This window comes from Saccoglossus kowalevskii, chromosome 9, assembly GCF_978046115.1.
Source record: "Saccoglossus kowalevskii chromosome 9, keSacKowa6.1, whole genome shotgun sequence".
Classification (NCBI taxonomy): Eukaryota; Metazoa; Hemichordata; class Enteropneusta; family Harrimaniidae; genus Saccoglossus; species Saccoglossus kowalevskii.
In genome coordinates this window covers 29049844-29170696 of record NC_140649.1, presented here as the reverse complement: position 1 = coordinate 29170696, position 120853 = coordinate 29049844, and the positions used below count along the sequence as shown (strand labels likewise).

The following is a 120853-nucleotide window of genomic DNA, read 5'->3' as shown; positions in this document are numbered from 1 at the left end:
AGATCCAGAAATGATCGCAGAGGACAACTTTGAGTTAAAAAATATTTCCATCCCAATATTGACCCGGGTATAGCTTTTTAAAAATTCTCTGGTCGGGAAAATGATACCCAGTTTAGTTTCCTGGAGCACATAGTCACGACAAGTTTTCACAAAGTTTAATCGGGCCTAAAATAAAAGTACAATGGTAATTTTGAATGTGCCCACGTAATCATCATCGATTGTTGATCTGTGCATATTAATTAGGTGTTAATTAATGTAATTGGCCTCAATCACTGGCGCCTACCGTCTCTCGCGTGCGCCGCCTGTAATTCACACTTTTGGAAATCTGCCGAGAAATGCGTTACAAATAAGACAACAATCGGCACGTTTTAGAACGACTCAATGTGACCATCGTTTTTACATCACCATCCTTCCTTGTAGCGCGATCTAGCGGTAAAAAAACGAAAGCATCGGTTATAAAAACATACCATCGTCGAGGGCGTTAAATGAGGTCAAACAATAAAACTACTGTATTTGACCAGCAAAAAAAAAAATATGTTTATCAGAAAGCTACATTTATTACTTGTTTTACCACGAATAATGGTTTCAATACGGCACGAGCATTGCGCATACCTATACACAGACTGAGCGTATGATACATTGAGTTGTTATGGTATGCTGGCAAACAAGACGTGACCAGGCTAGGGTTTATAGTCATGAAAGTATAAGTATGATAACATACACATTACATGCAGGGCAACACAGATTCTTTCAGTTGACATTCATCGGACGATGACCCCACTGTGCCATGATCCGACGAATATTCACGTTGGCGTCAACGTCTTCAGACGATCGTGCTTTTATCGCAATGGCAAGGCATTTATCATCATCGAACAAGTCAGTTTTCTACAGCCGGGTCGCCATCTAACATCTAACTCGCAAGCATGGTGTCGCCTTTACGGTTAATTTAGATGGTGTGCGGTGCCGATGAAAGGTGGATGGTGCCGCTGGCAACGTATACAGAACCGTGAGAATGTAGCATGCTGCAATGGGGGAAGGAGTCAGCTAAAGGCCTATTAACCAGTGTTAAGAAGTTTAATAACAAAAGAAGAACAGTTTGATAAGGATCGCTCTATTGAGATATTATCTGTGTTTGGACAGGGGGGCACAATAGTTGACGTAGTGAGTGGCGACAATGTAGGATATGGATACGTGGTTCCATACACTTTAACCTATTATTCACGTTGACAACTGCCTTGGCTTTCCCTGGCGCCATTTAATGGCCCGTCTTTTTGAAACAGTCTCCGTCTCTTGTCTGCAACAGTGGGTCCATTTCGCGGTTTCAGGCATTCTTTCACACCTCGCTACGTTTCCGTTTGACAACTTCTGATTAGAGCGTTTATCGATTGCTTCGCCAGACATTCGCACGCTGAGATCGTCGATGGTGACATCCGTCACAATAACTGTGTTTTTCTCAGGCGAGATTAGTTATTGCCAAAAAAAAAAAAAAACGTTTTACCGCGATTTAATGTCTATCGCATTATGAGTGGTCCGTTAGCCAAACAACCCCTCCCTTTAAAACAACAGGGGATTATCACTGTTTAGGGGGTCTAAAAACAAGTTGTCGAACTACTTGATAGCGTATGACCAAGTATAATCTCCAGTGTTCCAGGTTCGGCGGTGTTCATCATATACTTGGCTCACAAATCAATATTGTATTTTAGCTTTTTTTGATAACATTTCAATTCTTGTTAGAAATACCATGAAAGTTGTTTATTTGTGAAGACGAAAACAAAATAATTCACGTACATTTAATTTGATGTCTTATAATAAGTAGTTTTAATCAAATGAAAATAAATATGGCTATGTACAGAGCAGAATTAGATATTTTAATTGGAATGCAGTAATATGCTGTGGTTATTCTAAATGTAGATATATTTTCTGTCGATATTAATTTACAAATCTGGGATGTACCAACTATTGCACCATGTATGTCAAATTTGAGTTAAATTGAGTGTGGAAATCATTGGCGCGGCTAATTCGTAAAACCCTGTGTTACCGATCCGTATAAACGAGCAGTCACATGACATGAGAATTCACGATAAATCACACAGGAAATTGAACGGAAATTCTTTTTTTTTATTTAAAAGTTCCAACACTACCAGCATCCGTTTACTTGACTCATCCGTCATGCATCCCACGCTTCGACATGTGGGATCGCTTGTCTTGACCGTTTTAGAAGAGAATTCGAGGCGTTGTCTGGCAGAGAAAAGATATGAACACAATCATCAATCCGTCTTATGTCGGAACCAAGGTGTTAGGTCCTTTGTATGTTCCACATGCCACCCAGGTTGAAAAAAAAAAATATTTCCGCTTGCTTGGCAGCTAATACACAATTATTTCGTCAAATTCCAGTCAAGTAATTTGTCATCTTAAGGCCCTTCTAATAAGAAGTTCCTCAATTGTTCGATGATCACCCGCAAAAAAATCTCACTTCACGGCACTTTTGTTTCAGAAGTCATACTCGACGCTGTTACCATCGTAAATGTCTATACGTTGTAACACAAGGACTGAGTGAAATTCCAATTTCGATATTTCAATAAAGGGGCTATAATTATAATGTGTACCCTTCATAGTGTGTTTGTGTCGTTAATTTGATATTGTATTAGGTTTGCTTTCATCAAATATTAGCCGTATTGGTAACTCGGCGCATATTATATACACTATTTGCCGTGAGGGCAACGAAAATAAATCATTATATGTGTGTACAGAGCTTCCTTTTATTTTACTAGCTTCCGGCAAAACCTTAAAGTGAAGTGCGGCAATTCCTCCGTCAAAACACATCGTGCTCAACAGGGTAATAATTACCTGGGCGAAAGTGGTGGGTTTTATGGAGCTGTGAGAGAAACCGACTTCATTTCCCCCGTGTATTGACATTAAAATAAAACGAATTGTGTGTATTTGCTGCTTTAACGCCTTTCTTTTCAGTGTCAGTTCAGTGTGCTCACCAGGCTTGATAGGCGATCCTGGCACCACCATTTAACACCGAACAGGCGCTAGGAAGTCCGTGGATACAGCGATCGCGTCAGACTCTGTATTCATCATGCTTATCCAATTAGCGCTAATTATCATCTACGATAACATCTGAAATACACCCCGTGACTCCAGGTTTGACATTGCTAAACGTGGGTAAAAGGGGTGGTGTTTGCGCGTCGCAGACAATAGACTGCACAGCAAGCAGCCAATGGGCGTCTTTTAAATCACATTAAGTCACCACCAAATGGATATGTGTGAACCGTCATATATCAGTGGAACCTCGTGTTTTGTTGTGCCATATACGGCTGCAATCTGCAAGAGTCAACACCGTGGTCTTCTTGGTGAATGTACAACCACTCTGTTTCACAGTGATTGTATGCATAACTTTGAGCTGGTACTTATATCTCACACGAGCAGTGGAAGACATACATCTATAGCCACGTATAGCGGGTTACATTCATATTCACCGTGTTATACCAGCAACTAGGTAAGAAATTCTCTCGTCTTCATTTCCATATTTCCACATGAAATATCGTATGACTATTAATTAATAAGTTTTTAGTACGATCTTCTTGGAACGTACGTGTGATACAGATACACATTGTCTCTTGCACTTATCATTACACGTTCCAGACATATCGAGATGTAATATTATTACTACTACCGCTACCGAGTACTAGAAACTAGCTTACTTGTTAACCGACTCGACCTCACCGATCAACACCTCGTTGCATTTTATTTGCACAACATGTACGTTCCTTTGTTGACCGTGCATAAATGGCTTAATTGAAAAAATTACGATTGATGAGTTTATTTTGTGTATTGCTTGGTCGCTGTCAGAGACCATCCCATTATAACATGTAGCTAGCCATGGCGTCTAACTTACAGGCATTATCAATTTTTATTTTTTTTCAGAGAGCCACTGAGAGGGTAACAGCAAGGTTTAGCTTATACGCAAGATACGACTGCCTCGGGGACAATTCATTTGTGTATATCCATTCATCGCGTACCACTTGATGTTCACAATGTGTAGAGTTCTTGTAGCATCTGTTTTATTTATGCTGTTGAGCGGCCCCGTTGTATACGCTTGGTCATTGCAGCAGCTGACTATGAAATCAATGGACAAGGTACGACAGAGGCAACAGGAGTTGGAATTGGAGGATGCAGCATCCCTGCTTTCCGTCATGTCGACGTCTTTTGAAAGCGGACCAGGGACGGACACCACTGACGTGGATGGTATGGCAAGTGAGATTATGGACAAACCCACAGAAGGAGAGGTGCGTCAACGACACCAGCGAGAACGAGATGGACGACGTGACGATGGCGAGAGTACGGGTATCGACATTAGCTCGTCGACGATTCCCGCGTCTGCATTTCGAAGACTTTCGTCTTCTGCACCTAGTAAAAGCAGGCACAATCACGGAGCAGCCAGCAAGGCAGAGGAAGATTCGAGTGGAGACTCGGCAGATGTTGCCACGGAAAATGAAAATGAGCAAGGACAATTTGTCAGCGGATTGGAAGCGTTTATGGAAGAGATTGAAATTAACCCGATTCTGAATCCGCTCGACTTTTTGCAAAGTGGCGACGAAGGAATGTTACTTCCATTAAAAGCGAGGCAACTGAAGCGAGACTGGTGTCTCGGTGCTGTCTTCGAGCAAGAAATCAAACACGACGGCTGTAAAAGCGTCTTTGTGAAAAACAAACTCTGTTACGGACAGTGTGGCTCCTTCTTTGTTCCTAGGGCAAAACACGGACATTTCGAGTCATGCAGCTATTGCACTCCTGTTAGGTCGCGAGTAGAAATTATTTCGCTTACGTGTCCGGGGAGGGCGAACAGAGTGAAAAAAGTTGAAATAGTTGAGAGCTGTGGGTGCAGGCCGTGTGGACATAGGTACATATAACTAAAACACATATATTTATAGATTTATAAGTCTTGCATTTTTTTAAATATAAGTTGTAAGATAAATTAGTAATATTTGTTCTTACTTATTTATCACGCGGTTGAACAACACCCGACACTGGACTTTGCACGAGTTCTATTTTTTGAGAAAACAAAATATTATGTGACGTTTTGTTCTTGAACAATAGCATAATTATTTGCCACCAGACGCTTCAGAAGACACGACCCGACAAACCATTTCCCTTGCACAAACATGTATGGTGGCACCGCCTCCAAGCGTGCTTCGTGAACCAGGCGATTCCAGTTACGGGTGTGGGAACCATGACCGTTATTATAGAGTATATAATGCAGCTTTCGGATTGTCACAATCCACACGACATAACTACAACAGTAGCACGTCAGCAAGAATTAGCAGCCTTATAGGCGTCTTTTCTCGACGCATCGGACATGAGAAGCAAAACTACAGTGCCTAATACATGTTAATTAATGTATTATTTATGTATATTTACCCCCATGGACGTGCTCGTGCATTTATTTTATTATTATTTTGTGATTTCCCCTGAGTATGCACCAATGGCACTGCCATTCAGCATCAACGATGTACACATAGTCCTTATTTATTAAACCCATGTTCACAGCCGGAAAGTCAGAAGGAACAAAAACGAAAGTCGCTGTATTACTTTTGTCGTGTGGTACAACAGACGTTGTAAAGGCTCGCACAATAGACAAACGAGTTTCCAATGAAAAAAAATAATACCACTCTCCACAGCTACACACGATGGCCGTATAATATAATATACGATCGCATTCACTGGGACACGTTTACGTACAAGTTTACACAAAACCCCACTGTTCGTACAGGTGTAATTGCTTCCCGTTTTATTAAGTTTTACTGACTTTGTATATATATATTTGAGTTCCGCTTTGTAAGCGGCAAACTTCAACTACGTGCGCAGCCAAGTGTCCTTTATTGTAAATAGCCAATCAAACTACCCTTTTTACCTAAGAGATGTTTTTACAGAGTTTATTACTATATAATAAAATAACTTTGACAGTAATTAATCGAACTTTATCACTCTCCGTGTTGTTATAATCTTTTTTTAGTGTCTCAAGAAATGATGTGTGTGCAATTCTGAAGTGAGTTGTGGTAAAATAGCATGATTGCAATATCTCGTTTCATTTTCTATGTTGGAATAATAACAGAAAACAAACTATGTTTTTGTTACTCCATATTCCTTTGGAAGAATGAGCATGTGAGTGAAATGTGTCTGTACACTCTATTTATTACTGTAAAATACTTTAAATTAATTTTCGCTGAAAAGACTATTTAGCTGTTTTGTATGGAATTTATTTTCACTGATTTTTGACAAGTTTAATGTAAAATATAGGATTTTATTTTCACTGAATCATTTCTTAAGCGAAAATTAATTCCAAACGAAAATTAAGTATTCTACAGTATACCATACACCACTCATATATGGCACGTGGGGCTAAGCGCAATAATAACGATTTTTTGTGTTCGTTATAATTATCATGATTGCATCATTGTTGAAAATATGAAGAACATGCAGTAGGGACAAATTGTTTTCGTACTAAAATGTAAATTAGCTGGTTCCCAAGATGAGAGCATTGATGCCCTGCAGGTAACATTGGACGTGTATTGTTCTTCTAGACGTTAAAGTTGTTTGGGTCGACGAGTACGGTATTTGCGATGTATCCGCACTAAAAGTTTCTTGCTAATAGCCGAGCAGTTTTGTAGATTCGGCTGTGATTTAGGTCTCTGTACAGATTCTCTCTATCGTAAAATTAATATTCGAAGCATTTGTCTGAGATACGCAACATAATTTCGAGTTGTTTCTCTTGTATGGCCATAAGGACCCTTCCCTTGAATCTACAGTACGAAAATATTATTTGTGTTACCACTGCGAACTTCAAACTGTGACCGTATTGAGTATGTTGTGGATGCCCTGTGGCCGAGGGGGAAGTCGTTTTGTGACGTGAAAGCTTAGGCTGAATAGGGTCGCAATGTCCCAAATACAGTCTAACATTAACATCTGCTGAAAATAAGCCTTCAAAATATCCCAGACCCGTAGTTCAAGACTCTAATATTTAAAACTATGTCAGAATAGGTCTCCTAGCTTACACAATGCCTAATAAAAATCAAGCATTTATTTATCCGTTTTACAGTTTTAAACCTACACCCCATATGCCTAAAGGAAAACTGAGAAATAAAAGTGGACACAAACTTGAACTTATAAATTTAATAACAACATTCATCGTCGCCATCCATAACATCACGTCACGGCACCCATCCAGTCGGTCACTGCGTCATTCTAACTCAGCGCAGACCGTGAAGCAAGACATCACACAGTCGTGATTTTCCCGACAATATTGACATGAGAATCGTTGGCGTGACGAATATACTCATTCAAAATATTCCCGTCGTTTGTTCAGTCTAATTAGAGCATTCATGAATTAAAGTACCAACTCAGCTATCTGCTTCCAGGGACGTTTGCTAAACTGCCAAATTGCACGAATTTACACACGATTTTACCGTTATGATATATATTAATTGAGTTTTAAAATAAATAAATAAACAGATATTATTATTACTATCCGGTAGTTGCCAAAGGCAAAATACGAAGCCTTGGTTCATTTGAGAGTCTTGTCATTACTCCTTGCATTAACGCTCACTTCGATCCAGTACGGACAATACACCGAGCCGCCGAGCGATTGTTGTCAGTGCTCTATCTCATCGGAAAGAGCGTCTGCGCCTTGTTACAGTAACGTCGCCGCAGAGACACGGTGGCCACTAACCTACCAAGGCACCAATTAAACGCACCCCACTTATCTCTCTACTTGTTATTGGCGAGACAAATGAGTGTTGTGACTTGAGAAATTTTGAAATTGGACAACAAATTAAGGGACAATGCGTGAAATTATCGGGTGTGTACCATAATAGCTGACGGATCATACTGTGATAATAGGGGTCACCCAATCACATTGTCCGCCTTCAAGTCGGTGGTATTTTTTTCTGCTAGGTTTAATTGAGGACCTGTCTCCAGCTCACCATTGTAGGCGACGATTATTAACATAGTTCACAAATTACTGTAATTTAACAACATAACATGGGGGAATCGGTTTTAATTGGCGCTTACCGCAACTGACAAAGGTACTTGATTATTATTGCGCCGCCAGACACCATTAAAGACTGACAATAATTCGAGTTGCCCAGGAACTAGTAGACGTCTTTGAAGGTGGGAAAACGAACGAAATTAACCAGAAAATTAATCACATCTAATTTGTTTAGCCCCATTCGTAACACAACGACTTCGGTCTAGGGTGGAATCAACAGGTGTCCTGAACGGATGTCACGTGGTTTGTCGAGCGGCGCCGACATGGTATGTTAAACATACATACCAGCAATACGAAATACTGGAAAAGTTGCGCTAGTAATTCTCAGTTTTTCGCAGTGGCGGATCCAGAGGGGGGGGGGCATGCTCCCCCCCCAACGCATGACGGTTCATATCATCTGGATTACGCATAGCTTCTCTGCAATTTACGCTCCGTATATCTTAGGCGAAGCTTGGACCCCCCAATACATTTTGCTGGATCCGCCACTGGTTTTTCGTAGGGTTATATTTAGAATTGACACATATTTGTCCCTAATTGGGATTGGATTGTTGTATTCTTAATAATATTGCAAGTTCGATAACACTACCCACCGTTCCAAAATAGAGTGACGTTGAAGTTTCGGAAATTCGCATCGCAGAGAGCCTATGAACTATAATCAACTGTACACATAGTCTCTATGGGGGGGGGGGGTATCGGATGGTGTCTAGTGTAAAAAAATAGACAAGGAATGAAGGCTCAAGCGAACCCACATTTTTAAACTGGAAAAACTTACAAACAGAATGTCAAATAAAATTACCAGCTTGAAGAATATTAGTTGCTCCATCAAATTTCGCCAAAGACTTACCTTTATTTTATCACTAGAATAAATCAAGAAACTACAAAAATTCATTTAATTTTACGAAAAATTAACGGTTACATAGAAAGCACGGCACAGTTTGAGATGTGGCCTGTTTAGAATTTGTCAAGAACAAATCACAAGACTGGTTACGAACCAGTTGAGCGAGGCTAACCGACTCTTAAACTCGCTGTGGTTCGTAACCAGTCTTGCCGATATCGCCTTGCTACATTACATTAATCGTCAGTGAGATTCTTGCGTTGATTAGTGTACATATTAAACACTCGTACTGTAGTTCACCTCATCTAACATACTGGTAATTTCGTGCTGTTGAAATACATACACCTAGACACTCGCAAAATTGTTTAGCAAAGACAAAGTTATGTTCGTGTACCAACACCACAGAGCGTTCAAGTATGATTGGGTTGTTGTAGGCCGACATATATGATTTGATAGGTTGTTGTAGGCCGACATGTATGATTGGGTTGTTGTAGGCCGACATATATGATTGGGTTGTTGTAGGCCGACATATATGATTGGGTTGTTGTAGGCCGACATATATGATTGGGTTGTTGTAGGCCGACATATATGATTGGGTTGTTGTAGGTCGACATGTATGATTGGGTTGTTGTAGGCCGACATGTATGATTGGGTTGTTGTAGGCCGACATATATGATTGGGTTGTTGTAGGCCGCCATATATGATTGGGTTGTTGTAGGCCGACATATATGAATGTGTTGTTGTAGGCCGACATGTATGATTGGGTTGTTGTAGGCCGACATATATGATTGGGTTGTTGTAGGTCGACATATATGATTGGGTTGTTGTAGGCCGACATATATGAATGTGTTGTTGTAGGCCGACATGTATGATTGGGTTGTTGTAGGCCGACATATATGAATGTGTTGTTGTAGGCCGCCATATATGATTGGGTTGTTGTAGGCCGACATATATGAATGTGTTGTTGTAGGCCGACATGTATGATTGGGTTGTTGTAGGCCGACATATATGATTGGGTTGTTGTAGGTCGACATATATGATTGGGTTGTTGTAGGCCGACATATATGAATGTGTTGTTGTAGGCCGACATGTATGATTGGGTTGTTGTAGGTCGACATATATGATTGGGTTGTTGTAGGCCGACATATATGATTGGGTTGTTGTAGGCCGACATATATGAATGTGTTGTTGTAGGCCGACATGTATGATTGGGTTGTTGTAGGCCGACATATATGATTGGGTTGTTGTAGGCCGACATATATGATTGGGTTGTTGTAGGTCGACAAATATGATTAGGTTGTTGTAGGCCGACATATATGATTGGGTTGTTGTAGGCCGACATGTATGATTGGGTTGTTGTAGGTCGATATATATGATTGGGTTGTTGTAGGCCGACATGTATGATTGGGTTGTTGTAGGCCTACAAGTATGATTGGGTTGTTGTAGGCCTACAAGTATGATTGGGTTGTTGTAGGCCGACAAATATGATTGGATTGTTGTGGGCCGACATATATGAATGTGTTGTTGTAGGCCGACATATATGAATGGGTTGTTGTAAGCCGACATGTATGATTGGGTTGTTGTAGGCCGACATGTATGATTGGGTTGTTGTAGGTCGACATATATGATTGGGTTGTTGTAGGCCGACATATATGAATGTGTTGTTGTAGGCCGACATATATGAATGGGTTGTTGTAAGCCGACATGTATGATTGGGTTGTTGTAGGCCGACATGTATGATTGGGTTGTTGTAGGCCGACAAATATGATAGGGTTGTTGTAGGCCGAAAAATATGATTAGGTTGTTGTAGGCCGACATATATGATTGGGTTGTTGTAGGCCGACATATATGATTGGGTTGTTGTAGGTCGACATATATGATTGGGTTGTTGTAGGCCGACATGTATGATTGGGTTGTTGTAAGCCGACATATATGATTGGGTTGTTGTAGGCCGACATGTATGATTGGGTTGTTGTAGGTCGACATATATGATTGGGTTGTTGTAGGCCGACATATATGATTGGGTTGTTGTAGGCCGACATATATGAATGGGTTGTTGTAGGCCGACATATATGATTGGGTTGTTGTAGGCCGACATGTATGATTGGGTTGTTGTAGGCCGACAAATATGATAGGGTTGATGTAGGCCGACAAATATGATCAGGTTGTTGTAGGCCGACATATATGATTGGGTTGTTGTAGGCCGACATATATGATTGGGTTGTTGTAGGCCGACATGTATGATTGGGTTGTTGTAGGCCGACATATATGATTGGGTTGTTGTAGGCCGACATATATGATTGGGTTGTTGTAGGCCGACAAATATGATTGGGTTGTTGTAGGTCGACATGTATGATTGGGTTGTTGTAGGCCGACATGTATGATTGGGTTGTTGTAGGCCGACATGTATGATTGGGTTGTTGTAGGCCGACATGTATGATTGGGTTGATGTAGGCCGACAACTATGATTGGGTTGTTGTAGGCCGACAAATATGATTGAACTGTTGTAGGCCAACAAATATGATTGGGTTGTTGTAGGTCGACATATATGATTGGATTGTTGTAGGCCGACAACTATGATTGGGTAGTTGTAGGCCGACAAATAGGATTGGGTTGTTGTAGGTCGACATATATGAATGTGTTGTTGTAGGCCGACATGTATGATTGGGTTGTTGTAGGTCTATATATATGATTGGGTTGTTGTAGGCCGACATGTATGATTGGGTTGTTGTAGGCCTACAAGTATGATTGGGTTGTTGTAGGCCGACAAATATGATTGGATTGTTGTGGGCCGACATATATGATTGGGTTGTTGTAGGCCGACAAATATGATAGGGTTGTTGTAGGCTGAAAAATATGATTAGGTTGTTGTAGGCCGACATATATGATTGGGTTGTTGTAGGCCGACATGTATGATTGGGTTGTTGTAGGTCGACAAATATAATTAGATTGTTGTAGGCCGACATATATGATTGGGTTGTTGTAGGCCGACATATATGAATGTGTTGTTGTAGGCCGACATGTATGATTGGGTTGTTGTAGGTCGACATATATGATTGGGTTGTTGTAGGCCGACATATATGATTGGGTTGTTGTAGGCCGACATATATGAATGTGTTGTTGTAGGCCGACATATATGAATGGGTTGTTGTAGGCCGACATATATGAATGGGTTGTTATAGGCCGACATATATGATTGGGTTGTTGTAGGCCGACATATATGATTGGGTTGTTGTAGGCCGACATGTACATTTTTTGTATGAATGTGTTGTTGTAGGCCGACATATATGAATGGGTTGTTGTAGGCCGACATATATGATTGGGTTGTTGTAGGCCGACATGTATGATTGGGTTGTTGTAGGCCGACAAATATGATAGGGTTGTTGTAGGCCGACAAATATGATTAGGTTGTTGTAGGCCGACATATATGATTGGGTTGTTGTAGGTCGACATATATGATTGGGTTGTTGTAGGCCGACATGTATGATTGGGTTGTTGTAAGCCGACATATATGATTGGGTTGTTGTAGGCCGACATGTATGATTGGGTTGTTGTAGGTCGACATATATGATTGGGTTGTTGTAGGCCGACATATATGATTGGGTTGTTGTAGGCCGACATATATGAATGGGTTGTTGTAGGCCGACATATATGATTGGGTTGTTGTAGGCCGACATGTATGATTGGGTTTTTGTAGGCTGACATGTATGTTTGGGTTGTTGTAGGCCGACAAATATGGTTGGATTGTTGTAGGCCGACATATATGATTGGGTTGTTGTAGGCCAACATATATGATTGGGTTGTTGTAGGCCGACATATATGATTGGGTTGTTGTAGGCCGACAAATATGATTGGGTTGTTGTAGGCCGACATGTATGATTGGGTTGTTGTAGGCCGACATGTATGATTGGGTTGTTGTAGGCCGACATGTATGATTGGGTTGATGTAGGTCGACAACTATGATTGGGTTGTTGTAGGCCGACAAATATGATTGAACTGTTGTAGGCCAACAAATATGATTGGGTTGTTGTAGGTCGACATATATGAATGTGTTGTTGTAGGCCGACATGTATGATTGGGTTGTTGTAGGTCGATATATATGATTGGGTTGTTGTAGGCCGACATGTATGATTGGGTTGTTGTAGGCCTACAAGTATGATTGGGTTGTTGTAGGCCGACAAATATGATTGGATTGTTGTGGGCCGACATATATGATTGGGTTATTGTAGGCCTACAAGTATGATTGGGCTGTTGTAGGCCTACAAGTATGATATGGTTGTTGTAGGTGATTGGGTTGTTGTAGGCCGATAAGTATAATTGGGTTGTTGTAGGCCTACAAGTATGATAGGGTTGTTGTAGGCCAAAAAGGGTAAATTTGCTACAGATGCGTTCATTACAAGGATGTAACTTCCAAATGGATGAACTTTTCTGCCAGCAGACTCTCCATATGACTTCATTACGGGGATTGCCACCCAAATGGATAACTTTTCCTCTAACAATCACTACATTATGGGAATGTGTTACCCAAATTGGTAACATTACTACCAACAATCCCTACACTTGAGTCCATTATGGGGATTTGTCACACAGCCAAGTCACATCTGACTGCATCCAAAATTGGTATTTTTGGTCCCTTTTTTTGCTTGATTTGATTCATAATGACTGGCTGGTTGTCCTGTTGGTTTTATTCTCGCGTGTCATTGTCTCTGATGTTTCTTGATTGCTTTTATTAAAATATGTACAATTATAGCATTCATATGCAAATTTAATTCAGCAAGTCACCAATCGTTTCTCAGGCGGGCATGGCCCGGTTTCATTACAATTGCGTGTTTCAGATCCCGTGGCGACTTCTCAGACTGAATAATAATAATCTATGGATTGTCTGATTAATTGTCACCGATGTAAATCAAACGAGAAACATTAAATATAATAAACAAGATAATGTAAAATTATGGTTCTGTGTCAAATTAGTTTTATTGCATCCCTACAAGTTATATTAATTTCAAGGCGAAACATTGTTATAATTAAAATCTTCATTTCTGCAGCTTTGATTTTACTGTGGGTGTTCTTGGATTCGATGCTAAATAACTACACAGAGTTGTGCAACGGCAATCACAGTAATTCACCACTATACAGAATTCTGAAATTCTGATATACTATACGTACAATCAAAATAAAGACAACTTATTTGTTGGACTAATTTTAAGTCCATCTACTGATGTTCTCACAAAATAAATAATATAATCCCACTCCTGCCTTAATAAAATCGCAAAAATTGTCCCTGTCCTTATGAAAACACTTTTGAAACAGTTCGTTAACCGCACCTGAAGCAAACTGCTACAGGTTGCATCTCATCCAGCGGAATGCAATATTGCCCTGTGGGGGCGCGAGATCAGATTAGTGAGTAAATAATTACCGAACAACTATATATGCAACAATGGCGGATCTTTCAAAATCTATGCGTACATGTAAACTTCCTGTAGTTTATGTTGATTACATTTCGTTATTCGGCTCCCAGCTTTTTGTGAAACAAGGTTAAACAACAAGAGGAAATGAATGTGTAAGTTGAGATTCGTAAAACGGGCGAAGTATGGTGAGTTAAACTATCTGCATCTAAATAGAGATACATATTTTGTGTTTTCAACTTTTAGATTTGACGATTGTGAAAAACAGTGTAAGGTTCGATTCACGTACGATTTACTCCCATTGAAATACATGTAATCAAATTGATGTACTAGTATAGCAGCATTGTACATATGTGGTTTCTTAGCTGTGTATGCGTTGTTACACGAATTCAGTTTCGTAAGTTTTGCTCAAGTCAGCATTCACATTACACAGAACACAGAGATGACATATATATTCTTAAAGAAATTAACAGTGATTACCAAAACTTGAACAAAAAAAAAAATTTAAACTTGTACTACAGTCACCAAATACAAACCATCTTATCACTCTCTGCAAATATTTAGTTAAATATAAACAAGACTAATTCTTTTATTTTGTCATGTTCTTTTATATTCTATACATATTCTGTGCTGCATACAGTGATACTTACATATCACAGTATTTTAATATTTCTTATATTATTAATAATTGTAGTATTTTTGTCGTTCATCAATTTTGAGTTCTTTTTAAATCAATTTTTACATTTCATGTTCTTTTATTATTTACTTTATTAATCTAAAAACCTAAAAAGAAATGTTAACTCTTTCTTTATGGTATTAATAAAGCATTATTCTATTCTCCTATTCTTCATTGCCAAAACCCCGCCAAAACAAGTACAAAAAACCCACAAATTATCTCTACTATTACATCTATTAGTAAATTATTGCTCTATTATCTTCTTTCTATTTATAACCTTGATTTTCAACTTAAGGGACTGTGGTTGATCCCTATTTTTTCCACAGGAAATAATGTTACAATACATTGGCTCATGTGGCTATATATCAACATTTGAGTGAACTGTGGGTAATTCAATGGAAGTATGAAATGTACGAGAATAGTATGAATCAAACTGTACACACTGTCTTCACACTCGTACATATGAGATCGATCCTCAGGGTTAAATTATCAGGGATATAGACTGGCTTTAGTCAGGCATTTTTATCAAATTTTACAAAATGCCAGAGTACACAAGAAATCTGACAGAATCTGTAGAAGAAACATTGCTATTATATACTATAGTGTATAGTATAGTATTTATTTGACACAAAATGACATTGTGAATACTCAATTTATGCTCAACTAAACACAACACAACACAAGCATAACATTAAATATAAATGAGATAAAAAGAGATAAAAGAGATAAAAATGTTGAATGGGCCAAACAATTAAAGGTCAAAACTGAGCATTTTAGCTTAGTTTTATTCTAGATGATAAATGTAGGTAATTTTAGTCGTAACTTGTGAGTATAGTAGTTATGGGTGAATCGTTAAAATAGATGAAATACCAGTAGCAGAAGCCTGGTTATTTTGAATGGCTTTTATTAATATGAATTTTTAATTTCACTTTCAAATCATATTTCCAGAGGAGAAGTCATGCTCCTAGCCAGCTGGCTCTGAGTTCACATAAGAGAAAACATAGTGATGAGGACATGCCTGGCAGTAGAAGTTGTTCTAAGGTAATGTGAAAGGCATTATTTGATCAGTTATGAAGTTGGGTCAACCACAGTTAACAGGAGAACGGTTAGGAAACTCTCTTGGTTCAACAGAGTTTCCTAACCGTTCTTCCAGTAACCGTGAGTCAACAAAGTATAGACTTCTTAAGTCGCTAACGTATTACATACTATTAATTTACGCTGGTGCTGATATCCCCCTTCCGTAGTTAAGCCTTTTTACTCTGACATAAAGTATGCACATTTGAGACACAACTCACACCAGCGTAAAGGCACACACACAAAAAAATGTGAACAAGATACGAGAGTGAAAACAGCTGCTATGTAATAATCCTTGTAAAATCCTCTATGCTATTGTAGTACAGTATGGTTCAAGTGTAACTTTACTTAGCTAAGTGAAGGAAAATTTTGAGGTCATGGGGCTTTCCCTGACCTAGATTTCTCTCTCTATGTCATTGGCTGAATCACGGATTCCCCTACCCATATTTTTACTTCCAGGGTGACGTTAAATATATAAAATCGTCATAAATTTTATTTTGCTTCGTCCAAATAAATATAAATCAACATTTTTGCTAAAAATTAAATAAAGCATGTATGTATCTATTTGGGAAAATGAATTAACAAACTTGTTACATCTTTTTCTGGACGCGATCATGATGATGTCGTCGCGTGATGAATCAGCTGATTGTACGTGCTGACGTTTACCTAATAATAGCTCTTCAAAATTCTTATTCATTTTATAATAATAAATATATATATATATATATATTATGCATATGTAATAATATGTAGATTAATAGATTTTTTGGTTTCCATTTTTCAATGTCCATGCCAATGATGCATGTTACAAATGTACCACGCCACTTCACATTGGCGCGCCCTGTTAAATTTTTAAACCGTGGAGAACCTTGGATCTATTGTTATGAAAAGACAAAGCCAGCTTCATGCTTATATGTATTGTATGTCTTCTAATAAGGCAATACACCTTTTTGACATAAGCTTCCAGTTTCTTACTGAAAAACACAAATGAATAGTTTATTCACTAAACAAATGAGACAATGAAATCTAATCAGTGTTTCTTATCTGAAGAGCAACTTCTCCTGACGATTGTCTGAAAATGAATCATTAAATTTTAGAGTTATCTGACAATGGTTGAAAATTCCCCTACTGTCTGTGAGAATGGAGACCAGATAGAGATCCCAACATCAAATCGATTGTCTCAAAATTTAATGAAATTTCATCTTTGAATCAGTTGTCTAACCATCACCTACATGTGGGGAATCTCACTTCATTCTTCTGTACCCTCTGCTTAGGCTAAGGATTTCATCCTGCTTTCCATTCTTCCCTCCCAAATGTGTAATTTAGGGTCCAATAATGAGGTGGAAATGTTGTTTTTGCCTTTTCTGTACAATACATATATTGCTAAACACAATTTCACCATTAAAGTCTATTACAAGTTCTTTTTTTGGGTCAAAAGTTTTTTTTATGACCCGATGACTTGGTGTCCATGGCACATAGTGTGACTTATTTTTTCAGAATTTCTTCCTTTCCCGTTCATTTATATGCAACACTACATTGGATTTTTTTTCACAATCCCACCACTTTCCCATTCATCCTTTGGCTACTTTTTTCATGTGGCTTGTCTACTAATAAAGATACCATCCTACTCTTCTTTCCAGGGCATGTTGGCTACCCTCCTTTCTGGTGTCACATGAAATTATTGACCTTGTATGATTTTTGTCTTTGCGAGATATTGTGTGCCCTGACCAAATGGCCCCTGCCCAGGAAAATTGCCAAAAAATAGGAGTGGGCCTATGCCCAGACATCTCCAAGAAAATTCACTAAAATTTACATTACGGAGATCAAACTGTGACAGGGAATAGAACGGCAAATGAAAAGATGCAAAAGAAATAAATGAACAATATGCAACATTAGAAGTAAAACAAAAATAATTTATTGCTTATAATGTGACAAATAAACCAGAAATAATAAAAATTGACAGTGTGAAATCATTTGAATTGGGATTTCCCCATCGTCAAACATGCCCAATACGCGTGAACTCAAAATGTCAGGGGCTAAACTGCGTAAAATTATGTCTAGTTTCGACAAATGACAACTGTCATACAATTCAATAATAATTTACACAGTAAAAATCATGAAAGTTCATATTTGTTTGAATAAATTCTCAGATCTTTATTTGTATGTTCATTGCTATCTTCATCAAAATCAAAACCCTCAAAGTCCAAGTCGGCATAACTGTTGCTGGTGAACAAAATTCCTACAGCTTCGTCCTGAAGTTCAAAGATGTTGCACACAATTTGGACTTAGCACTTTTAATTTGCAGATTTTGCTGTCTGTCAGTTTGGCACTTTCAATTCATGTCTTATCACAATAAAGAGACAAGAAAAATGGGGTTGCGGCAAACGACTCTGCTACAATGGCACACGATACTTTTGTTTACAGTCTGTCAATCATCTTTGACCTTTAAGCATCTGCTTTACTGATTGGCTAAGAATGACATCACTGCTACTTGCTCATCAATCATGGTGAAAGTTATCATTCAGAAAGTTCCGGCAGTTGGAATGTCTCACTATATGGATATCGAGGTGGGCTTGAAATGGGCCGACAAAAGAATAATTTTCATGACAGAAATGTAATGTATATAAATGTAGATGATAAAAAAAGTTGGCAGTCTTTGGCGTGACATTGCAAAACTGATGGCCCCAGTTATGGATTCACAAGCTGCTATCAAATATTTTATAAAGGCAAAATAACGTGATTTCAACCACTCTGCCAGGTACGGGTTGCTACAATATTGCAACATTGGTTTCATTGTTGATGACGCTAAAGCCGAACGAGTGCGACACTGGCTTCACGGCTCTCCATATACTGAAAAATTTGCTTGAATCGTTTTTAAGGAAGCACAAACCCTACGGTCGTCCCTTTTCAGGGCCACAACATATTTCAAAAAGAGAACTACCATTTCTGCTTTCATATACATTTTTGTAGACTTGCTGACTGTTATGATTCTGATAAAAAATCTTAAAAAATAATTGTAAATTACGTAAACAGCGCTGCCTTGAAGGCATGATGCGAAATTACCTAATTTGCTGTCACAGCTATTTCGCGTGCACCTCTTGTTTGATGCAATTGACAATTATTTTTCAAGAATTGTTATCAGAATCAGACTGCAGGTATTCATCTGTTAATACAACAAACAAAAATTAGGGTTTGTTATTTTTTTTATTACATGTGTAGAAAAAAAAAACCTGGGCGTATGCCCGACCATGACCTCAATTTCTTTATTGTATCAAAATTGGGGAGTTGGCGTTTGCCCTTGCATTGAATTAGTCATCATCACTGACACCTAATCTTTATTGCTTCAACAGGATTTGAAGAAAATGAAGATAAATGGGACTCATAGTTGGTCAGGACTTAACCCTTTCATGTCACCATACAGAAAACCACTTTGTCCTATAATGAATGACTCTGATGATGAAGACAGTGATGCTCCAACTCCCACTGCTGGTTCTTCACATGTAAGTGTTATTACCGTGACAATCAAGACTACTTGTTCACAACACTTGTGCTGCGATGACCAGCCTTATTCTTCTCACATACTGTAGATTACTTTATTTTAGCTGGAATTAATTTTTGCTGAAAAGACTTTTTGGGTGTTTTGTATGGAATTTATTTTCACTGATTTTTGACAAGTTGAATGTCAATATAGGTAAAAAAAAAAGTATATTCGCTGGATTTTATTTTTACTGAATCATTCCTTCAGCGAAAATTAATTCCAAGCGAAATTAAAGTATTTTACAGTATTCCTATCAGGGCTGTTACTACTAGATGTTTACTGTATACCGTTTATCAGTATATTAATTATTTTACACTTGAGAAAGTAAGTGTCACAGACAGTTTGAATTAACCCTGCTATTTGTTAGACTTGCGTGGTTGTTTGAAACATGCCTTCTCTTCAACTTTTAGGCAAGAATTACTCATAAATCTTGCCAAACTTGCAAACATCAACAGTATATTCTAATTATCAAAAAATAAAATATTTAGTGGAATACTCTGACCAGATACATGCAATTTGCATACTGTAATCTAGTCACCATCTTTTCTTATATATCTAAAGCTTAGGTTTAAATGCAATTAAAAACTCCAAGATCACAAACTTTTGACAAATGATAGATATACATTACAACACATGGACAAATCAGTGAGAGATGTATATAGATCTCATAGCATACATCTATGAAGTGATGTCAGAAGTTTTGAGGAGTTTGTACTTCCCGTTTTACAAGTGGCACCCACCATGTAGCAGCCTAAGTAATTCTTGTTACCGGTAACTAGTTTTGGTCTTCATTAGGCCACTTCTAGTGAGGCCTTCCAAGATTATTTTGGTAACATAATTATCTACCATGTCTTCAAATGTTGGTGCAATTTCCAATACCAAGCTTATTTGTGTGGTAATTCCATTCCATGGCGTTGATGTAATGCTCAACTCATACCGGTAATTAAAGTTTTCTTTCATTTCAATATTTCAAACACCATGGTGTGTGTAATTAGCTAAAGTAACAGCTACTTTCTTCTCTTTGCAGGAGGATATGATTCGCAGGATTCTTTCCAGACCATTTAAAATTCCAATTCCCAATTATAAAGGTAATGAGGTCTATTACATCAGAAGCATTGTACTTCTCCAGATGTAATGTCTGTTTCGATCACATGTTTTTTAATGTTGTAGAAATTACATTTCATATTATTCAGCTCCAAAGAATGTTAGTAATTACTCGTTATTACTTTGCAGACTACATGATGGTGATGCAAGTAATCGCAATTAAAACTTGATGTACTTTTCACTATAAAGACTTGATATCATAGTTTTTATCCACCAGAACAATCAGATTTTTTTCGTATACTGTTATAAACAAATCAAAATATAAGAGGCTATAAATAGCCATCTTAAATTCATGTTTAAGATAAAAAAAATAGTGATTGAAACCTGTTTAATATAAACGAAAATATATTATTATTAAGCAAAATGTGCTTCTTGTAATGCCAGAATAGAGGTATAACTGAAAAATTATTCTAAATGACAATAATTCTACCACCATTTTAATTTGAAGAAATATGCTAATCATACATGTATGATCTAAACCACAAAGAACATGGTCTTCACTAGATCTTAGTGCTGTGTGTATTATAATGAATTATTTGTGAGCTGTTTCAAACAAATACATCTGTTTGTTGGGCAAATGTATTCCTTTTTTCAAAGTTGGATATCGTTTTGGTGCCGAGTCTGTCAACTCAACAAAATATGCTACGTTATTTTGACTTATTTTCCATTTTCAAGTCATGCACACACAGAATAATAATAACATTTCAGAAACTATGAAGAGCTCAATGAATTAAGGGCTGGTCCTAAATTATTTGTTATCACTGCTCAAGGAGAAATGTGTAAATAGCAAAAAATAAGTTTAAACACCTATTGCAGTTTCAAAAATTTGTCTCTTTTATAAACTGATTAGCACTGAAAAGTATTATCCTATTAGCATATTATGGAACATATTAAAAGTATCTAGAAGTCTCTGCATTCCAAGCTAACTGATCAGATTGAAAATGAGAAAACAAATTAGACTCACAAGATATAGTCATACAGAACAACATTTCATCGGTACACCATTAATTGCTTATTATGGTGCCCTCTAGAGGTTATTGACAATATACTTTTGTTTGTGTTGGCTATTCCTGAGCAAATGATATTTCTCAGGTCTTTCAAACAAATCAAATTTTTAATTGTAAGGGAAAACATACATCAGGAGACTGATTTGTTGAGGTGATAGAGTACAATGTATAAGCTTGAACATTTTACAGTTTTCATGAAAATACAATTTGACAATTAGTGTTGTAAATTTTTCCTACACAGAACATACCCCCGGTAGTAGACTACCTTTCAGTCTTCACAACTATGACAAGATAATGTTTATCATCCAAGTAATCTCGTGTGATGTGATGTCTTTGTAGGTCCTGTCATGGGTAAAGTTTTGGGTGTGCGAAGACAGGGTGCACGCCGACCTTTACATGACCCAGACGAAGAGGGTGCATTAATTTTGTATAGTCCACCAGTTTTATCAGCGCATGAACAACTCACAGTGAACAAGTAAGTTTCAGGGTCATGCTTGAATCAGGAATTGTGTAAATATTTCCCTTAGTGTATTAATCTAGTGATTTTTGTGTATGTAATTAGGAAAACAACAGTTTTATTTGAACTAATTATATTCACAGAATTATTTCATCAAGCACTCATAGTCAGGGTGGTATAGTAAATAAAAAGATTCTTGTTACAAAAACACTGGTGAATTACTAAGATAGAATAATGCATAATGACTAACATTTACAATTGAAATGTTTGACCACAAGAGGGCGCTATGACAGACTAAATATGCTTAGGTTGTGTGGATTAGCCTTAGTGGTAAGATAACATTTGTTATAGACCTACATGGATCAATGCCTAATTAAGTCAAAATACTGATGTTTTTTTGTTTTGTTTTTTTCAAGGGAAAATCAGCCTGTACACGGTAGGTGTTATGATTTATTACTGTTATTATTGCAAATTACCGTAATAGTGCTTGTTAGACCAGTGTCAATGGTCATTCATTGGGAATGAAACAGCATATTAGATAATCTGATGGTGTTCCCTCTAAGTATTATTTTTATTACATTTGTGAGAAGCACAAGTTACTCTGTGAAATTTTACACTTGAGAAACCTATTCAGCTCCGCTGTTGACTTTAGTCAACTTTACATTTTTGACTTCTTGAAAACAGCAAGCCTGCTTTGAGTAGACCATTTCATGATGTTGAAGTTTCTAAGTTTAGTGAATATTTGAAAAATGCAATTTTCTACTTTTCCTTAAAAATGGCTAGCCCAATTGCTTTGATATTTCATAAGTAGGCACTTATGAATGAACCTTAGTCAGGTTTGTTCATTTTGTGTCTATACCTTTAAGGTAGCGAGAAGGTTTTGTGACGTTTTTAAATAAAACATTCTCTGTCTGTTGTCTCGTTCAGAACAGTAATTTAGGTTATATATATCAAAAGACTAAGTATAGAGGTGCAAGTTCGCACAAACTGGACAGACATTGTTTACACAATTATCACGTGACATCAAAAATGGCGAACCTTGTAAAAATGACTAAGTACGCGATTGCGAGAGCACACTGCGGAATTTCCTGGTGAAATTTAAGTTATGCATTGTCCGTAATCAAGTCCATTGAAATGCGTCTCCGATAATCAAAAGACCTATTATTCCGATTTCTATGCAGGTTTGTTTTTTTGTCCCCAAATTATTTCATACTTGGCACCTTTAACAGACTATTATTCTGTGACAAAGCATTTTCTTTAAAAACCCAGACATATTTCGCACCATCATTATCTTTTGAACGATAACTGCGAGTTTGAATGTCCTAGTCCGAACGCACTTGATTTGGCGGCGGTCCCAATGAGTCGTTCTCGATCAAAACTTCAACTCGAGAAAAACGCGAAAAACAGTTTTGGTTAATAAAACACTGTAGATTTGCTGCATTATTATAAATATACACTAAAAATGGCCAAACATATTAACCACTGATATCATAGAACTCATAAAGAGTGTCAAATAATGAATAATTTCAAGCTCGAGCGTGAAAAATGAAGAAAACTGCTGGCATTTGAGTCCGTACTCCAGGAACGTTCGGGTTTTCCATTGTTATGCAAACGAACAACGAGGGATAATCCTCTGACAAACATTACTGTCCCACTGTACACGCTGACAGTTTACAAACAAGCTAATCCTTTACGTGTCTCAGATAAGACATCTAATAAAACGGTTTTCATGGTGAAACAAAATGGCCAATGTTTGAAAAAAAATTGCTGTGTCAGAGTGCGACACTGAGTGGCAGATTTTTCTTTGCCTCGTCTGTCAACGCTTTCTTTCTTTTCTTCACCATTGCGTTAGAAAAAAATGTATTAGTAAAATAGAATATTGACTTGGAAAATAAAACGATTTAAAAGAAAGTTGTGCAAAGTTACAGTACTCCTTTCGCACAACCTCCCGCCCGCTTCCGCTTTCCAATCACCTTTTTCTTTCGCTTTTGCGACCGCTTGTTGAATTCAACCGGACAATTTCCGCTTTTTTTTCGACCGCGCAAACCCCGAAATATCACCGCCCACCTGCTCGCTCGTGCGCATTTAAAATTCGGACTAACAGAATAATTTCCGAGGTTCACATTGTCTTATAATTGTCTTTCTGGTTTTTATAGATGTTGAACAGATGACAAAAGTTCAAATACTTTTTTGTTTTAACTATATATAATTATATGCACGCAACCTGACCCTTTGACCTCGATTTTGGCGTGGACTGAATATTTTATTTTAAACAATATTCTGACGTGAAATACAAAATGTATTTCAACACAAGTACGACATGGTTGTCTGGGGTTTCTTTCCTGATTGTTGAGTCTTCGCAATGTGTTTTGTATAATTATTGTTGTTTTCCCCCGATGCTGAAGGACCGTAAAGCTAAATGGCAGTTACATGCATGGGCTGAGTGAAAGAAAATATTTCTAAGCCTAAAATAAAACTTAATATTACACCTATTTGTGTATTTGTTAATTTTACATATGTTTGTCATGACAGTATGTTTGTAAATATCTAGAAAAATCTCGTCTTTCGTTGATAATTTCGATTGTTTGTTTGGAATGTCGATCCCCATTGGTTTCTCCATACCGAGTTTAGGAAGGGCGTCGATCAACACCGTGACAATCAGCCGAGAGAAGACAAACATTGACCGTAATTCATGGAGATCATGTCCGTAATTTGTGGGCTGAAACCCCAAATAATTAATCAAGTATTATTATTTTAATATATATTTTATTTTACATCGCAAAACTAAACCATGCCCAAAACAGAGCTAGAGTTGTTCGCGGTGAAACAACCGCATTGAAGACGATGCAACTTCAACTAGCCATTTCTTACCTTGAAATAAAAAAAATAAAAATTCGAAGAGCATCGGGGAAAATATTAATAATCATCCTTATCAATCGCTTGCTTTATTTTATTCGAATCTATGAAATTCACGATTTTTTTTACATTTGTTGGCAACTTCCGCGCTAAAAAAGATTGAAAATGTGGGTGTGGTTATTTTGCAAAGTCCTGTTGATAATACGGACAAATATGGTTCTGTGACCCAGTTCGTGCTCCGATCAGGTGACTCTCAGCCAATCAATGATGTTGTAACAAAGCATATTTGATGCTAATTGAAGGGTCGTCGTATAATCCAATCTCCGGCGTCGATTCACATAGTTGTTTGTGCTGTGACAGGCTTCAAAATTATTCGCTGAAAAACATATATTTTGACAAACTGATGGAATTTGACCTTAGTTCAAAAAGAACATACTAGGCTAAGATACATTAGAGCTCACGCGAATCAGTTTTCTCTGCAAGTTGTGAAATAAAGTAAACCAGCGTAGCATCGATGATTTTCAGCCCTGAAGGACATTGAATTGTTCATCGACTGGCCACCAAATAGTTATGGCTATAACTAAATTTGACACGTTTTTCTTTTAAGCCCAATAAATTATTCATACATGTCAAGCTCTGTTCGATTTTTTCAGGGCATGTGGCCGTTTTTAGTCGAAAATATTTTTTTGTGGGAACACTTTTGCGGTACGTATACAGTATAGACCGAGCTCATTCAATGATCGTGACTTAATTTTAAAAATTGATTGTCAAATTTTACCAGACGTGGACCGATGTGGATTCGATATCGTTATTTTTGGAATTAATCACTAACATTTCCTCGTTTCTCTGCTCTGTCAAAAGGAGTTACCTAGGCTTTTTTCACGTAACTGTCTCATTAAAATAAAAATAAAAATATTACATCTAGAACAAGCACCCAAAACACGTAACAAGAGGTCCCAGTTCAGTTGCTTTCACGATACAAGTGTAATACAGCTATTAGATTTGAAGTGTCGTTCAGAATGTAATAATAGTTAATACTAGTTGTATGTTCACACTTCACTATCAAAACCACCATTTCGACCACCCATGTGCCAGTTTTCAGTGTTTGGGCGAGCGGTCAATGTTGTTTTCAATAAGCGAGCGAGCGAAAAAAAAAAAATGCGATTAAAATGCGGTCGGTTTCCGGTCGGACAAGACCGCGTGGTCGGAAATTAAGCGATAAGCGGTCGATGTAAAAGCGGAAGGTTGGGCGAAATGAGTACTGTATGACCATGTTTCTCCGACGAAGTCTCGACTGACAATAATGCTGACAATGGACGTTAGATAAACACGCATTGTTTGCAACTGGAAGCTTATCACCCGTTATATCAGAATCGTCAACAACAGAGTATACAGATAAGATTTTATCATTTAATTCCTTCCAAAGATAAACACTATGCAAATATCCACGAAACGGCAGTTGTAGTCTTTTCTGCTAGTGTTTTAAAACACTAATTTGAGCAACGTTATTTCGCAATTTCGATCTTTTGTAAACCTGGGGTGATGTATCAAGGTCTAAAGTAACCGTTTTATCAATTTTTGAAAAATCAAGAAAAAAGTGAAAATTTCCCTTCTCGCTACCTTAAGCCCCTAATTTTAGGGAATGTTTTTGTCATTTTTGGTAAAACAATGGTATTTTTAAAAATGGGTTGTTCAATTGCATTGATATTTTATATGCAGATGCAAATGAGGGTGGATCTCTGACAGATTTCTTTTCATTTCATGAAATACAATGTATACCGAAAAGCTATATCAGCCAAGAGGCTGCTTGTTTTAATTTTTTTTGGTATGTAAATATACCTTATGCAAGGTGTAATTTGAGATGAGATAATACAATTTTTTAGGGCCAAATTTCAGTTATGTTTTTACTGATTGTAGAAACTATAAAAAAAAGTTCTTGTTTAAGGCAGATTGAGATACAGCTTGCTCTACCATACGATTATGATAGAAAGATGGCCACAGAGCTATGTTATGTTTTACCTGTTCTACATTGAACCTGCCTGTAATCAGACTGCAATGTCATGTCCCTGGGTTTGTCTTAGTTCTCATTTCATTACCACGGATTCAAAATATCAGTGTAATGTCTTACTTTGGCTTCCAATTCATGATAAAAATATGTTTGTTGATTCTCCAACTTTGTTTTTGTTGCCTAGACCTGACAGATAAATGTTAGTGCAATCACTTCATGAGCACCTTGACAGTGTATTCATGTATGTACTTAGTAATCATATTGGGTTGTGTATTGATTCCTTTTCACCATGGTTGTGTTGCAAATTATTGCTCACTTTACTTGCTGCGCTGAATATCTAAATGTACTTTGCCTAACTTCTATGCTCCACCATGACTTCCAGTTCATTTAATGTCACAATCATAGTTTTTTTTTCAATTTATTTCTAAAAAGAAACAATCAAGTAAATTTTTGAATCACCAGTCATTTTTAGCGTAATGGTTGTTGCATCAGACTCATGACCGGTAGACCCAAGTTCAAATCCTACCTTAGGCTAAACATCAAAAGGGTCGACCCCTACCCTGGGTGAGTGTGCCCCAGGCTCAATGGGAAGGCCAATTCCACTGGCCGAGATTCATTCACTAACGAATGCGACTTGGTTAAGGTCTGCAGGTGCTTGTGTTCGACCGAGCCTGGTTGACGTCAGGATAGCGCATTAAAATTGCCGTTTGATAGAGAGATGGCCACACAGCCCTATCATGTAGTCCCAAACAGGAAATGACTTCTGTGGCAAAATGACACTATGTGTCAGCAATAGCACTTGCAATTTGCACTTACAAAAAAGAAAAAAAGTCAGGAGAGACAACAGTGACATTCAATGTCCGGAACTGTCGTCTGGCACAAAAACATTTTTAAAAAAAAAGTTTGAAATTACCATCATGTTAAAAGTCTATTGCATCTCCTTTATGGTGCACTAAAATTTGTGATAAAAATATATAATGCAGGCTTGATATGAGCAACACAAATGCTATTAATATGCAAATCTTGGTAATCAGTGAAAAATTTACTATATAGTATGTTTCACCGAATAAAAGATGCATAGATTCTAGCTGTCATTTATATCAATTGTACATGTTTTCAATGTTACAATAAACTGAATAAAAGATGCATAGATTCTAGCTGTCATTTATATCAATTGTACATGTTTTCAATGTTACAATAAATCCATTACACAACAAACTGAATACTCCGATTATTTCTATTGCAGTTGTAGTTGATCCAGTAGTGTCCAAAGTTCTGAGGCCTCATCAGAGAGAGGTAAAAAATACTCTTGTACTTGAACTCACATCCAGATAGCACTTTTACTATGGTGTGATGTGGTCAGAATACTTGTCTGTATCATTTATATTCACAATGAATGTTCCACTTAGTCATGACCTTGGTATTTCCACTTATGATATGCATACCGAGACTAATTTATTTTATGTCTGGTCAACGAAACTTGTTATACATTGAATTCTGCTTTGAGTGCTCACTGTTCACAACCACTTTTGAAGTGTGTAGTTAATTTAGAAAAGGAGCTGCCTAAATGGCTGTATAATAGTCTAGTGTACTGTGGGCTGCAGATCAACTTTAATGGGCAATGCTTCATATTGAATTTTGTAATTCAAAAAATTGTGTTACGCATTTAGTGACGTAATTGCTAGGTACTCATATTTCACATTCAAACATGAAAAATGTGTTCAACATATTCAAAGATACTCTGTATTTTTAACAAATAGTTAAATTCTATTGTTTTTTGCCAGACTTGATATGGCAAGCGCTTCCAGGTAGTACAGCTTTTAGACAAGATGTAATGCAAATTTATTTTTAAAATGTCACAGGAGTGTTGAATTTCTTTTGTATAAAACTGAAGTTGGACAGGCCTTACAGATTTACTGCAACTTGTATGTTTTTGCAGGTCTGTGACAGATCTGACAGTTTTGTTCTATGTCATGTATGATTCAAGAGGTCTGTAAATGGTCTGACTGATCAGTCCTGCACCATGTATGTTTGAGCAGGCCTTAACAGATTAAATAGAATAGTCTAGTACCATTGTACTCCGGAGTCATGTACCATGTGTGTAACAAACTGTCTCAGACGAAACCTGTCACAGGTCTATTCAACTTTAGTTGTGTATCTTGCATATATATCAAAATACTGCATATAATTTGTCATCAAATCACTGAATCATCACAATTTCAGAGTCTCTGATTCAAAGTATACTGTACACCATTCAGTTTTTGTGATTTAATTACATGTATTTGTTGGCATTCTCTGGAACAAAGACTAATTGTCACTGACTCCCTGTTAATGCTACAAAATTTGACTATTTTCCCCTACAGATTTGTATCTCACAAAATAAATCCATTTCACAGTACTGTAAAATCTGTAATAGAAAAAAATTAAAAAGGTACAATACAACATAGAGGATGCGGCTTATATTAGAGCATCTACACATATGAGAAATGATGAATGTTTGGTTCTCAATTATTCAAAAAGAATGGATGCAGCTTCTATTAGAGATGCCATGGGACTTCTAATACAGATTTCTAAGAATTATTCAGACAGTCAGTTAGCAATATATCTTGGAACTTTGCAAAACACTTGGGTCTTTTTCCAATCTAGACTTGATGGCGCTGTTGTATTGGCACGTCCACAATTGGAATTACCGGTATTCCATTATCTTGCAAGATGTGGGTAAAACGCTGTTTTCAAAACGACACGCGTTGGTTACCATATATTAACAGGTTATATGTTGTATATGTATTCAAAGTGTTATTTTAAATTGTTATAACCATCTGAGTCCACCTGACATAGCGCAATTTACAAAACAACTGCCGAGTGTTAGGTAACGCCAGGTATTAATGAACTCGTCGTTGGCGGGAATGCTGAAAGTAAAGATTCGTAGCGGGACGCGCTGCAGTTTCGCGACAGCTTTGGGCCAAACTAAAAGTTGTTTTTACATCACTGGTGCATTATGTATCAAATTCTGATTTTATACCGAGGTGGGAGAGTACGTCAGGAATACACAGACGGAAAACGCGATTATTACGAATCACTTTTTCAACTGCAGTTTGAAAATGATGGGGTATAACGACCGTTATTATGTCTAGTCCATTTTTGTAACAGGTACAATAGCGCAATAATAATAGAGCAAATATGGTAGGCACTATAAGTAAAAAAGTTTTGATTTACTTTAAATTCATAAAATCTGGCACTCAGACATTCTACTGGTCTACATTACTTTTAATTAGTTTCCCCGGAGCAATAAAATATGCAAATATTAAAACCAATAAAAAAAATATTTTGCTTTTTCATTTTGTGGGCAATTTATCAGGGATCAGTAAAAATGATTTACATTTTATGAAATTAATCTTTTTTATGGTATGTAAAATATGTAACACTTCAACTTACTCGTTTTAAAATATGAATTTTGATTTATTTGTAGGGTGTGAAGTTTATGTGGGACTGTGTGACTGGTAGACGAATAGAGAAGAGTTACGGCTGTATTATGGCTGACGAAATGGTATGTATTAAAACAGTCATTGGCTGAGAAACCATTCACTCCTTCGGATATATCGACATATATACATATAAAATAAAACTCAGTTAGGTCGATCACTTGAAACTCTTTTATTGACTAATGATTTCATCTGATTATTTTTTGTTTCATATTAACTGTATCAATGATGAATGTAAATATAATTATGTTTTGCTGGTTGGATTTATTGCAGGGTTTGGGTAAAACGTTACAATGTATAACTTTGATGTGGACGTTACTCAAACAGAGCCCAGACTGTAAGTAAATATAACTAGTATTTATATCATATTACTGGGTATGCAAACAACTACAAAATTAACAATTTATGTTTAGAGAAATGGTTTCTGTATTTGCTTATTTAAAAGCGTATCTGAAATAGAGGCCCACATAAACAGAATATTGATTTATTTTCACCACCTCTGCACATTTGCTGCTAACAATGCAAATTTAGTAATTGTAATCACCTGTTTCATGATGTTCTAATCCAGGTTTTTGTTAATACACTGTCAATGACCTGGCCTAATTCTCTGTTTTCATGTGTTTCTAGCCCTTAAATTTGGTTATGTCATAAAAAGGAAAGAAATAGAGATTTACATCTATAGAGGGTGTTTGTCATGAACATCCTATTTTTTTTTTCTTCTAAAGGTAAAGCTGAAATAGACAAAGCTATAGTCGTGGCACCATCAAGTCTAGTTAAGGTGAGAACTAAATTATGTATATTTCTGTGTTGACATTATCTACTGTTTGAATATGATATTATATAGTAGATTCTTATTTTACGCAAAATGTTAATCTAAATGTAGCGCATACTTTATGGTAGACACTAGGTTTCTGTATTTGAGTTCTTCCTAAAAAATATGTATTGTATTCTTTCTAGAAAATATATACTTGTGTTCTAGCTAGAAAATATATATATTTGTGTTCTTACGGTAAAATTCCTAATTGAGGCCATGGCTTTAATTAATATTCATTTTTTCAGTGGATGAATTCAGATGCGTGAAGTCTTGGTGCGACTTTAATTAGAGCATTCACTTTGGTAACAGTGGGAAGGCCAGAAGGGATAATGATATGCTAATGAGATGCACGACACTCGATTGCAACTTTGTTGAGATTCTAAGGGCACTTTCGGATTTTTACACACAGTCAAACTTGTACACAAACGAAATTTCACATTGTATAACATACTGCACAATAAATAATATCTACAAATAGATTTGTATGCATTTGCAGATTACAATACTGTATACTACAATCTCTTGAATAGACTAATTCGTTAGCACCGGTATAGGTCACAACTGAGAGACAGCCGTCTGACACAGTCGGTTGCGTTCGATTACTGGCATGTTCGCCTTCCGGCAGAGTGACTGTACATTCCATGTTTAATTTAGACATCGGGGAAATTAAAAATAAAATAATTAAAAAAAGTCAATCAAAAAAAAAATGTTAGCATGATAAAAAAAAAAAAAATACTCAGTATATTATTTAATGTAATATATATTTATTTTCTTATTTTTTTTGATAACAAAACGTATATTCTAAAAGAAGTAAAAACAAAAACTAATGCATTCGTAGTAGCAAATGATCACAGTTAAAAGGTCATGCTGTGTTTCACACAAGTGAATAACTTACTTGTTTTCAAAGTGTTACAATTGCTGATTATTACTCAGTAGTGATTACAATAATGTACAAAAAATAAATTCGTTGAATTGTTGTGAAAATTCAACTTAGTTTCACTGCAAGCGAATGATTTCAGTCACATATAAACGCTCGATCCGATACGATATCCGCCATGTTTGTTCAAACATCTTTAGTGACTTGAAACTATTTTTGACCTGATAGGTCAAGTTGCTAATTAACTAATCGAAACGCTGGATGGTGCCAACGTGATTAAATTACCATAGCTCATTTAAATATGTTAATGTAGTTCAGCGACCTCATGGTAAACGAAACACGGAAGAGATTTACCGTTCTTGTAGTGCGATCGTTTGGCTTTGATTTTGATGAGAAAACGGCATGATTTTTTTTAGATCAGGAAATTAGTTGTTTTCGTGAGCATTGAAGAAGAATTTAACACTTTTGACGATAATAACAGCTCATTGTCGAAACGCAGTTTACTCATTCACGCTACCCACAATAAACCTATACTCAGGAATAAGCATCAATGACTACGGAAAACCTAAACTCTAATTTAAGCGTCAGGAATCATTGAAATGTTCGAAAAATTATGCCTTAATTTAAAATTAAATGGTATATCTTTTTCTGAAATATGTGGTGGCTGTTTGGTTTGTGAAAGTTTGGGGTGCGGCTTATATTGCAGGCTTTTTCCTGGGATCAAAACTTGTCAATTTCAACATGAAACAATGTCTCAAGTTAGGGATGCGGCTTCTATTACAGCTGCGGCCTCAAATATGATTTTTATGGTACTAGAAATTATATACTTGTGTTCTTACTAAAACATATATTTGTGATCTTACTAGATATTATTATACTTGTGTTCTTGCTAGAAAACGTATACATATACATCTTTCATTGTCCATAATAGGAGCTTTAGTCATGTGTCTGTCTTTTTGTCTGTGTATAGATTGATACCTCCATTGATTTCTAACCTGTCTTCCAATCCAGATGATGTTTATGCTTCTCATTAATGCAAGTTATGATTAATAGTGTTTGAAACAAACTATATGCATATTAATAATGATGATTTGCTTATTAAACATTCTTGTTTCAATGTTATCCCAGTCTCTGTACTGCATCACAATAAATATACATGTAGCTGTATTATATACCTTTATTTCATAAGAAGCCATATGTTCTTTCAAAATTTATACAACCCGTATACTAATTTTGCCACTGGAATTTGAACATCTAATGTTACATACATCCTAGGTTATTTAGCATACATCCAAAACAGCAATGCATGAAAGGAATTTATGTTGTCCGTATAACAAATAGCTTAAATGCTGTGTTGCTGTGGTAACCATGCATTACTTCATATTCACTTGATAAAACAACTTTACCGTAATTGGTAATGAGAGGAGTGCATCATCTACTACTACCACATCATAACTTGAAAGAAGCTCTAGTAAGTTCATCTGCGTTTATTTCAGAATTGGTATAATGAGATTAGTAAATGGTTGGGTTCAAGGATTTCTCCAATAGCAATTGATTCTGGATCAAAAGCTGATATCGACAGGAATTTAAGTAAGTAACTATCATATCATATACAGCCAAGCACTTTACTCCAATATCTAGACTTCTGATTAGGAGAACACGTAGGCTGTGGTACTAATATAACATGAGGCTTATGCCTATATAGAGAAGTGTTCTTAGATCTATGCTCAATTTTAGTAAAGAAAAATAAACATTTTCATTAAAATTAGCATCATTTGAATACCATATGGAATGAAAGTATTAGGGTGGAGGGCCACTCTTCCATCAAGTGCAGGCACACAAGTTTCCTCCTTTGGGAAAAAACTCCTGCAACAAAGATCAAAGGTCACATGGTTGCCCGACCTTGGATGTGGAAGCCAAAGAATTCTGAAATAGGATGAAGGTGAAGTGTTCACCCATGTTGTGATGGGCGACAAGGGAAAAAAGGTGGAAGTCTGGAGATGGTGGTGGGATAGCCAGAATAGCACAAAGATGAAGTGCAGCAAAGAATAAATTGAATGTTAAATCAAAGCAAGTGTCACTAAGTTATGTGTGCAAAGAGGATTCTGATTGGTTGAGGGCATGCAAACTGAATATTCAGAACAGTGATTGGCTGAAATGACCTGCTTGAGAAAAAAAACAGAGGACCATGCTTTTACTATCCAAACTTACGTTAAACACAAGTCTATTATTATAATTTGTAGCACAGTGAAAATAAAAAGACTAGAAGAACAAAATACAATGTCAAGAAGCTAACTAAAACTAAAAAAAATATATGAAAATACAGACAATATTGCATGACTGAAAATCACCAAGACTTTCACAATAAAATTTGGGTTGGGAATCGTCCCTTCATCAAGCCAAAATAAAAGGCAGGGTGGTCACAGCTGCACATAGACATGATTCTCAGGCACAACTACACTGATACTGGAAACATTGCAACAGTTGACCTAGTTGAATATGCATTGTATACTGTAAAATCTGTACTAGAAGTTGCATCCCTATTAAAAAATGCACCCAATCGTTTTTAACAATTTGGAACAAAAAATTCAACACTTCTCATATGTAAAATATGAATTTGCATCCTCTCTATAGCATTGTACCATTTAAAGTGGCTTCTAATACAATTTACTGTAAGTGTGCAGTCTACCATTTCAAAACTTATTCGCTTTATTAGTGGTACACTTTGCAAATTTATTAATTTAAGATTTGGTTGTTCTGGTATTATAATGCAAACATGAAAATACCTGGCAAATGTTTGAAAGGAATTACATTTGCATGTATGAATACCATTTGAATAGTACCTGATGCCCTTCATTAGTTTATTAGATGGTTTATTTTCTATAAACACAATGCATGACACTATATGCCTGTCATCAGCTGCATATGTATACTCTTTATTATTGATCTATTTACCTCAATTTAACAATACCACTCTATTTCTTTTGTTTTTTATGTTAGCAGTCGTCTGTTAAATACAACCTCTCATACGACATCTGTAATCCATATTATATCCTTGTAGTTACAGCAGTGACATGGTTTTGGTAGATTGGTCATTGTTTGTGTTTACTACATGCCATCATTTTGTGTTCTACATTGTTCTGGGCCATCAAATAGTGACAGGAAACTGACATCACTTCTGTTACTAAGCTTAGTATATGATGTGTCTGTGTGGTAACACATGTTATGCTTTTTGTATTAGTTTATCCACTGTACTGTTGTGCTTGAAAAGTGAGCAGCTCAAAGGGATGGGTGATTTTTGCTTGTTTATGAGGTTTCTGTTTATTTAATGTATAACGCTTGAAAGTCAAAATGACCTGGTCTTTTTTGAATGATGTAAAAATTTACCACAGGGAAAATATTCACTATTTTCTATGAATCTGAATGCAAAGCAAACCTCACTTGTTGATGTGTTCTCAGTTTGGTAATACTGTAAAGGAATAAATTCTTCATCATTGCCAGCAAATACTGTATTTACTGTAGAAGTGCATATTAGTCACATGTACACTGAATCATTGAAATAATTATTTATTTTGACTATATACACACCACTGGAATTTACACGAGTGCCTATATATAGTTATGCATACTTGTAAATATTTTTTGGTGAAGTTTGCGAGTATTGGAAAAAAAATTGTAAAGCAATGGCATCTTCTTTGGTGCTGTATTAGACAAATTAAATCTCTTTGCAAAACTATAAGAAAATCTCAGGCAATGGTTTACAGCAATACACTAGACTGGCTCAGTCTAGGCGATTTAGTTCTTTTTAAAGTTTAAATTAAGTAATAATATTGCGAAATGGAGGTGTTAATGCAATATCCTCTGTAACCGCGAAATGTGGTTGTTTCGCGCTCACCCCAAATTTCACAAAACTATTTTTTTTCCCAAGTTTTTTATTATAATTTAACTAAAAAAAATCACCACATCTGGGCCAGTCTAAGTCATACACATGTTTCTATTGTTATATGTTGTTGAATCTTAGTATGAACTAAATTTATATGCTTGATTATTGAAATGGTTGAATTGCTCAGATATGTTTCAATTTTTCAGCTCATTTCATGACACAGAATGGTCGTCGTATCGCCCACCCAATACTAATAATATCATATGAGACATTCCGTTTACATGCATCTGTGTTGCATAAAGGAGCTGTAGGCCTTGTTTTATGCGATGAAGTAAGTATTATGTAGTGTGTATACATTTATATTGCAGCATACAAATTCCCAAAGTGAAGAAATGAAACTTGTGTTATTGTGTAGTATACATGGGTGGGGGTGGGGGTGGGGGTGGTGGTGGGGGGTAGTATAGTATTTTGTAATCATAGTATAGCTGTTCTTAAACTGTAATTAGAAATAAAACCAAATTATAAATGTCAATTTTCTCTTTGGTGCCAATAAAGCAAAGATTCTGTCGACCTGCTGATATATGCTGTGTATTATTACACCTTGTTACACCTTGTTACATTCTAATATTTATCTTATGTGTTTTTAATTACTACCACAAATATTATTCTGGCTAAAGGATTACAAAAAGTCAGGAAATTAGCACGTCCTGGAAACCCAGCTTGTCTTTGCTTATGTCTAATTATGTTTTTAATATATTTATTTTAATATACTGTAATAATACATTATTAACTGGCATTGTAACTGTCAGAATTTGATTACTCATATACTGTTCATTACTACAGGGCCATCGATTAAAGAATTCTGAAAATCAAACATATCTTGCACTGAGTGGACTGAACTGTAAAAGAAGAGTTCTCCTGTCTGGAACACCAATCCAGAATGATTTACTGGAGTATTTTAGTCTGGTTCACTTTGTCAATACTGGTATTCTAGGTGGGTATCAGTCTGGTCCACTTTGTCAATACTGGTATTATAGATGGGTATTTGGTTCACTTTGTCAATACTGGTATTATAGGTGGGTATTGTCTGGTTCACGTTGTCAATACTGGTATTATAGGTGGGTATTTGTCTGGTTCACTTTGTCAATACTGGTATTATAGGTGGGCATTTGTCTGGTTCACTTTGTCAATACTGGTATTATAGGTGGGCATTTGTCTGGTTCACTTTGTCAATACTGGTATTATAGGTGGGTATTTGTCTGGTTCACTGTCAATACTGGTATTATAGGTGGGTATTTGTCTGGTTCACTTTGTCAATACTGGTATTATAGGTGGGTATTTGTCTGGTTCACTTTGTCAATACTGGTATTATAGGTGGGTATTTGTCTGGTTCACTTTGTCAATACTGGTATTATAGGTGGGTATTTGTCTGCTTCACTTTGTCAATACTGGTATTATAGGTGGGCATTTGTCTGCTTCACTTTGTCAATACTGGTATTATAGGTGGGTATTTGTCTGGTTCACTTTGTCAATACTGGTATTATAGGTGGGTATTTGTCTGGTTCACTTTGTCAATACTGGTATTATAGGCGGGTATTTGTCTGGTTCACAGTCAGTACTGGTATTATAGGTGGGTATTGTCTGGTTCACGTTGTCAATACTGGTATTATAGGTGGGTATTTGTCTGGTTCACTTTGTCAATACTGGTATTATAGGTGGGTATTTGTCTGGTTCACTTTGTCAATACTGGTATTATAGTTGGGTATTTGTCTGGTTCACTTTGTCAATACTGGTATTATAGGTGGGTATTTGTCTGGTTCACTTTGTCAATACTGGTATTATAGGTGGGTATTTGTCTGGTTCACTTTGTCAATACTGGTATTATAGGCGGGTATTTGTCTGGTTCACAGTCAGTACTGGTATTATAGGTGGGTATTGTCTGGTTCACGTTGTCAATACTGGTATTATAGGTGGGTATTTGTCTGGTTCACGTTGTCAATACTGGTATTATAGGTGGGTATTTATCTGGTTCACTTTGTCAATACTGGTATTATAGGTGGGTATTTGTCTGGTTCACTTTGTCAATACTGGTATTATAGGTGGGTATTTGTCTGGTTCACTTTGTCAATACTGGTATTATAGGTGGGTATTTGTCTGGTTCAATTTGTCAATACTGGTATTATAGGTGGGTATTTGTCTGGTTCACTTTGTCAATACTGGTATTATAGGTGGGTATTTGTCTGGTTCACTTTGTCAATACTGGTATTATAGGTGGGTATTTGTCTGGTTCACTTTGTCAATACTGGTATTATAGGTGGGTATTTGTCTGCTTCACTTTGTCAATACTAGTATTATAGGTGGGTATTTGTCTGGTTCACTTTGTCAATACTGGTATTATAGGTGGGCATTTGTCTGCTTCACTTTGTCAATACTGGTATTATAGGTGGGTATTTGTCTGGTTCACTTTGTCAATACTGGTATTATAGGCGGGTATTTGTCTGGTTCACAGCCAGTACTGGTATTATAGGTGGGTATTGTCTGGTTCACGTTGTCAATACTGGTATTATAGGTGGGTATTTGTCTGGTTCACTTTGTCAATACTGGTATTATAGGTGGGTATTTGTCTGGTTCACTTTGTCAATACTGGTATTATAGGTGGGTATTTGTCTGGTTCACTTTGTCAATACTGGTATTATAGGTGGGTATTTGTCTGGTTCAATTTGTCAATACTGGTATTATAGGTGGGTATTTGTCTGGTTCACTTTGTCAATACTGGTATTATAGGTGGGTATTTGTCTGGTTCACTTTGTCAATACTGGTATTATAGGTGGGTATTTGTCTGGTTCACTTTGTCAATACTGGTATTATAGGTGGGTATTTGTCTGCTTCACTTTGTCAATACTAGTATTATAGGTGGGTATTTGTCTGGTTCACTTTGTCAATACTGGTATTATAGGTGGGTATTTGTCTGGTTCACTTTGTCAATACTGGTATTATAGGTGGGTATTTGTCTGGTTCAATTTGTCAATACTGGTATTATAGGTGGGTATTTGTCTGGTTCACTTTGTCAATACTGGTATTATAGGTGGGTATTTGTCTGGTTCACTTTGTCAATACTGGTATTATTGGTGGGTATTTGTCTGGTTCACTTTGTCAATACTGGTATTATAGGTGGGTATTTGTCTGGTTCACTTTGTCAATACTGGTATTATAGGTGGGTATTTGTCTGGTTCACTTTGTCAATACTAGTATTATAGGTGGGTATTTGTCTGGTTCACTTTGTCAATACTGGTATTATAGGTGGGTATTTGTCTGGTTCACTTTGTCAATACTGGTATTATAGGTGGGTATTTGTCTGCTTCACTTTGTCAATACTGGTATTATAGGTGGGCATTTGTCTGGTTCACTTTGTCAATACTGGTATTATAGGTGGGTATTTGTCTGGTTCACTTTGTCAATACTGGTATTATAGGTGGGTATTTGTCTGGTTCACTTTGTCAATACTGGTATTATAGGTGGGTATTTGTCTGGTTCACTTTGTCAATACTGGTATTATAGGTGGGTATTTGTCTGGTTCACTTTGTCAATACTGGTATTATAGGTGGGTATTTGTCTGGTTCACTTTGTCAATACTGGTATTATAGGTGGGTATTTGTCTGGTTCACTTTGTCAATACTGGTATTATAGGTGGGTATTTGTCTGGTTCACTTTGTCAATACTGGTATTATAGGTGGGTATTTGTCTGGTTCACTTTGTCAATACTGGTATTATAGGTGGGTATTTGTCTGCTTCACTTTGTCAATACTAGTATTATAGGTGGGTATTTGTCTGGTTCACTTTGTCAATACTGGTATTATAGGTGGGCATTTGTCTGGTTCACTTTGTCAATACTGGTATTATAGGTGGGCATTTGTCTGGTTCACTTTGTCAATACTGGTATTATAGGTGGGTATTTGTCTGGTTCACTTTGTCAATACTGGTATTATAGGTGGGTATTTGTCTGGTTCACTTTGTCAATACTGGTATTATAGGTGGGTATTTGTCTGGTTCACTTTGTCAATACTGGTATTATAGGTGGGTATTTGTCTGGTTCACTTTGTCAATACTGGTATTATAGGTGGGTATTTGTCTGGTTCACTTTGTCAATACTGGTATTATAGGTGGGTATTTGTCTGGTTCACTTTGTCAATACTGGTATTATAGGTGGGTATTTGTCTGGTTCACTTTGTCAATACTGGTATTATAGGTGGGTATTTGTCTGGTTCACTTTGTCAATACTGGTATTATAGGTGGGTATTTGTCTGGTTCACTTTGTCAATACTGGTATTATAGGTGGGCATTTGTCTGCTTCACTTTGTCAATACTGGTATTATAGGTGGGCATTTGTCTGGTTCACTTTGTCAATACTGGTATTATAGTTGGGTATTTGTCTGGTTCACTTTGTCAATACTGGTATTATAGGTGGGTATTTGTCTGGTTCACTTTGTTAATACTGGTATTATAGGTGGGCATTTGTCTGGTTCACTTTGTCAATACTGGTATTGTAGGTGGGTATTTGTCTGGTTCACTTTGTCAATACTGGTATTATAGGTGGGTATTTGTCTGGTTCACTTTGTCAATACTGGTATTATAGGTGGGTATTTGTCTGGTTCACTTTGTCAATACTGGTATTATAGGTGGGTATTTGTCTGGTTCACTTTGTCAATACTGGTATTGCAGGTGGGTATTTGTCTGGTTCACTTTGTCAATACTGGTATTATAGGCGGAGATGTGAAAATGTATGTATAATGATAAATAGCAATGTATTTTATTAAATATCTATCTCAGGTACTGCCCAGGAGTTCAAACGTAAATTTGAGACCCCAATCTTGAGAGGAAGAGATGCTGATGCCACTGACAAAGACAAAGAAAGGGGACAACATAAACTGCAAGAGGTAAACACATTGACAACCATATTGCTCATGTAATGATGTATAGAGTACAATTTCTCATCAGGACTCGCTTCACAAAAATACAATCCTTAACCATTCACTGACACAGTCTACGAGTTGATCTCTCTTTTTCTTTCTTCTGTTCTTCCATCCAGTCTGTCTGTCTGTCTGTCTGTCTGCATCCTATCATATTCTATTAATGTCTTACAGCATGTCCATAAGTTTGTTGTGTTGGTCAAAATATTTCCTGTTGTCAACAAAGCAATTCTTTATGGCCCTTTTTATTTGGTTTCAATGACATAAGACTTTGTACGCTGGTTAGTGTGATTTATTTCATTCATTTCTTACATGTTTATTGCAGCTTGCTACAGTTGTTAATAAATGCATCATCAGAAGAACAGGTAATATTCCATGGTTTCAGTTTTACTTTACTTGCTATATTAACACTAAGTACATAATAGTTATTAAACCTTTCATAAAATAATATTGAATTAATCACCATTAATGTAGTGACTATTGCCTCCTGACACAGTGAGTCCTGAGTTCTAATTCTACCTAATGTAGTGACTGTTGCCCCCTGACACAGTGTGTCCTGAGTTCTAATTCTACCTAATGTAGTGACTGTTTTCCCCTGACACAGTGGGTCCTGAGTTCTAATTCTACCTAATGTAATGACTGTTGCCCCCTGACACAGTGAGTCCTGAGTTCTAATTGTACCTAATGTAGTGACTGTTGTCCCCTGACACAGTGTGTCCTGAGTTCTAATTCTACCTAATGTAGTGACTGTTGCCCCTTACACAGTGTGTCCCGAGTTCTAATTGTACCTAATGTAGTGACTGTTTACCCCTGACAGTGTGTCCTGAGTTCTAATTGTACCTAATGTAGTGACTGTTTACCCCTGACACAGTGTGTCCTGAGTTCTAATTCTAGCTATTGTAGTGACTGTTGTCCCCTGACACAGTAGGTCCTGAGTTCTAATTCTTCCTAATGTAGTGACTGTTGCCCCCTGACACAGTGTGTCCCGAGTTCTAATTGTACCTAATGAATTGACTATTGCCCCCTGACACAGTGGGTCCCGAGTTCTAATTCTACCTAATGTAGTGACTGTTTACCCCTGACACAGTGTGTCATGAGTTCTAATTCTAGCTATTGTAGTGACTGTTGTCCCCTGACACAGTAGGTCCTGAGTTCTAATTCTTCCTAATGTAGTGACTGTTGCCCCCTGACACAGTGTGTCCCGAGTTCTAATTGTACCTAATGAATTGACTATTGCCCCCTGACACAGTGTGTCCTGAGTTCTAATTCTACCTATTGTAGTGACTGTTGTCCCCTGACACAGTGTGTCCCGAGTTCTAATTGTACCTAATGTGGTGACTGTTTACCCCTGACACAGTGGGTCCTGAGTTCTAATTCTACCTAATGAATTGACTATTGTCCCCTGACACAGTGTGTCCTGAGTTCTAAATCTACCTATTGTAGTGACTGTTGTCCCCGGACACAGTAGGTTCTGAGTTCTAATTCTACCTAATGTAGTGACTGTTGTCTCCTGACACAGTGGGTCCCAAGTTCTAATTGCACCTAATGTAGTGACTACATTTTGTGTATTGCCCCCTTACACAGTGTGTCCTGAGTTCTAATTGTACCTAATGTAGTGACTGTTGCCCCCTGACACAGTGGGTCCTGAGTTCTAATTCTACCTAATGAATTGACTATTGCCCCCTGACACAGTGTGTCCTGAGTTCTAATTCTACCTAATGTAGTGACTGTTGTCTCCTGACACAGTGGGTCCCAAGTTCTAATTGCACCTAATGTAGTGACTACATTTTGTGTATTGCCCCCTTACACAGTGTGTCCTGAGTTCTAATTGTACCTAATGTAGTGACTGTTGCCCCCTGACACAGTGGCTCCTGAGTTCTAATTCTACCTATTGTAGTGACTGTTGCCCCCTTACACAGTGTGTCCTGAGTTCTAATTCTACCTAATGTAGTGACTGTTGCCCCCTGACACAGTAGGTCCTGAGTTCTAATTCTACCTAATGTAGTGACTGTTGCCCCCTTACACAGTGTGTCCGAGTTTTAATTCTACCTAATGTAGTGACTGTTGCCCTCTGACACAGTGGGTCCTGAATTCTAATTGTACCTAATGTAGTGACTGTTGTCCCCTGACACAGTGGGTCCTGAGTTCTAATTGTACATGTACCTAATGTAATGACTGTTGCCCCCCCGACACAGTGTGTCCTGAGTTCTAATTGTACCTAATGTAGTGACTGTTGCCCCCTGACACAGTAGGTCCTGAGTTCTAATTCTACCTAATGTAGTGACTGTTACCCCCTTACACAGTGTGTCCGAGTTTTAATTCTACCTAATGTAGTGACTGTTGTCCCCTTACACAGTAGGTCCTGAGTTCTAATTCTTCCTAATGTAGTGACTGTTGCCCCCTGACACAGTAGGTCCTGAGTTCTAATTCTACCTAATGTAGTGACTGTTGCCCCTTACACAGTGTGTCCGAGTTTTAATTCTACCTAATGTAGTGACTGTTGCCCTCTGACACAGTGAGTCCTGAGTTCTAATTGTACATGTACCTAATGTAATGACTGTTGCCCCCTGACACAGTGGGTTCTGAGTTCTAATTCTACCCAATGTAGTGACTATTGCCCCCTGACACAGTGTGTCCTGAGTTCTAATTCTTCCTAATGTAGTGACTGTTGGCCCCTGACACAGTGGGTCCTGAGTTCTAATTCTACCTAATGAACGGTAGTGACTGTTTCCCCCTGACACAGTGGGTCCCGAGTTCTAATTGTACCTAATGTAGTGACTGTTGTCCCCTTACACAGTGTGTCCAAGTTCTAATTCTACCTAATGTAGTGACTGTTGCCCCCTTACACAGTGTGTCCTGAGTTCTAATTGTACCTAATGTAGTGACTGTTGCCCCCTGACACAGTAGGTTCTGAGTTCTAATTCTACCTAATGTAGTGACTGTTGCCCCCTTACACAGTGTGTCCGAGTTTTAATTGTACCTAATGTAGTGACTGTTGTCTCCTGACACAGTGGGTCCCAAGTTCTAATTGCACCTAATGTAGTGACTACATTTTGTGTATTGCCCCCTTACACAGTGTGTCCTGAGTTCTAATTGTACCTAATGTAGTGACTGTTGCCCCCTGACACAGTGGCTCCTGAGTTCTAATTGTACCTAATGTAGTGACTGTTGTCCCCTGACACAGTGTGTCCTGAGTTCTAATTCTACCTAATGTAGTGACTGTTGCCCCCTGACACAGCAGGTCCTGAGTTTTAATTCTACCTAATGTAGTGACTGTTGCCCCCTTACACAGTGTGTCCGAGTTTTAATTGTACCTAATGTAGTGACTGTTGCCCCCTGATGCAGTGGGTCCTGAGTTCTAATTGTACCTAATGTAGTGACTGTTGTCCCCTGACACAGTGTGTCCTGAGTTCTAATTCTACCTAATGTAGTGACTGTTGCCCCCTTACACAGTGTGTCCTGAGTTCTAATTGTACCTAATGTAGTGACTGTTGCCCCCTGACACAGTAGGCTCTGAGTTCTAATTCTACCTAATGTAGTGACTGTTGCCCCCTTACACAGTGTGTCCGAGTTTTAATTGTACCTAATGTAGTGACTGTTGTCTCCTGACACAGTGGGTCCCAAGTTCTAATTGCACCTAATGTAGTGACTACATTTTGTGTATTGCCCCCTTACACAGTGTGTCCTGAGTTCTAATTGTACCTAATGTAGTGACTGTTGCCCCCTGACACAGTGGCTCCTGAGTTCTAATTGTACCTAATGTAGTGACTGTTGTCCCCTGACACAGTGTGTCCTGAGTTCTAATTCTACCTAATGTAGTGACTGTTTCCCCCTGACACAGTGGCTCCTGAGTTCTAATTCTGACTAATGTTTAACTCTTACCCTTATGACTTGTTCCCAAGATATTTTGGGAAATTTTTTTTGTGAGGGGCATTTTTGCATGATTAATTTTTATTGTATTATAGAATAATTTCTGATTGTTTTTATTGTAGCTTCTATACTTTCCAAGTACCTCCCAGTGAAAGGTAAATTTCCTTTTTCAACTATTTTCCCTCTGTCAAATATCTAACAATATACATTGAGTACTTGTATTTAAAAAAATAGAAATAAATGGGGCTTGATGATAATTCTTATTTGTTTACAGTTGAACAAGTTGTTTGCTGTCGGTTGACTGATGTGCAGAGAGCACTGTACAATGGTTTTGTCAGCACCAAAGCAGCTGAGTGTCAAGTAACTAGTAATGGTAAAGTCAGTATGTCATCACTGTCATCTATCACACAACTCAAGAAACTGTGCAATCGTGAGTACCTCATGTTCATTCCCAATCCAAATATATTAGTAAGGTTGATGATGTAAAAATGCACTGTCAGTACTTGTAAGAGTGACACCAGTGACATTCTTTGTCAACCTGGCACAATAAGTAAGAAAAATATATTTATCTAGTCGGTTTATCTAGTCGGTTGGCTGTTCTGCTGTTCATCTTGTCGATTAACAGCCGAACTGCCAACCGACTAGATTAACAGCAGAACTGCCCACCAACTAGATTAACAGCAGAACTGCCAACTGACTAGATTAACAGCAGAACTGCCCACCGACTAGATTAACAGCAGAACTGCCCACCGACTAGATTAACAGCAGAACTGCCAACCGACTAGATTAACAGCAGAACTGCCAACCGACTAGATTAACAGCAGAACTGCCAACCGACTAGATTAACAGCAGAACTGCCCACCGACTAGATTAACAGCAGAACTGCCAACCGACTATATAAACAGCAGAACTGCCAACCGACTAGATTAACAACAGAACTGCCAACCGACTAGATTAACAACAGAACTGCCAACCGACTAGATTAACAACAGAACTGCCAACCGACTAGATTAACAGCAGAACTGCCAACCGACTATATTAACAGCAGAACTGCCAACCGACTAGATTAACAGCAGAACTGCCAACCGACTAGATTAACAGCAGAACTGCCAACTGACTATATTAACAGCAGAACTGCCAACCGACTAGATTAACAACAGTACTGCCCACCAACTAGATTAACAGCAGAACTGCCCACCAACTAGATTAACAGCAGAACTGCCAACCGACTAGATTAACAGCAGAACTGCCCACCAACTAGATTAACAGCAGAACTGCTAACCGACTAGATTAACAACAGAACTGCCAACCGACTAGATTAACAGCAGAACTGCCAACCGACTAGATTAACAGCAGAACTGCCCACCGACTATATTAACAGCAGAACTGCCAACCGACTAGATTAACAACAGAACTGCCAACCGACTAGATTAACAGCAGAACTGCCCACCAACTAGATTAACAGCAGAACTGCCAACCAACTAGATTAACAGCAGAACTGCCAACCGACTAGATTAACAGCAGAACTGCCAACCGACTAGATTAACAGCAGAACTGCCCACCAACTAGATTAACAGCAGTACTGCCCACCAACTAGATTAACAGCAGTACTGCCAACCGACTAGATTAACAGCAGAACTGCCCACCAACTAGATTAACAGCAGAACTGCCAACCAACTAGATTAACAGCAGAACTGCCAACCGACTAGATTAACAGCAGAACTGCCCACCAACTAGATTAACAGCAGAACTGCCAACTGACTAGATTAACAGCAGAACTGCCAACTGACTAGATTAACAGCAGAACTGCCCACCAACTAGATTAACAGCAGAACTGCCCACCAACTAGATTAACAGCAGAACTGCCAACCGGCTAGATTAACAGCAGAACTGCCCACCAACTAGATTAACAGCAGAACTGCCAACCGGCTAGATTAACAGCAGAACTTCCCACCAACTAGATTAACAGCAGAACTGCCAACCGACTAGATTAACAGCAGAACTGCCAACCGACTAGATTAACAGCAGAACTGCCCACCAACTAGATTAACAGCAGAACTGCTAACTGACTAGATTAACAGTGGAACTGCCCACCAACTAGATAAACAGTGGAACTGCCCACCAACTAGATTAACAGCAGTACTGCCCACCAACTAGATTAACAGCAGAACTGCCAACCGACTAGATTAACAGCAGAACTGCCAACCAACTAGATTAACAGCAGAACTGCCCACCAACTAGATTAACAGCAGAACTGCCCACCAACTAGATTAACAGCAGAACTGCCAACCGACTATATTAACAGCAGAACTGCCCACCAACTAGATTAACAGCAGTACTGCCCACCAACTAGATTAACAGCAGAACTGCCCACCGACGAGATTAACAGCAGTACTGCCCACCAACTAGATTAACAGCAGAACTGCCAACCGACTAGATTAACAGCAGTACTGCCCACCAACTAGATTAACAGCAGAACTGCCAACCGACTAGATTAACAGCAGAACTGCCAACCGACTAGACGAAAAGCAGAACTACCCACCAACTAGATGAAAAGCAGAACTACCCACCGACTAGATGAAAAGCAGAACTACCCACCGACTAGATGAAAAGCAGAACTGCCAACCGACTAGATGAAAAGCAGAACTGCCCACCAACTAGATGAAAAGCAGAACTTTCCACCAACTAGATAAACAGTGGAACTGCCCATCAATTAGATAAACAGTGGAACTGCCCACCAACTAGATGAACAGCGGAACTGCTCACCAGCTAGATAAACAGTGGAACTGCTCACCAACTAGATAAACCGTGGAACTGCCCACCAACTAGATAAACAGTGGAACTGCCCACCAACTAGATAAACAGTGGAACTGCCCACCAACTAGATAAACAGTGGAACTGCTCACCGACTAGATGAACATCCTTAACCTCAAGCTGCAGTGGGGGGACATTTCAGCATTTTTATTTAAATTGTTTGATTATTTATTCTTTTCATTTCAGATCCTTCCCTTATTTACAATAAATGTGTGGATGGAGAAGAAGGATTTGATGGGGCATTAGATTTATTTCCATCTAATTTTAATGCTAAAGGTGTGCAGCCAGAGTTGTCAGGTGAGACTCTCTGAATATTATCTTCAGACTAGAGCAGGGCTTGAATTTATGGAGGTGATTATTTAGATACCATACATGTATCTGAGATATTTCCTTCACAATTTCTAACCGTTCAAGACATTTTTAGGAATTTGGACCCTGGAATTGGAGCCCCTCCCAAAATTCAAGCCCTGCTTAAAAATGAGGTCATTTTTTTCAGTGAATTACTCTGTTTTGATTTTGTCACAAGATCACAGAGTTAGGCTAAATATTAAAATAACCAATAATATCTATATTTTCCCCACCTTGTGTGTGGGTTCTTATCCAGTTTAAAATTACACAATTCGTGTAACATAGGAATAATTTAGACTGATGGGCACCAATATAGTTGAATACAATTATCTGTATATATGAATAAATACACACACAACACTCACACATGAACTGCAGAAAACATTCAGCTTATTAGGTACAACACATTTTATGCTTGGTATGGTTCTTCTGCTATATGTAGCTCAGTGCTTAAACTTCTTTCACCATGGAGCTACCTCCATGGTTTCACAAACGCCGTTTGTATGCAACACATCACAAGTGCGTCCCATATTATATCTCGAGATTTATTTATTGTATACAACAATGCCACGTGGAGTAAAAAGGAGAACAGGTCCGGAAAAAGAAAGACGGACACTTTGTTAGAGAAAAAAAAGAATGTTATTGAAGGAATCAGACCGTAGCTCCTATCATAACCAAAAAGAAGATGCAATTTTTAGTGCATACTGTACCTAAAGTGACAGCGCCTAGGCAGAGTCCGACTCGGAATATGAAACAGACACAGACAGGATCATACATCTGTACAACAGAAGAAACAGATATGCCTCTATGAAAAAACCTTCTAACAAAAAAAATACCTTTTTATATTTTTTGATTCAGGTAAAATGCAAGTGTTGGATTACATCCTGGCAGTGACGAGAACAACTAGTAGTGATAAAGTTGTGTTGGTTTCTAATTATACACAAACATTGGATTTATTTGAAAAACTATGTCATAATAGAGGATATCTGTACGTAAGATTAGATGGTAGTATGTCTATTAAGAAGAGAGCCAAGATGGTGGAAAGATTCAACAATCCATCTGTAAGTATACATGTACTGTAAAATACTTTGTTTTAGCTGGAATTAATTTTCGCTGGAAACATTCTTTGGGTGTTTTGTATGGTATTTATTTTCACTGATTTTTGAAAAGTTGAATGTAAAGTATAGGAAAAAAGGTATAATCGCTGGATTTTGTATTCACTTAATCATTTCTCTGCAAAAATAGCGAAGTACTTTTACAGTGTATGAGTAAAAGTGATTTTTGTTGTTTAGAAAATTGAATGAGAATTTTGTTATTCAGAAATTAGAAGACAATTTTGTTATTCAGAAATTAGAATGACAATTTTGTTATTCAGAAATTAGAATGACAATTTTTTTATTCAGAAATTAGAATGACAATTTTGTTATTCAGAAATTAGAATTAAAATTTTGTTATTCAGAAATTAGAATGAGAATTTTATCCTTCAGACATTTGTTTCTCAAAAATGTGTCAGTTGACCTCAAATTGCTTTTTTAACATTTTCATTCTATTAATAAGCATGGGCCTATTATTTGAAGTATGAACAAAATAATATTTAATTTTTTTTAATTCAGCATCTTTAATTCTGTTCTCACCCTTGACATTTACCTGTCTGCTCTTGAGCTCTTGTGTCTGGACATTTTAATTTTCAATCTTCCCTTTAATGGCAAAGGACAGACTAATCTACCAGCAGACATAAATAAAATAAATAAATGAGAAAAATAGGCATCTGGCGATGTATTAGACATTATAACAATATACCGTTCCTTTGGTTCACAGAGTGCAGAGTATATATTTATGTTAAGCAGCAAAGCTGGTGGCTGTGGACTTAATCTTATTGGTGCCAACAGATTAGTGATGTTTGATCCAGATTGGAATCCAGCCAATGACGACCAAGCGATGGCTAGAGTCTGGCGAGACGGACAGAAGAAGCAGTGTTACATATATAGGTTATTATCTGTAAGTGTTATGTGCAGTCATAATTTACTTAATGAAAATATCAATCAGTGTGCTGCCTCGTCACTCTCCTTTGCAGAATCTTCGAGCTAATGACCTGACCTAGGGAGCCACATAGAGCCACAACTAGTGGGACGTTCCCTGGTGACTACCTAGCTTAGTGATAAAATACCCATAGTCTCTGCGACGGAGAATGCTGATTCATGTTCGATATGGGTCCCATGCTACATGTATAACACATGTAAAATACATTGTCTGTTTACACAAAATTTAACTGCACACAACATGACATCGGTAATACTTCAATAGTTGTTGTTGATTTGATGTAATCAGATTTAATTTGTATATATAAACGAAGGTACGGTAATCAAAGTCAACTTTGTGATTGATTAAGACACAATTCACAATTCAAAATAGATGTACTCTTGATAACATTGTTGCCCAATTGGTAGTGCATGAGCCTATTTAAATAACTGAACTGTGTCTATGGTCATTTTACCATATTTTCACATTTCAATAATTCAGTATATAAATCATTGTTTGGTTTATGGGCACTTCTAACTAATAGCTGTTAGTGTTATTGATGATATTCTCAGTCAATATCACTTTCATTTTAGATCATGTACAACAATGTAATCAAATGTATATGTCCACATACCAGAATTTAAAGGGCAAAGTAAAGTATATAATAATAATAATATTATTTATTTACCCAATAACAATAAGAAGTAGTGAAAAATAATAACAAAAGTAAGCCTCACACAAAAACAAGTACGGAGAAAAACAAATGGTAATATAAAAAAAATATATATATTGGGTAAAAAGGAAATCAGAAAATAGCTTACTGCTAGTCTAGTCTGATTTCCAATATACACTGGAAGTAAATTATAATGTATATAGTAGAGGAGCAAAAATGAGATTATTAAACTAACCAAATTAATAAATAATTAAATAAATGAATATGTAAATTAATACCAGCCATGGATTTCACTTTCCTCACTATGTGAAAGTCTATTAGACGGTAAAGCTGAAACATGTGACATCATTCTGCTGTAGAGAATAGAGACAATGTGCAGTATTTCTTTTTGTTTAACCATCTGCCCGAGATTCTCTGCCATCTAATCCGCCAAGCAACCAATGTTACAATATCCATATGTGTTCTATATCCAAAATCTCATAATATGTATACACTGTCATAGATGTGACAGATTATACAAATATACAGTTCATTACAAAGTTTTCTCTGGTTGCTACCATACGTTAATTTGATACCATTAAACATGAACAAAATGTGATGTCAGCAAATCATTCAGAAAAATGTTGTTAGCTGATTCACATACCTGCACGCAATTTAATGTTTTTATGGAGAAAGAAGGATGTGTTTCCATGTAAACATATGCAAAATAATATAGAAAGCAGCCATTTTGGAAAGTTTTCCATAGGATTCCATGTAAACACATTATTCCATGGATAACTCATGGATAACTCACACCACATATCATTTTGTATAGTATTGATCACTGAACAAAATTTTGAGATATAATGGAACGTTTCTGCCATAGGAACCAATTGTAAACTATACAAATTTTAGTTTGGTGGCCATATATTTTTATTTCAGAATTTTGAACATGAAATGTTGTGTCAAAAATATTGAGCTATATATGTACATATTCAGAATTATAAAGAAATATTTTTCCCTCACTGGGGAATGATGTGTTTTACCTCGTTGATGGATTGAAAAGAGCACCCTCGTATATTTCACATATTTTGGTTTGTCTTGGTAAGACACTAGGGACTGTATTTCAATGAACTCGGATTAACTGTGACAGGACTTGATATACAATGCATTACGCCATGTCACTTTTCATTGCATAAGCCATCTCCCAGTTGCAACAGTTCTGTGTAGTTGTATTTTCTACTGTATGTAGTGTTATCAGAACCATGATGTTATTATTCAGTCTTATCTCTGTATGTTGTTATGTCTTCTTTTTGAATTATTTTGTCATCGTGTGCCCTACTTCATGTGGAGGCTGCTTGTGTGCATAATACTGAGATATGGTAATGAATGCTTTCATGTCTTTTCAAAATACAATCAATTTCCAAAAGTTTTCACAGACAAAATGATCATTTGAATGAGATGATTGAACAGGACAGTTTAGAACCCAAGGCAACACTTGCAAAATGTTGTTGCCTTTGAGTTTGCCCTGTCTTTGTATCATACCTCTAGAACCACTCATTGCTTTTAAAGTCAATCAACGCGAATGGGATGATCTTCTCTTACTGATCGTAATGTTGATATGGCCTGGGAATTATTTTGAACCAAATTATAGATCAGGTTGCATGTATAAAGAAACTTAGATTAAAATCTGCCAGTGAACCATGGATGGATCAGTCTGCCAAGACCAATATTACAATGCAAGATAAATAGTTAAAATTGTGTAAAATAAAAACTATATTGAATACTATTTATTGTAATTTTTGAGAAATGCATGTACAAATGGCTAAATTAACTTACTTTGCTGCCACAAATTATGACAATAAATGCTATTCCATGAAATTATAGATTTTTGGAATTTTCTTACAGACTGGCACAATTGAAGAAAAGATATTTCAACGACAAGCTCACAAGAAGGCTTTGAGTAGTTGTGTTGTTGATAACGAAGAGGACGTTGAGAGACATTTCTCACTTGATGAACTCAAAGATTTATTTAAATTAAATGAGAACACACAGAGTGATACACATGATAAGTAAGTCTAATTCTCTAGATCTGTTCATATTGAATGAATAAGTGTGTTAACAAAACAGAAATGAATCATCAAACTTATTTCTATGGAGGTAATGATTGATATTATCTCTATAATTTTAATGCGTACTATATGGAAGCCATTTCAAAATAATTGTGAAGATTCAACTTGGTATTAGAGATGCTTAAATTGTTGTACTCGGATAACTGAAAAATGGAAAAATGCCTAATTGTATAAAATTTGGCAGGAAAAAAAAATATAGCTTTCAAAGGAATAGTGATATCATATATATGCAGTTTAGTTTTGTTTCAAGATGTGTTTAAATATCATCCAAAACCTTGAATATGTACACCACCACCATTTGATTTTAGAGGGGTACCTAACTGAGTTAACTTCTAATATTTCCATTAAAGTGTGCTTAATTTGGTAGATTTTATCATGATGCTGTTCAATTACTTTTGTTTTTAATTTTAAATACTCAACTCATTGGCCTTACATTGTCATCTATGGGTAGTGTATAATAGCCCTGCCTTACATTGGCATCTATGGGTAGTGTAAAATAGCCCTGCCTTACATTGTCATCTATGGGTAGTGTAAAATAGCCCTGCCTTACATTGGCATCTATGGGTAGTGTAAAATAGCCCTGCCTTACATTGTCATCTATGGGTAGTGTAAAATAGCCCTGCCTTACATTGGCATCTATGGGTAGTGTAAAATAGCCCTGCCTTACATTGTCATCTATGGTAGTGTAAAATAGCCCTGCCTTACATTGTCATCTATGGGTAGTGTAAAATAGTCCTGCCTTACATTGGCATCTAAGGGTAGTGTAAAATAGCCCTGCCTTACATTGTCATCTATGGGTAGTGTAAAATAGCCCTGCCTTACATTGTCATCTATGGGTAGTGTAAAATAGCCCTGCCTTACATTGTCATCTATGGGTAGTGTAAAATAGCCCTGCCTTACATTGTCATCTATGGGTAGTGTAAAATAGCCCTGCCTTACATTGTCATCTATGGGTAGTGTAAAATTGCCCTGCCTTACATTGTCATCTATGGGTAGTGTAAAATAGCCCTGCCTTACATTGTCATCTATGGGTAGTGTAAAATAGCCCTGCCTTACATTGTCATCTATGGGTAGTGTAAAATAGCCCTGCCTTACATTGGCATCTATGGGTAGTGTAAAATAGCCCTGCCTTATATTGTCATCTATGGGTAGTGTAAAATAGCCCTGCCTTACATTGTCATCTATGGGTAGTGTAAAATAGCCCTGCCTTACATTGTCATCTATGGGTGGTGTAAAATAGCCCTGCCTTACATTGTCATCTATGGGTAGTGTAAAATAGCCCTGCCTTACATTGTCATCTATGGGTAGTGTATAATAGCCCTGCCTTACATTGTCATCTATGTCGTCTATAGGAAGTTTAATTATAGTATGCGGACTGTACATTGTCATCTATGGACTCAATACTATGCAATGATCTATTGACAGCATAATTTCACTTACTTAACAGGTTCAAGTGTAGACGATGTGTCAACAATATCCAAGTACGGCCACCACCAGATGGAAGTGACTGCAGTAATGACTTATCGCAGTGGAATCATTGCCCAGATAAGAAAGGAATCATTGATCAAGTTTTAAAAAGCAGTTGGTGTGATAACATCAGTTTTGTATTTCATCATCGGTCACATGATCAAATTCAGACTGTTTAGCAAAATTGGACATTGGTGGCGCCCGTCATAATCTGTGAAACTACCTGTCTCCTGGTCTTACTTCTAATAAAGTGTAAAATATGTTATAAATTTTAAATGTACAGATTTGTTATTCGTGGTATATTTTTTATCTGACCATGGCTGGTCAAAGTTCATATGCTGTATATCTCTAGTAGTTGGGCATGCACTACAATATATAAATGAAAAGAGGTGTGTCTATAGTCTAAGTAAGTTGTATTTTAATGATCCAACATGCAATAAAAGGAATGGTTGGTTCTATTGCATTTCTATTGGACATATGTGCTTCTAATAGAGCAAATACAGTACTGTGTAGGTATATACATTTTCACTTCTGAGATTTCATCCTATATATTAAGATATCAGTCCTGGCTTGCAGGTGATAAGGTATACACATTTGAATGATCAGTTTGACACAGTGATGCATGGTTGGTCTTACTTCAAGTGCTTCTCAACGTCTTTATGTAAGCTATTTTAATGTTCCCTAATGCAATGATGCTACCCAGTGCATGCATATTTGCATAATACATTTGTTACTTATACTACACAGGTATGTGTCAGAGACTACCAACTCTAGTGCTACATTGAGAATACACTGAAGTACATGTATCTAAATAAGATGACAATGTAAATGAAGTGATATCTATCAGTGTGTGAGGCAGCTACCCATTGTATAACCTATATAATTTGTATAATTTTCATTAACAATTGTATTCTATAGTGGATACTCTAGACAATATGTCTATGTTTGTTGTGTTATATAGACTGTCCAGTCTGTACATCATTCTATGCATTAGTATCTCCTTTCAAACAATACATCCAGCACTGTTATTACATACTAGTCATGCATTGCTACTCAAAAAAAAGAAATATTTATTTGCCTTTATTTATGAGAGAGAATAAAAAAAGAAATAATTTTAGCGTTTTGACATACTACATGAATGTGTTTTAGTGTAAGGATTGTTTGAGAACAAATATGGTTATTTGATGGTTTGAAATGATGGATTTGCCTAACATGTAGCAAGTTATTATTACACTGTAACACTATCAGTGGTGTGTCGTAGATTATGCGGGAAGTGTTTGCAGAAAAACTCAGAAAAAGAAATTAATTAAGTGGCAACAAATATTGGTATTTGAACTTCAAATTAAAGTGCGCCCTCTATGGCGAAAACGACACTATAAGTACGGCATTTTTTATAACCAGTCGATGAAGACAGCTGTCAAATTTATCAAATGCCGAACCACATCAGTTTTAGAAAATTTACCTAAATGCTCATCTCAATTTTTTTTTATAAACGTTTTTCATTCTGTGTTATCTTCAAACTTTCAAATGAGAATGTCTTGGGGTATATGCTTGAGTTGGATCGGTTTGATTACTTACTGCTTCTTGTGTTATTATCTAACCTATCTGCTCTCCTAGGCTATAATGGATTGCATTGGTATCCATGACACGTATAAACAGAAATGCATTTTTCTTTTGTAATTCAGCCTTTTGCAATTTTTTCTGCATATTAATTATCGGTACCCTCATTTGCAAATTAGCGAGTTTAGATTGCACAAGACCTGCCTGTTAGCATTAGTATTGGGCATATATACATGTCTTAGAATTGAACAAAATAACATGGATTTTTATTCTTTTAATAAATTTATGCACTCTCATTTGCATAATAGTGATTACAGATTCCATTTGAAATGCAGGTTGTAGTAGAATTTGTTAGGAATTATTCATTCAAATACCTAGTGTTTGCAACTGCTGCATTAGAGGGTGGGTTTAGTATTTTTCAATAACCCTGTATTGCTTCCATGTAAATTTGTGGGTTTACGTAAGAATGAGAAGTAGCATGTAACCAGTCTTATGGAAAAAAGCTCAAACAAAATAAATTGTGACTTGTACAACCTCCTTGAAATAATGCTATATAACGTGATATTTTTTCACAGATGGAAACTATCAGTCAACAACCTTTCATATGCTGATACTATACTGTGGATCTTTTTTTGTTTTTTTAATTCGCCCTAAGGAACCATCCCAGAATTTTTGTTTTTTTAAATAAAGATAATTCAATTTTTCTTTTGATGCTGGAACATTATAGTTATTGACACATGTTATTACCGTGCCACTGCAGGTTTTTTCTATTTATAGCGACCAGACAGATAGAATTAACATCATATTATGTATGATTCTACCAGCACATGCCAATTCGATTGAAACTAGGTTAATCAAAACCTGTCCAGTTGTCATTGCTATTCAGTGTGTGTACATCTTTTGTCGTGATACGCCATCCATATTTGTATTGCTTTTACAAGCACTTGTTTTAATTGCTCTTCAGCTGCCTTGACTTACGGTGGGGATTGTGTTCACTATTAAGGTGAAGGATGAGTTTGGGCAATCAATTGCTCAGTTCAACTCATTGTATGTACGCCAGTTGCAGGATGTTGACCAGCATAACTGACAACCCTATGGAAAGAATGGGATGTCTATTTAAATTAGTGAATGAGGCAAATATTGTTCATCAACATCTCACGAAACCTTATCATATGAGTGATTGTCCGTCGTCGTCGTCCATGTCAATGTTTTACTTTTTCGACTTCTTCTTGAAAACTACAAGCCTGAATGCTTTGATACTTGGTGTATATGTACCTTTGGGTAGACCTCTCTCAGATTTGTTCATTTCATGATGATATCTTCAATTCTCTAATTTTGGTGAATATTTTTGTCATTTTTGGTAAAAAGTGACATTTTCAACTTCTTATTAAAAACCGCAAGTCCAATTGCTTTGATATTACATATATAGGTACTACATATGGACCTCTCTCAGATTTGTTCATTTTGTAATGATATCTTTAATTCTCTAATTTTGGTGAATATTCTTGTAATTTTTGGTAATAAGTGATATTTTCAACTTCTTGTTAAAAATCGCAAGTCCAATTGCTTTGATATTACATATATAGGTACTACATGTGGACCTCTCTCAGATTTGTTCATTTCATGATTATATCTTCAATTCTCTAATTTTGATGAATATTTTTGTAATTTTTGGTAAAAAGTGATATTTTCAACTTCTTGTTAAAAATCTCAAGTCCAATTGCTTTGATATTACATATATAGGTACTACATGTGGACCTCTCTCAGATTTGTTCATTTCATGATTATATCTTCAATTCTCTAATTTTGATGAATATTTTTGTAATCTTCTGTTCTTTAATTGCCATGTGCATTGCATCTCGGCCGACAGGCTGCTTGTTTAAGTTTTTCCTTTTACGGTGATTGATGATATCGGGTATATTTTAATAGTACAACTAGTCAATGATGTAAGAGTATTTTAAAGCAATAAAACCTTCATTATTTATCACTACAGCATACGTCCTTATAAGTGCTATATTTTATTACACCAATGTATCAAAATGTGTGTCAATTTCAGATGTGCAGAGACCATAATACTACCATATTTGGCAACTACAATTTAATATTTTTACTGCCAGAAGAATCACTAGTTGGGCTATAGGATTTAATAGTCATTTCGGAAGCTACCACCCTTAACAGTAGAGAGGTGTGTTTGGCCATCAAATATATTAGTAACTTTTCTGCCCAGGCTGAATTAGTACGGACTTACCATAGCTAAGCCAAAATTATTCCGATTTGAGTTTAGACTTTTTGTTTACCTGCAAACTGCCTCTCATTATTGCATGACCAGAGGTGTGTTTCTAGGTTTTACAATTCATGGGAATTATTTACTATTAACACTTTGCGTGTTCTCAGTGAGTTAAGTTTCAAGAAGTGTGACGTTATATCGGAAGACTTCTATTTCTCTGAACTCGTTGACTTTTTCAAAAATGAAGAATTTTGTTTCTATGTCTAAGCCTAAAGAGAAAGTACTGTTCAAACTTTGTGGAGAGGGGGCGCCATAAGTAGTTTTTGTCAATGATGATCTTCAGATTCTGATTCTGCTGATTTGAGGCAAGAACCATGTTTGAAAGCCTCATTTTGGCACCACCTTCTATGCATGATCTGCCAAGCAACAGTAATTGCATTTGCCAGTGAATTGCCAAAGGTGTTCTGCCCCCAAATGGTTACCAATAGCTACACATGAAATCTCAGGCCTTAGCTCTTAATCACCATGTGCTCCTTCCCCAGTTTCTATAACGTCGAACATGACACGTTCCATGTCAATCCCAATCCCAAACTTAGGGGCAAAAGACGTATTAATTGACATCAGGGGCTCCTGCTATGAAGTCAATGATAATGATACCTGGTCCAGCTGTCTAATCCAGTATTGACAATAGCCATCATTTATCCGAACTGAAAGATTTCCTCACTTACAACAAATTACCTTGGTCTGTGCACTTTTAGACAGAGCTACTTTAATCCATAGCACTCATGAAGGAGATATCTTTGGTTCAAATCAAACTGGTCATCAGTATGTTGACAGAGTAAATTGCCCACTTTTGCTCAAACTGTCTATGGAGTTGGTTATGTACCATAAGATGCAACTACAGACTTTGTGAATGTTCAACCATCCCTGCCTATGATGAGAACCACATATATACTACTCAAAACAATTTAAGGAACACCTGGGTTTTTACATCAAATATGTTTGGACCATGTTAAACAATGTTATGTAACCCCAATGGCAGTTTTTAATCTGCCACACATGTTCAAATTCTTACTTAACCCAGTAGATGAGAATAGGTGCGCTGTAAATTTCACAGTTACGTATTCTTTCAGGGGAAAATCAGGTGAAAAGATGGAACATTGCTCATCACACACCTGCTCCAATGTGCTTCGAAGAATGTTGAGTTTTTCCCTGTACATAATGCATCCTTGTGATCATGTCTGCCAGTTATGCTAATCAGTATACACTCACTCATGGCATTGTCGCAACTTTTGCAAGCATGCCTCCACGTCAACATTTAACAATTGAAGAGAGCCAGGGCCATAGGCTGGTTGAATGAGGGTATTTCCTTGCGAGAAGCTGCAAGAAGGCTAAATGTGAGCCCATCTGTTATTCACAGACTATCCCAGTGCTTCAGAGAAACCGATACAGTACATGGCAGGTCAGGTTGTCGACGTGTCGCAACTCCTGCTGAGGACCGCTACCTCCTTATCTCAGTCCTTCGTAACCGAACTGTAACTGCCAATTACCTCCGTAGGACCATCAGAGCAGCAACTCATACCAACGTGAGTGACCTGATTTTATTCTGTTACCTTGTCTACAGAGGATAGGAGCTGCGGCAGTCTTACATGATGATAATGCCAGTCCACACCGTGCACGTGTTGTCACAGATTTTCTATGCTAACACAACATCAACAGAATGTATTGGCCTGCTTATTCACCTGACATGGCACCAATTGAGCATTTGTGGGATCAACTTGGTCTTCGTGTTATGGGCAATAATCCCCCACCAGTGGATCATCGTCAGCTAGCTCAATAGCTGATCCAGGAGTGGCAAGTGTTACCACAATGTTCACTGCAGATATTTGTGACATCCATGAGGCGATGTTGTGTTGCATGTGTTACTGCAAGAGGTGCTCACACCCATTATTGAAATGTTCCATTAACTTGGACTTTCATTTTCAACCCTTCTCTCTTTCAGAACTCATGTAACGAAATGTGTAATAATTACATGCAGTCCTTATCATCTGTTTCATTGTGCAGATGTTTCACGTCAATTATGTGACTAAATGGGTTTACTTACTTACTATGAGAACCACACATAATATGACAGACTTGTGGATGTTTAGCCATCCCTGCCTATGAGGACCACACACGATACTAAAGACTTTGTGGATGTTCAGCTGCCCTTGCCTATGGGAACCACACACGATGCTACAGAATTTTGTGGATGTTCAGCCATCCCTGCCTATGAGGACCACACACGATACTACAGACTTTGTGGATGTTCAGCTGTCCTTGCCTATGGGAACCACACACGATGCTACAGAATTTTGTGGATGTTCAGCCATCCCTGCCTATAAGAACCACACACGATACTAAAGACTTTGTGGATGTTCAGCCATCCTTGCCTATGAGAACCACACACGATACTACAGACTTTGTGGATGTTCAGCCATCCCTGCCTAGAGAACCACACATGATACTAAAGACTTTGTGGATGTTGGGCCATCCCTGCCTATGAGAACTACACATAATAGAGACTTTGTGGATGTTCAGCTGTCCTTGCTATGAGAACCACACACGACACTACAGACGTTATGGATGTTCAGCTATCCTTGCCTATGAGAACTACACACAATACTACAGACTTTGTGGATGTTGGGCCATCCCTGCCTATGAGAACTACACATAATAGAGACTTTGTGGATGTTCAGCTATCCTTGCCTATGAGAACTACACATAATATTACAGACTTTGTGGATGTTCAGCCATCCCTGCTTATGAGAACCACACACGATGCTAAAGACTTGTGGATGTTCAGCTGTCCCTACCTTCACACACCAATATTTGGGACCATCAATTGAATCACCATGTGACCTTCATTATATTTAACTCATGGAGTTGCATAATGACCCATCTTGTCGAACTATTATTCAATCTGTAGTATTCAAGGTGTGATCTTTAGTGAATGTTCATGAATGGTCAGGTACAGAAATATACTAACCTGGTTCCTAGGCGAAGCAGGGTGTAGCCAACTCGATATAGAGTTCAGACCAGCCAGTAATTTAATGTATTGCGGGGTTGTCTGCATCCTACTAAATTCCAGAGATTGCGGACATTTTTGAGAATGAAGTTCATATCAAGAAAGTAACCAATAATAGTCACCAATACAGTATCCTACATCAAACGGTTGGATCGGGAAGATGTATACTAATATATTATCACGAGGATACTGCAAAGTATCCACTCAGAATGTCCACATGGTTGCATCAATCTCCACTACTCGTCAATCTATACTCCAGATGTACTGTCGTTCTGCATACCGATGCTTTGTAGTACCCTTGCAATAACCTCATAGTATTACTTCCGTGCTTTAAGCGTTTTTTTTCAACTGCAATGCACTAGAACTCTACCCTGAGTCATGTAATCATAAAAACCAGTTTATGGTTCACGCTGCGAACTATTACAACTGCGCCCGTTTGTTAAGTGACCTTAATTGTTACATACCATCCATTTATACATTCCCATGTTAGCTCCATCCAGTCTTGACCTCACCCTATCACCCAGAAACAAACAAACTATTTTACAACTAAACCTACCTATACCCCTGTCTATCATTACAGGGCAGGGCGGTGGTCGCCGCGCCGCGTCCTGTTCGATATGGGACTCATAGCGACATATACAACGCGTGTAAAATACATTGTTTATTTACATGAAATTTAAACACGCGCTGCGCGACGACCACCGCGCTTTAAGGGTGGTTGCTTGCGATATGGCTATAAAATCGCTCTACTAGGAAAACTTATGACGATAAAACCACAATTTATGAAACAGGACGCCAAATATTTAATCCCTGTGGTCCACTAATAAAAATATGTTTTTATAGTTGTGCACAAACAACTGAAAAGTTCATTATTATAAAAAATGTATTTCTTGATTGATTAAGTGAATTTCATGATAGCATGACATTTTGATGCAAATTTATAAAACATTCAAATTTTCTATAAAAGGCATTGGTAATTGGTAATACCCATTACTCACGAGTTTTTGTGGATTTTTCAATCATTGATCGATGTACTGTCATAAATATTTCATTTAAGATAAATATTCATACCTTCGTGAAATTCACTGTATTTGGATAGTTATATTAAGGATCCATATGATCAATATGGCATATCATTAATGTTTAAGGTTAGGTCTAATTCACTGTATTTGGATAGTTATATTAAGGATCCATATGATCATTATGGCATATCATTAATGTTTAAGGTTAGGTCTAATTCACTGTATTTGGATAGTTATATTAAGGATCCATATGATCATTATGGCATATCATTAATGTTTAAGGTTAGGTCTAATTCACTGTATTTGGATAGTTATATTAAGGATCCATATGATCATTATGGCATATCATTAATGTTTAAGGTTAGGTCTAATTCACTGTATTTGGATAGTTATATTAAGGATCCATATGATCATTATGGCATATCATTAATGTTTAAGGTTAGGTCTAATTCACTGTATTTGGATAGTTATATTAAGGATCCATATGATCATTATGACATATCATTAATGTTTAAGGTTAGGTCTAATTCACTGTATTTGGATAGTTATATTAAGGATCCATATGATCATTATGGCATATCATTAATGTTTAAGGTTAGGTCTAATTCACTGTATTTGGATAGTTATATTAAGGATCCATATGATCATTATGGCATATCATTAATGTTTAAGGTTAGGTCTAACTCACTGTATTTGGATAGTTATATTAAGGATCCATATGATCATTATGGCATATCATTAATGTTTAAGGTTAGGTCTAATTCACTGTATTTGGATAGTTATATTAAGGATCCATATGATCAATATGGCATATCATTAATGTTTAAGGTTAGGTCTAATTCACTGTATTTGGATAGTTATATTAAGGATCCATATGATCATTATGGCATATCATTAATGTTTAAGGTTAGGTCTAATTCACTGTATTTGGATAGTTATATTAAGGATCCATATGATCATTATGGCATATCATTAATGTTTAAGGTTAGGTCTAATTCACTGTATTTGGATAGTTATATTAAGGATCCATATGATCATTATGGCATATCATTAATGTTTAAGGTTAGGTCTAATTCACTGTATTTGGATAGTTATATTAAGGATCCATATGATCATTATGGCATATCATTAATGTTTAAGGTTAGGTCTAATTCACTGTATTTGGATAGTTATATTAAGGATCCATATGATCATTATGGCATATCATTAATGTTTAAGGTTAGGTCTAATTCACTGTATTTGGATAGTTATATTAAGGATCCATATGATCATTATGGCATATCATTAATGTTTAAGGTTAGGTCTAATTCACTGTATTTGGATAGTTATATTAAGGATCCATATGATCATTATGGCATATCATTAATGTTTAAGGTTAGGTCTAATTCACTGTATTTGGATAGTTATATTAAGGATCCATATGATCAATATGGCATATCATTAATGTTTAAGGTTAGGTCTAATTCACTGTATTTGGATAGTTATATTAAGGATCCATATGATCATTATGGCATATCATTAATGTTTAAGGTTAGGTCTAATTCACTGTATTTGGATAGTTATATTAAGGATCCATATGATCATTATGGCATATCATTAATGTTTAAGGTTAGGTCTAATTCACTGTATTTGGATAGTTATATTAAGGATCCATATGATCATTATGGCATATCATTAATGTTTAAGGTTAGGTCTAATTCACTGTATTTGGATAGTTATATTAAGGATCCATATGATCATTATGGCATATCATTAATGTTTAAGGTTAGGTCTAATTCACTGTATTTGGATAGTTATATTAAGGATCCATATGATCATTATGGCATATCATTAATGTTTAAGGTTAGGTCTAATTCACTGTATTTGGATAGTTATATTAAGGATCCATATGATCATTATGACATATCATTAATGTTTAAGGTTAGGTCTAATTCACTGTATTTGGATAGTTATATTAAGGATCCATATGATCATTATGGCATATCATTAATGTTTAAGGTTAGGTCTAATTCACTGTATTTGGATAGTTATATTAAGGATCCATATGATCATTATGGCATATCATTAATGTTTAAGGTTAGGTCTAACTCACTGTATTTGGATAGTTATATTAAGGATCCATATGATCATTATGGCATATCATTAATGTTTAAGGTTAGGTCTAATTCACTGTATTTGGATAGTTATATTAAGGATCCATATGATCAATATGGCATATCATTAATGTTTAAGGTTAGGTCTAATTCACTGTATTTGGATAGTTATATTAAGGATCCATATGATCATTATGGCATATCATTAATGTTTAAGGTTAGGTCTAATTCACTGTATTTGGATAGTTATATTAAGGATCCATATGATCATTATGGCATATCATTAATGTTTAAGGTTAGGTCTAATTCACTGTATTTGGATAGTTATATTAAGGATCCATATGATCATTATGGCATATCATTAATGTTTAAGGTTAGGTCTAATTCACTGTATTTGGATAGTTATATTAAGGATCCATATGATCATTATGGCATATCATTAATGTTTAAGGTTAGGTCTAATTCACTGTATTTGGATAGTTATATTAAGGATCCATATGATCATTATGGCATATCATTAATGTTTAAGGTTAGGTCTAATTCACTGTATTTGGATAGTTATATTAAGGATCCATATGATCATTATGGCATATCATTAATGTTTAAGGTTAGGTCTAATTCACTGTATTTGGATAGTTATATTAAGGATCCATATGATCATTATGGCATATCATTAATGTTTAAGGTTAGGTCTAATTCACTGTATTTGGATAGTTATATTAAGGATCCATATGATCAATATGGCATATCATTAATGTTTAAGGTTAGGTCTAATTCACTGTATTTGGATAGTTATATTAAGGATCCATATGATCATTATGGCATATCATTAATGTTTAAGGTTAGGTCTAATTCACTGTATTTGGATAGTTATATTAAGGATCCATATGATCAATATGGCATATCATTAATGTTTAAGGTTAGGTCTAATTCACTGTATTTGGATAGTTATATTAAGGATCCATATGATCATTATGGCATATCATTAATGTTTAAGGTTAGGTCTAATTCACTGTATTTGGATAGTTATATTAAGAATCCATATGATTATTATGGCATATCATTAATGTTTAAGGTTAGGTCTAATTCACTGTATTTGGATAGTTATATTAAGGATCCATATGATCATTATGGCATATCATTAATGTTTAAGGTTAGGTCTAATTCACTGTATTTGGATAGTTATATTAAGGATCCATATGATCATTATGGCATATCATTAATGTTTAAGGTTAGGTCTAATTCACTGTATTTGGATAGTTATATTAAGAATCCATATGATTATTATGGCATATCATTAATGTTTAAGGTTAGGTCTAATTCACTGTATTTGGATAGTTATATTAAGAATCCATATGATTATTATGGCATATCATTAATGTTTAAGGTTAGGTCTAATTCACTGTATTTGGATAGTTATATTAAGAATCCATATGATTATTATGGCATATCATTAATGTTTAAGGTTAGGTCTAATTCACTGTATTTGGATAGTTATATTAAGGATCCATATGATCATTATGGCATATCATTAATGTTTAAGGTTAGGTCTAATTCACTGTATTTGGATAGTTATATTAAGGATCCATATGATCATTATGGCATATCATTAATGTTTAAGGTTAGGTCTAATTCACTGTATTTGGATAGTTATATTAAGGATCCATATGATCATTATGGCATATCATTAATGTTTAAGGTTAGGTCTAATTCACTGTATTTGGATAGTTATATTAAGGATCCATATGATCATTATGGCATATCATTAATGTTTAAGGTTAGGTCTAATTCACTGTATTTGGATAGTTATATTAAGGATCCATATGATCATTATGGCATATCATTAATGTTTAAGGTTAGGTCTAATTCACTGTATTTGGATAGTTATATTAAGGATCCATATGATCATTATGGCATATCATTAATGTTTAAGGTTAGGTCTAATTCACTGTATTTGGATAGTTATATTAAGGATCCATATGATCATTATGGCATATCATTAATGTTTAAGGTTAGGTCTAATTCACTGTATTTTGATAGTTATATTAAGGATCCATATGATCATTATGGCATATCATTAATGTTTAAGGTTAGGTCTAATTCACTGTATTTGGATAGTTATATTAAGGATCCATATGATCATTATGGCATATCATTAATGTTTAAGGTTAGGTCTAATTCACTGTATTTGGATAGTTATATTAAGGATCCATATGATCAGTATGGCATATCATTAATGTTTAAGGTTAGGTCTAATTCACTGTATTTGGATAGTTATATTAAGGATCCCTATGATTATTATGGCATATCATTAATGTTTAAGGTTAGGTCTAATTCACTGTATTTGGATAGTTATATTAAGGATCCATATGATCATTATGGCATATCATTAATGTTTAAGGTTAGGTCTAATTCACTGTATTTGGATAGTTATATTAAGGATCCATATGATCATTATGGCATATCATTAATGTTTAAGGTTAGGTCTAATTCACTGTATTTGGATAGTTATATTAAGGATCCCTATGATTATTATGGCATATCATTAATGTTTAAGGTTAGGTCTAATTCACTGTATTTGGATAGTTATATTAAGGATCCATATGATCATTATGGCATATCATTAATGTTTAAGGTTAGGTCTAATTCACTGTATTTGGATAGTTATATTAAGGATCCCTATGATTATTATGGCATATCATTAATGTTTAAGGTTAGGTCTAATTCACTGTATTTGGATAGTTATATTAAGGATCCATATGATCATTATGGCATATCATTAATGTTTAAGGTTAGGTCTAATTCACTGTATTTGGATAGTTATATTAAGGATCCATATGATCAATATGGCATATCATTAATGTTTAAGGTTAGGTCTAATTCACTGTATTTGGATAGTTATATTAAGGATCCATATGATCATTATGGCATATCATTAATGTTTAAGGTTAGGTCTAATTCACTGTATTTGGATAGTTATATTAAGGATCCATATGATCATTATGGCATATCATTAATGTTTAAGGTTAGGTCTAATTCACTGTATTTGGATAGTTATATTAAGGATCCATATGATCATTATGGCATATCATTAATGTTTAAGGTTAGGTCTAACTCACTGTATTTGGATAGTTATATTTAGGATCCCTATGATCATTATGGCATATCATTAATGTTTAAGGTTAGGTCTAATTCACTGTATTTGGATAGTTATATTAAGGATCCATATGATCATTATGGCATATCATTAATGTTTAAGGTTAGGTCTAATTCACTGTATTTGGATAGTTATATTAAGGATCCATATGATCATTATGGCATATCATTATTGTTTAAGGTTAGGTCTAACTCACTGTATTTGGATAGTTATATTAAGGATCCCTATGATCATTATGGCATATCATTAATGTTTAAGGTTAGGTCTAATTCACTGTATTTGGATAGTTATATTAAGGATCCATATGATCATTATGGCATATCATTAATGTTTAAGGTTAGGTCTAATTCACTGTATTTGGATAGTTATATTAAGGATCCATATGATCATCATGGCATATCATTAATGTTTAAGGTTAGGTCTAACTCACTGTATTTGGATAGTTATATTAAGGATCCATATGATCATTATGGCATATCATTAATGTTTAAGGTTAGGTCTAATTCACTGTATTTGGATAGTTATATTAAGGATCCATATGATCATTATGGCATATCATTAATGTTTAAGGTTAGGTCTAATTCACTGTATTTAGAAGGAAATAAACTGAAATGGTTAAATTACAAAGGAAATGGCATTTGTAAGTTGTGTCATGCTGGCATAGAAGATGTATATCATTTCCTATTTCTATGCAATGCAACATTCCACTTAAGAAATAAATTTTACTCTGATTTGATCAAAATAGTCTCAAATATCGATGACGGCCAAACACTAACGAATTGCCTTCTCTCAGGGGGGGGGGGGTTCAAGTTTAATTTGTTTTTTTTGGTGACATTCCGGGGAATATGAATTATGAGTTGGAGGACATTGTTTTTAAAGAGATACGAACATTTCTTAAACATCTTTGTAAACACAGAAATGAAAGTAGTATGAATTCACAGTGAGATCTATTGTCAATTTTATTTTATTTTTATTCAGTTTCAGATATGTATGTTTTTTCGTTTCTTCTTTTATTTTGTTGCCGTTCCGAAGGCTTAATAAATATTATTATTATTATTATTATTTAGTTATAAATAGTAAAGGCTATATGACCTATCATATTAGCCTGTGTTTTTGATTTGTTCAACAACAAATACGTGGCATATGGCCCTTTAAAAATGACATAAGCTAATCTGCGCTATGTTCGCCCTGATTTAGTGCCAATTTACTTTAAGAAAACCACGTCTAACGCCCAATCTTTATCACATTGACAGCCTACAGCTGTTCGTGATAACCCCGTGAAAGTTATGGTGCAATAAATCCTACCATAAGTGACCGTATGTCACGCCCACCCTTCCCCCTAGCTCTCCAAACATGAGCGAGACTGAGACAAATTTAGGCAATCCAATGTCAGGATAGAGCTCCGCTTATCAGGGCCTGCTATCGTTGTTTGTCAGAGCCGGAAGAGTTACTAAGTTACCAAGTGTATACATGTTTGTCTATGTCCGACCTTTGAGCTTATGTGAGACTAGAGGTATCAAACCACATTTGAATACTTCAAAACCAGACTGTTATGTTGTGTTGGCCAAGCGGGAGCTCGGTGTATAAATTCTATATACTGTCATTATACTAGTAGTTATAGTTGTATGGATGTTGATCATTAGAAATTCGACGGTGGGCTATTCTATTTTTGCCAGATAAAAAAATATAGCTATAAAATCAAAAACTTGAACTCGTTAAAACTACAGTAATATCATAGTGAAAAACAGTATAGTTGAAAGCTAAGTAAATACCAACATCGATGCTAATTTGTTAACTATGCTATTTGTGCAATGTCGGACTCCAACCTGTCATAAACATGTGCACAACACATGATGTAGTCGTCCAGAGCGTACAAACCTCAGTTATCATCTCCCGCCAAATATGCTAATTTTCACCAGAGAGGTCATATACGCTACCAAATACCCTCGCTTGCCATTAGTTTAGGAAACATGTTTAGTTGGAGTGCAACTCGCAAACGTCATGGGAACGTACACAAAAAAGATCAAATATATCGTATGATAATATGCAAGGAGTCACGTGGATACTACTAGTATTAGAAATATATTTAGCGGTGCAACCATGGTTACTATTTTTAGTAACCGTGGTGCAACCTATATTTTTTATTTAAAATAATTAGAAATATAGTTATAATTGGGTGCACGAACTGCATATGTTGTTTTTCAGTATATGCACCTGAAACCATGCGATCACTTAGAAACAAATTCAGAAATTTAGAGCTATATAAATGGTGATTATGAAAAGATTTCAAGATTAAAATAAAATACTAAAAACTCGAAAAAATATAAATGTATACTGTCAGTCGATAACCCGGAAGTCGTGGTAGTGGATGTATGTGCGTATTCCTGAAGGCTTATGTTTAGATCACAGATGTCAAGGCCCAAAAGAAGACCAGATGTACGCAGTGTATGCTGAAAAATGTCAATCAATGATTGTGCATGCAAAACGGCTTTTGGCAGATGAAATGTAATGGTTGTATCTTCTGACCTGTGTGATAGTCACAAGTGCATACGTGACATCCGTGTCGTCATTGAAGGTAATATTGTCATATCGGTCGCGGTGCAGTGAACATGTTCTAGTCACAGTCACTTGTTACCCATGACAAGTCTTTTGTTAACAATCGGAGGTCCGTACCTCCTCCACTACATATTAAAAAGGAAGGTAGTGAAGGAGGTACGGACCTCCGATTGTTAATAAAAGACTTGTTATGGGTAACAAGTGACTGTGGTTCTAGCGTCGTCTTCGGTCACGCAACCAACAACTTTGTTAAATGATGATTTTAAGTCTGTTTTTATTATTTTATATTTAATTATTACACTTGTAAATATTACGTCGCCAACATCATTATAATCTTCTTGTTAGCGTGTGTTCTAATCTATGTTGGAGTTCTTAAAATGAATGAATGAATGAATGAATGAATTGATTAATTAATTAATTGATTAATCAATTAATTTGACGGGGTAAACGAAACATTCATTCTGCAGATAACAATGAGACTCAGTAGTATAGTAAATAAAAATACGATTACCGTATCAACTTATTAAATAGCCGTTTGCATTAGACTGGATCCAGTCGGAATGATATTCGGTTTTTGTTTTACAATAAATAAGCGAAAATGTGAGTTTCACGAAATATGTGTCGTAATTGCGCGCGTGCACCACTATAAAACACCGCAATCAGTCTATGTGTTAATTTGTAAAAACATGCATTCTCAGTTTCATTCTCGGCATCACCAGGGCACAAACGTGAAAAACAAATGCGACGTTAGTTTTATAATCATTTGTACTCGACTTTTTACTGTCATAAAATAACGGAATTATAATATAATTCTAATATATTTATCACAGGCTGTTTTCGAAATGCAGGACGAATAGAAGTGGTTGTCATCATGTTGTTACCGTTTTAGTTCGGAACTAGAAATGTTGTTTGGGATAATGACGTACGCTCGTCAATTTCGATGTTATTCCAATAATTAATGGTAGGTGGGTGAAACCGTAGACTTCTTCCATCCTTGTTCGTAAACCATACCTATAAAAGGATATTTTTTCTCATAATCCTTACACGATACGAATGTTACATAAATATAAGGTGACGTCACAAATGAAAAATGTAAGGGTATTCCCTGGTAATCCATCTCTTTCTCACGTGGTCTGTTCAATTATATATATATGTATTGGATATCATTTCACTTACCATATATGGGAATGGTGCACTTCACGTTGAAATAATGTGACGGGCATATTATTCAAATGCTATCAGAGGAGGCGGCACGAAATTTTCATGGGGGGGGGGGGTCTGCTCAACAACCTAGCGCCGAAGAAGCGCGACCTTCCTAGGGGCGCCGGGGAGCATGCCCCTCTTAAAAATTTTGAAATCTAGGCTCTCTGAAACGCCATTTCCTACATGGGGCAAATTTTACTGACACAAAGGGTTAAGCTTGTTTTGGAGGGGCGACATTTTTTTCGAGGGACCGACCGCCCCCTTGCCCCCCCCCGTGCCGCTGCCACTGAGTATGGTTAACAATGGGAAATAGTATTTGTTTTTGAGCTATTTTTTTTATTTCCGTTATTATGTTTACGTGGAATTCTTTCTTGTTTTGCTTTTCTTTATCACGTGTGTGTGAAATTGTTTTGAATTCCATTATTACATTTTGTTTTGTTACGATTTGTGTATATACTTTATTATCCGATCTTTTTTCCAATAGTTTCCAATAGTAAACTCCTTAACTGACAGAAATATAGGATGGGGTTGGGGTTCCTCCGCCTAGGTAAAAGGAAATTTTAAATTAGTATTGCTACTTTATTTATCAAAATTTGATAGTTTGAAATAAGGTTTCAGACAAAAAAAAAACATTGCATGGGTTATTTATAACACTAACGACCTGCTAGAATGGCTGACTTGAAGAAAACAGAGTCAGAATTATATATACTGATGTGTCACTTTAGTTATTGTCATGACAACCTGGCTAACAATTAGTAACTTGGCACATATGAACAATCATTTGACTGTGATTTGTTGCACGTACACCATCCGGTCGTTCTATCGATGTGTGGATATCTGGTCACATTTTCCTGTTTTTAATTCCCGTCGAAGGCATTTTTTTAGATTATTATGACGACTTGTGACGACATCGTCAAATTGTAAATGCAATATCGATATCCGTTCTTAGATACGCGGTCAAAAGTTAATAAGAACGCGTTAGTGATGATGTCATCAAACTATTACATTACCATGGTGACGTGGTAATGTGAGGAAGGGGTGTCCGGTTATCCAAAATACGTTTCGTGCAACAGTGATCAGATAATGAAAATAGAAATAATTTTGTGTTAAAAATGAATAGCTGACCTCAGAAAAGTAGTTCAGAAAGGGCTTTATCATACTCACCCGTTTGATGTATATCCTCCAATCAGCGTGGGATGTGACTATCACGTGACACGGTTCGTGGGTAACTCTTCATAGTAAAGGCAATGCAGTACGGCGTATTACACATGTGGGATTTCCTATATAATTCGGGGATATTTCGTTGGCAAAAATGACTCAGATCTGATCATTTACCGCCACGACGTTTGCATGAACTGGTGGCAAGTGGACTGGACTTTGTACGATGGTGATGGAACTGCGGCTGCACAGCCCGGCTGGTGCCGAAGCGGTAGTTTATACGTGGCCGATACCCGCTCAGGTTTGTATCTTGTGGAATGAGATCCATAGCTCTACTACTACCTAAACATGACATTCATAACAGACATTTCTTTGTGACACAACCAACCAGTCATTCGACTCGTATACTGTATATACGTTTATTTTAGTGTCACTTCATTTTCCAGGACAATCGTGACGGTGCCTTGGAGATAGTCGACACGATACGGTAAGGAACAGTGTTCAAATTCCTCTGTTAATTTTCGGCGTGGTCTTATGCTAATTTACGCTGCACGCTGTCGAAGTCATTTTGATTTCAAGGTCTTTTGTTGATAATTTCAAAGATGGCGACCCGAAAAACCGGCCGGTCAGGACTTAGCTATGGATTTGTCAGCTTTGGTTTGAACCTTCATGTCGATATTTTGAATAAGAGGTCAATTTTCGAAGCGCGTGGTGAACCGAGTGTTCTCTGGGCTTCGGGTGGCGTTTGTTTACATGTCGATCAATTATGCGCAGCAACCCCATTTTTGTTTCAGGATTTACAAACGACTGTCACATCGAAATAATATTGTTAATAAAAACTGTAAATTTTATTAAATGTGTATTTTAAAAAGCATGTTTGTCGTCCCTTCGTGCGATGGTCGTGGTAGCGTAACCAATGCTTAGCGCCATTGCTATCTGAGACTAATCAAATGGTTTTCAAAGGGCAAGCTCGTTTTAGAATTATGAATAGTGCCCGGTTCTTTGTTTATTTTGACATTTTGGGGGCGTGGCCAAAAGTAAACAATCCAATTTGTATTCCACACTTTTTTTTTGCTTTCTTAGACTTATGGAAGAACGTCGAACTGATTTCTTTTGAAATTCAGGCTATTTGTTATGCCATGGCCACCCTTTGTCTGGGTTTTAAAGCATTATTGAATGTATATATAGCCAACAATGGCTATGCAGGACATTTTTATCCTTGTAACAAATTCCAAATGGAGCAGCTCAAATTTTTATTTCGATAGTTGACTGTAATTGTATAGGAAAGTCACTTGTTCAAAATTGACTGTGCAGTTGAAGATAATGTAATGTCATTTTGGAACTGAAAAGAAAAGAGTCCTTTTTGTACAAATACATCACCCCAACTCCAGATTTACCCTCCCCCAAATATTGTATATTCCCCTCTAAATCACTTCAGGTGTTCTTAGGAGGGGCATACACAAGTAAATTTGAAAGTACTGGAGGGTAGGGGTAATGTTCAGGTGCAAAAGAATTTCTTTCCATGTCGATAAACTTATGAAGGTTAATTTAATGATGAAAAAAATAATAAAATTCAATTTCCTGATCTTTAATTTAGATGGGTTTGCGAGGATATTCCAGAGTTGAAGCTGGCAATGGAAAACTATGTACTCAATGACTATGATGTTAAAAAGTAAGATGATCAATAATTATTTACAATTTTTCTTGTACGTGTGTATTCACTTTCATCACATGACCATGGTGCATACATATCCTTCACAGTTGTGATGTTTTGAGTGAAATATTCATGCACCATATTCATGTTGAATCGTCATTTCATGTATTTTTGAACACAATGCAGAGGAAAACAAAAATTGTGCAGTGGTACTGTATTTCAGACAAGATAAAATGAATGTTCATATAGAGCAGTGACCCCTAATAATGCAAATTAGAAGTTATCTCTATGATATCAATGGTAACTTTTCTGTCGAATATCGAAAAAAATATTGGTAGCCATTAACTGCGAAGTCTACCAATGTGCTTAGCTGTTGTGTGTAATTGGCATATGGTGTCTCAGAACAAGATATCATATCATATGTAACCGAATTATTTGTCCTAGTTTTGAAATATACATACTCGACTGTTGTCTCTCAGACCTATTGTACAATTGCGTGTATTGTATTTTGTTCTTCTTTCTGTGCATGTCAATTTTAGAACATTTTGTAAACTTTTAAAAATCAACATATTTAGTACAAAGTAGATACTGTCAAATATCTGCATATTCTTGATCGGAAATGAATCAACTTTAGTTTAACCCCACCTGCACCCCTTCCTTGTCTTATGAGATCAACATTGTCACGCACGCGGTAGCTTAGCAACTAGAGAACTTGGCTGCTATAAGTGTTTAGAATTCAACAACATGCAAACCCTGATGTATCATCTTGTTTTCAACAATTTCATATTGAAAATATTATGAAGTAGATTCCTAGGTAAATAAAAATAAAATCTCAAATTCCAGATATAGTAATTTAGTAAATTCATTCTTGGTTTGTGTTCATTGATTTTAGATTTTTAAATCACCAAATTAGACATAAATGTAAGTACAGTAGTCGGCATTTAACTTTCTCTGACTTTATACATTTTTTGCTGTTTATTGAAAGTGTATGCCTTTATCATGTATTAATGTGATGTTGTTGGTATGTTTAAAGATAAAAGGAATGTCAGTTTAACTTTAAATGGTCAAAAAGCATACTACAATGTATAGTTTCTGTTCCATGAAGCCCTTGACCCTTAGCGACCTTGAAATTATTTTCTTTGTTCTGTGGTTGAAGTCTGTCCACCGGGACTTGTACCATAATATGAAGCTACATTCAAATTATTTCTTTAAATCTATTAGTAAAATTTTTGTTTTTGTTTCTTTTTTGCTGTCAATCTTATAAATCAGTGTTTCTAAATTGAATTAAAAATATTTGGAAATATTGAGTTTTAACTGTTCTACTATGAAAGTATTAGTAACACTAATAATTAATAATTATTTTTTTAAATATTTACCAGAATAATTGCAAGTAATTATATTTACATGTAGTTAGCTATTCAATTCAATAGCTTATAGGATGACCATTGATGACCTAGATATCATTCTGCCCAGCTAACACCTCAATTGCTGTCTTTACTTGCTTTTCTCAAGATTATAAACACCCCATCCTCACCCCAACAAAAAGAAGCATCTTCTGTGGCTTAAGTTGTTGCATTTCACTGAAATTTAACTGAAATCTTAAATACGAGATATTTATGTGGCGGCCATTTTTAAATAGCGCCTGCATGTTTTGATGTGCAGCTATGCGAGTGCAGCTGGCTGTGGAGTTAGGTGGGTTATTTGATTGTTATGAAAAATAGGGACGCCTTTAAGTAACAATACATTCTTGATTGACCTTTGACAAGGCTTGTTAAAAGAAACCAAATTCCTGAGTCTATAAGTGTTTGCTTAATGTTCTCATTATGGTATTTTTGGCTTGTTGGATATCTAGACGTTTTTTTTTGGGGGGGGGGGGGCTATTTCCTAGTTATTTTCCTCATTTTTTATGCTATAATGGACAGAATTGTATTGATAGTGGAAGACGGGGCAATGGGTGAGAATGCTCTTTCAACAGTGGGAGGACTTTTCATTGTTGAACATAATATTTCCATTTACTATAGATTTGTTTTTCATATTTGAAAGCTTTTTTATTATTTTTATTTTTTCTCTTCCATTCTGTAAACTTTTTTATTTTAATTCCACTAATTGGGCTTGGGACCTGCAATTTATTGATTTTGATATACAACAAATTAAAAATAATTATTTTCGCTGGAATTTAGTTTGACTGATTTACTAAAATATAGCATAAAAATAAGTTTGAAGTGAAAAAAAAAAGGATATTCTACATTATTCAAACTATTTATCATAATTTTTATTTAAACTGTACATGTATTCTGATGGTTTGCATCTGTGTATGTATTCAGCTCAACTCCAAAATATTCCAAATTCAGTCAGTCGTTTTATTTGTGTGTCATATCATTACTATACATAAGACCACACTCGCATATTCTGTAGTCCAGGTCGTAAATGTCTCCACTATAAAATGGAAATCTAACAACATGCAGTCTGAACTCAAGGACAATAGAAACAAGACATTTTTGCATGTCAATATAAAAATGCCAGTATGTGTACCTGTATTACTAATGCAACAAAACGTGCAGGAAGTGTAGTTGTAACCTTGGAAAAAATAAACATACAGTGGCCTCCACTTTAATTTACCAGAAAACCATTCGTGGCATATTAAAAAATAACTGCCCTTGTACAATGGGGGGACAAGGCTGCAAAATACAATAATACTGTTTCACTGCAGTATTAACTTACAATTATATGAAATCATTTGTTAGTGAAAATAAAACGACCTTGTACCGATTGTAATGTCCTTTCTGTCTGTCGATATCATGTGCTGATTAATTTTCTCTCTATTTTTAGCTATCAAAGCATGTCTGTACTGTGTGAAAAGTACAATCGGGCAATTGATGGGATCCTTACTCTGGTATGTTATAATTTTTAATACTGTATACCCGGTAATTTTTCTTTGGAGTGTAAGCATTAATACAATAGGCAATAAATTCCCTGTGTGATTTTGTGGCTGTGTTATTTTTAAAACAGATTCTAATTTCAGTGTAACCTTTGCACTTAAATCTATTTAGCATCTCCGTTTAGAGGATGTCTTTTTTTTTTCTATGTTACATGTTGTTGCCTAGATACAGCAGACATATTGGGAAGGCAAGTTTTTTGTATCCCAATTAAAGCTTATAATAGCTGAAAATCAGTGACAGTAGTGGCATTAAAGTTGGAGATCTCTGCATATGCCAAGCGTTGTGACAGGGTCAACACTAGCCAAAATGTTTCACAAATTCATTTAATAGCAGGCCATCATCCTGTAAAAACAGGCCAAAAAATAAATAAAAAGGCTCTCAGCAGTCTGAAGTGCTGCAGCAAGACCGGCATAGGCGGTCGAGTAGGCAGAGTAGACAGCCAATTTGGACTTATAGCAGGCCATATGGCTGGAGGCCGTCTCTTAACCAAATCCCTGACTTTGCTTATTAGTTCCCATTCGGGCGTCGTTCGAAAACAGGTATTCATGGATTGACCTGTGTGTGTGCGTACCTGTATCTTAGACATGCCTGGACCGATTATATTCAAACTTCACACATACATCATGCATGATATTATACATATGCACATCATTTTGTTTCACGATCTGATTCAAGATGCCCAAATTGCAGCTATTTTTGTGCTGAAAAATTGTCTAAATCAAACATTTATGGATGGATTTTGTTCAAACTTGGTACATACATTATTAAAATTATGGATCCCTGTTGCACGTCGATTTGTTTTTCAGATCAGATCTGAAATGGGTGACTTGCGGTCATTTTTGTCTTTATGAATGCTTTGACTAATCATGTTCAAACTTTATATATATACACCATGTCACACATATGCACAGGTATTATTGTGACGATCAGATTCAAGATGGCCAAATGGCCACTGTTTTAATTTTAAAAAAATCATCAAATTTAAGCATTTCTTTCATTCCATTTCACAATGAATCTGTTTTTTCGTATTGCCTCTGAAAATTGGCATTTCAGCTCAGCAGCCAATCAGATGACAATTTTGGTTTCAAATTCCCCAGGAAAGTGTTCTATGTTATTTGTGTAATTAGGTGTGTAATTAGATTTTTCCACACAGAAACAATGAATTCAGCCGAATTTTATTAGCGTTAGTCCGAAAACAGGGACTTATGATTCGGCCTCCGTGCGTCTGTCCGAAGTCATATTTCAGAATCCTTTGGACCGATTCTGTTCATTCTTTGCATGTGCCTAGTACTTTATGTGGGACATATGCACATGCAGTGGTTTAGCCATTTAATTCAAAATGGCCGACTGGCAGCCATCTTGTTTTTTGAAAATGTCGTATTTTGGATGTATCATTTTCATTGATATTTAGCATGTCATAGATGGACACACGTACATGTCAATTCAATTTGCAATTTGATCAAATATGGCCGACTGGCGACCATCTTGTTTGTTTAAAATGTGATAACTTGGACATGCTTTCACTTGTGATCTATGTTTTTCTTTGTTATGTCTTAAACAGGAGGGGTCGTCTCGTAATCTGTTGTATACGACACTTGGGACTCAAGTTTCAAGGACATGCTCGCGACAACCCCTCCGCTTTAATATGACAAGCACAAAGAGAACTTTCAAAAATTTAACAGGGACTGTGTCATTTTCAATAATTTGTTTTATTATCACTTGTGCACCAGCTGACTGTAATTAAATCCGATGCTGAGTGGTCAACAATGTATGATGTCAAAGACCACTTAACAAACTGTATATAGTCAAGATGGCAAAATATCATGTTGTGGCCTGCTCCATAATATTATGTTGTATTTAGCAATTATAAGATAAATTGTCAGTAATGGTTGCTATACTGGATACAGCAGTCATACACATACACATAGTATATTGAGAATATATAAAATAAAACTGCTAACTTGACTTAGACAGGAATAACCGATTTAACATGGTTCTTTATTAATCTGAAATTTAGTGATATAAAATAATGATAAAATATATTGCATAAACGCATATACAAATGTATGTGATAGTATTGTAGCATAAACTATTGTTGATCTTTGCATGTATTGTCTGTTAATGCTGCAACTGTACAACTTACTATAGTACCTGTTCAGTATACCTGGGAAAGAAAATACTAGTGTCAATTATGGAGCAAAAAAAGACCCTGGCTAGCCTTGTGTTGTCAGCTAATATTAAATTTCTATCCGGGGGAAAAAACTAAATTTATTTTGTCTATAATAAAACATGATGATAATATTTTGAAATTGGTGAAGGTATTGTGACAATATTCAGCCTAGATGGATAGTTAATTGGAGGAAAATTAGTTTCCTGAATTGACATAATGCCTTGCAGTTGTACAAGTATTAACACTGCATGCAAATTACATTTGTAAATTAGTGGTTACCATGGGAACAACACATGACCTGATTCTTGCCAAGTGAAGTTCTTTGTTCAATAGACGTCAATGAATATTGGTGTGTATGAAAGAGGGCTTTCTTTTCTTCTTGTTCTTAATAGATGATTTTTATCTCAATTTTTTTTTTGTGTGTCTGCTGGATGTGCCATTTTTATTTAAATTATGAAAACAGTTATGTTAGTCAATTGATAGAAGGAATTCCTTGTTTATTGATTGATTTTTGTAAAATACATGAATAATGTGAAATAAAATAATGTATTTCAACATTATTATTTTTCACAATATTCAGATTCCAACAATTGTGGTTATTTATTCACTGGAAAAAAAACTCTTACATTCTCTAGATTTTACTAGAGGAAAAGTAAAGAAAAAGTATTACTTTCCAAGCCCATATTTCCTGTAAAATTGTTCCTGGATCAATTGAAAAAAAAAATTATGTAAAGTAAAATCATGGGGAAACTTGCTCTATGCTAGCTTTTAATGATAATTATATGAAATAATGTCAGGGAGCAATTTGCATAGATTTATCCATCAGTTGCCATGACAGTTAAGGACAAGTGATGAATTACCATGACAACTGTTTTAAGATGACAGTTTGACATGTTGATGTTCATCAATGTGAAAGAAGCCGACTTTTAAAATGAGTGTTGAGCTGAAAATACAGATGATGTCATAAAGGTTGTTCTAAATGACCTTGATGTTATTTGGAGTGATCAATCCGTCCCATCTTGATGAAATTATTTAACAAGACTAGTTTTTAGTTTCATTACTCTGCAGCAATGGATAATGCAATTTCTTTTTACTATTTACAACAATACAGCAGAGTATCCGGGGTTGTTTGTTATACTGCATTAATATCATGATGCAGAACAGTGGTTAATTTTCATAACCATCCATTTACTGTCCATAAGGTGTGTTTAAATGAGAGTTGTCTCTAGGCAGAAATATGGTAACCCTGACTGACAGAGATTTCAAATTTCAATAATATCTATTATGGGCAAGATGCATTACAAATAATACTGTCCATTCACTCCGCTTGATTGCGAGGCTCTATTTTTTGTTTTTGGAATGGTAGCGACAGAACCCCTAGAACCAATTTTATATATCATATAGATCCATGGAAAGTTCAATAGATCATGATCCTTCAGGTTAATGATGTTGCCATAATAATAGATTGAAGTGCCAAATATTAGGTAGATTTGCTCTGATGATGGTATGACCTCTATTCCAAGTGTTAAACTCCTTTTAATATAAAACAAGAGTGGTGATATTTTTGTGTCTGCCACTATAATATGTGTATTTGTCCCTGTAAATTTGGGGTTAGGGGCGTCAGGGACCACACAACGCAATCTTATTGCAAGGCTTGAATTCAGAAAGACATCAAATACAGTTGCCGAAAACTGCTAGATCAACCATGTACATTGTGTTCATATTTCATCACTACAAAATGGAACTGCTGTCCAATTTCATGCCTTTCATCAAATACTAGTATAAACAGTGGAAAATATTAATACAGTATTTAAAATTTAACTATCAACTATACATATGTGATATTACATTCCTAATTTACATCTAATATTTTTGTCTCAAAAGTGGCATATTCTAATATAAAAATATAAAATTAAAATTGTTTCTCGCTTATTTGGATGAGTGTTTATACTTGACGTAAAATAATTAGTTTTTGTTAATTTGAATCGATGCCTTGGGCATTTATTGTCTAACTTGTTGAGTGGGAAGTAAGATATCTAAAGTAGAAGGCAATAATTTCATTTATACTGTATTTTTACGTGACTGGAAGTATGATGCTAGGCACTCAAAAGAACTGACGTAAAACACCTTTAGTTCCATTGTACATGTCTGTGTTCTTGGCATTACTTGCCCACACACAATCTGACATACCAAATATGAGTAATGTCTGACGGTGCATATCCATAGCAATGCAGTCATACAGTACGATGTTTTGATGTAAGGTCCAAATTTGTTTAAAAAACGAGGAGGGGTCATGGGGCTATGTAAGTGTGTGTACTACTTATAGCAATACAGACAAAATACTGCAAGAATTCGTGCATATCTAGTTTACTGTACTTGAATTTATGCGTGCAGAATAAAGGTGCAAATCAAATGCAACTGTACTGGGGTAGGAATCAAGACTTCTACCAAAGCAGCTTTCCAACTATACATACTTAACACATTTCAATCTTATCTACTGTACTTGTTCACAATAAGAGTTCTGCTGAGTTGCAAGTAAAAAAACACCACTTAGGACACCGGTTCAATATTTTGCCGGTACATTGTATAGTTATAAACTCTTTGATTGAAATTCTTCGCTTTCAACACGTCTCAGATAATTTATCATTTTTAACTGAAATGCGTTACTGATAACAATCCTGTTAATTTGTTCTAAATAAGAACATTAGGTTAGAAAATGATAGTAACTGCGATGTTGTAGATTTCTACCGAATACCACATTGCCTGCTGATGCCGTTTTTTTCCATTCATTTCAGCAATGTGTGGAGGCTTTCATTGAGCATTCTGTGACATCATTTTACAACACTGTTATCCCCTTACTTAATTTGCCTGACTAGACAGGTGACATGTGCTCGGTGTTATGTCATTATATTTATACACAGAATAGGAATAAACCTCATTGCATTTTGTGTTTTAAGGGACAATATAGATTTATATTATCAAAAAAGTTAAATTATGGTATACAGATGGTTTGGGTGGATGCATTACATCTTTAGGGGAAATTATCTGATTATAGTGTGTACTACTCACGACTGGTTTTAATATTTAAACTCTCTTGAATTGCCAAGGGATGAAATGCAGACACAGTGTCTCCTTAGCCATCCCCAACATTGGTCTTACAACAGTGCTTTGTTTGAGCTGAGATCAGAATCTTTTCAGATAAAGAGAACAAAAAACCTGAATTATTCATGATTATATACGATATGTGTTGTGCCAGTCCTTTTTTTTGTGTTTTTCCCCCCGATTTCTGTGTAAAAGTCCCCTAAAATGTGCACGTAGTACATATTTACATATGAATAATACCAGGGAAAAGGAACAAAATTCATTAAAATATTGTATCCTGGAAGATATGAAAAAATGACATGTATGCGACTCTGTTTTGCTACAACTTACCAACCTGGGTTGAGTTTTCAAATGGTATTTCAATGTCCTGAATCCTGATGACATCATTTTTTAGCTCCGCTGTCGACTTTGTCGAGCGGAGCTTATCATATGAGTGATTGTCCGTCGTCGTCGTCGTCGTCCGTCTCCGTCGTCCGTGTCAATGTTTTACTTTTTCGACTTCTTCTTGAAAACTACAAGCCTGAATGCTTTGATACTTGGTGTATATGTACCTTGGGTAGACCTCTCTCAGATTTGTTCATTTCATGATGATATCTTCAATTCTCTAATTTTGGTGAATATTTTTGTCATTTTTAGTAAAAAGTGATATTTTCGACTTCTTGTTGAAAACCGCAAGTGCAATTGCTTTGATATTACATATATAGGTACTACATGTGGACCTCTCTCAGATTTGTTCATTTTGTAATGATATCTTTAATTCTCTAATTTTGGTGAATATTTTTGTCATTTTTGGTAAAAAGTGATATTTTCGACTTCTTGTTGAAAACCGCAAGTCCAATTGCTTTGATATTTACATATATAGGTACTACATGTCGACCTCTCTCAGATTTGTTCATTTTGTAATGATATCTTCAATTCTCTAATTTTGGTGAATATTTTTGTAATTTTTGGTAAAAAGTGATATTTTCGACCTCTTGTTGAAAACCGCAAGTCCAATTGCTTTGATATTACATATATAGGTACTACATGTGGACCTCTCTCAGATTTGTTCATTTTGTAATGATATCTTTAATTCTCTAATTTTGGTGAATATTTTTGTAATTTTTGGTAAAAAGTGATATTTTCGACTTCTTGTTGAAAACCGCAAGTCCAATTGCTTTGATATTACATATATAGGTACTACATGTGGACCTCTCTCAGATTTGTTCATTTTGTAATGATATCTTTAATTCTCTAATTTCGGTGAATATTTTTGTAATTTTTGGTAAAAAGTGATATTTTCGACTTCTTGTTGAAAACCGCAAGTCCAATTGCTTTGATATTACATATATAGGTACTACATGTGGACCTCTCTCAGATTTGTTCATTTCATGATGATATCTTTAATTCTCTAATTTTGATAAATATTTTTGTAATTTTTCGTAAAAAGTGATATTTTCGACTTCTTGTTGAAAACCGCAAGTCCAATTGCTTTGATATATTATACATATAGGTACTACATGTGGACCTCTCTCAGATTTGTTCATTTTCTAATGATATCTTCTGTTCTTTAATTGCCATGTGCATTGCTAACAGCGGAGCTATCTCAGCCGACAGGCTGCTTGTTTCATTGTCCAGATGACGTCATTTTTTTTTCATTGTCCTGATGACGTCATTATTTCAGTGTCCTGATCAGATGACATCATTATTTCAGTGTCCTGGTGACGTCATTGTTTCATTGGCCTGATGACGTCATTATTTCAGTGTCTTGATGACGTCATTATTTCAGTGTCCTGATGACGTCATTATTTCAGTGTCCTGATGACGTCATTATTTCAGTGTGCTGATGACGTCATTATTTCATTGGCCTGATGACATTATTTCAGTGTCCTGATGACATTATTTCAGTGTCCTGATGACATCATTATTTCAGTGTCCTGATGACATCATTATTTAAGTGTCCTGATGACCTCATTATTTCATTGGCCTGTTGACGTCATTATTTCATTGGCCTGATGAAATCATTATGTCAGTGTCCTGATGACCTTACATGTATTTCAATGTATGTCAACATTTGGCTCAAGCCAGATCTATCGTGAGTACATTGTGACTCCTGTCAAACAGTTTCAGTGAGATTAACTTCTCAGTTTCTTGTTCACAAACTACATGTAGTACAGTCTTTCAAACATCATCTGAGAAGGTTGCTCTTTTTTCGTCTTTTTTTATTAATACAAAAAAAAATGAACAAAAACAGTTGATCGTAATACAAAAACACTAAAACAAGGTCAATGTCGCTCATGTTATATATGTATATATTTACAGTATTATAATGTTAACAAATATTTCGTGTTATATTGTTCTGCGATCGATTTTGCTAAGTTAAAGGTTTGTTTTACTCTTTCAATGAATAAGTTTAAGTCGTATTTCCCAAGTAGAATTAAGTGCTTCCACAGGGCTTGAAAGTTACTTTTGCCACCAGAATTAAAAATTACCTCTTTTTTGACAAATATTGATATTTTTGGCACATATATTTATCCAAAATATTTAAAATTTTTGCCAGAATTTCTGGCTTTCTTCACATTCCCACAGCAAGTGTTCCAAATCTTCTTTTAGGTCACAGTTTTTGCATCTGTCACGTCAATTGTTCTTTATCCAAATTAGAGTGCATGTATCATATCTGTTCTATCAAAAACTAAGATTGTATTTATTGTATGCCAGATTATTGAAATATGCCTTTCTCAATTTTTTCTATTAATCTACAAAAAAATAGAACCTCTATTTTGAAATTGGACACTTTCCAGATTCCAACGGATAAAATATTACTACATGTAGTATTTTTGTCAAAACCGCATGTAAATCATTTCTGCCACAAAACCGAGCAAAAAGAGGAATTTTTAATATCAATACTTACTTACAATTTATGTCACGGTTTACCAGGTTTAGGAGATGCTAAACATACAATGTACCTGCATAATGTTCTGTGATTATTTCTGAATGAAGTGGTCTGTCCAGCAAGACAATGGACAAACAAGGTTTCACTTGAATGGTTGAATGGCCATTATTTGTCACTTGTGGAAATCAACACTGAAATGCTAACATGTACCTGTTGTATTTTTATCCTATCAGTGCACTAGATTTTGTGTACATTTCATATCTTTCTGCAATTCACCCAGACATAAATAATTGTAATTATTTGGGTTGAAAACCTTAGCTTAGACAATGTTCACCCGGTCACTGTTGTTGTATTCTACAAAATATTTTGTTTGCTATGTCCCAATTTTATAATCAAAAGCTGTAAATAATGTTGTGTTCCTGTCAGTTTGATTCAAAATTAACATTAATTTCTTAGGTGAATTTTGTGAAATCAAATTTGACTATGAAGACAATTAATGGATACTTAAATTATAACTCAAATTGACATCAGTCAGAGCTATGCTGTAAAATACTTCATTTTTGCTTGGAAGTTATTTTTATTCAATGAAAATAAAATCCAGTGAATATGCTTTTTTTCATATATTTTACATTCAACTCATCAAAAAATAGTGAAAATAAACTGCCCCAAAAATTCTTAAAGTACTAGTATGTTACAGTAGATTAACTTGTTATACTGCCCTCAATCGTTTCTTCTATTCTACATGGCATAAATTTTTCTGTTTTATTTTATTTTATTTTTAGTGGAAAGGTACGACTTGTCCTGATCGGGTTTCAAAGAAAGCTGGCACTGGTTTACTACGCCATATCATGCAGCAGGTTTACAACCATGCAGTTACTGATCCTGATCGACTGAACAGCTATGAACCCTTCTCACCTGAGGTTTGTCAGTTTTGTTACGGTATTTTAGAAGATGTACCAGAAGCTTAGGGACTACGTCAAAAGATCGTTCTCGGATAAAAAACTTGTTTGTTTGCTTTAGTTTTTTTTCGGGGGGGGGGGGGGGGGGGTTAACCTCAAAAAGTTTCCATCCTACAAAAACGATTTTATTTTTTAATAAAGTCAAAAACATCTTGGAGTATTTGTAGTTCGTTTTTTTTCTATCCAATCATAGACAAAAATAACAGAAAATGAAACAAGCCGGCAGGCTGGTTGGCGATCCGCTCCGCTCAAAAACAAGCAACATGTTGTTGGCTGTTTCCATGGTGTGACATAAACGTGAAGCTAACGTCGGTTTATAACTAATACGAAGTTCGCAAACACCATTCAGTCTTTAGAAGTCACTTAGTTTATTACTAGGACCACAGTCACTAGTAGAGTGACTGTGCTAGGACGTATTCTGCTGTTACATTTTTTATTTCCAACCGTTTTGCAATAGCATTTTCTAGAATGAAGCGTTTCCTGTAAATGCTGGGAAGCGAAATAACGAAATGGTAAATATTTACCTAAACTGCATAACAATATACTTCATAATGCAAAACACTAGTCATGGTGAGTTATTTAAGTACGACTCCTCATCGAAAAATATGACCACAGTCCAGAATTTCAGACGGATATTAAGCAACCTAAGAGCATATCAGAAGCATTTACTCTAAAATATAAAAAAGAACTGCAGTCAAAAGTCAAGAATGCCAGCAAATAAAGGACTCTGTCCCACAATCCTTTGTGCGCATTATTACGGACACGCGCAAAAAACTGCACCACGCTTGTCAAATCTGGGTCAAATATACAGTACACTATCTTGCCACAGATTGTTTATTAGTAGTGGGGTGTTCGGTGACCATTGAATTAGCCCGTGATTCATATTTTATGTGTATTAATTTATTCATCAATTGTCGTGACTGACAGTACTGCAAAATTTTTGATCAAACAAACGCAACTGATGAAACGGAAGAGCATCGCCAGGCATGGACGCAGGGCTCTTTGGCAACGACCGCATAGAGGTCAAAATACGCGTTCTATTTTTACGCGTTAAATTTGGCTCTTCCGTTTCGCCCCCTCCGGAATGTTCTACTTTCGCAGCCTAATCGCAGGTTTTTCGAAAAACGTCGAAAAAACACAAGAATTTGTAGAAATGTTCCTGTTTTGGGCGGATTATTGATAGAGAATAATGTCTTTATTACAAAAATGCTGAAAAACCGTGAGTTGTTGCCTTAGTTATTTTTTTTTATTGGCGAAAAACTGCGAACTCGGCAAATTTGGTTGCACAACTTCCCTTTATCATATACACCCAGCTACACCGATGCCAGCTGACTGTGTACAAAACTGGTAGGAGGTAATACATTTGGGGCGAAAGTATTCAAAAATAAGTTTTTGGATGTTGCAATGGCAGTGGTGGGCCAGGATTTTTTTCCAATAGTGACGGCACGACCTACCTGTGAAGTATGAACAAACCCAGCTGAGCCGAAAAAATCACAGAGGAGTTAAAAGCTGTTGCTGGTGAAAAGTTACCCCAACTTTGGGGTCAAATTTCTCGGTAATGAAAACAGATATCAAAAATTCAAATAGTAACTTTGTGCCCACACTCAAGCTGAGTAGAATGAGCTATGTCTGAAGTGTTTTATCCCAAATTTGTAGGAGGAGATACATTTGGCGCGAAGCTATCCAAAAATCAGTTTTTTGGCTGTTGCTATGGCAATGGTGAGCCAAAAAAAATTTCCGGATTTTTCTTAATAACTAGAGTGAAGGTGTGACCTACCTGCCAAGTTTGAACGAAATCGGCCAAGCCAAAAAAATCACAGAAGAAATAATAAGTGAAAACACTGGAAATGCACGCACACGCACGCACACACGTACACGCACACGTACACACGTACACACGTGATTATAAGGGCAATCCTAGCGGAGCGGATCGCCAAAAAACAACATCCAAGACGAAAAAATGGTTTGGTCAGAATGTAAATATGTGCGTCAAATGAGGTCAATTTCAGGGCATGGGCCCAAGTGCTATGCTATACTACTGTCCGATTATCAATTTGTATTTAATGGTGAATGTAGTCTGACGCCATGATCAATATTTATCAATTAAGTTTCAGTGGGGGGGGGGGGGACTAAAGGAATTAAGTTTTTTATCCGACCTCGATCTTTTGACGTTGTGCCTACACATTTCTAAATCCAGTCTCCAGCCATGGAAAAAAATGTAATATAACTTACCTTTAATCAATCATGCATTTAACTGCTAAAGACATCCCCCATGGTTCATTCAACATATTTCCCTTCGAAAATAATGTAGTTGCATCATTTCTTTAACTGCACATGCATCTTCCAATAAATACAGCTCTTTTTGTATCTCCATGGATATGACCCTGGTAGCTGAATACCATTTCACTTGCATATCACTCATAAAATCCTGATTATAAAATCTCTAATTGCTCGCTTTTCCAGGTGTACGGAGAGACGTCATACGACTTAGTGGCGCAGATGATAGATGAGATCACTATAACCGAAGACGATGCGTTCATTGATCTTGGCAGTGGTGAGTGCTTTGTAGCTCATAGTTTTTGGTAGATCAAGTCCATCATGTTCTTTCTATTAATGGTAAATAATTCCTGATCTATATAATAGTTTGGTATATGTTGTAAAGGCCTCCAAGTCTCATACTCTCTAATCAATCAGGGTTTGAACTTCGTATACATGTAGGCATCGACGAAATTGCCTTGATGCCCATATCTCTTGTGTTATTCCAATCTATGCTAGGATAAGTTGGTCAATTTTTGCCTTGAGAATGGGTTTCTTCTTCACTATTATGTACAAGCCCGGATTAATTAATAATGTACTGTAGAGATGCTAAAAATTTGCATATTACGCGGAAATTGTACAGTACTCATCAATCTGTCTCAGTATGTATTCTATGCTGTCGCTATAGTAACCAGTAGAAAAATGTTAGCATAAAATGTACTTTTTGTGTAGGGTTCATTTTTCTTGGAAATTTGAATTGCTTTGTGTTTTTCTCCACCTATGGTGTTTTCCAACATGTCATTTTCCATTTTGCAGAGTTTGGCAAGTTTTTTTTATGAGAGAGCAAGACCTCATGTGGGTATGTGACTGGAAAATCTAAACAGATCACTTATATAACAGTTTGCATATGCAGTACTAAGATACAAAAATCTCATTAAAAATCTATTGGCTGTTTTAGTTAAAAAGGCTACAATTTTTGTATTCCTTGGATGTCTTGAATAAAATTGATGGGATTTATATGACATGTTATTTTTTTTTTTATTATGGTAGTTATTGCTTTAAAAGCCAGTTGGAAACTTTTCATTTATGAAAATTGTTATAAAATGAACACAGGGTGGTAAACAAATGTGATTCACTTTAAAGCTTGAAAAACCACAGGTAGTTTTTTCTTGAACGATGCAAACATTTTATGTATTGTATGTACACGCAGCTTGGGTGATAAACTACAAGTTTGTGCCATTATCCCTAAAATGAAGTGTGCCCGGGAGTGGGGGGGGTGTCAAATGGTCTTTGTGCCTATCCCTCTATCTATCTATCTATCTTTTCTTTCTCAAAGTTGAATTGAACAGGTGTATTTAAACAATATTGCACAAATTACATATCATGTATGCACGAGCCGCAGATTGTGCAATATTGAGGCTTTGTTTGTCACAACAAACTCAAAGTGGCCGAGTGGTGGCCATTTTATTTCAGTGAATGCAATTTATCTCTGACCTTCTCTGACTGTGTCTGCCCAAACTTTATATATTTCTTAAACTTGAAATGGGGACTATGCAATGCAATTACTTGTTATCACAATAATACCATTTTATATTGGATAACTTCAATTGAAAGTTTTTTTGAACATAAAGAAGGGTATTAAGTTATTCTAATGATGCCTTCACTGGTACACTGTCATAAATTTGTTTGCATTTTAGTTTTTATTTTGTTTCCCACCATCATGACTTTAATGTATTGCAGGTGTTGGTCAAGTGGTATTACAAGTAGCCGCTGCTACCCAATGTAAGATTGCATATGGTGTGGAGAAAGCTGATGTACCTGCTGCATACTCAGAGGTACAGATCAAATTATTTACTTCCCACACCTCTTTCTGGAAAACATGCTAATATACACAATGAGTAGAAACAATATTGTTTTATTTTGCAGTGCTACCTGTAGTACAATCTTTGCCAAATTTGCATCAAAATCTGTTAGTCAGATGGTTGCCTCTCGTCTCAATTCATGCTGATTATTTCAGTGCTAAACTGTTTTTAAGGCCATGAGGGCACCTAGTTTTGGGACAAGTTGTAGTTTGCCACCTGTGATATAGGTATAATAAATGAATTGTTAGTGCCATGCCGGCCATGGATGGTCCAGAACAGTGCTTATAACTTCAGTTACTTTTGTGCATGTGTGCATCTTCTGCCTTATCTCAACGATGCATGAACCAATTTCAATTCAAACTTTGTGACTAATTTTTAATTTTCTGATTCATGAACATTTATGATGCATCATAACTCTGAAAGGCTTTGACCACCTTAAACGAAATTCACTACAAAGGTCTATCACAAAAGCTTACAAATGCAAGTTTGTTTGTTTTCGGATCTGTGCTTGTGAAGTTTGGTTTTAGGATCAAAACATGTTTTTGCCTGTTATTGTCACTGCATTGATCAATTTCATTCGAACTGCACATGTAGTTGACACACAATACTTTACATATATTGTTAGACACAATTTACAATCAAGGTATATTAAGAATGTCCCTTGGGGTCATAATATCATTTAGGCCAGATTTTTTTTATTCCTTGTTTCTTGAGTTTTTATAAGCCAATTTTTTTGAGGGTGGAAAAAAAGTAAAATTAATTCTTTTTTCCCATTAGATTTGTGTGATTCTCACAGAATTGTAAGTGAGATCATTGATCGGAAAGAAGAAATGAAATAAAATTTTATTCCATGTATAACCTTGTTTTTCATCTGCGCGAGACTTCGGTACTTTGATAAAGATACTCCCACGAAAATGCAACTTGGATTTGGTATGCGGCGGGCGGTAAAAAAATGAAGATAAAAATAATATTTTTTTTAGCAATTTTTTGCGCTTACAAGTCGACGGGCGCGAGAAATTATGCTGAAATAAAATTTTATTTTTATTTCAATTTCGACTTCTGTTTATTCGGCGGGTTCACGAAACAAGGGATAATAAAAGTCTGGCTTTAGTTCTTAAAAGCATATGTGGTGGTGCTTTGTCATTGACTTGTTAAATTTCTTCGACTTTCACTGCCTTTCATTCCCGCTAAATGAATGTTCTTGCGTGATACATTCTCAGTGGTTGATAATGCTAGAAATCAATACTGTAAAATACTTTATTTTTACTTGGAATTTGCTATTTCAGCTGAATAGGTGATTCAGTGAAAATAAAATTCAGCAAATATACCTTTTTTCTATATTTTACATTCAACTCATCAAAATCAATGAAAATAAATTCCATAAAACACACCTAAAGTCTTGTCAGCCAAAATTAATTCCAACTAAAATAAAGTATTCTACAGTACATCTATTTATCACTGTTATATTAGCATTGTGTATATGTATGATTGCATAGCTGTTGGTAATACAATGCAGTGCCCCTCTCGTGTCACTTCCATCTAAAAGAATTCTTTGTCTGTTGATCAGTTGCTATGCTATTATATTTATTTTCTACAGAGAATGGATATAGAGTACAGGAAGTGGATGAAATGGTACGGTAAAGAACACAGTTCTTATAAATTGGAAAAAGGTGATTTTCTTTGTGATGAAATGAAAGAGAAGATTGCCAGTGCTAGGTGAGAATTCATCTCTACAAGGGTAGTTGAAATTCATCAAATTTATATTTGCAAAGTAATTCAGTAAACAGTACAGTACAGTAAACACCCCCCCCCCCCCCTCTTCACACCCTTTCTGAAATAATGGGAAACTTTAAAATTTGGATTGATCTGTTGCAATACATGTGTCTGTACTGTGATTGTTCTGGCACGTTTATCTTCCTATCAAGGCAACCTTGGACTCCATGTTGTCTTTGTTTCATTTAACTAACTAGTTTGCCATGAAATGGGAAATAATTATTTGGCTAGTAATTCTTGAGATATGACCTAAACAATCCTATCATATCGTAACTCCTATTGCCCGGATCGTGACGCAATGAGAAGTGCGCTCTCACATCAGGGCAATAATTTCCTGTATCACGCCTGGCCCAGCGTGCTCTGTTTTCATCAATCAAAACAAAATTCTAAATTTCGTTGTGTGTTTGAGGTCACACTGTGGTAAAATCGTAATTACGATACACCTATAAGGTATATGATAAAATCTTTATGGACTGGATACAGCTTTTGCTGCCCTCAGTCGTACAACTTACACGCCAGATGATTTCAAACCGCAAAAACTGTATCCAGTCCATATAGATTAATACTGTACTGGTATTTTAACCTTTTGAACGTCAGTCAACTTTTCTCACTGAGCTATATTATATCTGTATCCAATGGGAAATGTTGTTGTCCATTTGGTCTAAAATTAAGTTTTATTTTTTCAGTATTCATCATGGTTACAGAACTATACAGATCTCATTAATATTGCTTTTCTTGTTTACAGTGTGATATTTGTCAACAATTTTGCCTTCGGACCAGAAGTAGACCATCAGGTGAATGCTATTACTAATAATAAATATTTCTGTCATATTCTCTGTTGCCATGTGTTGTAAGGGACTGCATCTGGTAAAGTACTAAATCAGTTGAACCTAGTTTGACTGGTAAAGTAGCTTGAAATGTTTACTTCGTCTCTCCTTGTCACTATAAATATTTGTTGAAAAACTTACAGATGTCCATAAAGTTATACCACAAATAAATGTTATCACATCAGTAATTACTGTGAAATACTTTATTTTAGCTGGAATTAATTTTCGCTGAAAAGACTTTTTTGGGTGTTTTGTATGGGAATTTATTTTTTACTGATTTTTGATGAGTTGAGTGTAAAATATAGGAAAAAGGGTATATTCACTGGATTTTATTTTCATTGAATCACTCCTTCAGCGAAAATAGCGCAAATAGAGTATTTTACAGTATTTGGCTGATGGTGTCCATGACACAGTGGACTGACATGAATTGTTAGCTATTTTTATAAACCCTCTCCCCCTCCATCACTGTCAATTAAAAACAAACTTCTTTTACATGTCAATCTAATTTAGGCATTGATATAATGCTTGCCAACTGTAAAACCAACTGTAAAATTTCCCATTGGTATCTCAAGACAGCAAATATAAGATACTCTTGTAAATATTGTGTGTAATTAATGATCTTTTTCTACCTATCAGTTGAAGCTTCGGTTCGCCAACATGAAGGAAGGAGCAAAAATTGTGTCCTCGAAGTCGTTCTGCCCGTTGAATTTTAAAATAACACACAGGAATTTGAATGGTGAGTCACTTCTTCATTTATAAGAAATATTTTCCTGTCATACAAATTTAATAACAGGGCATACCTTGGATTTTTCCAACATTTTGAAAACTAAAACCTACCATAATCAGGAATAAGTAATTATTTTAGAATATGGCTGAATTGTTTGAAAGAAAATTTAAAATTATTTCTTTCGTGAAGATGAATTATTAGTGAGTTTTTGTCATTGGTAAACTGATTACAGAATTACAGGAACCAATGGAGGTGTTTTCAAACAGAGTAGTTTAGGTAAATCTAAGTCAGATAATTTCAGTTTTTAAATAAAAAATCTCTTATTTATAAATTGCTCATTATTGTTTATGTAACATCAGCTGCTACCAGTACAAGTATTTTTTGTTTGTTGGTCTGTGTATTTATTATTGTTTGTTATTGGACAAGCTTGAAGAAACTATTTCTGCATTCCACACCAGATAGTGTTCATTACAGTTACAATTATTAATCTTAAGTTTAATATTATTATTATTATTATTATGATTATGATTTAAACTTTTACTTCACAACTATTATTATTATCATTACTTGAAATGTAGCTCAATTTACTTTTGACGCGGTGAATAAATATTTATCGTATTTATCTTTTATTGTTTACCATGAAAATAAATATGAAAGTGAACTGATGTCATTTAATGTGGCATCAGATTGTTGAATTGCTAGAGCGAAATATTTAAACAGAAACAAAGTGATCCAAAAGATAATAATAGTAATAATTTTATAATTCAACAATAAAATTAGAAAAGAAAATATTTTAATTGTCGCTTGGCATTGATGTAAAATGGTATTATTAGGATTAATGAGATGTCATTGTATCATTGTTTATTTTCAGATGTTGCCACCATCATGCGAGTCGTGGAACTATCCCCGTTGAGAGGCTCAGTGTCGTGGACAGGAAAACCTGTATCTTACTATCTGCATACTATAGATAGAACAATTGTAAGTTGATATATCTGTCATTGCATGCACCTCTTCTAGCAGTTATTGCTCGTACCGTAATCGTGTTCTGCACTTGTGTTGTCAGTTGTACTTTGAATGGCGTAACATGTTATCGCTAAAATGAGTGGCAAATAGGGAGACATGATTTTTGTTGAGAATTGCAGTTCTATTTGTTATTGGTAAAATACTGCAAAAGTGTTATTTCTTTTTTATTGTACTAAAGATAACCTTTTATTTGTCTTACAGTTGGAGAAGTATTTCCAGCGCCAGAAAAATCCCAAACTCAGGGTAAGTGGTTTCTTTGCACAGGTTGATAGAATACATGGTGTGCACGATTTGAAAAGTTGGATTAAGGCACATTAATGCAAGTAAATACTAATGTCATCATGTCTTACTATACAAAGCCTTCTGAGCCGACTGAAGACAAAATGGTTACACTCCACATGTACTATTTTCAACCTTACTTTAATGGATATTTCCATGGTTGAAAGAATGCCCCTTTTCAGAATTATCTACATGGGAGGCAGGGAGGGAGGGAGGGGGGTTGGATTTATGAATAGATGTTGAGAGAAATATCAGGAAGCCATTGCTTCTAGTAGCAAATCAATTTGCATCTAATGCTTTATAGTGAATTTTGTATTGTAGGAAGAAGAGGACCAAATTAGGAGAAGCAAGAAAAACTACAGTGAAAAATTCCAGGCTGCTAAAACTCTTGATTTTGATTCCAACAATAGCAACGACAGTGGAGATTCCACAATGGTCGGAGCTACCACAAGACGTGCCTGGTCTGACTGGGTACATGGTAAAGATAAAGAAAATCTCAAAGATGTCAAACAGGTTTGTTTTATTTTGTAGGTGTTGTTTATTTCTTGTGTTCCTTGCTCTCGCCCAATGTCTGCTTGTCAGTGAACATTGCAAGTATTGTATGCATTGGTGTATTGTAGTCATTGTGTTTAAATTAGGTAGATGATCTAATTGAATATTTATAATTTACAGTGCGCAACGTAACATCTTTTGTACCAGTGTATCAGAAACTGTATTAGAGTGCTACATAGAACACAGTTATTATGTGATATAGTTGACTCTGATGCCCTGTGTTTATAATTTTCTCAATTGTTACATCAACCATGATGTTAAAATGAATTAAGAAAATAGCAGTTTACCATCCATTGAAATTGAAACACCAAATTGTTGTTACCACAAAATAACATGTTAGTATTTCATTAAACTTAACTTTCACAAATATAGTTGGTCTTAAATTGTGCTCCAGGGAGTGAAATATAAATCTGTCGTCGGATTCAAACTCTGGTTCTATTTTCTGGATCTCGCGTTGAGGCTTCATTCTGAAAATAGAAATAGTTGGAATGCTGGGAAGTTGCCCATAAAATTACGACTAGTTCTATCCCAATTTCACTTAGAAAATTGCCGGAGGCATTACTAAGAAATATAAAAGGAGACGAACGAAGAAAGATAAGGACAAGGATAAGAAAGGAAGCAAGAAGTGTAAAATGGAATTGAAGGTTAAATCTGAAAAGGTAACAGTCATCGCCAGGGTAGTTTAGTTTTGCTTTCTTGTGTGCTGGGAAACTTTCATCCTTTCTTACATTGTCCTTCTCTGTTTGACTGTTGACAGTCTCTTTGGCCAAATGTGTTTTTGTGGAAAATGATATTAGTCTAACACTGAACGATAGGAAATGTTTGGCTGGATGGGCCGTTGTAGCTCTTTACCATTGCGCAACATTGTAATATTGAGAAATTCAACAGTGTATTGACAGGCTATATGACATTATAAACTTGTTAACAGGAAGTAGAACAGTAAAGTAAGGTGACTGCATGGCACTCACTTTGCTGTTACCAGCATTGATGAAGAAATGAAGAGGTTGACCTTTTCATCAAAGCTGCACGTCTCTATGTATATATCTCTACACATAAATAAATATTATATGCACTGAGTCAACAAGTGTATAATTTCAGTGAAATCTAAACAATTCAGCCTAAGGGACTGTCAACAATATACTTCTCTGTAACATTTTCTAATGCTCTAAATTCGGGAGTGACAATCATTTCCACTGCGATGGCTGCTGCCAATCATGAAAAATGCCCAAGTTTCTTTTATGTCTGTGTTTGCTCTTACAAATGCAAATACAATATCATATCTTGTTAACAAAAAATATACAAGCCAATGTTACCACTAGGCATTACTTACTTGGTGATATTTGAAGTTTCTCTGTACAATTCCGTAATTATAGAAATACAATTGCTATTCTAATATATTGTTTTCATACTCGCTCATGATGCAAGTTTTTACTGATGTGGCTGCATTGGTAGTGAAATAAACAATGTTTAAATAAATCTTTATTTATGATAATAAAAAGGTATTAAATTTGAATGCAAAAAAAGTACAAAGACGCCAATGATGGTACCTGGGTGCAGAGTGTTACAAATGGTCTAACTAATAAAACTTACTTACTTGTCTTTGAAGTAACTGAAGGTGCAATGATTCATATGAAAACTTAGTGGGAAGGGTAAATAAATAAATAAATACTACTCCTGTGCTCTTCGATTGTGACAGATTCTTTCTTGGTAGCCCCCATCAAGTTTTCAAATGGTTCATTGCTATGCTTTCTGAAGTATTGTAAATGCTTGTGGAATTGTGGTGTTAAATTGCATGGCTTTGTCTTTAATATTAATATCCTATGCTTTAAAATAAAAATATTTTCTTAATCCAGGAACATTGTATACTGATAAGTAACTGCTTTTTTTAGATTGTTGGTGTATGACAGAATATACCTGTCAAGTACTTGGTACTTGTGTATGTTCTGATTATATGCAGATTGTATAAAATTATGTGTTATCTACTAACTTGTAATGTATTAACAACTTATTTTACAAGGTGTTTTCCAGTCGACAATTTGTTTGCTGTGCAATGTTTTTTTCTTTGTTCTAGTGACTGCCCAGTTGAACCACATACGCCTGTGTATACACTTCTCTGAGTCTTGTGCTTTAAAAAACTTGAGCTGATTTTGTTAAAACTTAAAATTAAAGTGGATAGTATAAGATTACGACTTGTCTGTACAAACAATACTCTGCCTAGTTTCTGATGCTAATTAGGTGATGGTGGTAATATGCAATTTGGCACAAGATAATGTATTCCAACTGACATGTGAACATTTTAGCATAGCACTGATTGAACAGAATTCGCCAAATATTCTTGTTTGCTTTATAGACAGTGAAAACTATGCGACGGGGACCAGGAAGACCACGGAAGAACAATATTGGTGCTACCAGTACCAAAACCAAATCTTCAGCAGCATTGGCTATTGATTTATTACATGCACATACTATATCTGTTAACAGTAATCCACAGCTTAGTGGTAAGCAGGGTAGGAATACTCTTGATGGTGCAGTCAGCTGGCACACACATGTGATCAATTTACTATATGGGGGCAGCCATCTTGGATACAGCTTGAAACTAAATAAAAAGTAAAGTTGAGAAACAGTTTCTTCAGATTGCTACAAATCAGAGGAAAAATACAAACCTTTCACAGCCAAACGATCCATTGGGGTAACGTTAAGCCAATCACCAATAGAGCTTTTTCCCCACGATTTTTGAAACCAACTCAGGAGCCATTCAGCAAGCCCTTACAGTTAGATGATGATTTTGGTTTCAATTAACTAGGAAAAATTGTCTATGTTCTTCGTTTCACACAAAAAAAGACACATTCGGCCAAATTTTGTTAGTGGTTAGCTTAATGTTGCCCAGTTAGTTTGACTGTGAAAGTTTGATATTATTTTTCTGAAATCTGAAAAACCTGTTTCTCAACTTGTCTCTTTATTTAGTTTCAAGCCTTATTCAAGATACTGTCTCATTTAATATCTGTAAATTTATTTTATTATCATGTGTACTTCAGCTGACTGCTTTGATGATTCATCATTTCATTTGTTACAAAGACATCACATGGCATTACATGTTATATGTGATTCGTAAAAAGACAAATATAAGTATGTATTATGTGATCAACTCCATTGTGTTGTTGAAAATTTGTTTCTTGAATATTTTTCATTCATTAAAAATGTTCAGTTATAAAACATGCTGATTATTCTTTGAATTATCTCATCTTCTTTACAATTTGTGCTCGTCATCCTATCAGTTATATTAGTCCCTGCAATATACATTACTGTTACCATGGTGAAATGGTCAAGCAGCTACATGTATGTCTTGCATAATAGACTGTGTCCTTGTTACAATGCATAGTGGATTACCATGGGATGGTAAGCCCCAGTGTAATTAATACCAACATCTTTTTTTTTGCTCTCTATATTCAGGTTTAATGCATCAACAGTCAAGTCCCAATTTCAATGTTGCTAGTATGATGTCAGCTCCGTTGAAGGTATCATCGGTACATTTACCCACACCTCCACCTCCTCCACCCCCTCGTCAACTACAACTATTGGAACATGAACGGCAGCATCTTGAAAATATGGAATGCCCACCAGCTCTGCAGCAACTACTGGGTAGGTATGATTTAAAAGGGTCAGCTGCAGGATGGCATCTATGTGAAAAACAAATCACACAGCAGTGAACTATTCAAAGCACCAGGATTTTAGTCTTGTGGTTTGTGAAATTTATAGGAACTAAATTTGAAAAACAAAATTTCAATTTAGAAAAAAATGCTTAGGAACTGTTTATACGAGAAACAACATTTTTAGTAATTCTTTATAAGTGATGTTAGAAGATGAGATCGCAACACAAAAAGGACAACAAGAGAAGCAGGAGGCAATCAAAATGAAGGCATTGGGGTCCACTAGGGCTTGTTTCAAATACTATAATAGATGCTTTGTGCCCAGGGAAAAAAAACTTCTATGTTAATTTGTGTATTATCTTATTCTTTTCAGATCTTTATAAGTACCAGTTCTTACAGTATATGCATTCAATGAAAACACCTGAATTTAAGAAATCTGTTCTAGAAGGGATTGAGCAGGAAAAGGTATTATAAGATTTTTTCTTCTATTTCTTGTGCACATTCCATTTCTCTCAATCAGCCTACCTTTCATTCCCCCCAATCATCCTTATTTTCAGTCTGGTCTAGAGGAATGTACTTGTTAGTTCCTGTTTGGACGCAGTCTGGAAACTGGGACTCTGTGTGTCTGGACTTGTATCTTAGACATGCCTGGACTGATTGCATTCAAACTTCATATGTACATCATACATAATATTATACATATGCACATGAACATCTGATTCGAGATGGACGAATTGCGGCCATTTTTGTACTGAAAAATTGTCAAAATCAAGCATTTCTTGACTGTTTACAAATGGATTTTGTTCAAACTTGGTATATACATTGGACATTATAGTACGTCATGTTTTTCAGATAAGATTCAAAATTGCTGACTGGTGGCCATTTTGTTTTAATGAATGCATCTTCTAGTGCCCATATCTCTGACATGCTTTGACTGATTACGTTCATATTTTAAATATTCATTATACATCATCTCATTGATCGGCAATCTGATTCAAAATGGCCAAATGGTGGCCATTTTCGTGCTAAAAAATCATCAAAAATTAGGCATTTCCTGCATTATATATTCATTATACATCATGTCATGAATATACAGATGTATTGGCCAACCGATGGCGGAATTGTGCCATGCATGGCTTGTTAGATTATGATTCTTTTTAAATAATCAAGCAAGAAAGAGGAAAAATTTACTGATGTAACTATTTCACAACTATCAACAATGTGAAATTAAGTTTAGCTATTAAGTGAACTAGGATGCATGTCACTGCATTGGAACATCAATTGTATCTCAAATAGGTTCATACTGTGGGCAATGTATTTGTAATTGCGCTATGTTAATTAATGTCTTAATACTACATTTGCATACAACTCGTACTAATGCTTGGTTGCAGGTGAAAAGAGCACAGTTTGTAGCACGTATATCTCATCTTGACAAACAGATTGAATATTTGACATGTGACAGTGTAAGATTGCTACATGCCAGATTGGATGAGGTGAGGGAGTTCTTCATTCTTCTACCCACCCTCTGATACACCACTACTACTTCAAACTTCATTACATTACTAAGCTTTTGGCCATTCATTCATTGCATTACACTAAGATTTGCTTGGCTTGTCTATTATACAAACAAATGTACAGACAACTGTACACTTTGATGCAACTTCTCTTTGGATTTAAATGTTCTTTTTAAACATTCATTGTGCAGCTATACATTTAAATATTCCATGACAAGTTATATCACAAACAAACAAAACATTTCTTGATGAATTTCAAAACAAAAACTCACCTCCACAAAACATGAGAAATGGAACCTAAACTAGTAGGTTTTGAACAAATAGAATACATCATGTTTTTTTTTAAAAAAACTGGACTCAAAACTGTTTGGAATTTATAGTGGATATACCTGAAAGTGAAAGTATTAGAAGATATTACAACATCTTTATGCATAGTATATGAACAGTTGAACATATTTGATACACCATGTTCTCATAAAACAGGTTGCATAATCTGCTAGAAAATGTCCCTGTATTCTCCGGTTGCCTGTTCCTGTATTCTCCGGTTGCCTGTTCCTGTATTCTCCGGTTGCCTGTTCCTGTATTCTCCGGTTGCCTGTTCCTGTATTCTCCGGTTGCCTGTTCCTGTATTCTCCGGTTGCCTGTTCCTGTATTCTCCTGTTGCCTGTTCCTGTATTTTTCAGTTGCCTGTTCCTGTATTTTTCAGTTGCCTGTTTCCGTATTTTTCAGTTGCCTGTTTCCGTATTTTTCAGTTGCCTGTTCCCGTATTTTTCAGTTGCCTGTTCCCGTATTTTTCAGTTACCTGTTCCCTGTATTCTCTGGTTGCCTGTTCTCTGTATTCTCTGGTTCCTGTTCTCTGTATTCTCTGGTTGCCTTCCATTCCTCTATTCCTCTTGTAGGATAAACCAGGCTTTCAGTACAAGGTCTTATCATAGGCTTTCATAAACCTATAAACTTTTGATTTTTGCTACTATGAATGTTCTTGTGATCTTCATTGCTAATGTTTATGTTTTAATTTTATTTTTTGTTGTATTTCTAATTTTTTGGCTTCAAAGATTGGTATTAAGGCAGCCAACCCTAATGAGCTGCTATCAAGAGCCAAGGACATTGTGTTTAAACATAAGAACCTGCAGAACGACTGTAAAGATTTGAACAAGATTATAGAAGATTTGGAAAATGAAAACAAGAATCTGGTTAGTGTTTGGTATCAGCGAACTTCTTTGTGTGGAGTTCGGTCAAACCCCGATGACAGCCATGTTTGTTTCTATTATTAGAGGATGCTTACGCGCGTAATCATTCCATATTTGGAATTCGCATTTCCTTATATGGTAGGATGAAAACGACCCATAAAATACTGCAAAATTATGGCACGTTTTAACTTATGGTGTTACGGTGACAGATGTATAATAATATACATTACAAGATGAATATCGGAGTTTGTGTTCATGCACAGTAGTTCATTTACTCAATGTCAGGATATTACATACCAAATTTGCATGAAAGGGACGGGATATTAAAAATGTCATCGTATAATAGAAAAAGTAAAATACAACAACTCCAATTTTGTGACAGAATGAACCCTGCCACCACCCTGACTTTTTCTTCTTTTTTTTTGCCTGCAGAGTAAACACACTGTTCTTGATCCGACTGCTTTGATTGGAACTAACGGTACCCCATCGGTCATAATAACTGAACAGATCAAACAGGAACTGAACAATAATCATAAATTGGTGAAACAAGTAAGCAAACTGGAAGATGAAGTGCAAGCTTTACAATCGTTGACCAAGAGTGAAAAAAACGCATTCACTGGAAAGGTAAAACCAAAGAAGCGTACACGAAGGAACGGAGAAAAGAAAACTACGAGTAAAGGAAATCCTCGATGTCGTAGCACAGGACAGAAGATATCTGAACTGTTGGCTGCTAAAGAAGCTGCAATAAGCATGTCCCCACCTGAAACTAAAAACTTGGAACACCCTCCTTCTTCTCAGACCAGTGTGCCAGATTATACCTCGATATCCCCTGCCAAAATAGCACTACGCAGACACTTATCTCAGGAATATAACCATCATCTGCCATCCTATGTAGTGGACTCCATGGATAGTAACAATTTAGCTCAACTTGGAATGAAAACTGAACCTGCTGTGAGCAATGCAGCGACTCAACCCAAATCAAACTTAAATAGCTGCTACATGAATTTATCTAATCAGGTCAATCCAGTCTATTCTGTCAGCCCGCAGCCAAATCACTTGCCTGGCATTGGTCCTAAGAACAATCCTCTGCCAACTGGCAGGAAAAGTAAAAGTCCAAGAAGTATGTGTGGCAGTGAGCAAAAAACTTCTCCAAAGCCTAGGTCACGAATAACTAAAAAAGTACCAGTCTTGAAGTCACAGCCTGTACATCTCCAGGGAGTTGTTGAGAATATGATTGCTACACATATGATGGAAACATCGGTGAATAATAATGCTAACTCAGGGCAGTCTAGTTTACCTAGTCCAAGAGCACACTCCAAATCTTATTTTAATATGGACAGTATTGTATCTGCTGAGACACAAAGCAATAAGACTTCAATGGGACAAAATCGAACTCACGGATTGAATCAGATGAGTACAGGGCAGCCGGACAGTAGGCAAGGTATGTCCTCCTCATCTCAACATCATAAACCACTTATCAGCACATTGGATATAATGCATCGAACTTATGTGAATAACGATGTCGGACTTAATGTTAGTACTGCAGCCTCTTCAGCTGTAGCCGCTGCCGCTTTTGGTCCTCCAGTCAGTCCCCAAAATGTTCAGCTTTACCCGTCACCCAGTACATGCAGTCCTGCGCCGCCTCAGCCAATCAAAGTGGAAGACTCTTCTTCCTCTATGAAGAGTCCTACTGTGGCTCCACCGAAGCAGGAGACTGGGAGCCTTAGCGATCCTCAGTATTTTATTGGACTTAATAGTTCAAATCATTCGGGTATAATGCTTAAAACTGGACCTCCTACGCAGACATCTGACAGTACTCCACAGAAAACTGAGATTGCTGTCATGCCTGTGGCAACTCAAGCACAAGCAGAGAGCAAACCAAATTCACGAAAGAAAAGAAAAAGATCGGCACCTGCATCACCGAGTTGTGCATCGCAGAAGAAGTCCTCCCCCGATGGAACTAAAAAATCTACAAGGGGAGATTCACAGGATGCGATATTGACCATGGTGTCGAATGTGAACCAGCCGTTACATATCAGTGCTATATCCTCACCTGAAAGCTCAGCTAAATCATCCCCAGTGCCAGACGAAGTGGTTGATGCTAAACAGAGTGAACTAGGAACTTCGCTAGAGAAGTCACTAACGAAAGTTGTGAAAGATGAACCCGATGAAAAGAGGTTTGTGATTTGTTTTTAATCCCTTTGAATGCCAAAATCAACTTTTTACAAAATATAACCTGTATCATTTTGTCCATATTTATTCAAAAGTTTTCATCATGACCTGTACTGTACTGTACTCATTCTGCTCAGTCTCCTGCTCACTTCTGCTTTTTGAACGCTTGTTAAATTTGATCAGATAATTTCCGCTTCATTTCCGATCGCCTGCCCAACTGCCCGCCTGCCCGCCTGCCCAACTGCCCGCCTGCCCACTCATTTGCATTTAAAATTCAGACCTTTACACTAAAAATATTCCAAGGTTCACATTGATTGATCGTTCTGTCGTTCTGGTTATTAGAGACTAATGGTTATTGAATAGCCATCTAAAGTTCAAATACTTTGTTTTTATTTACCTATAATTATATGCCCCCAATCTGATATTTTATTTTTAGTAATATTCTGACCTTGCATACTTCTACAAACATGCATTTTGACTCAAACACAATATGATTTCCTGACTTGTATATCATTTTTGACAGCCACCTGTCAATCTGTTAAATTTTGATGGAAAGTTTCACACGTAGTCTACAAATCTGGCTACACATTCATCTTGCATTCAGAGGCATTTTTCATAACCCCGGTGAGCATATACTGATAGATTCCACACATCTAGTAATGTTTGTATATATAACGTAGTAAACAAGAGGCAGGCTATTTAAATCACAATTCTTGGATTCTGGAGCCATGGTTAAAAATATTACAATGTATTTGATATATACAATGCACAAATATCACTTCCAGGGCCAACACAGTTTTGCAATTATTTGTCTTTGATTATAAGAATATTGTCATGTGTAAACATTATGTCAACTGTTTGTTGTATAATTATCCTGTAGTAATGATGATGGTACAGATACTGATAGGTGTCGACCCTTGACCCCTGGTGGGAAACCTCCAGAAGCCCTGGATACGAATACACATGGTGAGTCTGTTTTGGAAGTGTTTGTTATACTACCGTATGCACTTTAGTGATTTTGTGAGTGGAGTGCTTCATGAAAGCAAGTCTTGAAACTTGTATATTCTTCTGTTCATATCTAATCATATTTAATGAAAAGATTAAGAATCAGCTTGGTACTGAATTGTTTATCACAGCTAAACCTGTGTAATGTTCCCCAAACGTTTTTGCTAACTTGATAATTCTTAATTTATTCTTTTGTCTGTCAAAAGCATTGGATTTATGCAGGAAGAGGTCTGAACACTGAATATAGTGATGAGAATGCCTGCATTAAATTACAAATAGTCAAACCTCTACCTGCACAGTCACACACAGTGAATGACATACGTGTGCAGTCAGGAATAAAGCAGTGTATTGTGAAAGTCTGCATGATTATATCTGGTGTAATACATATGACTGAGAGATGCATGTTTATGTATTTGTGAGCTGACGTAAATGTTTGCTTGTTCAATTTCAGATGATATATCAGCATATGGTATACCTCCTGACAAGAGTTCACCAATGGAAGCAGATTGTAAAGAATCATTGGCGCATATCAACAGTAGTTTTGATGCACTCATGGCATTTACTTCCCATCAACTGCACAAGCAAGGGAGAAAGAATCCTAAGACTAACGATAAAAAAGAGAAGACTCAACCCCATGATGAGTCCAAAGATGAAAATGTTACTACGGAAACTAAAGCAGGTGATGAGGAGTTTATTGACGTTGAAGGTGGTGTGATGGCCAATGGTTTTGATCAAAGTCAGGAGACTACTGTTGAAACTAAACGGTCACTCACCCCAAAGCCCAGTATTGACCCGGAATTTATGAAAGTTGATGAACTTAGTAAGTCAGCATGTTCACAGAGACTTCAGAAACTGTCTACTGAAGTGACAGGAAATGTGTTTGATGTTAATGGACAGCTCTCTGCTTTAGATTCGTATTCTCACCAAGATTATCGAGAAATGAAAATGGAAAATGTGGGATTTAGGAATCAAGAATCAGAGCCTTTTGTGCCATACCATAAAAAGTTTTCCCAAAGGGACAGAGATGTCGGCAAAAAGCATGGGAGGCAGTGGCTTCAGAAAGGTCAGAGACGGAATAGTTCTGAAGGGAAATTTAGCAGGTATAATCGTAGTCCTGAGTGGAAGAACTCGACACGAGCATCACCTTATAAAGGATTTGAAGATAATCAGAGACAAGAGAACGATTACTTGTATGGAAATCATCCTTTGACTCATCAAATTCCCCCACTGGTCCCACCAAGAACTAGTCCTGCATTGATGTCTCCACTGCCCCCTGATCCTTCATTTGGTCATCCAGGCTCTTTCACGGACACAAGAAACTCTGTTATTGGTGATGCTGGGCAAAGAATTCCAATATCCTCTTTCACTGCCCCATCCCATTACCCTGTTACGTCAGTATCTTCTTATATGTCATCAGGTCTTAATTCATATGGCAAAGGAGCCTCTTATCTTAGTAATTCATTATCTGCCTGGGGTCCACCCCCACCAAATATCTCTCTGGCACCCCCATATAGTAGTGTTCCCTTGCCCCAGAGAGTACCTCCCCATACTTTAAGTGGACCTAACCCGAGAATGACAGCCCAAACACCGCCACCTAATATGACTCTAACCCATTGTGAGCCTCCCCCTCCTCCACCACCTCCTCCCCCAGGCAGACCAATGAGTCAAGAACCACCGCCACCTCCTCCCCCTCCAGGACGACCTCATCCACAATCCTCTCCAAAGATTGCCCCAATTAGACCAAATGTTGTGAATAGTAACTTTGGTATCAATAACATGATGCCACCATCGTATGGTTATGGTGGACCAGGATCTGAGATGTCAATGCCGATGTACATCAGAGGTGCTCCTTATAACAATGACAGTCTGATGAGAACGTAAATGCAGGTACGGATACAAACACATTGCTTAGTACAGTACACAACTTTACTGTCACTGGGAATTCAGTGCTGCCTATTACTCTACCCAACTTTACTGTCACTGGGAATTCAGTGCTGCCTATTACTCTACCCAACTTTACTGTTGCTAGGATTTTACTGTAGTACTAGCACTGTACCCAATTTTGTTAGCATTTCTTTAGACATCTTTTTCAGGCGAATATAAACACATTTACTTTTATCTCTACATTTGATTTGCAAATGGTGCCTCGTAGGAAATGCCACTGTAAACTGAAAAGTTTTGATGAGCAGAATACTATCAAATAGCATAAACTGTTGTCACCTTCTGAGGTTCTTTCTTGACAATTACATTTCACATGTTCTGATTGTGAGTACCACTAAACATAATATAAATGGAACTTCCCAATTCGTTCTGATTGGAATAAATGCTTTTCCAAAGAAATGATATCGCCCTCTGCAGACAGATCATGGCTTTACTTTTGTTTTCTGTTTTTTCTCACCAGCTCAACAAGTCGGGCATCTACCTCAGCTCTGCTCATGTTCGTTTGCTGATGCTGACAACTATGCATTGCGTCGCGAATCCAAAGAATATAGAGTTCGGCTGAAGCTGAAAAAAGTAAATGATGCGCAGGACACAATGAATCCCTCATTTAAGACGTTACTGTGTTTCACTGGGCAGTGCTGCTCACTGGCAAGCCAGGAGTGTAAACATGTTCTCAACCTTAGAGTGTGATCCTTTTTTATATGCCCACAGATGTTGTATTTCACTGGACATGTGTTTTCCAGCTTTTATAACAGTATTGAAACCACCTGAACTCAGTCAGAAAGGCAGTGTGTTTTTATGCCGCAAGACGAAACTAAATTGCAGCATTTCAGGGATCATTGGAATTTTGTTCTCATTCCTAAAGGTGCTATTGAAATAAGTTTTACCAACATTCCACTTTTATATTAATCAGTAATCATATGGTTAAAAATAACCACAAAAGTTTACTGAGTGAAACGTCTTTCCTATACTTGATCTTTAAATTACTGAAATAAAAACAGAATGAGAAGAAAAACTACTACTCCTCAAAGAAGCCAACCTTTCTGGAATTGAGCGGTACACCTGCACGACTGGCGTATTATTCAGTCTCTTTTAAGGATAACTGAAATTTGTCGGGATGTTCGTAAATTGCTGTATTTGAACATTTGAGCACCGGTTAATCACTTGTCAGTTTGAAACTATCCAGTTATTTAACGTTATCCACAATACACACTTTGGTGAATGTGTCTCATATTTTGGGTTTCTAGAAATTTTAGTTAAGATGACCACACATAACTAATTTTGCCAGTTTTCTGTTTGTCTCATTATACAAACTTTCCATAACTATCATTAACAATTTTGAACTGTTTAAGGACCAGAAATAAATTATGCATATTCTGTCATTGTTAAATCTGACGATACATTTGCATTTCTGCAGGTTACTATTGATATTGTACGAGTGGCCCCTGAAAGTGAAGCAACACAAACAAAATCAGTGTTCAGTAAAAGCAGACATTCCTGCTGCTAAAGTCTGTAAAAAAAATAACCTGGTCCATTTCGTATAAATCTTAAAGGCTGGCAATTGTGTCTTCTAATTTTGTTTTTGAATAAATCTGCATAAAATCAATGTTTGAACAACGGCTGTATTGCTGATAGCCTCCATATCAGGTTCAATGTAACTTTAAATTTGTTTTATGTAGAAAAAAAAAAGGTGTGATTTTGTTATGTTTTTATGTCTGATAAAATAATCCATTTATTATTACCATTTAAAATATTTTCAATATATCCACTACTGAGACAACCTTTGAATGTCAAAGTCAACTTTTTACCATTTTCCAAAAATAAATCTGTAAAATTCTTTCCAGTGGCAATTTATTTCTATCATGTATATTTTGTCCAAAATTATTGTCTGGGATTATAGCATTTAAAGGTTTTAACTAATTTCCACAGTGACACATTGCCTATGTGAGAAAGTGTCTTATTGGGTTGAGATAATTGATTTTCAGGTCTCTGCTCTGTTATTGGTTGAGCTTCTCATTGCTAAAAGAGCTCAACTATTTCGCCTCGGGGTATTTTCTGAAATTAAGTGTTATTCATTAATCTGCTGGTATGACTAGTGGATTCTTTTTTCCCCATTAGTGCACTTTTCAGTTCTGGCAATCAACAGAATTACACCACCTGTTTTCTGAGAAGACTTTGTATTATACACAAGTACCTCACTTTGTTGTCACACATTTCAAACCGCCAATACAGGGATATTGCTATCAAGTTTCCACCGAAGTAAACAATTTCAAACATCTGACTTGGTGCTTAAATGAAATCCTTTGCCTAATTGGTACATTTGTAATATATGCATGAGTTACATGTGGAGTGAAGTTCCAATGTACCAAAATAAAGTAATTGTTATAAGTTGTGCTCGTCCCATAGACAAATTTTCAATCAGAGATTACAACAGAATGTTGTAATCTTGTTAATTGGAGAAATGTGTTAACACCATTAATCACAAGACTTGTCAGCTAACAGAATCAGTCGCAGTCTGGTTTATACTAAAGTGTGTTTCTACTAAGGGTACATTTGCTTTTCCTAATACAAGCCAAAGTTGAAACTTTTTGTATTTTTTTTTGTCTGGGTCTTTGAACGGCCATATAAGTTATGTCAAACAATATTGAGGAAATAGTTTTGTTAATGCATCTTTTATCAGTGAAGTGTTCACTTGCCCAAGGAAACAATTAGAAACATTTGTTTCTCACAGCAATTCTGTTACCTCACATGTTGAGTTAACCGGGCATATACTGCCCAGATTGTTTTTTTGTTTTTTTTAAAATAATGAATGCGCTGAAATAATTGTTGAGAATTAAGTTTCAATAAAAGTTATCAATATTGAGATTAATTACATCAACTCCATCTGAAATATTTTCAAGGAATTTGATTAATACTAGTTTTGTTTCTCAGTTTACTCGTATTTAAAAATATTATTGATAGTGTTGAGGTTTATGATATTTGCAGTCTGGTGTTTGTAAAGAAAGTCTTTGCAATAAACTGGCCAACTCTAACATGTTTGTACAAATATTATATAAACTTGTCTGGTATCATTAAAAATTGCATGAATTTTGGTCACAGTAAAATATAATACAGTCTGGACAACATTCAGACGCAACCTCGTCTGTTCCATGGTGAGCTGCAGTACAACACATTGTTTGTATCATTAAAACCCATGTGCTGCATTAGACATTTTTTTTTTTTAAATTTTTACCTCAAAATCAAATTTGATACATTTGAATATGAATTAGTTAAAACATTCCAGTTTTGTAATAAGCCTTTATATTATCTAAACAGTTGTCATGTCAATATCGTGCCTAGCACCCCCTAGTGGGTGACGAGTCTGTCAATAGACACAATCTTTCATTCATGTTACTATATCTAGAGGTAGTAAACACTTTCAGTTGTATAATCACCAAGACTTGGTTAGTGACCTAGACATAATCCAAGGTGGGGTTCACCTTAAATATTGCTTTATTTTACAACAAATATATGTAACTTTGACTTTTTTTCTGATTTTCAGAATAGGGTTTGCAAGACCATTGGTCCTGCTCATTGAAAACAGATTAGAATGACCAATGATGGGTGTATATCATTGTATAATACTATCTAATTGATGCATCATTTATCTAGTTTGTAAATTACCCTCTTCTTTTCACTTTTATTTATTTGACTAATGACACAGTAGTAGTATTCTAGACTCTATTTTGGGTTATCATGATGTATCGTGTGTACATTTGATTGTGTTACTTTGTATTAAACTTCTATGTTGACAACAAAAGTGTTTTATTTACCCCTCCCCCTCCCCTCCCCCTCAAAGTTTACTCAGATTTATGAATGCAGTTTCTTGAGCATGTATGAGACATAGTTTGGTTGCACTGATTTTGGACCTGCGTCAATGAAAGTTATCAGATTAAGGGAAATCACTTTATGATGAGTTGTACCCACATAGAGTACATATTAATTCAATTGTTTGCAGATGTTCCATGTATTATTTTAACACGAGTATTTTATAATTAAATAACGGGGACTGACATTCATGTCTTGTTAGACAAATTGGGTTTATTTCAACAGACCTAAACCTTTTTAGTACTAATAACCGATACCCAGAAGCCACCTAGCCTCTTCTTGTTAACAGTTGTGTTTATAATTGGTTCCTCATCACAAGAGGTAGAGCAAGACTTAGATGTGGGTCCTTGGCTTTTTTTACTCCCATGTGCGAAGCACAAAATGGGAGTCTTTGCAGTTAGTGTGTGTGTATGTGTGTGTGTGTATGTGTGTCCGACTGTTCCACTGCTATCTCAAGAACCATACATCGGTTTTTGATGAAACTTGGTGCATAGATGCTCTGGGCCAATGCGCAGATTTGATTAGGTTTTGGTAAAAATCCATGCTCGTTAATTACCTAATTTGCATGATAATTAGCTAATTTTTAGCTGTTCTATGACTGTTCCACTGATATCTAAAGAACCACTCATTGGATTTTGATGAAACTTGGTACATAGATGCTCTGAACATATGCGCAGATTTGATTAATTTTTGGTAAAAATCCGTGCATATTAATTACCTAATTTACATGATAATTAGCTATTTTTTAGTGGTTCCATGACTGTTCCACTGATATCTAAACAACCACTCATTGGATTTTGATGAAACTTGGTACATAGATGCTCTGAACTAATGCTAGGTTTTGATTAGTTTTTGGTAATAATCCGTGGATACTAATTACCTAATTTGCATAATGATTAGTCAATTTTCGGTTTTTCCACTGATATCTCAAGTACTAATCATCACATTTCAAATGAAACTTGGTACATAGATGTCATACGACACTGCACAGACCTGATAGTTTTTATGGTAATATCAGTACATATTAATTACCTAATTTGCATAATTAATTAATTTTCAGCATTTGATATAAGTAGTTAGCATTACATTTCAATGAAACTTGGTACTTACATACTCAAGGACTATGCAGAGATTGATTGTTTTCGATAAATATTTGTGCATATTAATCACCTAATTTGCATAATTAGTTAATTTTCAGCTTTTCCATGGGTATCTCAAGTACTAATCATCGCATTTCAATGAAACTTGGTACATAGATCCTTTAGGACTATGCAGAGACCTGATTAGTTTTAGGGTAAATAATTGTGCATATTAATTACCTAATTTGCATAATTAATTTTCAGCTTTTCTACTGATATCTAAAGTACTAATCATTTACATTTCAATGAATCTAGAATTATGCAGACCCAATTAGTTTCCGGTAAATATTTGTGCATATTAATCACCTAATTTGCATAATTAACCAACTTTCACACTGATATCTCAGGTACTATACATCACATATCAATGAATGTACATGGATGCTGTAGGACAATAGACAGACCTGAATAATTGTGGGTTACAATCTGTACATATTAATTACCTAATTTGCATAATTAACCAATTTTAAGCTTTCACACTGATATCTAAAGTACCGTAAAAACTCCAAAATTTCGACCGGTTTTAAATAATTGGCGTTAGAAATGTGACATGTTTTTAGAGTCGTGGCCGAGTTGTAACTCAAAATCTAAACAAAGTCATCAATCAGTGAGTATTATGACAAGCAAAACAAAACATCAAGACGCGCAGAAGAGGTCAGCACAAAACTAATAGGTCAAAAGACAAAGCTGTCTCGCACTACCTAGGAAAACTTGCGAATGTTCGAAGTACAGGTACCCATTGGACAAAAGATACATGGAAGTTTAGCAAACTATCTCCCCGACCCAGTGCAATGTATCCGGTTAGAATCAAAGCTCACGTGTCCCTTATTTGAGGGACCAAATTCTGCCGTAAATTCGCCCTTGGATTAAAAAATAAAATGGGATTTAAGAAAATAAAATGGGACTTTTAAGGTGTATTTTGGCGTCATTTTTCGGACATTTCAATCAATCCTGCCGGCTAAAATAGAGTCTAAGTTTTACCGTAGTCATTGACGTCTGTCTATTCAAGAGTACACGTGTATGATTTTTATCGTGACTAGCGTGAGCGGGTAAGCTTCCTTTCGAGAATGAGCTGTTATCACTGTGAACAATGTTAAATTATTCTTCAGATGACCAGTTTATTTTTTAAAAACAACTAATTTTTTTATTTAAAAAAAAATCATGCCGTTTTCGCATCAAAATCCAAGCCAAAATATCGTACTACAACATCAATCTCTTCGCATTGCGTTCAATAACATTAACATATTTAAATAAGCTATGGTAATTTGAACACGTTGGCATCATCCAGCTTTTTGATTGGTTAATTAGCGATTTGACCTATTTGACCTAAGAGAACATGGCGGATATCCTACAGCATCAAACGTTTATACGAGACCGGAATCATTCGCTTACGATGAAACTTAGTTGACTTTTATTTGTATTTCATAACCATTCAACAAATTTATTTTGTGTACATTATTATAATCACTACTGAGTACAGTAATAATCAACAATTCAGAAACGCAGCATGCCGAGATTTTTGTGTTCGTTTTTATTTGAAACTTCGTTTATTTAGAATTCATTTTCGTTACCAATAAAATAAAAATCTCTCAGTCAATCAGAAACCCGGATTCATGCCTTCGAGGAAGGTCCCGTTTGAACGCTCACATCGGTTTTTTTTTCGTTTGGGGGAAAACTAAAACTGGTCGCAATTTTCGAATAAGAATGAGTCGGCAATTTTTAGTGGAGTCGAAAATTTGGAGGTAAATAAAACACCGAAACCCGGCAAATAAATAGCCAATCGAATTTTTAGAGGGGTCGAAATTTTGGAGTTTTCACGGTACTAATTATTCCATTTCAATGAAACTTAGTACAAAGATGCTCTAGGACAATGTACAAACCTAATTAGTTTGGGGTAAAAATCTGTTCATATTAATTCCCTAATAAGCATAATAATTCATAATTTTTTGGTTCTAATCACATTTCAATTAAACTTGGAGACATAGATTTTCTGTTACATTGCGCAGACCTCATTAGTTTTACACTCAAATCTGGTCATATTAATTTTCTGATTTGCATAATTAGTTTTCAGCTAAGTAATTTCGAATTATATTTAATGTGTCTCCAATACTCTCGGCACATGGGAGTTCTTTCTAAGCTTTCTTTGATTTTGTGTTGGTCTTTAGTCTTTGTGATGTTATATTAGTAATTTCTGATACATTTGATGCCAAATGGTGTCACAAATAAGTTTCCAAAAGCAGAAGATTTTCTGGCATCACAGCAGTGACACCAAATGTATCGGAAGTGACTCGAATACCATCACAAAGACTAAAGACCGACAGCTATGTGAGACGCATACTTTAAGGCGTTGTGTTGATTATGATTTAATTCACTGAACTTGTTTCATGCGGTAACTGACATGTACATTGTTGCAGACAGATACTGTGTTACTGATAATACCGGATTGTCTGAATATCTGTTAAATATTGTTGTATCAAAATTGTTGGCACAACATTATCTGATGATGGGGAAAACTGGTAAAACTGTTCCAGCTTACTGCCACCACATATAACCTTAAAATGTATTGTAAGATAATGATGTACGTTAGTTTTGTCACCTCAGTTGAATTAGAGAAATGTCCAGCCAATCCTATCTAGTGTAGGAAATAAGTTCAAACTTTCCTCCAACTTTCAACTTGTCTTAACAACATATTTTCTCCTGAAAGATCATCATTTTGGCATTGTGCTATGAAAGAAAAAATCAACTACAAACAGAGCTTGTATTTGAAATCTCAACATACTTGTTTGGTTTTAACTGTTCTATCACACTCCATCAGATAAAGTTTTGACATACTCACCTAAACTATGAACAGAGTTAGTGCACAGGTTCAGGTATTTCTGAATGCTAGTAAGGTCTTGTGTCATCTCCATCCATGTTGATAATCAAGGGAATTCTGAAAGTGTTCTGGTTGTTGGCGACCATTGTACTAACTGATGTTTACAATGAATTCTTCTAGTCACAAGTGTTGCCATTTATCTCTGTGATTTGTATGTCACCTTGAACTCCTTGGATCAGTTATACCTGCACCCCTCGCTTTTATTCAAATTGTCCCCCTATGCAAACTATATAACTGACCTAGAACAAAGACAGTCATGTCTTTGATCAGTGTACAGGCAAAACCTCTGACAAGAGATCCAGTTGACCTGTTCTTTGTTTCAGTTCAATCGCTCTTGTGCATCAGTAATGGTAGATAAACTACCTTTTGTTATCTGTCTATAAGCAGGCTTCCTGTATTTACTTATACACTTTACAGCAAGTCTCAGAAGTATTAGGGCAGCTAATTTTCAAACTGCTTTGGTTTTGACTAAACAGTTTGCATTGGATTCTCGCTAGTGCCGACTTGAGGCCATGTCCACTCTGGGCATATCTACATTGCAGTAGGAGACGGAGAATTCTTTTACGTAGACTGGTACATATCTAAGATTCACATTTCAAAAGTGATTTGCTGTATTACGAGAGACTTGGTAACATAAAAGTAGTTTTCAATTACCAAATTGGTTGCCAAGCACCAGTTATAATGCAAACATCAGTGAATGGCAAACAAGTTTAATGTGAATACCATAACTATAACTGAAAACCCCTGTATGCAATGTGTGAACTGGCGTAACCTCTTTACCTTAAAACATGAATACAAATACAATTGTAACAATGACTTGAGTCTTGGCAAACAAAAACAATACTAATGGATGAAAATTGTAACACAATAAGAGTCACTGTACTGGTTTACGATGAAGATTAAACTACAGAATCTGCCTGCTGATTCTCAACACTAATATCTAATTCAGTCATTCACAGCATACAAAATGTCAATGTGTGAAGGGAGATTCAGTTTCATAGGAGTCATCAGGGTTTCCTGGATATTTCTCTGCTGATGCCTTCCTGGTAGTACTCTTCAAAGTTGTTGATATTCTTAAGTGATATACTTCGAGTATCACCCACGAACTGGTGAAATAGCGTGTAGTTCTGAACCTGAGAATGTCATGATTAAGCACCATTTTCCATCGATTCTCACTACAAGGAATCTACTGCATGCATGGAACTTGTTGCGCTCTGAATGCAGATGAACAGGATAACCTAGTGTTGGAGGATGTGTCTCTAAACTACTAACCTTTGATTTTTGGCTGAATGGATGGTTGGTGATATGCTGTTGTTTATTGATGAGTTTATGTTCAGTGAGTGTAATGATGTTGTAGAATGGGTTGTTGCTTGTGCTTACACATCTGCGACAAATAATGTCCCTACTGAATCCCGAGGGTTATCTGAGGTTTGCTCTAATATTGTGCTACGCTCAACAGATTTGTCAAGATTTTTGAAGGAGCGAAGAAATGTTGTTTCATAATGAGTGTGAGTTGGTGTTTTCATGGCCTAGTAGTAAATGAAAGATGTGCTTTGCAACTGACAATGTTTTGAGTAGAAGAGGATCATACAACAGCATCTTCAGTGTGTTCAATGCATAAACAAATTTGGCTCAGAACAATTAGATGAGTTGCAACTAGTGAGATTTGATGGTAGCTTAGCAGTCGACAGGAATAAGGTAAAACAAGGGCTATCCGAGAACTCTTACTGTACAATAAACGAGGAGAAGTGTTTAACTGAGGTAGTGATCCAGAGATCTTCGATTTCACTTGGTAAACATGTCGCTGAAGAAGCCTGCTAGCTTTGTCTTTGATATAGACAGTTGTGTTTGCTAATGGAACCATCAGTTACAATCCAGAGGTGGTCTGACAAGTGAGGGAGTACAGTTTCTTTATTATTTAGGAAAGTGTAATAAACTGTTGGACCAGTAAATTTTTTTCCTGTGACCCCAATTTAGAAATTGCTGAATCAAGTGGGGCTAGTATTGCAGCAGACATTCGATGACACACCCTAATACTTTATAAACATCAATAAATGATTATTGACCGCAAACAGTGGACATGTTGATAGAGCTGTGATGCGATGAGGACTTGCAGATAGTTTTCATTCCTTTCCAATCCATCATAGAATTGATGTTGATTTAGAGCAGATTGTTGTTTTGGGTCCTGACAAGTGTAGGTTTGTAGAACTTTCATTGGGGTGTTTCCACCACAGTATATATCATCTGCAAGTTTTGCAACATATCCATCTCAATTGTAGTCATGCAAGAAATCAACTCTTCAAGAGCAGTTTCTGATCCGGGCATGCTCATCATCGAACATGTATACACTCTGACACAGTTACTGCAATAAGGTTTAGCTAAGCCACGGTATTTCATTAAAGCTTTAGCTAGTGGAATGTGATATAATGGTCTGGTAAGGTCTGACTTTAGAATGTATCACCAGCACCCAATTGTCTGAAGCATTGAGTCAACATCAGGCGTAAGTGATGGTTGTGGCTAATGTCTGAAAATGTTGTAACAAGTCTATATCCACCGTTTGGTTATTTGACAACTGCAACATCAACATTCTCTGACCAGGAAAACACTTACTCACTTTTTGAGTTCAGCTAACTTCCCGTGTAGTCCGATGAGCTCATTCACCACAAGTGGTACCTGGCCCTGTTTCTGCAGCAGTTTGAATTGCCAAGAGCTCCATTGTAACCTAAAATTGACTGGCCAAAACATTGTCATACAAGTGCATAAGTGTGAGAAACTGAGAACATTCCAGATCCAGATGGATCTAGTTAACTCCATCTGAATGTGTGATTGTTGTACCATGTGCTTCTGAACTTGTCTGTGATGGGTTCATTATGGGTCATTGATGTAGGTGGTACACATATGATATTGCATCATCTGCCTGCACGGTGTTGTTACATTCGGACATTCCTCCCTCTACAACCTCGTGCGTTAACTCCATTCATAGCCGTGTATGTCACATGGTTGCATGATAGAAAGTTTACCGATCAATATAAAGCTTTCTTACAATGCCAACCAAAAAGCGCTTGGAGCTTTGGATTTCTGAGGTCTTCGGCTTCATTTCTGCCTATATATGTTGCAGATTTTTGTTGCTGTCTTGCAGTGACATCATGAGCTTTGAGGTATAACACCTACTCTTCTATAATAATCAACAGTGGTGACACTATTACCACACTTGATGGTCGCAAGGTCGTTAAAGTATAACAAAATGATTTACCATTTCCAGTGCGACTAATAACGAACACATCAGACTCAGAACTAAGTAGTTTGAATAGCTTTGCTCTAAATTTCTGTGAGTTGAGATGTATGGATATCGTTGATGTATTTCCTCGGCACCCAAGTCAACACAGCTTCCACTGTGAGCAGCGACATTTATTCTTGGGCGGGCATTTTCACCGTAAGGCAACCATCATGGTGAAAACAAAGGCCAAAAACTCTCAGAAAACTGTACTTTGGGATGGTTGTTGATAATCTCCTGGACAGTGTAACAAGATTACCCCTACATATGCAACATATTTAAATTTGGTTGTTTAGGATTACTTCAAAGTTAAGTTTGTGCTGTTTTCTTTTCACCGGTTTTTCAACTGTCGTTTAGCAGCATGGAGCATCTTGTGACCGAGGATTTTGATAGCTTGGCCAAGCGCGTCGATGAAAGAAGCAATATGATTGACTGTTAGTAAACTGATTCTAAACTGTGAGGGCACTGTCACATACACATAGTCCTAATTAAATACTTCAAGGTGATAGTAGAGTGCTTCACCGGAACATTCACCTTGGAAATTCAAGATGATGATATTGCGAACTTGGCAGGAGTGACCATTGCAACACATTTTTGAGGTATTGTTGACTCATTGCAAATGTGCAACTTGCCAGCAACTGACAACTAAATAATGTTGGTTGCAGCCATGTTTGTTATGATATTGGGTAGTGCAGCTTTTATGAGTCGTTGTGTGATTTAATCATGCATGCGCCATCCTCATCAAGACTTGGAGGAAGACTGACTTTGACATAATCACCAGGCCAAATAACTGATGACATTGGAGGAGACAGCAAGTTGAATTGAGTACCTATAACGAATACACTTCAGCTGCATCCATAGTACAGTATACCCTGACTTATAAACGTAAAGTTTAGTCTAATCAGAAAGGTAGTAAAAGTTGTCGCCTCTTAAATGACTAAAATAATAAGTTATGCTGTTCAATGCATAATCTCAGGGATAGAATTTCATGTTGTATACAATCCGAATCAAGACTGGGTATCTTGTCTGCCAGACTAGCGGGGTCCACAGCATTTATAAACCTTTACACACAGCACAAATCTTTAGGCATTCAACTAGAATTTTTCATGAGAGCAGTTGAGATGTTTTTTATTGGTTCCAGAAGTTTTTGAATATACCCAAGTTATATCTCTCAACGTCTGCCTGTGAGTAATTTCTCAATTCGATATCACGCTAAACTTGTTGAAGAGTTCAGACAAGTACTTTTCCTGTCTCTAGCTCAGTATGCACATATGATTGAGGTCGCTAAGGTGGTGATTACCAATTATTACGCTTTACCTCTCCCGTGAATGCTCAATCAGACCTTGTGGTTGATGAGTTCACATATTGTCTACATTTATTATGTAAACTGATCCATGTAGTGGTCACCCTTCATACCCAAACAAGCCTGCTTTAAAACACCATGTCATTTGTACCAAGCTATAACTGCTATATCGTGAGTTACAATATGAGGTTCAAGGCGATAGTGGAGATTCTGCAGACCAAATTCTGAAGAAAATAATCTTCAAATTAGTCAGGAATACCCACCATGATATCTGTGATCTCTACACTGCTGGGTTCAGGCAAATCGGGTGATAATACTTGACTTCTGAGATGCTGGACAATATCTATCAATCAATGATTGTGTCAAGTACTTTGTTTGTTTGGGTTTTGGAGAGAACAACTTACACAGTCCTTCCTTGCAATGCCCTGCCAGTATTATCTGGGTGGGTGTTTTCAGCATTGACACCAAAGTCACTCCTAAATGTCCCAAAACCACTGACACCAGGGTCAGGACCAGATCAACATCAATTAGATGTTCTTATTCTGAATATCATTTGGCTCTATCTGCAGATATTCATGTACGCCAGATTTACAAGTATGTGTGGGCCAATACACGCTCTATTAGTGATTGAGTGAAGATGTATACTTCCCATGACAACATGCCACTAATTATCAACCTTGCCAAGATATGCCAACACAGCAGACAGAGGCTACAGCCCTCTTGCACAAGGGTGCAACTAAAATATCTGCTGGGGATCTGATATCGATATATACAGTTGCCTTTTCTTGGTACCGAAAGCCACAGATGGCGTCTGACTGGTTTTGAATATATCACCACTCCAACGTAACAGACATAAGCAGCTACAGTCGATCAAGCAGTACTCAACTCACAGTACAGTGTCCTACCAGTATTTCTGATTACCTTTCGGCCTTCAGAATGTTAATTTGCACATCCTGAAGAATTCCAGTCAATCAGTCAGTCATTGTTGAGAGTTATGATCGAACTGACAGTCTACTAGTTTACAGTTCATTTGGTGGTATGGATGAACATACACATTGGACAAGATGGAGGGTCACTTAATGGTTCTACAGACTCAGGTTTTCTGGGGCTCAACCCAATTTTGTAATAACATCAACTAAAAGGAATTAAAAGTGACTGTAGCAGCTATTCTCCCATCAATCTGCAGCAAAATGTTTTTGCTCAGATGACTTTGCAATTGAGAGTTTAACCTAGTGTTTCCAGCAGGAGATTTTATGGCAGCACAGACAGACTCTTGTCTGTCTCTATCTCGCCCCTCTCTGTCTCTCTCTATCTCTCTCACCAGATTTTACTGCTGAAACGGGTTTTGACACCAAGTCCTCACCTAGTCAATTTTCTGTTCTTCAAGACTACAGTCAACACTGTTTCAAGGGTTGCCCTAAGCAACAGCATATCTAAAAAGGGTGTGCTTAAGGTAGAAGCCTTCTCATGATTTTACCCAGAAATTACTCATTTTCCAAACAAATATGAAGATGTTGACTTGAAAAAACTTGGAGGTCTGATAATCTGATAGT

The 120853-nt window shown here is 36.1% G+C and overlaps 3 protein-coding genes across 4 annotated transcripts; all 3 read left to right on the top strand.

Annotated features, from left to right (window-relative positions):
- Positions 1 to 3327: 3327 nt before the first annotated feature.
- LOC100329088 (gremlin292) lies at positions 3328 to 5666 on the top strand. Its single transcript, NM_001171231.1, is given in 2 exon segments — positions 3328 to 3502; positions 3931 to 5666. A coding segment is annotated over 1 exon segment (885 nt). The 5' UTR covers positions 3328 to 3502; positions 3931 to 4031; the 3' UTR covers positions 4917 to 5666.
- Positions 5667 to 14316: 8650 nt separating this feature from the next.
- Positions 14317 to 54615, top strand: LOC100366363 (DNA repair and recombination protein RAD54-like). The gene is made up of 22 exons (XM_085503386.1): positions 14317 to 14478; positions 15915 to 16007; positions 19391 to 19540; positions 20606 to 20666; positions 22029 to 22164; positions 22563 to 22582; positions 28257 to 28306; positions 30480 to 30557; positions 30766 to 30829; positions 31218 to 31270; positions 33680 to 33773; positions 36273 to 36397; positions 36910 to 37060; positions 40894 to 41000; positions 41359 to 41398; positions 45026 to 45058; positions 45178 to 45333; positions 47904 to 48014; positions 48924 to 49126; positions 49884 to 50063; positions 52645 to 52808; positions 54316 to 54615. Exons 1-22 carry the CDS (start codon positions 14476 to 14478, stop codon positions 54512 to 54514), a joined length of 2271 nt encoding a protein of 756 aa, XP_085359512.1. The 5' UTR covers positions 14317 to 14475; the 3' UTR covers positions 54515 to 54615.
- Positions 54616 to 72449: 17834 nt separating this feature from the next.
- On the top strand, positions 72450 to 110641 carry LOC100366496 (uncharacterized). Of its 2 annotated transcripts, XM_006812548.3 has the most exons (23): positions 72450 to 72679; positions 72825 to 72865; positions 73976 to 74050; positions 76862 to 76925; positions 85898 to 86035; positions 88538 to 88628; positions 90071 to 90165; positions 91790 to 91908; positions 92711 to 92759; positions 93429 to 93528; positions 94391 to 94497; positions 94744 to 94785; positions 95143 to 95334; positions 95916 to 96032; positions 97724 to 97871; positions 98824 to 99012; positions 99394 to 99485; positions 100412 to 100513; positions 101590 to 101727; positions 102157 to 103901; positions 104777 to 104862; positions 105353 to 106788; positions 107303 to 110641. In XM_006812548.3, exons 1-22 carry the CDS (start codon positions 72605 to 72607, stop codon positions 106780 to 106782), a joined length of 5235 nt encoding a protein of 1744 aa, XP_006812611.1. In that variant the 5' UTR covers positions 72450 to 72604; the 3' UTR covers positions 106783 to 106788; positions 107303 to 110641. The 2 variants fall into 2 exon arrangements, with proteins under 2 accessions (XP_006812611.1, XP_085359511.1); XM_085503385.1 differs by lacking the exons at positions 72450 to 72679; positions 72825 to 72865; positions 76862 to 76925 and having other exon boundaries at positions 74029 to 74050.
- Positions 110642 to 120853: the final 10212 nt, after the last annotated feature.

Excerpts from the sequence above, each read along its gene's own strand:
- LOC100366363 (XM_085503386.1), top strand. Across the intron at positions 16,008-19,390 it reads GCAGTAGAAGTTGTTCTAAG|GATTTGAAGAAAATGAAGAT; the intron begins GTAATGTGAAAG and ends TTGCTTCAACAG. Across the intron at positions 33,774-36,272 it reads TGATATCGACAGGAATTTAA|CTCATTTCATGACACAGAAT; the intron begins GTAAGTAACTAT and ends TCAATTTTTCAG.
- LOC100366496 (XM_006812548.3), top strand. The coding sequence starts at position 72,605 with ATGGTGATGGAACTGCGGCTGCACAGCCCGGCTGGTGCCGAAGCGGTA. Across the intron at positions 92,760-93,428 it reads GACCAGAAGTAGACCATCAG|TTGAAGCTTCGGTTCGCCAA; the intron begins GTGAATGCTATT and ends TCTACCTATCAG. Across the intron at positions 104,863-105,352 it reads CCTGGATACGAATACACATG|ATGATATATCAGCATATGGT; the intron begins GTGAGTCTGTTT and ends GTTCAATTTCAG.